Here is a 121,896-nt window from a genome sequence, read left to right as displayed (position 1 = left end):
TAATGCTCCATAGTACCCTCCACAGTAAAAAAAAATGTCCCCCTGATCTCCCCACAGTTTCCCCACATGGTATATAATGCTCAACACAGTACAATATTCTCCCCAGAGCTCCCACACAGTATAAAATGCTCCACTGAGCCCCCATAGTGGCCCCACATGGTATATAACACTCCATCCAGTATAATATGCTCCCCAGAGCCCCAACACAATATAATGCTCCACAGTGGCTTACACAGTATACTACTCCTTAGTGGCCCCAGACAGTTTAATATGCTCCCCAGCAGCCCCACACAATATAATATGCTCCACACAGTATAATGTGCACCCCACAGTGCCCTTCAATATAATGGTCCACAGTGGCCCCACACAGTGTAATACGCTCCTCACAGTGCCCCACTCAGTATAATGCTCCACAATGGCCCCACAGAGTATAATAGGCTACCAAGAAGTCCCACACAACATAATATATTCCACAGTGACCCCACACAGTATAATAGGCTCCCCAAACTGCCCCCCAGTATAAAGCTCCACAGTGGCCTCGCACAGTATAATATGCTCCCCAAAAGACCCCTATAGTATACTGCTCCACAGTGTCCCCCCGTATAATGCTCCACAGTGGCCTCACATAGTATAATATGCTCCCCAGAGGCCCCCATAGTATAATGTTTCACAGTGTCTCCCCAAGTATAATGCTCCACAGTGGCCTTATAGACTCTATTTTTATAAAAATCATAGGCCTAGTGGAGGTGAGGGAAAATAACAAACAGTTGTACTCACCCGCAGAGTACAATTGCTCCGCTGTCCCCGCTGGCTTCCTCTTCACGTCTGTGGCTGACATCACACGTTCCACACGTCACTATTGAGACCTGTGATTGGGCCTCAGTGGTGACATCCAGAATGCATGACATCACCTAAAGGCCAGAAGATGACGTGGGATGCCTAAGAAATGTGAAAATGTTTATTTTTTTTAATAACCTTCTCTGGACAAACTTCTATTGGAAAGGGGCCCTGTGGCACATTACACTGGGTCCCTTTCTATTATTGATATGGCCAGGCCTGACTCCAGAGTTATCAGGCTCCAGATCCTGGGGGGTTCCTTTGGGGACGGGGGCCCTGGACAATTAACTAGTCTGCCCCCCTAATGCTGGCCCTGCTCAGGAGGCTACATTCTTCCCATACCTTTGACTAATATCTAATTCCCAGTTACAGGGAAAATCAGAAAAAAAGTAATGTTATGGCGATACCTACATAAAAATTACTGTAACACTTTGTGCTAATTAAAAAAAAAAAAAGAAAAGTGTGAAAAACAAACACATTGTCCCTCCTTTTTTGTTTACATTTTACCATATATTAAAATTAAAAACTAAAAAAATAACTTAAAATAAAGTCCTATGTATCACCAAAAAAATCCAAAACGCTAAAATGAATTGAATAACCTATTATAATCCTCAAAAACCGCATGTACGAAAAACCCAAGAAGGTATCTGGTCTTGAACCAGGGAAAATGTCCCAGTCCTGAAGGGGTTAAACGACCAGTGGAGGAGTTTTCCTTTAAGAACTGAGTTTTAATATCAGGAAGCGAAGCAGCAGACTGAATGTTTACAGCTCTTGTTTGGTTCTCCTCTGTTTAATAGTCGTCGGTGAAATAATAGTCACACAATGCAGCAATGCTTCCATTGGCAAGCCTCTTGTAATGTGAGCAGCCTTGGATCCTATCCCACTGTGTACATCCACTCCTTCTAGTTTGGATCACACGGCTTGGTTGCACTGGAATGAGTGTGAAGCCTCTAGCCAGCCCATTCATTTATTTATTAGTCAGTACAAGCGGCAGGGAAGCTCAATGTCATAGCAGTCACAGTGCTGCTGCATATACCCACACACCGTCCAGAGCTCATCCACACCCACTGATGATGGGCTGCAACTAAATAACTGTGGCTGGAGGAGTTGCAACAACATTAAGTGGAGAGCCGCCTGCTGCTGCTGCTGCTGCTGTACTTCTTGAGTTATTTTCCCACCACTGAACAGGATATCCTTATCATATTTTAAGAGACACCAAGGAATACAGAATATCTAGTTGGAGCCGGCATAAACATCAAGGAACAAGGTACGGTACTCTTAGCAGAATGCAGCAATCATCTTGCAGCATCTGCAGCTTCTTGTACCAAAACTAGACTGCTGAGGTCAGGTTGGTTTGGGATGCAATGACACTAGAGGACAGGCAGGATTTCCTAATTTAACCATTGAGGAAATCACGTCTGTCATAAAATAAGATGCTGATGTTGTTTACATAAACGTCTGGATCTGGATGTTCGAGTCAATTATATGAAATGAATATTTAACCTATTAAGTTACAAAAAGGATGTAAAATCTACGGCAAACTTGCATTAAGTTTCTATTAGTGACGCAATGAGTTAGACATCTAATTTGTAGTATATGAAAATAGTGGACACATATACCGTAATATAAATATCTTTATTGTTACATTGTTTGTTCTTTACGGTAAGTTTGGCTGTACTGTCATAGCGTCATTGCCGGCTGCAGAGTCCAGCAGTGTCATGTCGGGGGTACTCAGTGGAGGATGCTATTATCTCCTCCTGTCTCAGAAGGAAATATATGTTCTCATAGCAAGTCTACAGAGGGTGATTGAAGGACGTATTTTTAGAAACTGCATAGATATTGCAGCTTCAGCTGTGGAAGCGTCAGTAATCCATTCTTATATCAGTGTCTCATACTTGACAACACATTGGGCTTCTTAATTTAATGACGTGTGTACAACCGGAATAAGAGGATGTTAACCCTTTGGCATCAAGAAGTGATTTCATGATAAATAATACTTGGATGGAGATCTTCTTTGACAATTCTGGAAGAATAAATGATTGAATCAAGACGCCTCAGGCTCTAGAATAACAGTTGTGTCTTTACAGAGTTCTTTGCACACAACACCTTTAGTTAGCATGTTTACCTAAGGCATTTACTGCTTAGATTGACTTTACATAGAACTTTAGCTTTTGAATTACATTACAAGATTTCAGTTTAGGACAAATGATTTGTCTTCAGAAGTATCTTATAATGATTTTATAACGTCTCAAATAGCTTAAGTAATCTTGTTCACTGTAAGAAATGGATTCTGCCATGAAGTAAGCTTAAAGTATTCTTATGGTCTGTGTAGAAGTTTAGTTCATGACTTAAGGATGATGGCATGTTCATACCAGTACTGCCCCAATATATACCACTGCTCTAATCCCAAACGATGACCCGTCCATTTGCCTATTTTCAGATATGTAAAAGATTATAGGAGTGCTCAGATTAGACACTGGGTCTTGCTACAAGAGGGCTAAAAAAGTGCTTCACCTGCTTCCTTATAAAGAAAGGTTCTTAGCGTGTACTTTTGGGTAGCGTACCTTTTGGTAAGGGATGCTAGAGATAACTATACGATGCACTGGAAGACATTTTAACAAACTGACAATTTCTGAGAGAGAGCATTGTTTGGAGGTGTAGGGAGCAGTGGTTATGCAAGGGAACATACAGCAAATAGGCTTTGGACAGCCCCAACAGGACAACAGATTGGGTCGTTTGATTCACTGACAAGCAAAAGCAAGTGGCATCTTCTCTACCTAACCCTATCTCTGCCTAGATCATTTCCAGTCATTTAGCAGAAAGAAGTTTGATGCCCTTTACGTGTCCTGTTCTTGCCAGCCACTGCAACCTTCATTTGCAGTGGTATTGTGAACAAGAAGCCTGTGACAAGTATATACTGTAACCGTCATCTTTAGCAACAAATCCAGGTTCTGCTTGGGAGCTGAAGACAATCAGGGTCGAGTATGTAGACCTTGTGGTGAGCTCTTGCATCATGACTGTGCTGTGTTGTGGCACAGCGCCCCAACTGCTGTTATAATCTGGGAAGCCATCACATACGGCAATCGGCCACCCTTAGTAGCGCTACGAGGGATGCTCAGCAATATGTGCAGGACTCCTTGTGGGGGAATGTGTTGTCTCTCATGGCAGAACTTCCAACTAGAATTTATCAGTACGATAATGCTTGCCCTCACACAGCATGGCTTTTGCCAGAAATGCCTACTTCACGTTGCAACACTTTCTTGGCCTGCCCAGTCGCCAGATCTATCTCCAAATAAGTATTTACGTGACCAGCTGGGATGCCTGCTTCAGCAACCAACAAGTGTGCGGGATCTAGAGGCCCAGCTGTAATATCTTTATCCTGTATACTCCCATGCCTTATGGTATCTCATCTTTCATCCAAAGCTACAGGAGGCCCAACAGGGTACTAGAGCCTCCTTTCAATTGTACAGTACTCCCCAATATTTTACTTTACTTATCCTTCCACTCTAATATTGTAATCACTTACATATATCATCATTGCACTCACAAATATAAAGTTTAATTGCAATAGCAACCTCTTAGTTCCCATTTCTTCATTACTGAAGCCGCACATCTTAGCTCTCCCTTTCACCTTGTGTCACCTCCAGATGCGGCTCCAATCCATAAGATGGCTTTGTATAGAATGGGCATGTGTTTAGTCATCATTATGACTCCTCCATTGAGACAATAAACTTCCCACGCTAGGGGAACACGGCTTAAAGGGGTTGTGCCATCAATACAAATGGCAATAAGTAAACTGAATATGTATTTAATTGATTGGTAAAGTATTGTTATTTAGAAAATGTTCCTTGCAGAAATATTACAATGTTCTGCTTACGTCTCTGGAGTTCAAGATGTATAGGTCTGTGCATGTCATTGTACTAGTCAAGCATGCCCAGTAGAATACACAGTGTATTCAGTATGTTTTGGAAAAGAAGAAGGGATAACATTTAGGCTCACAAAGCCCATTGAAACCTATGGAGGGCAGAAAAACGCTAGCAAAAAACACTGCAAAAAAACTGCTGCAACAAGACAGTAGCTTTTTTTTCTGTCTTCCATTCATTTCATTGGGTTTTGCAAAAATGTGTTAAAAATCACTTTCCCTAGGCATTGAGGGGGAAAGCTAAAAGATAAGCATCTCACCACTAAGTGTTACCCCTCCTTATCAGGGGCAGAGATAAATGTGATCAGTCAGGAGATCATGCAGACTGCTTTCTTCCAGAAATGACTCCCCAACCCCTCCCTTCCCCGCCCCTCATCCCTCTCATCCTTGCCCTGTTCATTTTTCTGGTATGAAGCGGCACTTCCTCCACTTCTGCTGGCGCCTGCGCAATAGAGTTTTATTGTACAGTCGCCAGCAGAAGTGAAGAGCACATACCATGCATGCGCAAGAAGTCCACAGAAGAAGATGCTGTAGGGACCGAAAAAAATTATCTCCAGAACACAGAAGACAGGTAAGTATGATTTTTTTTATTTTTTTATTTTATTTTATATTTTTTTTTGGGGGGGGGGGGGGAGAGGGAATTGGGGCCGAGGTAGGTAGGTAGGTAGATAGATAGGGCTAGTAGTCCACAAGCTAGATAGGGAAACAAGGAGGGTTGTGAGAGAGGGATCATTGGAGTTGTAGGCTAGGGTGGCATGTAAACAAATGCGGAAGATGTCGGAAGGCAGAAATCATTCAAAACACTGCTAAAGGTATATTGGTGCAATTATTAACCTATTAGTAGCACTAATACCCATTTGAAACTGTCTCTTTTGTTCATAACAGACAAAGTGAACCTTTCTTTTTCTGCCCTGGAAAAATAGCATGTGGCCTGTTAGGTTGGTTTGTTGTAGGAAACATTTTTAGCAGATGGGGCTTATTTTAATAAAGCAGGAAGTATTACAGATTTTACACTACAAATTCCTGGAATATCTGAAGATCTGTCCAGCAAACAGTCAAATATTTTTCTATCAATATCTTGTGTGTGTTCTGTTCTCTATAAAGCATGAATCTTTCATGGCAGTAGTGTAAACTAACAGTGGAGGAAATTTCTATTTTTTCTTAGAAAATGTTCCCACACTAATTTTTGTATAGTGGGAACCAGGAGACAATTAACATTATCCTCGATACTTCTGGCAATGGAATTCAGAAGTTTCCATGTGAAATACTGCTGAGTTGTAAGGCGTATCTGTTGGCCCATGAAACTCCTTTTTGTACACAATCATCACTCGTAGAGAATCGTAACTATTGCTTTATACTAAAGAAAACTTCTAGAGAATTAGAATGCAGATTATACAAAAAAATATATATATTGGTTTGTTTAACTAATAAAATTTAATAAAAAAAGAGTGTGAAAAATGATTCAGTGTACCCAAAGTGTCATAAATATCAACTGGGGATTACTAAACTCAAACCTTTTCAATATTTGATGAAGAGTTTGAATGAAAAGATAGATGGTGGTTTACATATGGGCATAAAATATCAGCGAGAGAGATAGATAGATAGAGCAGATAGATAGATAGAGCAGATAGATAGATAGATAGATAGATAGATAGATAGATAGATAGATAGATAGATAGATAGATATATAGGGATATACTGTAGATAGATAGAGATAGATACAGGGATATAGATAGAGCAGATAGATAGATAGATAGATAGATAGATAGATAGATAGATAGATAGATATAGGGATATAGATAGATAGAGATAGATATAGGGATATAGATAGAGTAGATAGATAGATAGATAGATAGATAGATAGATATAAATGGTTTTTCTTACATTTACAATACTGTTTTTGAGTCATTACAAAGGAATCACACTTGTCCATGTATTGAAAAACATCAACCCTATGTTCTACAAATTGCTGAAGGTGTCAGCTACTATCCTTTGTTCTTTGTATTATTGGAAATGCCATTTCAGTTGGGCTTTATACACAGATGTAAACAATTTATGGCATATCCTTTTCCTGAGAAGTTTAATGAGATTGTTCCTATTTAAAACATAATTCATTCCCGACAGATAAAATCATATCCTGTGGTGGACATACATGGAATAGAACTAGTTACAATATGTCCCTAAACTAACACATTCCAGGGAGTAGTTGCATAAAGTATTTGTCGGAGCACATGGTAGGCTATCTGTCAAGGTTCCAAATTTTGGAGGAAATTCCACCCTCCCACTTCCCAGCAAAACACAAGTACTCATCTGCAACATCACTTAGGAATTCTCATATAGCAGAAATCCGCCTCTATAGTATATCAGATGTGGGCAGAGTTCAGAGTCTGAATAAAGTACTTGACCTACACAGATTGTACCTGGAGGGCCTTATACATTATATATAGGAGAAATGCAGCTAAAAGCTCACGCCATGGATGCACTCTATCTAGAACATGGGAAGGAGCAGGATCCCAATATCCCAAATACCAGATTATCAAAAATAGCAGCAACATTTTTATTATCTTTACATGTAAGAGAAACTTAGTGTTTCCTCGAGAAATGATGGCAGACCCCTGTACTTTATCTACCCGCTTGGCTAAAGTAATATCAACAATTATTTATAATGACCAGTCCCGATTTATCTCTGGTAAATCTGACCAATCCCATAGTTTATTCTTTAATATCCAGCTGCGTGATACAGGGGTTGGGGCCACTAAATACTGTCTTTGGATGCCTCTCAAGACTTTTGACAGTGTGAAGTGGACGAATTGAAAGAGTTGGGTTAAAACTATGTGCCACATATGAACCTTTTCTAGATATGAATGTTAAAGATAACACATATTTTACCATATGTATTTTCCAATCTGAAGGATTATGGATCTTTCTGGCCTTGCTAATAAATGACAAAAAAAAGTGTTGCTCTTGCCTGTCATTTGTGAGGCTGCCCTCTGTTCCGATAACCGTGATCTGCAGGGGGCTTGTTTAAGTATTTGGGTCTCTATATTTCACACACTGTTGAAGATTATGTCTCTCTAAGGGCTAGTTCACACGGAGGCAATGAGGCAGATTTTAACAGCAGATTTCGCCTCAAAATGTGCCTCCATACAATGGTGGTCTATGGAGACTGCTAGCTTTTGTATTTCTGCTAGCAGTTTTTTGCTGCTAGCAGAAAAATGAAGCGACATGACCTTTCTTCAGGCGGATTCCACCTGAGGAAAGCAATAGAAGTGAACCGGAGGCGAAAAACGCGACACGTTTTTTTACGGTCCATTCACTTTAGGAGAGGGGAAAACCATCTGGCATTTTCTGAAACAGTTTTTACCAAAAACTGCTCCAGAAAACACTCAAAAAACGCTTCCTAATTAGGAATATATAAAATAAGCCAGGCGGTTTATACGTGTGAACTAGCCCTAAACCTTGCTTCCGTTATTGACAAAAGTTAGGAGAAAAATTTAAATATGAAATAAAACATGTTGGGGCATATCCAATACGATTGATTTATTTAAAATTGTTCTTAGGATGCAACTACTGTTACTACGTCAGTGTACTTTATTGCTGAGTCTCTACGTAGTGTAAGTGCCACAATTTTGCTGCGGTGTACTACAGAACCTACAAAGTGGATGGGATTCTGGCTAATCTCATCCATACACTGCAGAAAAATATCCATAGCGGTCATGCTGCGATTACAAAAATCATTGCGTTTTTGTAAATCGCAGAATGTCATTTATACCTACAGAAACGCGGGAAGTTTCCATATGGATTTAATTGAATAAGAAAGTCCACAGAGAAGTAATCTTATTATCAGAGGATTAATGGCCAGAAGTTTGGGACCCTTGCTCAGCCTTCTTGATCCCCTGAGTCGTTTGTCCATTTTGGTTTCATTGTGTTTTTTATTTTGTTTAATTACCTTGTCTTCTTTCTTCTAGTGGATGGTTTGGGGTTTATTTAATTGTAGTGTGCTGGTTGGTTTTGCAACGTTGAAATTTCAAAAGAGAAAATAAAGGGTTATACAGAACAAGTAAAACATGTCAATGTTCTTCAAAAATCAGCATCAGCATCAACAGCCAGGTATTTGTCATGCTCTAAGGTTACGTTCACACTGGCATTCCATCGCAGCTTTCTGCTGGTAAATAGGCCTAGATGAAGAGCCCTCATCAGCAGAGAGTCTCGAGCTGCAGAACCTGCGGCTGCATCAGCTTTGGAATCTGTGATGAGATTGAGCAGGGTGCTTATTTTTTCAGCCTCCTGCTGGGATCTGTGGGTGGATTCAGGGACAGTATCTACTCTCAAATCAGCTGCAAATTCCTCTGTGTGAACATACTCTAAAATTCATTTAACTGAGAAGCTCTCCCGTAATTCTCCACTTACCTGCATACACCAATATTATGGATATTTATTTTGCAGATCTGTAATACAGGGCCTATCGCTTGCTGTGTCTCCAATTTAAAGGGGCTCTATCAGCAAAATTATGCCGTATGAGCCCCACATATGCCTGAATAGCCTTTAAAAAGACACTGCTAATGTGATTTTAAAAGCTCCCCCCGTTTTTAAATAATACCCTAAAAACAATTATTAAAATCGTACTGACACTGGGTTCACACCACTAGGTTCACAATTTTTAAAAGCTATTCAGGCATATGTGGGGCTCATACGGCATAATATTGCTGATAGAGCCCCTTTAATGTATAAATCTTTCTGAATTTTTACTTCTGAGCATAGGATTGTGACATAAGCAATGGCCTATAGTTACTTGTAGTTGCAGTTTGATGTATGTTATGATTTGATGCACACTTCTGAAGGAATAACTTTAGTCAGCATTAATAAGCTTTTAGATAGTAGTGGCAGTGACCCTTGAGGCCACCAAAAAGGAAGCTACAATGGTAATGTATGGTGACGTGGTAGCTTCCTATCCAACTTTGCAAGGTTGTGCTAGAAAGCTGTTGCTTTCTTTCTTTATTCCAAGGAAAAATGTCGCAAAATAGCAACTGTCTTAGAGAATTCTCAAGAGAGCAAAGTGCAGAAATTACCCATCAGAAAAGTGAAAATACACATATACCCCAAGTGAAAGCAAATCAGTATACAACAGATGGGATCCACAGAACTGGGCAGAATTGTTATTTCTTGAAGAATGTATGTATTTTCTGAAGCAGCCATGAAAGGAAGACAGACAGGCCCTCAATAATGGTTCCACAGTGATTCTGCTAGTCCTTTTTTACCTGTGACCAAAAGTAAAATGGTTACCCCATCAATTAGCAGGTGGAAGGTGCAAGAACATAGGAGCGGCCCGAGAAAGCAGAGACTAGGTACTAACATTGATGTTAGAAGGCCATACTTGGATCCAATGTGACAGCTGAATTGTTTGGACATACATGGTCCTGAAATGAATTTAGATCACTATAAAGATGTAAGGGAAGAATATGCAAATCTGTCTGTCATGATATTAATATATGGAGACAGTGCCTCAGTCATGCAGCCCACTAGGGGGCGCTCCCTTTAACATCATGCCCAACCTTTCCAGAGGCCTTTGCTACAATGATATGGGATTTTACCAAGTCAGTCTCTCAACTGAGGACAGTTGTTTCGATCTGTTTGGATCTCTTCAGCCCAGCGCAGAGAAGACTAATTTGGCAGAGGTGAGAGTCTCCATACACCTATATGATGGTCTCTCCCTAAGAAGTGACAATACCCTCTTAACCTTGTCTAGAAGCCTCTCACCTCTGCCAAGTTAGTCTTCTCTGCGCTGGGCTGAAGAGATCCAAACAGATTGAAACAGCTGTCCTCGGCTGAGAGACTGACTTGGTAAAATCCCACATCATTGCAGAAAAAAGGCCTCTGGGAAGGTTGGGCATGATGTTAAAGGGAGCACCCCCTAGTGGGCTGCATGAATGATGCACTGTCTCCCTATTTTAACATTGTGGGAGACAGATTTGCATATTCTTCTCATGATCCCTCACAGTGGAGCGCAAATGGCTTAATAAGTCTCCACACACCTATATGGTGGTCTCTCCCTAAGGAGTGACAATATACCCTTAACATAAAGATCTAAGCGAATCTTAGTTTGATGTAAACCACTGAAGAGCCAGGGGTATTCCTATGTGGAATGGTAGTCTATAAATGTAATACTACAGTAGTAAAGTGTAAAGCACAGGTATAAACGTGCACATGAAGAGGTTAACCATAAAGAATATTTAATAGCTATCCACATTATAGATCAGGGGTAGGGAACATACGGCTCTCCAGCTGTTGCAAAACTACAACTCCCAGCATGAATACTTGCGCCGCTGTTCTTGGAACTCCCATGGAAGTGAGTGGAGCATGTTGGGAGTTGTAGTTTCACAGCAGCTGGAGAGCCGAAGGTTCCCTACTAGAGTTATAGATGAATATCACAAGGGTCTGGTTGCTGTGTAAATGGAGTAGTAGGGTACATTCGTGACCATCTTTCCATTAACTTCTAGGGTCACGCATGCACGATTCACAGCTCTGTTCATACTGGAAACTAATGAACCCCCATTCTTATGATTACTGGGGTTCCAGTGGTAGGTCCCTGTGATCATTTCGGTTTTTTTGCCATTCCTGTCTAGTGATACATTTATTTTAAATGAGCGCCCATTTATACATGTGGTTTAAAATCTACTCTCTAATAAGTAAACAAAGCCTACAAAATATGTCACCAAATATACATGTACAGGTATCAAAAGGTAAAGAGTAAGGGTGGTTTCACATCTCCGTCTGGTGTCCGGTTTGCGCAATCCGACGGGTTTCCTTCTTCCGCCCCAAGAAACTGGACAGGAGACAGAAACCCAGCAGTCAATTTGCAAACCCATTCACTTGACAGATTTTCCCAAGAGTTCACAGCTGGTCACGGGGGGTTCCAGCAATATTGTCATTGTTGGTGAATCCATCTGGCAAAAAAGGATTGTCAAATGTGAACAAACCCTTTCTGTTGCTTTGATGGAAGGTTGCACTAAAGACAATGGCATAAATACCGTCCTGAGAATTTGTAGGGGTGCCCTCTCCCAAGGATAAGTCAACAATAAGAGATCAGTGAAGGCTAACACCATGGACCCTCACTGATCAGCTGTTTGAGGAGGCTGCGTTATTCTTGCGAATACTGTGACCGCTTCACAGTTTACATCAGCTGCCATTTAATCTTTAGCAGCTGTGCAATGCAATTACAGGCTTGTTCCATTGAAGCTTGGTCACTGATGTTTTCTGTCCTTCACAAACTAGAAGTTCTGACATTATGTTTGTGATGGGGTGACTACTGCAGACAATTCATGGCCTCAGTAGTGATCTGTACTTAAATGGACTATGACTGCTGCAGCAATCACTAATGCAGGACTAAATATGGCGCTGACCAGACTGCCTGCATGGGAAAGAAGGATCTGCAAATGATGAATCATGTTTGTTTCCTTTTATTCAGATAATTTGAAGCCTTTAACTGTTTGGAGGTGTCAGATAACCCATTGAACCAGCACCAGAAGGAGCCCTATTGTTATTTTCGCAATATATACTATTCCTACAGAATGTAAGCTCCTGCCTATAATTAAAAGTATAGTATAGTAATAGATAACCAGAAATAGACTCTACTATAGCACATTATCTATTTATGCTCTCACCAAGCCATCTCTGTTTATATTTTATTTTGGTAGCAAGGATATTGGGGTGCTTTGAACCCTTAATTATTGAAATATTTCCTATATTGTTTAATATTTATTAGATTGGAAGAATGCCTGGAATATTTATAACCTGCCTACCATTGACATATTCATGATTATTAGTATTGGCACCACATGGTATTTACTTACCGTTTGTCTTTTTAAGTATATAAGGCTGATGAAAGATTCTTCTCAATATTGCAAAAATACAGACATTAAACAGAACGGACTTATTCCTAGCCAACATAAATGAATGCTACTACCACTTGTGAAAAAGTGCACTACTGGTTTTCCGTTGTATCCAAAGTGTAAACCATTGGCCAGAGTCAGGGGTAAGCAACTTACCAGATGTAGCCTGTCATTCAAGGCTAAGCTAAGGCAGGAAGACTTGGAAAATAAACCAGATGCAGGAAGTCTGTATAAAAGTTATGAGAATATCATACTAATATTACATTTAAAGGAGCAATAAACCTAAAATATACCATTTGTATAAAATACACTTATGAGATTTATAAATCTGAAAATGAAAACATTTTATTGAAAAATACCGGATTAGCAGGGACTTTTTGGGGGCCATCTGTAATACATTTTGTTGCATAATGGCAATCCATACCAGCTCTGAAAGAGCACAGCCTGGCCTTTGTACTTTTATAATATATGTTCTATTTATATCAGTTCTGAAAACGAAACTTAAATTCTCAAAACTAAATTTCAAAGAAATGCTGAACTTCCCTTTTTACTGCAAGTCTGACAGCTGCAGATGAATTCCCTACTGGAAATCCCCATATTCAGGCAAACTCTCCCTATTTATTTTTAATCAACTCAAAAATATAGAAAAAAAATATCAAACTTTAATAGTGGTCAAACAGGGATTATAGAGCACAAGCTCCTCAGATACATCCCCCCACGTTGAAGCTTATACCCCTGCAAGGTGTAAAAGTAACAAATAACAATAGCAAAGATATATTAGGGACTGACCCAATACATATGTTAAATATGTCATTGTTATAGCTTACAAAGAGTCATATAGAATAGAAATATCCTGACGAAATAAATAAATAAAAATTAATAACTAAAGGCACATCAAAACATAGTCAATAATGCATTATATCAATCTCATCCCTAGACATGGCAGAAATAACAATACTAATAATGCTAATACATTTTATTTATATAGCGCCAACATATTCCACAGCACTGTAGAATTTGTAGGGATCAAGTACAGACAAAAAAAAGATACATTACAAAGAAATAGTCAATTCACACAATGGGACTGAGGGCCCTACTCGCAAGAGCTTACAATCTATGAGGTAGAGGGGGTGACACAAGAGGTAGCAGGGGTGGCATCAGAGGTAGCATTGCTTATACAGTGGTCAGACAATTATAATAGGGGAGCGTGAACAGAGGAGGGTTTGTTTTAGGGATTATAACTACGGAAGGGTCTACATTAGGAATTTTGATAGGCCTGTCTGAAAAGATGTGTCTTTAGTTTGCACTTGAAAGTGTAGAAATTGAGAGTTAATCTGATTGTCTGGGGTAGAGCATTCCAGAGAAGTGGTACAACTCAGGAGAAGTCTTGTATACGAACGTGGGAGGTTCTGACAATAGAGGAAGTTAGTCTTAGGTCATTGAGTGAAAAGAGAGCACAGATTGGGTGATAGACAGAAATGAAGGAGGTGGAGCATTATGCAAAGCCTTGGTAGGGACCACTAAAGATTAATCAGGAGGCCTTCTGACAATGCTGTTGAACTAAACTAATGAACATCAAGGTAGTCTCTAATGATATCCACCTTTGATGCTGCACATGTAGCTATCTTCAACTTGAAACTGATAACTCACTGCACTATAATAACTCTCAGCAAAAGCCATTGATAGCTATGGAAAAAAGTTGAGCTAAAGCTATTAACTGTTTACTTAACACATTAGTCATGTTAATTGTGGCTACATCTGTATGTCTATAGGTGCCATTGATTTGATGCATTACTAACTATATTTTGATTATTTTCAATGTTTGTGACACTTTGCCTTAATATGGATTTATCATGTTATTTGTATTGAGCTTGGTGTTACATTTGTATTGCTGGTTTGTATCTTCTATTGTGGTGTTGTTTATGAATTGCTTTTTGTTCTTTAATATTGAATATTTATGAAGTGAATATGTTATGGTTGAGATGAAAGGATAAATCATAGCAAAAGCAGAAACTGGCTGATAACAGCGAGCAGAACAAGCTATTTAAAACCAGCACAGTGAGATAGAGACAGACCCCCAAACGCCTTTGCCAGAGCTAGCCACAAGGCAGATGGCCTTTGCTGAATTTGGGTGTCCGAATTATCACTACCAGGAACTGTACACAAATAAATAATAGCTCCACTGACTGAAACCAAACCAGAGCCCACAATTAATTTATAGGGCAGAACAGTAGAAGAATCATACAAGCAAAGGGTCAAAACCAAAAGAAGTCATCAGAGGCAGAATCAGAAGACAAAACAGATATCCAATAGAAAGCCAAGGGTCAAATCCAAAAGAGTAAGTCCATGGCAGAATCAGTAGGCAAACGAATAACCAGAAAACAAGCCGAGGGTCAGATAAGCAATCTCACACGATCAGCTTCACAAACTAGTTAACTAAACTAGCAGGCAATCTGGGTCGGGAGGGAGGGGTCTTATATATGCCTCCTCAGCTGCTAAATGGACAGGCCCAGGGCACTACTGAAGCTGCAGAAGCAGACACGGTAACCCTAAAGGGGCTCTATCATTAGATTTTCTGGTTTTTAGATAAACATATGCCTAAATAGCCTTTAAAAAGGCTATTCAGGTGCTGCTAATCATTTTTGAAACCTCCCCCCCCCCCCCCGTTTTTCTGAATTACCATTAAAGCGTATATGCAAATCAGTCCTACCGTGCACTGTGGGCGTTCCGTGCACTCCCCGCATCATAGCTTGTTCACACCCTTCTCTCTTCTTTGACTTCCTCCTCCTTGCGATTCACCACCTCCAGCCCAGTGGTTTCGATTGAAATCTCGTGCATGCGCACACTCTCACACCATTTTTGTGTAGAGAGCTGCTCAGTTCCCCTGAGAACTACGCGAGTGTGCTGTGCATGCGCAGTATGGTCGCAATGTTTTCTACAGGAAAATGGTGATGGAGCGTGTGCCGCAACGCTCCCTACGGAGCACTACTACGCACGCTCCATTTCTATCGAAACCGCCATGCTGGAGGCGGTGAATCACGAGGAGGAGGAAGTCAAACAAGAGAGGAGGGCGTGAACAAGCTATGACACGGGGGGTGCACGGAACACTGAAGGACTAATTTGCATATATGTTTTAATGGTAATTCAAAAAAACGGGGGGGGGGGGGGGTAAAAATGATTAGCAGCACCTGAATAGCCTTTTTAAAGGCTATTCAGGCATATGTTTATCGGAAAAAAAACTAAAATCTAATGATAGAGCCCCTTTACAACATTTATTTGCTGAAACTGGACGGAAACTGGAATTGTATTGTAGCTTTTAATTTTGCTTGATATAAAATTACAAGTCTATGAGGGTAAAAAAAAAACCAAGAGTCCTGAATCCTATAAGGGCTCGTTCATACCTGCGACCGGTCTCCATTTTGAAGGTTTCCGTTTCCTTCTCGAAACTGGATAGGAGACGGAAACCTGCAGTCAGTTTTCAAATCCAACGGCTGAAATGCCAAAACTTGTGTCACTCTCCAAATATAAATGTTTCAGGAACTAACTCTATACCGCAGTGCAGAAGAGAGGTTGTGGTCACACACAGACTATGTCCTCAGTGGAGCTCACAATCTAGAGTTCCTAGGATGATTAGACTAGATTAATATCATGGTAGGCCATTTAACCTGTTAGTACCATGAAGTATCAGAGAAGAATCAGACATAGCTAATATATAGTTGTTGCCCATGGTTGGATTAAAGCCCAGAACCCCAGTGTTGAAAGGCCTAATCACCGAACCACCATACAGAGTATTTTTGTCCTGTGAGTTATACATTTATTTTTAAGAACATTTTTTGCAAAACCAAATGTCAAATCTTTCAGTAAAAATCACAGTTGGTATGTCACTGAATACAGTTGCCAATAATTTGACACATGTCAATGTTTTCATTGTTAAAGGGGAAGTAAAGTACAGTATATCAGGTATGTTTCCATGTGTGCAAATGCCTACCCATGCATTATATTTCCCTGCCATTGGCTCGTAATATAAAAAAACAAATTGACCTATAGTAGTCTATATTTCTCAGGGTCCTAAATAAAAAGAGAATCCAGTTATATATCTTTAAAAGACATGCCAAAATGTCACACTTTTTACATAAGTCTGTACATTAGGGTATGTCACCATATATGTCTGGACACTTTTAAAAACAAATCTCAGCGGAGAATAGTTGGCATGATAGTCAGCTACGGGTGGGGTTGTCTTCTACTGGACTTTGTGGCCCTGTTCTAGTACAGATTCATTATTGTGTTCGAACTAGTCTAGTACACTGGTGAGCAGATCCCACTATGTAGTCTCTGGTCATTTTCCTTTCTTTCTTGAAGTGTGTTCCCACCTGGAAATTCCTGGTATTTCCTACCTCTTGGAGATTTTAAATGAGAGGAACTTCTTGTTGCACACAAATGGTTGTACCTTTTGTTTAATATGGCGTTACATCTAAACACTGCACATGAAACTTCCTTCCTGGATAAAGAAGATTGTTCCTAGAGGTGCAGTGGAGCCTTCAGCTGCTCTAAGTCACTTGTGTCCAGTTGGCAAGAGGAGGGGGGAGTAAGTGGCCTTGTTCATGTCTACTTGATTTTCGTAGTTTTTAGTTTGAAGCTTCACTGGGGAAAAATCCAGTCAGCTATCATTTAGGACATGTACTTAGAAAGTTTCCAAATGCTCCTCTTCCCCATTATAGAAACATATGCATGTATCTTATCGATCATCAGGAAAGTGACTTGAATACATTTTTCTCACTGTAGGAATGACTTTTAAGTTGAGGCCATACGTTGTTAGAAATGCAGGGTTTTTTTTTTTTTTTTTTTTGGGGGGGGGGGGGGGTTTGCTGATTTTTAGGTTTTTGAGCCAAAGCCAAGAATAACTACAAAAGGAATGGGAAATATTTAAGAAATACTCATACTTCTGCTTAATCCACTCCTGGATTTGGCTCAAAAGAATACAGCAAAATCTGCAACAAAGAAGCTGCATTTAGGCAACACAGGGCCTGAGCCTAAGGCATGTACAAAAACGATGTGGAAAAAAAATGCAGTGAAAGCACATCATGTTTTTCTGTGGCCTTTTTTGCTGAGTTATTGCTGCTTTTTTTTGTCTGCATTTTTTCTCCCCATAACAAACCTGTAGGGAAAATGCTAACGTTAACATGTTTCGTTTTTTAAAAACACGCTTTTGAAAATGCACATTTTCTGCAGGTCTAATTTTTTTGGCAATGGATGGATGAGATTAATGAAACCTCATTCAATTTGCTAGTACTGTATTACAACAGTCAAAAATGCCTTAAAGCCGGGACCCCACAGGCTGGAAATGCCACGATTTGCCTGTGGCGGAAACGCCACGGGAAAAATCGCAGCAGTTTACAGTAACTGCACAGTGGATGGGAAAACTCTGTGAAGTTTCTGTTTAAAGCGCTGCGGGAAAAACCGCGATCTGTTCCTGCCATGTATCCCATGTTTCCTATTCATGCCAGTGTCCCATTCAATAGGGCAGACTTCCATTGGTGAACACCATTCATATTTAAAACCATGAACTATCTTAAATCAGGCACATTCATTGACAGGGTCCATTGCCTTCACTGAAATATATGCAGGCTCATAGATTTCAGTCAACAGATGAAAATGATCATAAATCTAAGGGAGGGTTCACACAGTGTAACATGCCGCGTGATGTGGCACGTCTACGCCGCGGGAGCCTTTGCGGGCCGTACACGCTCCCATTGATTTCAATGGGAGCGGGGATTGTATGCGGCGCGCTATTTTGCGGCCGTGATGTTGCGTGGCACGCTACACTGTGTGAACCCTCCCTAACACGGCCAGTGGCCCTGTTCATGGCACGCCCTTGCCACTTTCCTGAAGCTGGCATATAAGGCATGATCACTTTCCCTAATTTTAATTCTTAAAGTTAATAGTTACTTAAAATTTCAAAGTAGATCTGATTGTTGCCCGATTCTTAATCAAAAATTCTTTCATGTGTCATAATTTCAGGATATGCCAATAAGGCTAAGGCCTCACTTTGCATAAATGCTGCTTTTTTGTTGCAGATTTTAGGGTGCATGCACACGATGTAACGCGGCACTGATTCTTGCACGATAACTTGTGTAAGGATCAGCGCTGCAAAACAGAATCCCATTGACGTCAGTGGGAGCCGTCTTTTTGGTCAGGATTTTGAGGCGAGTACAGCCTCAAAATCCTGACCAAAAATCTCTGTGTGAACTTACCCTTAAAAACATCTTTAATGGGAATGTCCAAGATGATAATGGCTGCAGCACTAACTTGCAGGTACTGCCCCCTGTGGACAGAGACAACAGACTCTGTACACTAAGTCCAAACAGAGTGCAGATTTCTCCTGCCAACAGCAGAAAAACAAGAAATAGAGGAACAGGAAGAAGGGGCTGAGCTGCAAGATCAGAAACAATATTAAGCAGGAAGAAGCCAAAATACTGTAAAAAAAATAAATAATTTTTACACCTTAACACCTTAATTGCTGCAGGAGTCTAAAAATTGTGTGAAATGTTTTTTAGTTTTTCTTTGAGGCAAAGCTGCACTGTGATCAGATGTTATTGACAGCAACGAGTTTTTCCTTTAGACACTTGTCATAAATTTGCCTCATGTGTTTGACATATACTATTGCATACATTGTAATGTTTTCATCCTATAATTTTACAGTTCACATTCAAATATTTTTGCCTTTCTTTCGCATGTCACTGTTAGCTAAATAAATATTGTTTCTATGGTATTTTAGGTGCGTCCAATATCTCTGTATCAGAATTTGTCCTTCAGTCCTAACCTTGATTCAGCCAACTTGAACTGCTTCCTTGTTACACATAATGGAGCCTACAGCTGTGTTTACAGCATATCATGGTATCCCACAGAACGCTTTGCTGTAACCGGTCCAAATTGTTGCTCTGTTAGGCATACCTCCCAACTTTTGAGGAACAGAAAGAGGGATAAAATGTGGCAAATTTAGCTCCGCCCGCTTATGTTGACTTCGCCCCATTCTCATTTATTTTTCAGGTGCCCCCACACAGTATAATCCTCCTACAGTTACCCGTACATTATACGCCCCCCATTTCTCCCCAGTTTCATATAACCCCTTCATCTGCCCCCAGTTTCATGTCCCCCTCCATCTCTGTCCACAGTTTCATATCCCTCCATCTCTGCCCCAGTTTCATGTCCCCCCCCTCCATCTCTGCCCACAGTTTCATGTCTCCCCATCTCTGCCCACAGTTTCATGTCCCCCCCATCTCTGCCCAGTTTCATGCCGTTCTCCCCCCCCCCCTTCATCTGCCCCCAGTTTCATGGGCTCCCTTCATTATGTTCCCCCCTTTAACACACAAACAAAACACTGATACTCACCCTTCCAATGCTCTCCCCCGCAGCTTCACTCATGGTAGAGTCTAAATCCTAGTGGGCTAAAGGACCTGGTCCCTCTGCCCACTTGGATTTAGCTTGTTCTATATAGAGCCGGCTACATCCTAGTGGGCTAAGGGACCAGGTCCTTCTATCCACTAGCTTTTAGCCTGCTCTATATAAGAAAGCTAAATCCTAGTGAGCAGAGGGACCAGGTCCTTTAGCCCACTAGGATTTAGCCTGTTTTATATAATTAAGCTAAATCCTATTTGGCTAAAGGACATTTAAATATAAAAATGTTTTATTTTCATTTATTTATACTTTTTGATAGCGCCAGGTTCTTGGTCCATTTTATTGATGTATTATCTGATCAATTTATATTCCATGGGACTTTCATCAGCAGTTTGAAGCTGCAGTGATGCTCGCGGAAACCGTTTTCATTTTATTAGCCCTATGACGTAAATTAAATGACTTGATCGCAGCTCAGTCCCATTCAAATAAATAAGCTGAGCTGTGAAATCAAGCACAGTTCACGTGAACGCTGATCCGCTGTGGACTCCTGGCAATCTGTAATTGCTCACTAGAGATAGTTTTCAGTAGAAGGACCAGGTCCCTTAGCCAATTAATACATGTTAGCTACATTGACCTCAACCAGGGTATGTTCCAAACAAAAGGGGATAAGATGAATATGACAAAGAATAGTGTCTCTGAAAAGTCTGCAACAAATCTGATGTTTGTGAATATACTTTTAAGGTGGCCATACACATAAAATTAACAATTTCAGCAGGAGCAGTGAACCATCCAATGTGTTTGGGTGTGTCCTGACTTTCCCACGACAGCAGATGTCAGAAGTAAAAGGGATTGGGTAAGTTGGGTTTTGCCATGTCCAATCATTTTAAATCATTAAAGGGTACCTGAGTTTACGTGAAAAGTTGAAATATCTACAGGGACAATACTGAGCAGTCCCGATCATCCATTATTGCTACTGCTGGTTTCTTTAGATGTAATTCTGTCAGAAGTTGCTGTAAAATAGCAAGCATATAGTTGAGTAAAGCCCAAGTGAGCCCACAGGCCACAAGAAAATGGCTTCTTACTGTGTAAGCGGCCATTTTAATTGTGGCCGTGGGCATGCACAATGGGCTCTGCCCAAGGCCTACAAGTTTAACTGCTTGTGCCGGAAGAAGATGTGTGAAGACTGTGTAAGCGGCCATTTTAATTGTGGCCGTGGGCATGCGCAGTGGGCTCTGCCCGAGGCCTACAAGTTTGACTGCTTGTGCCGGAAGAAGATGTGTGAAGAAGATGTTCCTGAAGAAGATGGAGGCGGTGCTGGAGAGTTCTCTTACAGCATTGGAGACCGCCCCCAGTGCTGTTTGAGTGCTGCGGACCGTCCCCAGTGCTGCGAGAGAACTCATTTGCATACCGTCGAAACCCGGGATTTCTACGGAATGGCGGTGCGGAGAAGACATCTAAAGGTAGGAGAAGAATAGCCTTTCTTAAGGCTATTCCTATGTGATAGGCACAAAAAATTGGATCCCTTTAAATTAGTTGCCTGAAAAAGTAGTAACCATTTAAAGTGAGGTATGTAGTAGTGTCTTTTACGCCTTCTATACTGAGGAGACACGCATGCTCAGCTGGGTATGGGGAGGGATGCAGAGTTGTTGGTTGAACAAGCACAGAAATGCATTTTTGCTGACCCTGAAAAACACCACAGTCTGTGTAGTGAACCAAATAAGGAATTAAACTAAAATAGCAGTGCAATATAGACCAGAAAGAGGAGGCAACACTTAATTTGATGTATTACGTGCCTGAAAACAAGTGTGCTCTGCAGGTATGACTGTGTGTCTGCAGACAGGAGAATTTGTTTGGTGTTGTGCCTTCCATACAGAAAGAATCTCTTCCTCTCTGGCTCACTTACAGTTTGCTAAATAAAACAATACATTCGCAGAGACCATTTCCTTTACTAGCAGAATGAATGTCAGCTGACCTCCTACCAAATCCAATACCGCACTTCATTTATCTGTGTTGTAGACTTCGGGTTTGTTTTTGGACTGAATGTACTTACGCTTATTCCTGATAATAAAAGCAAAATATTGTGGGGCCACACGGTGGCTCAGTGGTTAGCACTGCAGCCTGGCAGTGCTGGAGTCCTGGTGTTCAAATCCCATCAAGGGCAAAAAAAAAAACATCTGCAAGGAGTTTGTATGTTCTCCCCGTGTTTGCATGGATTTCCATCCCATATTCCAAAAAAAAAAAAGACATACTGATAGGGAAAAATGTACATTGTGAGCTTTAGGTGGGTCTCACAATCTACATTTAAAAAAAAAATAAAAGCAAAATATTAACATACCTGAATGTGCCACTCCTGAAATACACTTAATACAGATAGCACATTCTCTGCTTAAAGACTATGGAGGCTCAAAATTGTACAAAAAAGTGCCTTGCAAAAGATTTACAGCATTATTAGGATCTTTTTTGAAGATTCTTGAAAATCCTGGACCTTTCATTTTTATCTGCAATTACTTTATTTATCTTGTATAACGCCATCATATTCCGCAACGCTTTACAGACATTGTCAGTCTCTGTCCCATATAGGGATCACAATCTACATTCCCGATCAGGATGTCTTTGGAGTGTGGGGGGAACCTGGAGCACCTGTAGGAAACCTACGCACACACAGGAAGAACATACAAACTCCATGCAGTTGTTCTTGGTTGGATTAAAGGGATCCTATCTTTCAAACCCTTTTTTTTTTTCTAACACATCGGAATAGCCTTACAGGGGTTGTCCCATAACAAGGATCTATGTATACTGCTTGTTATTGTGGATTTAATATTTTTTCTAAATACACTGCTTCAGCAAAACTGCTTTGTTTGTCCACTATCTTAATTTATTCACTTCATTGTTGACACTGCGTTTCTATGGCCCTTGAGATTATCTGCTCAAATGTCAAGTGATGTAGCTGCCTGCTCTCAGGGGGGAGGGAGAAGGGGCTAAGTGCACGGGAGCGAGCCTGTGTCTGTAGCTGTTCCTGTGTCCTGTGACCTAGCTTCCTGCTCTCAGATAAAGGAGGGGGGAAATGAGTACTGCTTTCCTATATAGTTTAAAACAGTCGAAATCCTAGTGGGACCTGGTCCCTCTGCTCATTAGGATTTAGCCAACTCTATATAGAACAAGCTAAATCCAAGTGTTATAGGACCTTTGATGACATCACAGGCCCTTCAGTCGTCCCATAAGATCACGCTATGTGGTGGGTGGAGCTACACACTAATTTGGGGGTGGAGCTAAACTGGAGGTAGTCAGACAGTTGGCTTTGCATATGAAACTCCGCCCACCAATTGGGCAGAAAAACCAGGAAGAAAGAAGTCTTCGCAGTAGTGAAGACTGGTGAGCAAGGGACATGGGAATACCCCTTTAAGAAAGACTATTCGTCTCCTACCTTTCGTTGTCTTCTCTGTGACGCCGTTCGACTAAAATCCCGGTTTTTGTTGGTATGTAAATGAGTTCTTTTGTGGCACTGGGGGCGTCCCCAATGCTGCCAGAGAACTCGCCGCCTCCATCTTCATCTGGAACGAGGTCTTCACCGTGTCTTCTTCCAGCTGTGTCTTCTAACTTCTAGGCTACGGGCCTAGGCTAAAGCCGACTGTGCATGCCTGCCGGCCACGAGAAAATGGCTGCTTACAATACTATAGCAGCATTGGGGATGCCCCCAGTGCTGCAAAAGAACTCATTTACATACGAACAAAAACCGGGATTTTAGGCGAACGGCGGCGCAGAGAAGACAACGAAAGGTAGGAGACGAATAGCCTTTCTTAAGGCTATTCCGATGTGTTAGAAAAAAAAGCGTTTGAAATTTAAAATTGGGGGGCATAGGGGTCTTATGTTTAAAATATAAATTTATCCTGAACAACCCCTTTAATTACAAAACCTGTAATGTATATTATTTTTACTTTTCTTTAATGGTATTACAGGAAATCAAAAAAATATCTACTCCTAGGATCACTTCTTAATCTCATATCTCTGCACTTCTGAAAGATACAGAAACATTGTTAAGCTTATTCATACTTATGCCATACTTATAACTAGTACAGCTCATGTACACATGACCTTCTATGAGTCAGAGTAAAGATCTGTGGCCCAGTGATAACAGCTGAGTATAAGGGAGTCTTCACACGGAGTTACGCTGCGCTCATTCTGAACTTAAAAACGCGTTCAGAATGTGCGCGTAAAGAGCAGCTCCCATTGAATTGAATGGGTGCCGGCATAAGAGAGCTCCCTATTGAAATCAATGGGAGCCTTTTTTCCCTATTGCGCGTAATACATTGAAAGGCTCAAGGGGTTCAGAAGCTGGACCTGCTCTAGTCACTAGGCTAGCTGCACTACCAAAAAGGGCTAGAATGACAATTTACCCAGGTCTTTTACCCTCTGGTTGCTTCTCTTTGGAACCTGTAATGTAAACAAGTTGTACGATGATAGACATTTATGGCGTATCTCTAGAACTGAACTCCACAAACCGCATCTCAACTCCAAATCCAGGCTGTCAGCAGTAGTCAGGTTTATGGAAAAAGCCACTCTCACTGAACTACGGTGTTTCAGTAACTCCTATAGAAGTGAAGGGGAGTTACAAGAACAGCATAGAAAAGTGAGCTGTACTGTGTCTATAACTTGTGAGATGCAGAAACAGTGTATGGGAGTTATGGAAAAAGTGTAGTTCAAGCGGACCTTTCATGGTTTGGGGCTCCGGCAGTTCTATATACTGCTGGAAAGCCGACAGTACGCTGAATTCAGTGCACTGTCGGCTTTCCCAATCTGTGCCCCGGGTAAAGAGCTATCGGTCCCGGTACTGTAGCGCTTTACAGTCTGTCAGGTACGTCCTTCTCCACAGCAGCGTCTATCACACTGTACAGTGTGAGCGGGGAGAAACGCCCCCCTCCCCTCCTGATAATACTCGTCTATGGACGAGCACTGTGAGCAGAGAGGGGGGCGTTCCTCCCCGCTCATACTGTACAGCGCGATAGGCGCTGCTATGGAGAAGGACGTACCTGACAGACTGTAAAGCGCTACAGTACCGGGACCGATAGCTCTTTACACCGGGCACAGATTGGGAAAGCCGACAGTGCACTGAATTCAGCGTACTGTCGGCTTTCCAGCAGTATATAGAACTGACTGTGCCCCAAACCATGAAAGGTCCTCTTTCAGTGGTTTCCATAAATCCAACCACCACTGAAATCTATATCATCCGTTGTATTTTTTTTTTGTCTAGTAGACATTAAGTTGTGTCTATAATATATAATACTATAAATCAACACTTATGGAGTGCATTATAAACTATATCTATTAACATAAAATAACAGAAATTGAATAATTTTCTATCTCTTCCATCTACTTTATATTCTGAAATGAGTTGAAGCAGCTTCATTAATACATATAGCACTTCTTGTTTCAGAAGCTCGCTGAATGACATAAAAGTGTGTCAACATCTCTAGAGTGACTATATCCAGGACACTCCATCAAGGACATTTTTTATGCACACAGGAATGTTATCAAGTTCCTTTGGTTTCAAAGCTCCACTTATCATTCTGACTATTGAGGATATTGAAGATAGTGTTAACACGTTTATCTAATTATACTAGATGTTACCACATCACTATTCTATCATCATCACCAAGCAATTTCACAGACACTCTCCTGGAGTTGTTCCCAAGTGTACACCACAGTTACAATGGCGTATCCTTCAAGACAAAGCCAAGGTACATTGTCTGTCTGCATTAACACTTTGAACTTCTGTTCCTGGCTGCTACTGTTTTTCATTTGATAGAATCCCACTGATAATGAGTACTATATAGCCTACTTTAATGATCTTTAGAAAACAAACTACCTCCAATAAATTTACCATCATAGCATTAGGTACTCTAAGGTCATTATATTCATGAATTCAGTGGTGTATCTAATGTCTTGTGGGCTCTGGTGCAAACTATCACCACGTTCCCCTACAGTGTATTCTTGATAACGACGATTATGGGTACTGCAGCAGTATCTCAGATACTTGAAAGGGATATAGCTATAGTGCCCATGACTGCCGTTACCAAAAATATGGTGAGTGAGCACCACAGCACCCAGCATGTAAATAATACTGAGAGCTGCGTGCAACGGGAAACAGCTGATCTGCAGGGGTCCTAACAGTGCAAGAGATCAGTGGGGGTCCATCACACAGGGTCCCTGCTGCTCAGCTGTTTGAAGGGACAGTGGTGCCCCACATAATATAATATTTTCCACAATGTCCCCTGCACAGTACAATATGCTCTACAATGGCCCCCACACAGTATAATGCTCCACTGTAGCCCCACAAAGTATGATATGCTTCACAGTGGCCCAACACAGGATAATATGCTCCACAGTGGCCCTTATGGTATATTTTGCTAAAAAAAATGACCCCACACAGTATAATATACTACCCACAGTGGTCCCACACAGTAAATTGTTCCATAGTAGCCCTCAAAAGTCGTACCCCTTGTGACCGAGATCATTACGCCCCTGCATGAATATATCAAGTCTTATGATCAAATTAGCAGACTAATACCCATACACAACAGACATTAGACTGTTCTAGCTGCAGATTTTAAACATTCTTGAACAAATTTATGAAAGTTGTCGCGTACAAATGACCATCAACTAAAGTTGACCACAGTCAAAATCAGTTATGTTGGATGTTTTTCAGCTGTCTGTCGGCTGTGATGGGTTGTGTATGGTCTAGACTGAGGCCTGTGGGTATTTTGTGTTTCTTAGGCATGTATTTTTCAAAACATTTGGTGTTCAGAAACCGCGTGTGTTGAGGTGAATTGGGACGTTATTTGGAATGTTCTTTGTTATTTGTGTGTATGAAACAGTCATCTGTACAAACTATCAATGAACTTTTGTTTAAGATGATCAAAGGCAGTCTAAAATCTAATGAGGATGGCAAGTTTAAAGGAATGCGCTGCCAGGATATTACTTATTGTTTAAATTATGATTTATGTTTATACACATACACATATGTTTATGCACATATTTTTTAAGAATTTTTGGTGATATTGTTTTAAATTTATCAAATTAATATCTATATTTAGAAAAATCCTAAAATTCTTGCAATTCCAACTTTTGCCACTAAGCCTAAAACATTCTGTGACTTCTATTTCCTATAATAGAACCAAGGACCATAGGCACAATGGTCTGGAGAAGACCCTATTATATGGCCTAGTGGACAAAGTCAGAACTACAGGATATATATATATATATATATATATATATATATATATATATATATATATATATATATATATATTACATATTACATATTTATATATATATATATATATATATATTACATATTTTTATATATATATATATATATATATATATATATATATATATATTACATATGTATATATATATATATATATATATGTGTGTACTGTGTGCATATATATATAATATAGGTGTTTTTATGTTTTTTTTTTTTTTTTTTTAATACAGATAATAACATGGGAAAAAAAATTCAAAATCTCACCAAAAATTCTGTAAAAGTATGTTTAACATAAATCTTGCTTAAAAAGTAGGTCACTTTCTAGTGACACATTGCATCATAGTGCCTGGAAGCCATTTCAGGAGCAACACAAATATATATCCTACTGTGGCTATGAGGTAGTACCTCAAAATCAGCTGTGTGACTATAGGATTAGGTCAGGGTGGGTTTTCAGCGACTTGATGCAAACAAAAATGTTTCCATTCACTGACATCAAGCAAATCTTTCAAAATGTCACAGTGAATGACACGTCTTCCAACACTGCAAACGTAGATACTGGAAACAATGTATTGGTTTGGTACTATCTTTATTTGCCCTCAAATAAGAGGCGTTCACACTACCGCCGTTGTCCGCCCAGGGGTTTCCATCCTAAACCCCAGGCAAACTGGACAGGGGACAGCTTGCCAGCGGTCAACTTTAAAACCCATTCATTTGAATGTGTTTTTAAAGGTACCAGCTGGTGTCCATATGCAGCCTCTCCGCCTGGAAATCGTTTTTTTTTTTTGTTTGTTTTTTTTACATGGACACAAAGTCGTACATGCATGACTTTGTGTCTGTGCAAAAAACTGTTTCCAGGTTAAAAGGCAGCATACGAACACCGGCGGTCACCTTTAAAAACAAATTCAAATGAATGGGTTTTAAAGCTGACCGCCAGCAAGCCGTCCCCTGTCCAGTTTACCTGGGGTTTAGGACAGAAACCCCTGGGCGGACAGCGACCATAGTGTGAATGCCCCTTTAAGTGTTTTTTTCTCAACAAAATGTTTTTGCTGAACCTTATGTAAATTGAGCTTAGTGGTTCAACTAACCAGAACATTATGGGTTTAAACCAGTCTTTCTCAAAGTGGGCGATAACGCCCCCTTGTGGGCGCTGGAGGCCTATAGGGGGGCAGTAAAGGGCACAGAGAAGATTGGGGGGCGTTGAAGCCGTTTAGGGGGGCGATGGCTAATTTAAAGGGGTGGTATCATAACAATGATTCTATCTATACTGCTTGTTAATGTGGATGTAAGACTTTTCCTAAATACATTGCTTCAGCAAAACTGCTTCGTTTATCCCCCATCTTACTTTATTCACTTCATTATGGACACTAGCACCTGGCCCCTTGCTCATTGCTGAGGGAGCCACATGACGTAGCTCCCTGCTGTGTGTACGGAGCCAGCCTGTGTCTGCACCACACATACACATCACATACACATCACCTAGCTCCCTGCTGTGTGGGGGGAGAGAGGGGGGGGGGGGCTGAGTGTACGGAGCCAGCCTGTGTCTGCACTACACATACACATCACATACACATCACCTAGCTCCTTGCTGTGAGATGGGGTGGGGGGGGTGGGGGGTGGAATAAGTGCTGCTTTCTTATATAAAGCAGTCTAAATCCTACTGGGCTAAAGGACCTGGTCTCTCTGTTCACTAGGATAAAGCTTTATTATATAGGGCAGGCTGCTAGTGGGCAGAGGAGCCAGGTCCTTTAGGAAACTCCGTACAAGGTAAATCCAAGTCTACAGGACCTTTTGATGACATCACAGGCCCTTCAGTCATCCCATAGGATCACGCTATGTGGTGGGCGGAGCTACACACTAATTTGGGGGCGGGGCTAACTGACGCGAGCAAACAGGAAGAAAGAAGATTTTTAGGCAGCTTAGAAGGCAGATCAAGCTTCATGAGGCTACCCCTTTAAAATAGTTTTTTTGCTTTTAACACAAACTTTAACGCTCCTTTACGCTTAACGCGCGTTTCCTCGTGTAACGCCATCTAGGGGACTAGACAGTAACTATTTCCTGTCCAAAAGTTGTCAAACTGTACCATAGATGGCGGTAAGCTCCAATGCGAAGCGAGAAGTTTCTAGTCCATTCTCGAAAGTACTAGGCCCGCCCGCTGCCTCATATAAAAGCGCACGCGCCATCATGTCACAGCCAGTCATGTCATTCGATTTCGCAGAACGATTCCAGGACATTTTAAAATTGGAAATACCGGACTGGGTGTTGGATCCTTTTTCAAATATGAACACAGCAGGATCACCCCAGCTGGAAGAAGAACTCATAGAACTGATAACGAACGAGGAAATAAAAATAAAATTCAAAAATGGATACCAAGAATTTTGGCTACAAAAGCCAATCCCGCAATTGTACCCTGGATTGTGGTCCATCGTTCAACGATTTTTGATAGCATTCCCATCATCGTATTTGTGTGAACGTGGATTTAGTGCTGTGGCAACATTGCTAACTAAAAAGAGAAAATCGGTTGCAGATTACCGAATGCGGTGACTTTGAGTAATACGGCTGTTTTTGAGTAAATTCGAGCCTGATATTAACAAACTTGTTAAAAATCATCAAATTCATCCTTCACATTAGATTAGTTTTAAAATTAAAATGTTTGTTTTAATAACATGAATAAAAGTTTTCCTAATATTACAAAATGGTGTTTTACATTACCCTCATCAGAAAGTCTTATTTTCACATGACACACATAATTTAATTATTAACATAATGACTGCGATTGTGATTCTTAAGATGTAGTAAAGTAAAAAAATTTGGGGGGGCGCTAGAAAATAATTGATTCTCGAAGTGGGCGGTAGACAAAATAAGTTTGGGAACCTCTGGTTTAAACCTTTTGCACTGGGAATGCTGACACATTGCATAGTAAAAAAGTTATCTGGGATGAAGCATAGGGGAAGTAGATAGCAAGCCAGGATGCTCTGCATGGTCATAGACCTTCTATGGGTTGTTACACCATTTCTTATGCATTACTTCTTAGTTTACAAACATGGGCACCTGAAAACACTGCTGTTTCAGGAACGTTCCATTGCTTCTATTTTCTAAGCACATATTAGAAAAAAAATATTGAGTTATTTGCTGTATCATCTCTTTTCTTTAATCTCTACTGGCATAGCTGGAGACAATGTTGGGAATGTTAAGGAACTAAATCCTAAGTAAATCTGTAAGTCACATGACACGTTAAGGGTTTTATCCTATGCCAAAATGGCAAAAAATATTTGTTTCATGAAAGCTAAGTATATAAGCTATAGCATTAAATAGTCCTTTGAACTAGGATTATAACATGCATGACTTGTGTATTTCTTTCACATTTTGTATAGTTTTAGTAAAAAAATTAACTTTTTGAGCAGAGGCAGCCATAGCATTCCTGGAACCCCTAGTAAAGTTATGTTTGGGGGACTCTTAAGGAAGTTATTAGGCCCTCTTAGTATAATGCTCCTTAGTTGCTTGCCTGTTGTGAGGGGATTGACAGGCAAGCACCAGATTCTCTCCCATCAACATTTGCATGATTAATTACATTAGATACTTTTCACCAAAACTCACCTATTTTGACATGACTGGGCAGCCATTTAATGAGTATGGGGGTTCAAGACTCTCCCATTAACAGCAGATGTTGGGGATATAAAGAAAAAACTAAGAAAACATGTAAAAATAGACAGGATTTATAAACCAGCCTTTCCTAGTATTAGCTGATCTAAACCTATATTTGAGCACTAGTCCATGTATCCAAGTGTTGGAACAGATGTTTGTCTTTCTTGATGACATAGACAAGGCTCAGATGAAATCTGACACTGTGATTTTGGGTTGGAATAAGACTTTGAAATCCCCCAATACTTTTATATGAGTGTAACACGTCCTCCCTTCTCTGAGGTCTCCCAGGTCACATCAAACTCCCCATCATTATTACATGAATGAAGAAGGTCAGTATTATCATGGAAAATGTTATTGATGTTTTCATTGGAGGAAATGAACAAGGAATCTCGACTCCTTTCAACATATGAACCTGCCCTTCATGACCCCAAGCATTCTTTCCAAGGAATGTTAGTTTTAAGGCTGCCACTTGTATACAGCTGCTAGTAAAATATATCCCTTAGTGACTTCCCACACTTGTTAGTGAGAAGGGTGCAAAGTCAAGAGCCATTCAGCACAATAGCCGGTGATTTTCCGTCATGTCAGAGGTTAGTGGTACACAAGCCTCCAAACAAAAACATGCATGGCATCTGCCCAGAGAGGGGAACAGCTATATAACATTAAACAGGTCAGAAGTCAGTTAAACAAAGGAGAGCACTGTGATAGTGAAGAGTTACATGAACCGAAATGAGATGGTCCTTTATTAGCTATTATTTTCAGATCTGTCACCAGTAGCTCCTCCTTATAGTAACATCTGACAGACTCTTTAACTCCATTACGGACTGTTTTAAGACCCATAAGGGCTCGTTCGCATGGGGACAGAGGGGGGCAGATTTTGTTGCGGAATTCACATCATAATCCACCCCCTCACAATAGTGGTCTATGGAGACCGCTAACAATCTTTTTTCCGTGAGCGGCATCATGCCCTTTCTTCAGCTTCCCGTGTCAAAATCAGGACAAAAATACGCTATTCCGTGCCCGTGTGAACTAGGCCTAACCATTCCCGTTCTGTGCCGCACTGAAGAGATATCAGTGCCGTTACCTTAACTCTTCAGTGTCAGTAATGTCTATTGCGCTGTACTGTGACAGGGGGCGTTCCTTACTGACCAGCCATGACGCTGAACAGTGAGGAACGCCTCTCCTAGTCCTGACAGTAGAGCCCATAGTCGAGTACTGGGAGGGCATTCCTCACCGCTCAGCATCATGGCTGGTCGGTAAGGAACGCCCCCTGTCACAGTACAGCGCAATAGACGCTACTGCGAGGAAGGGCGTTCCTGACTGACTATCAGAAATGCCATTCTGACTCTGAAGAGCTACGGTACTGGCACAGATAGCTCTTCAGCAGGGGCATAGAATGGGAAAGCCGATAGTGTGCTGAATTCAGGTCCTCTTTAAAACAGTTGCTCATCTCCATACAGTTTCCATACAGTTTACACAAGAAGATGTACTGAAGACAGCAGTTATTTTTAGGCGGCCATGGAAGATGTGATCAGTCACCTAACAAGTATTTATATGGTTAGCAGAAGATCGCTGACCTGTTTACCCGAGGCATTCTTTGGAATATGTCCTGTTTTGGCGAATGCTCATTCTCCCAATTTTCGGACCCTGTAAAAGGGCTGTATGTAGTTCTGAATCAACTTGTTCCGACACGCTTGATAACACTGAAATCAGCCCAAAGGACAAATATTAGACAAAGGTTGTATACTTTTTTACTCATGTGACTGAAATGTTTATGATTTTTGGTTTGTATTAAACATATATCCTACATACCTTTTCTTTTCATTGTCTTTGAGAAATTGGGCAAAGGTGAAATTGTGTGATTATAGTTATATCTGTTAAAGGGGTTGTGCCACAAAGCATATTTCTCCTCATTAAATAGCTGATTGGTGGGGGTCTGACGGCTGATCCTAAGAATGGGGGGGGGGGGATTATGCTCACTGTGAGGGCCTGTGCACACGGAGTTAACGCAAGCGCATTTTAGCATAATACAGGTGTATAGAATACACGTGTTAAAATAACACTCCCATTGACTTCAATGAAATTTTTTACATGTGTAAAAAAAAACGCGGCAAAAAACACGACACGGTTTTTGGCGCGTTTTTTTTACACATGTGAAAGATTTCATTGAAGTCAATGGGAGTGTTATTTTAACACGTGTATTCTCTACACCTGTATTATGCTTAAATGCGCTCGCGTAAACTCCGTGTGCACGGCCCTGAATGCTGCAGAGCTGAACGTAGATTTACCTCTGCTGTACACAAGCTCCCCTGTTTTCATTCACTTCAATGGAAGTGCTAGAGATAGCTGAAGTACAGCACTCAGACCACCACTGATAGGCCCTTACTCCATTCCTGGATAGAAAATAAATATGCTTTGTGGCATAACCATTCTCCCTTGAGTATTGCTTTTGTCAGTCTTAATAGACAGGCATACAGCATAGTACATAACAAGCGCCTCTCTTATAGTATAGGGTGCAAACCCTTGATATACTGAAGGGCAATGATACTGCTGTCACAGTTGGTCTGATAAGTGCAGGAGCCCGAAATAAGTGGAGCTGTGAAAGCTTAAAAAATAAAAGGCTTTTGGTGTGTACTTATGGTAGTTGTTGGTGCACTTAAGAAGAGGATGTTCCCTGCAGTTCAGGAAAGAAGACTCAGAAGGGGCCAAGAGAGTCCCAGACGCCAGAGAGTTTAGGATACCATATTGGATCCTGCACATGAACAGTGGAGTAGATAGTGGGGAAATACAATTCTGAAGTTTACAGTAAAGAAAAAGGAGACTCCAGTCAGGTTATCGTTTCTGGTCCCAGCACTTGCCCATTGTACTATTAAACTTTTATCTCAATTTCTGAACTAGGGTTTAATCTGGAATAAATATGCATCATTGTACATCAATAATATGCTTTCTGAATATCAGTAACATGGTGAATTACAGAAGCTTACATATCAGTGAAATTTCTCTGCTTAACATTGAGGACTCTCTTGGACTTTCTTAGCACTTGTTAGCACTTTCAATCGAAACTTGTAAACAATACTAACAATGGTGAAATTGGTGCCTGTTGTGTCTGAGTGAATAGGGGAATACAGGTTTTGCTAATGTACTCCGAAGCAAGTTTCAGAACATTGCACTGGTACTTTTAGAATCCTTGCTTTCCCCTTTCATAGTTCGTACTCAGTATTTTTCAGTTCAGTATATTTTTACTAGCTAGCACTAATACGTTTGTTATATTTAGATAATATTTCATTTAAAAAGCTTATTCCAATTTTGTTCTTATAACCATTCAGTTCATTTAGTTAATTCACAACAAATGGACATAGCGTATATATAAACAAAATAAGCGTCCTGCTCTGAAAACATTTTTGGGGTATTGTGGCATAATAACTACTGTATTGTTGTATTTATCAGTATTTTCTTGTGGAGCCAAATCATTGAGCTTTGCTATTGTACTTTAAAAAATGCGCTAAATTATTATCCAGACTGTCAGATGTACAGTAAAGTAGTCAATAGATTCTATCATCCCTGAGTAATTCTGCTCAACCTTACATTATATGTATGTGACTGATAAGTGCAGTGACCAATGTGCTAAAGTTCAAAAGGGTGAACTTTGAATGCTATGCGCATTTGTGTCGACTGAAGACAGGTATACATGAATTTCTAATGATCTTTAAACGAAGACTATGTTAGAAAGTTGACTATTGCAACACGTTTAAAGCAGGAAATGTCTCTATATACTGTATAATACAGTGGGTGACATAACTATTGAACACATCTCCAATTTTTTAAGTAAATATATTTTATGTTGACATGAAATATAGATGTAGGGAAGTATTAAAGAGCTCATATAATTTAAACAGATTTTTTTTTTCTGCTTATCATGTAGGAATAGCCTTAAGAAAGGCTATTCGTCTCCTACCTTTACATTGTCTTCTCTGTGCTGCAATTCCATAGAAATCCTGGTTTTCGCTGGTATGCAAATGAGTTCTCTCACAGCACTGGGGGCGGTCCGCAGCACTCAAACAGCACTGGGGCCGTCCCCTGTGCTGCGAGAGAACTCTGCAGTGCCGCCTCAATCTTCTTCAGGAACGTCCTCTTCACGTGTCTTCTTCCGGTGCAGGTAGTCAAACTTGTAGGCGTCGGGCAGAACTGACTGCGCATGCCCACAGGCCACAAGAAAATGGCCACTTAATTACTGTGCAAACGGCCATTTTCTTGTGGCCGGCGGGCATGCACAGTTGGCTTTACCCTAGGCCAGAGGCCTAGAAGTTTGAAGCCACCGCCGGAAGAAGACACAAGGAGAAGGCATTCCAGAAGAAGATGGAGGCGGCTCTGGAGAGTTCTCTCGCAGCATTGGGGACGTCCCCAGTGCTGCAAGAGATCTCATTTGCATAACGCCGGAAAACAGGATTTCTACGGAACGGCAGCACGGAGAAGACATCTAAAGGTACGAGACAAATAGCCTTTCTTAAGGCTATTCTTACTTGATAAGCAGAAAAAATTCGGTTTAAATGATAGGATCCCTTTAAATACATGAAGAAAGAGAGTTGCAAAAAGCCATGGAAAGTCCTGGCACTGGCTGAAATCCATCTGTAGTTAGAAAGCAATATAGCAACTTACTGACAAGTAATATGAGATGATTCAACTGGTGGCCTATAAAAAGATGTCTCATTACTAAGGTGCCACACAAGAAACATCTCATGATGGGTAAAGCCAATCAAGAGGTACAATTATTTCAAAGAAAACAATAAATAATGCACTCAACTTCCATGGACTGTATACAAATGATTTAAAGCACTGCATACATGCTTTCAAGATGTGGTCAAGCTATGAATTCACCTCAACATAACTATTTATGCCAGAACCCCAAAATAAACATTTGTATTTATGAAGAGCATTGGGATTAGAATGTTATATACATATAATATACATGTTTATTACATACCTTACTCTAACTGTGGTTTACTGTATTTGAGTGAGCTTTTCATGAGAAACATCTTATCATGCTCATAGTTTTTCCAGTTTATCCATCTATATAAAGAATCCATTTATATAGGTGTTTAACATCTATCCATCCATCTATCAATCCATCCATCCATCCATCCATCCATCCAACAATTCATTCATTTATAGTACCTATCTATGGTAACAAATTATTAATCATCTATCTCTCCATCCATTTACAGTATCTATCTATCTATCTATCTATCTATCTATCTATCTATCTATCTATCTATCTATATCTATCGTAAAGCCGTATATATGGCACTTATGGTGGTGAATTGGATAACTACTTGAACATCAGGAAACAAAGGCCTGTGCATTAGCATTACTTGTGAGAATTAGAGCTTGTAGGAGAGGCGGGCAGGTTCAAGGGGTTATGGTAATTGAGTTTGATCTAAGCTCCTCCTGAGAGAAAGCTTCTTATCCTGCATTACTTTCACAGTATCACCCTTGCTTCAATACATATCACAGTTTGCTTCCAGTAGGCTGTAAACTTCTTTTTAGCTTTATTGGACGGCATCACTCTTGCAACTGGCTGTGTCAAGATATCTTCATCTGAGGGGATGTGCTTCTGGAAGAAATAGTCCTGACCAGTGCTTGGTACTTGGATCTTCAAGTGTCTTCCACTATAACTGAACATTGCAAACAATGTTCAGGTACACAGCGCCTTGGCAAGTGCTCTGCCTTACTATGGATCAAGGTGTGCGGGTAAGATACCTTAAGTTCTGCTCTGTGTGGTGCTGTTTATTTAGCTAGATGATATTTAAGATAGATGCTGTGTAGTATCCTGTTGTAATGTTTGCCAGTCACACGACAAAGTGAAAGGTGCTAATCCCACTAATTGTCTATGTCATCAGACTGTCCAAAGCCAGCTCAGGGTGACCATTAAGCTCCACCAACCCAAATCTGTCTTCACTAATGTTCAGCCATTTAACTCATTTTCTGCTTGTGGATGAAACGTGTGTCTTCAGTTGCTGTAGGATTTTCTAGTAGTAGGATTTACCAAGTAATTTTAGAGATTTACCAGATAACTGTTATATCTTTGTACTGTATTAGACAGTGGATATGAAATATAAAGATTGAGATTCTTCAGTAGTTGATGCCTTTTTAATGGCTAACAAACATGATGACAAATTGCAAGATTTTGAGACTACTCAGGTCTCCATCAGGCATGGTATTTATACAAAAAAGGACACAGAAATAAAGTGTTCAGTGCAACAGGTGATGGAAACACACAAATAAATAGATAAGTTAAAAAAACAAATTATCTGTTCAAAGGATGGCCCTCTGATTTTTATCGTCTCTTTGCATAGTGATGTGATGCCTAACTCTTGTAGAAGGACATAAATCCATGCGACAGATTTAACCCCCTCTGGAATGTGTCAAAAATGGTCATGAATAAAAGTCCTATGTGCAGGACTTTTTCCTCCACCAATTTTTTGTGAACACTGCCATGGAGTCACTAACGGAGATTCCAACACAGAGTTGAACATAGCCTTATTTTATTGTTGCTTTACTTAGTTTTTGATCACCATTTTATGTCAGCCTTTATGACAACTGTGTCAAATGATTAAAGTCTGTAGTTTGTTGTATAACATAGTATTTTCTGAGAATAGATAATGTAATTTTTGAAATAAACATATTTTACCCAGAACACAATTTTAGTTATAGTTCACATGAAATAGTTGTACAATATGAGCCTTAGAATTTTCCATTTCATTGAATTACTTGGTCTTCATGCTTTAGAACACATTGTAAACTTTAGAGGTTGTCCAGGGAAAAAATATTTTTATAGGCAGGGGAAAAAAAAAAAAAACATACTTCCCTTTCCCTACTGCTCCAATGTCCTCCCTGCACAGTCCAGTCCATCTGCCGAGCTCTCTTTTCAGAATCAGCTGATTATTTTTGATTATTGTGGATGGAATTAGCCAGAATCCCACCCACTTTGCAGTTAATGTGAAACATTGTGGCATTAACACTACATGGGGCCTAAGAGTTTTTTTAAAAAATAGAGAGAAAGACTGAAGAATGTGCATTTATATGTGTAGTGTCTTTTCAAGGGCCTGTGGGAGCTAGAACTGCGTGAGTGGGTACAAACCTCTGTAGAGATACTGGGTAGTAGGCCCAGGGTCTCCTAGTGAGGGACACTGAATGTGTTAGTAGCCAAAATGTTGAGGGTTTATTTATGTACTGTGATGTACACAGTGCCGCACTTCCCATGAGGCGATCTGAAGCGAGCGCTTCAGGCGGCACTATGCCAGGGCCTCAGGGAGGGCGGCATTTTTGCTAACCTAAGCCAGTCCAGGACAAGCTGTCCTGGACTGGCTTAGCATGGAGCGGTGGTTTTGGGAGGCCACTGGAGCAGCGCTGCTCCAGCAGCCTCCCCTCACGCTCAGGCAGAGCGCAGGCAGTCTCCGGGCCTGCTCTCTGCCTGCGAACGGCGCTAAGCCCCGCCCCCTTTCGAGGTACCACACCCTCTCCGCTAAGACACGCCCCCGCTCCGCCCCCTCCTCCCGGCAGGGGGGGGCGGCTTTCTGTACTTCGCTCGGGCGGCGAAAGGAGCAGGTTCACCCCTGGATGTACATGCTGTGTAAACAGAAGAATAAAGCTGACTGAGGTTAGTTTTGAATTGAATCCAATTTTGAGAATTTATTGAAGGTTTCTGCTGTGATGAAGAGATGGCGATCCTGTGAGCTAAGATAACCCCAAAGTTTTAATTATACATATATTTTGTGGGGAAGGTAGCTCAGTAGCAACAATGGTGCGGACACAACCAGTCAGAAACGGGGATACAAAATGTGGTGCAAATAGGTTTATTTAGTAAAAAAAAACAAAAAACGGCAAAATAAATAAATCTGCACGCCAGGTACAAAAATGAACAAAATAAAATACAGCCTTAATTTTAGGTAAAAAGGCAAAACTAAACTCCTGCTCGTCCGAGCTCTAACTAATACTGTAACTAATAAATAGCATAACTGTATGTGTGGCTTAGTTCTGGCCACTAGATCAAATAAAGCACAATAAGTCCAAGTTTGTTCTAACCACAACTCAGCTGTCCATGACAGACCCAGGTGCCTCCACTCACTCCCAGAATCTGCTCTGAAGTGCAGGCTCTGCAGCCTTTTATGGGCCATTAACGAGCCCAGGACCCACACCTGGGTTGCAGCTTATACAAGACCTTCACTGGACCACACACATGTCAGAAACCTGGGGGATATATACCGTAACTCCAGCACTCTGCCTTCTCAATCTCTCTCTCCCTATATAATATATATATATATATATATATATATATATATATATATATATATATATATTGTAAGCCGATGGCTGGTCAGGTAATGGAGGGGGTGTACATCTCACCCAGACTACTAAGGTGGGTGAGATGAGAAAACTCCAGAAAGAACTTTTCTCAGCAGATAACTATTGTCTGCTGAGGGTTATTTCAGAGTTCCAGTTACTGGGCTGAATTTTTAGGAATGACAGGTAGGTTGTTAGTGGGACCTGTCATTCCACCTCCCTCCAGTCCACACTTTGGGGATGTTCCAGCAGCGACTTAGCTGCAGAGAGTCTGCTCATCCAGGGAGGCTTAAGAAGTCAGCTCCAGCAGCAGACTGGGGGCAGAGCTTGGCTGTAGAGCCAACAGAGAGGTCATATTTTTGGAGCTGTGTCCTGAATTATTCTACTGGATTTTGATTTCTGTGATTCTAGGTAACCTATTCTATGTTTAGTTAGAGCCTAGCCGGGCAGGTATTTATTTTTGAATTCTTTCCTTTTGTTGCTGTACTGCCTTTTTGAGTGAAAATAAACTCTCCCTTTGATTTGGACTAAAGAATCTGGACTTTTGGTGTCTATGCCACCCCACCTTGCAACCCCAGACCCTGGCTATATATATATATATATATATATATATATATATATATATATATATATATATATATATATATATATATATGTGTACAGTATATGTATTTACCATTATGTATGTGCCTGAATTCTGGTTGAAAATCCCTTTAACTAAGTTGAATTTAAAAAAATTATCCCTTTAACTTAAATATAACGCTGTCCTTTTCACTTGCAAATTGCTTGATTTTATTTCATTCTGTATGTGACTTTCATTTTATGTTATCCATTCTGCATTAGCACAAACTGTACAAGTTATTTTTACAGGAAACATTTTGAGTCTCTTCGACCAGATGTTTAGCCTGTAGGTCATGACACTAAACAGGGTGGCTGATTTTGACTTAGCAAGGCCTTTCTTTTTCAGATGTGCAAAATTTGTAAGCTCAGCTAACTGTATGTTGTATACCACTGTTTTAGGGTATAACCAGATGGTCTGGCTGCCACATGCAGTCAAACTCCTTGGCCAATGGCTTCATGATTCTGCAGTTAATTACCTTAAATATAATGTTGCCAATTGCCACGATGGCAATGAACCATGTGAGCTACCCATATCGTAGGTCACAAGTTCAATATGACTTTATGGTTTGCTAATTCTGAAGTAGTTGTGGAAAAGTTAATCACTGTATCTAACGACCTGTTGGTGGTTAGGGGCCTATAGAACCTTAATGGGGCACTATTATGGTATGACGTCCTCGGAATATGCTGTACGTGCTCTGTTATAAATCTGGTGATACTTTGAGATCTCCCCCTTCACTCAGAGATGTTACCCACTATTAGATAAGGTCTACTCAGTGGATCGGACTAAGAAAACAAGCTGTACTAGAGCAGCATTCCTTTTCCTACATGTCTTATGAATGTATGTGTTTATATTCGGCTCTGTGGCTACTAGCTCATTGATTGGCATGGATACAGAGACAGCTCTGTTTCCAGATATGAAGAGGAAGGAATGAAAATAAGCCATAAACCACTGTTATGAAGACAGATTGAATTCCTCTACAACAGGACATTAACTTAGTTCTCACCAGTCACAAATTGTGCATGGTCAGATGTCAGGAGGGTTCCTTTAACCCAACACCTATTTGTCTAGATTAACCTCTATTTGCAAAATCTAGCAGTCTGTATCAGCTAGAATTCCTACAGTGACCTGAATTTTCAATTTCAATGTGCATATTAAAGAGAATTAGTAATGATTTTGGAAATCTGACATATAGAAGACTGCCTAGGATGTTGCAGACCTAAACCTTTATATTGTTTGCATGTTAAAATCAGAGTTTGTAGTTGGGTTCAGTTTTAGGTGGAATTGGAGTTGAGAGAAAGGTGTCAAATATAGCCCTGACTTCAAAATAAAATGACTACATGTTATGTATTATTCATAGTGTATAATAATTTAGCAGACACATAACATGTTGCACATTTACTTTAGGTTACTAAAAAAATGGTCACTATCTTTTCAGACAACTTAATCTCATTGCATAGAACATGTGAATCTGGAACAAAATGTAATACACTTTAATTAGAAATATGGTGGCTTTATACCTGAAAAAACTCTCTAAGGCTCCATTCACACAGAGTAACGCCAGGCGTCATTTGTGTGTAATTTGTGTGTCTTTTACGGCCGTCATAAAACGTTTACATAGAGTTCTATAGGAAAAGACGAATGGACCGTAAAAAAAAACGCTAGGCGTTTTTTTGCCTCCCATTCACTTCTATTGCTTTCCTCAGGCGGAATCTACACGAAGAAAGGTCATGTCGCTTCTTTTTTCTCCTAGCAGAAAAACGAAATAGCGGTCTCTATAGACCCCCATTGTATGGAGGCAGATTATGAGGCGAAATCCGCTGTCAAAATCTGCCTCATTGCCCCTGTGTGAACTAGCCCTTAAGTTGCTGTAAGTAGGTGTCTTCCTTCTTGTTAGCAAGGAAGTCTGTCCCTAGATAGATTCCATTCTGTCTTGTTTATCTCAGTGCAGGGGGCCATCTTTTTCCCTCTTCACGCAATGAATGACGAAAGATGCTCTCAGCCTGAACAGACATACCTGCAAACTCTTGTGTGAAAGACTGAGGAATCTGCAAATCTTACAATGTATGAAGTCTTCTCTGTAATTGTATCTACTCCTGGCTGCTTGAGTGGTTACAAATGGGATATTAGATTTTTTGTTACATGTGTTTTATCTGCTTGGTTGCATGTATTTGCCATCTATAGGCATTTGTAGGCATTTCTTTGCAATTGTATATTTCAAAGAAAAATAAAAAAATGTACATTGTGAGCTCTATGTGGGCTCACAATCTACATTAAGAAAAAAGAAAAAGAAAAATAATTGCAGTAGCACCAGCAAATGTGGGGATTATCCCACAAATTGCACGGCAGAAACCCCTCTCCAGGCAAAAGGGTTTGTAATAGAAAAAAACAATCCGTTCTGTCAGCAACTTGTATGGTTGGAAAATTTCCTTTTATTGGAAAAAGCAGTACACCATGTATCGGTCCACACTGGGACCTTGAGAACTTGAGAAAGGTCCCAGTGTGGACCAATACGTGGTATACAGCTTTTTCCAATAAAATGACATTTTTCATCCATACAAGTTGCTGACAGACCGGATTGTTTTTTCTTTTGCAATTGTATAGTTACTCCTGGCAGTATGGTAGAATATTAATTTCAATGGATAAGGGAGGGGGAAGACTGATCCTTATTGTACATGTCTACAGCCTCAGACAGAAAAGTAAACTGTGTTTCAGCCATTATTTGATTATTAGCAGTAGAAAAACTGATATACCATGTATAAAGGCTCATACAGTCATAGAACAGACTGCTCAGCGAGACCCCGCACATATTTCAACTTTTCATGAAAACTCAGTTACTCTTTAAGGCCAGGGCATTGATTGTCCCATAACAAGGATCCAATCTATACTGCTAGCTTATGTGGAAGTAAGACCTTTTTCTAAATACATTGCTTTATCAAAACTGCTTTGTTTGGCCACTATCTTAATTTATTCACTTTATTTTTTACATGTGTTTCTATGACCACAGGCCCTGGACCACAGGCTTATCTGCTCAGTGCCCAAGTGACTAGCTGCCTGCTCTCAGGGGGGGAGGGAGGGGCTGAGTGCTGGGAGCAGCTCTGAGCTGTGTATGTCTCTGCCACAGACAGGCAACGGAGCTTCTTCAGATAGGGGAGTCAGAGGTGAGAGCTCTGGGATTTCTGAGCTCTTATTTCCTGCTCTTCCACTTATCAGTCGGTTTAATTGAATTTGGCTGATAAGGGCTGAGATAGGGAGTCTGGTACCTTTGTATGTATTACAAACTGACTCAAATCCAGCTCTGCTACATCAGCCTCTACATCAGCTTCATACTGTGGTAATTTATTTGCAACCAATCCTTCATTACTGACTGCAAACATAGCAGATAGCAGAGCAAGTGAAACTTTGCCCACCAATGTGCCGAGAAAACCAGGAAGTCAAGAGAGCACACAGCCTACAGGTTGGTGAACAAGCATGATGGGAATACCCCTTTAAGCTTGCTACCTTTACTTGGCCAATTGTTGAGGGTTCTTATAGCAAGCTTTTATATTTTTCTGGACAGCTCTTATTTTGACTAGTGACATCTGAGGATCATTTTTGAACTCTTCTGACTTGGGTGGCATCAATACCTTTTGTTTGTAGTCTCTTGCATTACCATTCAAGTTTCAGGCTTTTTTCTTGAATTAGAGGAGCTTGGCTGCTACCGTCTGAACCTGGTCTCCTCACCTCCATGCAATTGGCTGAAATCTCTATCAAGCCTGTGGTGTCTCTATTACTTCAGGACTGGATCCACTTTTGCCTTACTTCTCACTTGTAAGAAGTGGCAGATGTTCTTTTTTCGCCTATGTTAGTATCAGCTTCTTGTGTTGTGAGTGGTGTTACCTCTGGTTGAGATTTACTCCTTTGGACCTCTTCTTGAAGCTGTAGACACTGGAGACACTCCATAGCTCTGGTTAAAAAGTCCAGTACTCTCACAAATCTGCCAGTTCTGAGGTTTTCGGAATAATAATTTCCCTTGCCTAGGTTGACTCATCACGAAGAATCCCAAACTGATCTACAGGAAGGAACAGCTGTCAAATATTGCAGATTCCCTTTTGTCATGAAACCGAAGAACAGACAGCTGCTATGTTGATTTCTTCTGTCCTTGATCTTATTGTTGTAGGCATCCTGTGAATGCTGTATTTTTGGAATTTTACAGTGACACTACAATACAAATATTATTTAGACCAATGGAATCTTTTATTGAAATATTACCCAATATTTGGATTTCTTCCCGCACTAATAATACAGTACATACTTTTGGGAGAAATGTAATGCTAGTTATTACAGTAAAGAGATTAGTCAGTCATAAAGCCCATATAAGTAAAATAACATATGCTTTGTTTACAGGGTTGACGTTTTATTATGTGTAAATGCAGCCTATTTGAGAAGGAACAGTGTTCGTACAGCTCACCCTCTTGGTATTTCCAAAAAGACAACTGATTCTTTGTTTGGAAAGTTCAGTCTTTTCTTTTTTTTGTGCATGTCTAAGGGCTACTTAAACCATTATTAAGAATAAATATATAGGATGGCATTATAGATGAATAGTATACATAAATTACAGTAACAAACGTAGGTTAACTTTGAAGTAGGGCTTAAAGGGGCTCTATCACTAGGAAAAGTCATTTTTAACTAATCACACCTTTGCATAGCCCTTAGAAAGGCTATTCCACACCTACCTTTTGTATGTAGATTGCCTCACTGGTTTCTGAATAAGTCCGTTTATATTCATATGCTAATTAGACTAGTGCACGATAGATGGTGCACACCTCTCCTATTGTCTTCTATGGGAGACGGCTCTTGCTGCTGCTGATGACTCGCTTCCTGTTTGCTTCACACACATAGAAGATAATGGGAGAGAGGAGGCTGCTGGGAACTTCCTGAACTGGCTGGAGGCTCATTAGCATATGAATAAAAACGGACTTATTCAGAAACCACTGAGGCAATCTACATACAAAAGGTAAGTGTGAAGTAGCATTTCTAAAGCCTATGCAAGCATGTGATTAGTTAAAAATGACGTTTCCCAGTGATAGAGCCCCTTTTGTATTGAATCCATTTGAATGTTGCCCAACTAACATTATTGTGGCAGCTCCTAAATTATAAGTGACTGAAGTTGTAGTGTAGACCAACAATTTTGTTGAGTCTAGTCGATCATCTAATTTGTATTAAATGTTTAACTGGCCTTTATTCAGCAAATTTGGTATGCCCAATTGTGGTCTATATGTAAAATCTACAGCATTTCAATTTATAATGCAGACTTTCACTGCGCATGTGGATGTATTCTAACTGCCCAATAACAGAACAGGATGTAAGCGGGTATAAAATAAATTTAGGAGGAAAATGTGTATTTAGAAACTAAAAATGAAAAGAGAGTCTCATCTTGGCTAACTAAGCACTTAAAGAGGACCTTTCATGGATTTGAGCACAGTCTGATCTGTGGCCCGGGTAAAGAGCTATTGGTCCCGGTACCGTAGCTCTGTAAAGTCAGAAGGGCATTCCTGACAGTCTGTCAGGAACGTCCTTCTCCACAGCAGCGCCAATAGTGCTGTACAGTGTGAGCGGGAAGGAACGCCCCCTCCCTCTGCTCACAGTGCTCGCCCATAGACGAGTATTATCAGGAGGGGAGGGGGCGTTCCTCCCCACTCACACTGTTCAGCGCGATAGGCGCTGCTGTGGAGAAGGACGTTCCTGACAGACTGTCAGGAACGCTGTTCTGACTGTAAAGAGCTACGGTACCAGCACCGATAGCTCTTTACCCAGGGCACAGATGGGAAAAGCCGACAGTGCGCGTATATAGAACTGCCTGTGCCCAAACTCATGAAAGGTCCTCTTTAAAGGGATGAGCTTTAGTTTTGTGATTGGGGGAGCTATCCAATAAAAATTTAGCATTGGAGAGACAGAATATTAATAAGGGAATAAACTGTCAGCTCTCATGCAGATGAGAGCGCATTCAAACCTGCATCCTTGTCTCTGTTCTTCTGGTCCATTGCAGGACATCACAGCATGATGTGCGGTCAACAGGGCCCATTGAAGGCTGAAGAGGGAAGAGGAGGTCATGAGCAGGAGCAGGTATTGGTAAATGGATGCAGACCGTTTTTGTTCTGCTGGTCTGGTTGTTAAAAATACAAGACAGAACAAGGGAGAAGTTGCTTCCAACTTAGTTCTTCTACTGATAGAGCAGGAAGCCACAGGCTACATGGGGGAGCCAGTGGAGTGGCCACTGTATGGACCATACAGTGGCCCCTTCACTATTCCCCCTTTCTGTTTGGAGCATATTGTGTGGGGGCAGTGATGGCTAATATCCTGTGAGGGGGACATTAAAGTTTGTGGGGAATTAGGAGGACATATTAACCTTTTCCCTGCCGAGGATGTAGCTCTACGTCCTCCCAGCATGGCACTTCTGTAGCCGAGGATGTAGCACATCCTTAATACTAATGCTGATATCTCAGGACTGGATAAGGCTATCCTAATTGTTTAAGATTCATTTTAAAGATGAGAATCTCATCTTTAAAATGATACCAAGAACTTCATGATAGCACTTATAGTTACAGAGCAATTCCCTGTTGAAAATGCTATTCGGTGGTTTTATCAACAATTCGCTCCATAACTGTAAGTGATGTATAATGGACCCCAAGGTCTACTAACTACAGAAGACTGTAAAAAGTTTATTTTGCTGTATAAGTTTGTATGGTATCTTGTCTAGTTTCTTGGATTGTTTCATTAAAAAGTTTGAAATTTCCCATTACTGCTCTGTGAGTTTATTGGTAGCTGTATTCTGTCTATATCCTGTTTGTTTTGTGATACAGTCTGTATACTTATTTTCTGTTAAGAGCGTATTAATCAATCACTCAAAAAAAAAGTCCACTCCATTTGTATATGAATTGTGTAGAGTAATGTTATTGGTTAGCTTACTGACAGCTTTATTGTTAAGTTATGTGCTCCTATCCTGAGCACTGGGCTCCTTTCTGTGTCTCTGATGTATACAGTATTTTCTTGTATGACTAGGAGATAAAACTATCAGTGCAGATTTAAGTGTCATTTAAGTCAAATTAGGCTTTGATAAATTTGTTTTGTGAGTTCAACCTTGGAACAGCCTGCATCAGAGGAGTAAAGAGTAGATCAGTGCTGCAGAAAGAAGCACTTAGAGAGGACCTTTCATCAGATTGGGCACAGGCAGTTCTATATACTGCTGGAAAGCTGACAGTGCGCACTGCCGGCTTTCCCGATCTGTGCCCCGGGTAAAGCGCTATCGTTCCCGGTACCGTAGCGCTTTACAGTCAGAAGGGCGTTTCTGACAGTTAGCCAGGGACGCCCTTCTGCCCAGCAGCGCCTATCGCGCTGTACAATGTGAGCGGGGAGGAACTCCCCCTCCCCTCCTGATAATACTCGTCTATGGACGAGCTGTGTGAGCAGAGGGAGGGAGCGTTCCTCCCCCCTCTCACAGTACAGCGCGATAGGCGCTGCTGGGCAGAAGGGTGTCCCTGGCTAACTGTCAGAAACGCCCTTCTGACTGTAAAGCGTTACGGTACCGGGACCGATAGCGCTTTACCCGGGACACAAATCGGGAAAGCTGACAGTGCGCTGAATTCAGCGCACTATCAGCTTTCCAGCAGTATATAGAACTGCCTGTGCCCAATCTGATGAAAGGTCCTCTTTAACTTTACAGCAAAGCTGCCAGTTAGTTGTTTAGTTACATTAAACTACACACAAGCTTGTTTCAAACAAAGGGGGTGATCTAATGTAATACTTCTTTAAATTCAATGATCGGTGTATCACAAAGGAGTGAGATACAAAATACAAGGAATAAAACTCTACAACAGTGGTTCTTAACCAGGGTTGGATCGAACCCTAGGCCCTATGCACGGTTCATTTTGTGTACCAGTAAAAACCATATACCTATGTCTTGGAAATAAATCATATTTGATTTATCACTAAAGAAGGGTTCGGTGAATTGCACATGAAACTGGTGGGTTCAGTACCTCAAACAAGGTTAAGAACCACTGCTCTCCAATATTGATATGAAGCTCAGTTCTATATTTCATTTTGCCTTTTAATATCACTGTTTTTAAACCAGTTACTGAGCATATGCCATTCTGTTATAATGCTTCTGTGCTCAGGACTGTGGCAGACACATTAGCTCTCAGCCATTCAAGCCCACAGTAATTGCATTTGTGTGCACATTTCCTGATGGCCTGGATTTCTGTTTGAAGAACATCGATTGAAGGTATAAAGAGACAACTGTGAGGACGGCTATTAGTAGTCATATATACTTTTAGGTAGATTTTGATTCTGTTTGTTATTATTCATTTTTTTGCTTGGAATGAAATCTCTGGGTCAGGCTCTAGAAAGATTTATAGTTTGGGCCAGAAGCGGTTTAGATTAATTAGATTTAGATGGACATTTAGGAAAATTCAAGGCGCTATTAAAGTGTTTACAACATGTACTAGTTAAGACTTGACCAGGGTTGCAAATAACTGTTGCTGCTTAAAAACATCAATTTACCATTTATTATTCACATTTTTAGTTTTAGATCCAAAGCAGTGATTACAAAGTAGAGAAAAAATATAAGTCGCCCCTCTATACTTTTACAACCATGGAAAGTAAAAGTATAAATATCTAAAGAACAAATACACCAAACCATAAATGATTGAGAAAGAGTATTATGCATCTCGGCCAACTACAAGCATGGGAGTAAAGCCATGGCTAGATACTCCTGGCAGTGGCTTATTTCACTGAGCACTAGCCAGTTGAAATTTAAGCACCTTGTCCTTATCGCCCCAACATCTACCATCATGGGAGACTCAGGAGGTCCCTTATAAATCACATGGTAAATCAGGTTTGGCCAATAGAAATCTAATCTATCTAATCTACCTCTAACTGTAATAATTCCAACCACAAGTAGTTTCCTGCTCTTTTGCAGAATTGTGTAAGCAACACAGTCTCTGTTACAAATACTAGGTTAGCAACAACCACCATGAACATAATGTCATTAATGATGAAAGCACCATTTGTCTAAACTTTGACTGCAAGAGTAGCCAACATGTGCAATAGATATGAATTCTTGATCATCAGCATCATGCAAGGTCTCGCTCAGGCTCTGTTCACACAGTGCATTTTTGCATGAAAGCTGCATGTGTTTTTGAATCAATGTATTTCTGATAAAAATAAATGTCTGAGTCCCCCAGCGCTCAGGATCATTTACAGTAATATCATTATATTGGTCAATTGTAGTTCAGCTACTAGTGGAAAACCATTGTGAATTTACATAAACCATTCAATTGGCAAAATTTTTCATTACTTCGTAGGACTTAATATTTATACTGGGAGCTGTAAATCAAGGCTCTATATGGCATATGGACTCCACAAAGAAATTGTCTGTGGCTCTAATTCCTATACATTAAGAAGGAATGAAAGTTCTTCTGTGATATGTTATCAAATCCTGTGTAACCGTAAGAGTATGTTCAGACAGAATTTTTTGCAGGTGGATTTTGATGCAGAATCTGCCTCAAAATTTGTCTTCAAAAACACCTCCCATTCATTTCAATGGGAGTCACTCACGTGTTTTTGTAGCTAGTGGAAAAATATGCGACTTGCCCTATCTTCACGTGGATTCCGTGGCTGAGTCAGCCGCGCTGTCTGCTGCTCAAGTCACCCTCCTGCTAAGGCCCATTCATTCAGGCCTAATCAGGAGCGGGATGTTGTGACAGGATGCTGATGCACTGCATCCAGTTTCATGTAATTCATGCATTTATGATCACTTTTCTAATAGAAGGAAACGTTGCGTACACAGGCCTTATTCTTTTGTTACAAATGTAAACAAATATGATTGAAGAACAATGAACGTTTGTAACAGTAGTCTGATTGTCCCCTTACTAATTTCACCAATCTGGAGATTCATTGGGGTCTTCTGAAAAGTCAGTCCTGCAGTCTTTTGGCTTGTTGTCATGATTCCTTGGTGGATCATGCCAACTGCTTCCTTGGACATGACTGTGGATGAAGTATAACTTTGGGAGGTGGCATGGCTACTCACCAGCCTGAAATGTCAGTTCTAGACTGGAGGGCTGCTTTAACTACAGTACAGCTGAAAACCTAGTTAGTAGAGATGAGCGAGTAGTATTCTATCGAATACCATTATAGTCTACGGGAAAAAAACGGGAATGTTGTTCCAGTTTCCATGGAAAACAAAGTTCGACACATTGGATCCTCAAAGTTCAGGAAGTAGCAGGACGATGAGGTTTTTGAATTGAATTCAATGGAATTTTCCTGCGTGGTATTCGACCAATACAAGTATTCGATCGAATAGTAGTATTCGATTGAATACTATTCGCTCATCTCTACTAGTTAGTCGTAGCTGGTTGCATGTTGTTATGATGACTTATCTGGTTAAAACATAGGGACCAATTAACATTGAAAGCTTGCTTGTGACCTTGAGAATTCAGATGACACTTATCAATTTGCTTTGAGAATGTAGTAATACTCTGAGAAGTCACAATCCCACTAACACAGAGACTGGCAGGCCGCCAAGATTCATGCTTCTCATAAAATGTTGGTAAATGAATAGAACTTTTATTGCTCAAGAAAAGCTATTTTTATACGAAGTTTTAACTATAAAGAAACCAAAAGATGTTGAAATCACTGGGAATATTCCTTTAAATTAAAGGAATGCATGAAAATTACAGATTTTATATAATATTACTAATAGATAGATGTAAAATAATTTAATGCGTTGACACATATTAAATAGTGCTAAATCTGTATTTATACAGTCATGGCTGTGTGTGTTGGCACCTCTGAAATTTTTTCCAGAAAATGAAGTATTTCTCCCAGAAAATTATTGCAGTTACATATGTTTTGTTATTCACATGTTTATTTCCTTTGTGTGTATTGGAAGACAAAAAAACAAAGAAAAATTGGCCTGACAAAATTGTTGGCTGCTTTTCAAAATTGTAGGTAAATAACTTTGTTTCAAGCATGTGATGCTCACTCAAACTCATCAAGGCAAGTAATGGGTGTGAAATCCAAACGAGCATGGAGTCCAGCAATATCCTAATTTCATTAAAATTTTATTTTTATTAAATCATACTTAAAATTGTATACATGCAGATGAAATATGCAGGTAGTACATGGACAATTTGATATATGTGGTTAAATGACAGACCTGATTTAACAAGCTGACGCGTTTCGAAACTGTTGTTTCTTAGTCATACCAATAATTACAATAATTTTATGGGAGAAATACTTCATTTTATGGAAAAATTTCAAAGGTGCCAACACTTACAGCCATAACTGTATATATACAGATTTAGCACTATTTAATATGACTGGCAGATAGCGTTAGTGTGATCCACCTCTTAAATTGTGCTCCTATACATTTGCTTGTTAGTGCTTTCCTCCTCCCTTACCCTAACCCCTCCTGCCCCTTCCTACCCCCTTTCTGCATTCTACAATTGAAAAAAAAAAAACATTGGTGGCAGTCAGGGGTGAACCTACCTTTGTCGTCGCCCAAAGCGACAGCTTGTCTTGGACTGGCTTAGGTAAGCAAAAATGCCGCCCTCCCTGGAGCCCTAGCATAGCGCCACCTGAAGCGGTCGCTTCAGGAGGCCTCATGGGAGGTGCGGCGCTGGTGGCAGTGTGAGAAGCATAAAATTATATAGCAGCTTCTGCTGCTGCTCCTGCGGCCCCACTATGATCTATCCTGCTGTGATATTATGATGTCACAGTACAGGGATAGTAATAAAAACATTGGTGACACTGGTTGTAAAAATAAAATGATAGCAGAGCTGTCTCCAATACTGCCGGCTGTGGACCCTCTCTGATTTAGGCCTTTTGCCAGTTGAATTCAGTCCCAAAGCAGGAACTTTGGCACTAAATTCAGATGGACCAATCACAGAAAAGCCACTGCCGCTGTTGAAATCAATAGCAGCCTCTGGCTATTCTATAAATGGCCGATATAATTGAATTGGCCCATAGTGCTTTTTTGCCAAATTCAATTGGGTCAATAGTAGTAGCAGTTCCGATATGATTATTTTTGATTTTTTAACTATTGTCATCATTGTTATTTACCAATGCTGTGCTGTGACATAATGGATATATCATAGCGGGGCTGTTGGCGATATTCCTACATCCCACCGTTGTGGCTCTCCTGTTGTAGTTTAGTGTGTGTGTGTATGTATATATATATATATATATATATATATATATATATATATACATATCACACTGCTAAATATAGTGCTTGACATGCGTAAGGCTCATAACAAAGATTGTAACCATGCTTTGTCAACTCATCCACTGACTTCACAATAATCTTTTTCAGTATTAGAAAAAAGCTTCACATTTTTCAGGTCTCAGCCCTACATAAGGGAAGTAATAATGGTCGCTTGACTCTTGATCTTTCTGGGAACTGTAATTATCTAAGGAGCTACGTCACGGCGAAGGGAGTCACCACAGTATAAGTTGTGATAAAGTAATACAAGGGTTAAATGAGGAATAGATAGTGAAGGCAGTCACCTAGGGTACCATTGAAGGGAAATGGAATTTACAAATATCTCATATATGTTTTCACATAAGCAGTGTATAACTAGGAAGACTAGGAATTGACTGGGAAAAGTGAATGAACAGTTCTCTATCTGACAGCTATAAGAGTAAGTTTATATGGAGTTTTTTGGTCCGGCACCTGAGGTGGCTGCGACTGAAATCCGGTGCACTGTACTGGCATCCAGTCGCGCGCTCCGCTCTGGATTAGGCCCAATGAATGGTCCTAGTTGGGAGCAGGGAGCGTCTTCAGACCGAATCGCAAGGTGACTCTACCTGAAGAATGAGCATCTCACTTCTTTTTCCAGGAGCCGGAACAAACCGACTCCCGGAAAAAAGAGCTGACCGGCTCCCATTGATTTCATTGGGAGACATCTTTTTGGTCAGGATTTTGAGGCGGATATGGCCTCAAAATCCTGACCAAAAACTCTGTGTGAACTTACCCTTATATTGAACTTTAGGGTCTGAGGGTAGGGGACACATTCTGAAAAGACCACCCTAGGTTCCATGTAGGTTGACATTGTGTCTGTCCAAAAAAAAAAAAAATAGTAGAGAGGCTGAATATGGACATTGGTGGTTTGCTTTAAAACTGACCATTGGCAAGCCGTCCCCTATCAAGTTTCTCCAGGGATTAGGACAGAAACATGGCGGATGGACAGCGGAGCAAGTGTGAACGCCCCCTTACTGCCGGAAGCCATGAAAATCCACAGAAGAGGTGAGGCAAGGTGATTTTTCGTCGCCTCGCCCTTTTACAAAGACCCCAGAGTATAATAGTGCTTTGTGGGTGATGAACACCAAAAGTTTCAGGTTCAGCCCCAGCCTGAAACTTTTCGAAAGTTCTTGATGACATATCACTTTGTGGATGCAAAAATGCGGCAGTATCCTGTGGTAGGGCCAAAAAGAAAAGGACAATTTTATGTGTGCGGGGCCTCAAAAAGACAACATATTGTGTCAGGGCCAAAAATAAGAGGGCAATATTCTATAATATTCTGTGTAAGAGCCGGTAGAGGCGGCAATATACTGTGTGGGGAACAGTAAAGACAGTATTATACTGTGTGTGGGCCAATAAATTGGGTATTACATTGTGAGGGCAAGTAAAGGGAGTGTTGTAATAGGGTAAGTAAAGGGAATAATATACTATGGGAGACATTAAAAGGGTCATTATACTATGTGTGGGGGCCAAATGGTCAAATATGGGAAGTTCTGATAAATTGCAAATTGGGGTATGTGGCCTACAATTTTTATCATGGAACCATAGTTTGCCAGATTGGGTAGGTATTTAGGTGGAGGTGTAGGGTACATAGGTTGCCTCAGAGATTAGGTTTATCCCTGGCTACTACATTTGTTTTATTAATACTCTCTATGACTATATTTGTCCACCTGTCCACATTACCCTTATGTTCTATCCTCTCCCTCAGTCTTATGAAATAAAACAGAAGACAGGGTATCCTACCTTTCTGCTGCATGTGTATAGTTTATACAGCTCCAATAAGTATGTTAGGTATGCAAAGCAGTAAAATACTAGTTAGGATCACATGCATGTTCATACAGAGAAACATATGTTTCATATTTACGCATTAACCTATTTCAAAGTGACTTTCATGTATCTGAATAGCTGTAAAACTATCTAATGTCACTAAACACCAGCAGCTCCGTCTCCTTGCCTGACAAACATAGAAATCTTTGTTGCTGAATATTTCTTTGCATAACTGCTTTAATATCCAGAACTAATACATCCCCTTTTTTATCTTTAAACCGTTAATATCCATGTTTGTGGCGTCCTTAAAGGGATTATCCCAAGAAGACAATCTTTGTCAGCATGCCTTCTTAGGGAACATGAATATTGCAGGACCTCAATCTATTAACAATTAGCAAAGAGCATCTTCCAATGTAGTAGACTTTGCCAGGCTATGTAAATACGTGCCATATAGTGTTCCCCATGCAACTTCCCCTAGAGATGTCTGCTGGTTGCCATGGTGGCGTCCATTATAAAGAAGTTGTCTCTTTCATCTTGACGGCCATGACCACTTCTTCCAGTGTCTGTAAAGTTTGCAGCACAGACATCTTTGGCTCCTTGCTTTTCTAGGCACCTGACCAACATTTTCCTCACCTGCACACCCATCCTGTTGCTATCCTCTGTTATAAAAATATATAATATAACCACCATAATGACTTTAAATTAATAACTTCCCTGTGTACCTCCTCTAATTAAGAAGTAAAAATAAATCAATTGGGTTCCAATACCCGGGACCCCCAGGATCAGGTGTTTGAATTAACATGGTACTTGTGTAAGTGCTGTGACCCCTTCTCTGTTTACAGTGTGCGGTATAAACAGATGCCCTTTCAAACTGCTGATCAGTAGGGATTCACTTACCGTATTTTCCGGACTATAAGCCGCACATAAAAACCTACGATTTCCTCAGAAATCGTAAGTGCGGCTTATAGTCCGGTGCGGCTTATATATGGATGGAAGCGGCGGCAAAGACTGCGTGCCGCTTCCATACATACATAAAAGGCACCGTAAGGGTGCATTCACACTACCCAACGCCGGCGTGTATCACAGCCGTACACGCCGGCGTTACAGCAGGGCTGCCGGACACTTCCTATTCATTTCTATGGGAGCAGGCATGCGAGCGCTCCCCATAGAAATGAATGGACAGACACTTCCCATTCATTTCTATGGGAGCCGGCATGCGAGCGCTCCCTATAGAAATGAATGGAAAAAAGCAGTCCATTCATTTCTATGGGGAGCGCTCGCATGTCGGCTCCCATAGAAATGAATAGGAAGTGTCCGGCAGCCCTGCTGTCACGCCGGCCTGAAACAGAACGTGAAACTTACCCAGCGGTGCAGGGCAGGCGGGCATTCAGGCCTCCTCTGCCTCCGATGTTCCGTCCTTCTCCTCCGGCGCTCGCTGATAATGGCCGGGGCGCATGCGCAATATCATAATGCTTCTACTGCGCATGTGCCCTGGCCATTATCAGCTTGCGAGCGCCGGAGGAGGACGGAACATCGGAGGAAGATGATAGAGCCCCTCCTCGCCTGCCGAGCGCTTCCAATAGAAGCGGCTGGCACGCGGGGGGTTAAGCGGCCGCTGGCAAAGTCTGCCTGCCGCCGCTTTCAATAAGATATAATGCGCACCGGACTGCGGCTTATAGTCCGGTGCGCCTTATATATGAACCGAGACGGACTATAAGGCGCTCATGGGCAATGCGGCTTATAGTCCAGTGCGCCTTATAGTCCGTAAAATACGGTATCTCTTATTGATGATAGATCATCAATAACAATGAGCTGGAAAACCTCTTAAGGCCGGGGCCTGATATGGCAGAAACGCAGCAGAAAAAAAACACAGCTTTTTACAAGTTCCTGCCAAATGAATTCCATCCACACATTGTGGAAAAATAAACGCAGTGGCTCTCACAAAAGTCTCCAATGATCTCCTAATGGCTAAATCCAATGGTGACTTCTCTCTTCTTATTCTTCTGGACCTCTCTGCAACTTTTGACACTGTTGACCATCAACTTCACCTCACTATGCTCCGCTCAGTCGGCCTCAACAACACTGCGCTCTCCTGGTTCTCCTCTTATCTCTCAGACCGCACTTTCAGTGTATCATTTGCAGGCTCTGTTTCTTCCCCTCTTTCCCATGCTGTTGAGGTTCCTCAGGGCTCGGTCCTAGGCCCCCTGCTCTTTTCACTCTACACAACCTCCATTGGACAAACCATTGCCAGATTTGGCTTCAGGTACCATCTTTATGCTGATGACACCCAATTATACACATCTTCCCGTGACATCACCCCTGCACTCATACAGAACACCAGTGACTGTCTCTCTGCTGTCTCAAATATCATGTCCTCGCTCTATCTGAAACTAAATCTCTCCAAGACTGAACTACTACTGTTTCCACCATCTAACAGATCTTTCCCTGATATATCCATTGCAGTCTCAGGCCTTACTATAACTCCTAGGCAGCATGCCCGCTGCCTCGGGGTCATGTTTGACGCAGACCTTTCCTTCACCCCTCATGTTGAATCACTCGCACGTTCATGTCACCTCCACCTCAAAAACATCTCCAGAATACGCCCTTTCCTCACCAGAGATACACTAAAGACACTTATTGTCTCTCTGATTCATTCTCGCCTTGACTACTGTAACTCCTTACTAATCGGTCTTCCCCTTACTAAACTCTCCCCTCTACAATCTATTCTGAATGCAGTGGCCAGGCTCATCTATCAGGCTAGAGGCTACAGCGATGCCTCTGGTCTGTGCCAGTCGCTACATTGGCTGCCTATTCATTATAGAATAAAATATAAAGTTATCACCCTCATCCACAAGGCTCTCCATAATGCCGCACCTCCCTACATTTCCTCCCTCATCTCTGACTACCGCCCAACCCGTGCTCTCCGCTCACTCAATGACCTAACACTTACATCCTCTATTATCAGAACTTCCCACGCTCGTATACAAGACTTCTCTCGAGCTGCACCACTTCTCTGGAATGCTTTACCCTGGACAATCAGATTAAATCCCAATTTCTACAGTTTCAAACGCAAACTAAAGACAGGCCTATCACAATTTCTAATGTAAACCCTTCCGTACCATAATTAGAATCCCCAAAATTTAACCTTCCTCTGTCCCCACTCCCACATTTCCCCACATGATATGATGTAATCTCATGCTAACTTTATAGGTCCAAGCTCCATCCACATGTTAAAGGACACCACTAGTGACGGCTCATAAAGTTTTGTTTGTATAATGACAGTAACCTCTATTACAAAATTGTCTGAATACTGTATAAGCAATACCGCCCCTGCTACCTCTTGTGTCACCCCCTCTACCTCATAGATTGTAAGCTCTTGCGAGCAGGGCCCTCAATCCCATTGTGTGAAATTACGTTCTTTGTTATGTATCTGTATTTGAACCCTACAAATTGTACAGTGCTGCGGAATATGTTGGCGCTATATAAATAAAATTTATTACTATTATTATTACATGCTGTGCAACGGGTTTTGGAAATCGCAGCATGTCAATTATACCTTTGGAAACTGGTGGTTTCTCTATCCGTGTAATGGAAGCAGAAAGTCTTTTTTGCTGCTCCCTGCTTTGTGGTGCCTTTAGTAATAAAGCCCATGTGCAACTTTAATTAAATTAATTGTCCCCTTATATTATGCCCTTGATTCCCCCTGACATAAATACTACGCCCTTAATGACCCCTTATATAAATGCCCACTCCCTTAAGTTCATAATAACCCGTTATATAAGTGAAGCCCCCTAATAAAAATAACTTCCCCATGCATTCATAATGCCCCCTAATACCCTTATATAAATAACCCTCCTTATGTTCATAATGCCCCCTTATATAAATCACTCCAAACGACACCCTTATACTATTAAAATACCGACAACTGCGCTAAAAAAAAAAAGGTGTAGTCATCTACCGGTGATACTTTGATGAACGGAGCCGCCTCCTTGTCCAAGCATAACATCTGTGTCTCAGTATAGAAGGCACAATGCTGTGACGCCATCACGCCGCCTGTGCCGAGAAGCAGGCATCTTCTGTCTGCGGTCTTGGTGTCTTGTAAACTGAAGGTCTTAAGTGGCTTGCGGTTTACAAGACAGTTAGCTGCAAGATATGTGTTATCTAGATCGGTGACTCCGACCTCTTAATAATTATGGTAAATCTTTGATGGTTGCATACATCAGAATTGACAGGTACACCAACTACAAGCTGGCATAAGTTTCAACTACAACTAATACTAGTTACTAGAAACATCCCTGTCCTGACCCACTTTGATCCCCACCCTACTCCATCAACTGTCTTAGAAAGTGATGAAGGGGGGCAAAAAAGGGGGAAAGTGATGCCTGTTTGGTGCAAGTCAGGTCCCTGCAGCAAAGATGCACCATTTCTGTGCCAGTTTTCTAGCATACATATAATATAGTAAATTACCCCCACATATTACAGTGAGATTGTGCATCATATAGGTAACATGTGAGGGTCCTATATGTGGTATGTGTCTTATTTGTGAGTGTTGTGTCTATAGTATGCTTCTAATGTGTCATTGTTGTGTATGCACCATGTATGCTTGCACCTGCCAGACGCACTTTTTTCTAAGCATGTTTCATGCGGAAACCACACAGGCCCCATTATATTCTAAGGGGTCCGCGGGTTTCCTTAGGTAACCGCTTTTTTATTCATATAGATTTCCGTTCGGGGGTTCCCAAGCAAACTCCCCAAATGGAAACCCGAACGTAGATGTGGCCTAAGGGTACTTAACACTTGCCAAGTCCTGAGACAGGAAACATATGTTTATTACTTACAGCATGTTGGTTACATTCTTTACAAATGATGGACTTTATACAGTTATGAAGACTGGTGTCAGTGAAATTGGTAAGAGACTTTGGGTACATTCACACAATCAGAAGTATGTGTGAATTTTCCATGTGGATTTCAGTGCAGAGAATCCACAATGTAATCCATTAGCAAATTCTATTTCTCATGCATATCAGGTAGATATTTTTTACATCCAAATTGTGAGGAATAGTCACCAGGGCCAAGCTTTGTTTCAGTAGCCTATGCGCATAAAGGTATTGAATGATAACCTGGGAGTTAGTTAAGGGGCTAACCAGGCTTGCTGCCATGTTGCCTGTGTTACTCAGCATATGGTGTGAACAAGAGGTACAAGAAATTCAGGTATTTTAATCAAGTATCTATATAGTGTAGATCCACAGATGTTATTGTGATGGTAAGTTCCCAGTAAACTGAGGTGTGGTCTATTTGTTTCCTTAAAGCTTCTTTGTGTATGTCTGTAGGAGATGTTGGCACAGAGATTATCAAGGTATAGGAATTTTCATTCTGCTTGGCTTCCCAGGGATGAATTTAAAAAAAAAAAAAAAAAATTGAACACACTGGTGGGAATTGACTAACCCATATAGGCTAGCTTTTTTACATAGATGAGTGTAAATGTGATGGATATATGGTGCACACACGTTTTGTTGGGTCACATTGATGTGCCACTTTGTTGGTTCTGCAGCCCACTCACCACTTTTTATGACATGAGAGATTTTATCTATGATAGTCCCTTTAGCACCTTAATAATTCAGGCGCATCACACATAAGCGGACCAGTTGATTAAGACTGACGTAAGAAACTCCAGGCTTTATAACCCCGTCCCGTGTTTTTGTTTTATTATATCACAGAGTTCACATGGAATATTTTGGCGCTGATTCTGGCACGGAATCCACATCAGAATCAGTGCCAGATTCTGCTAGCAGAAAAAGAAACCCATTGAAGTCAATGGGAGGATTTTTTTTCCACACTGATTCTGATGCGGATTCAGAATCAGCACCAAAATACTCACTGTGAATGGACCCTTAGGCTACCAGATCAACTTATAAGTGCTATAAGATCTGCCTATTAATATTCATAATTTACTTGTACTATCACCTTCCATAGCACTAGATTGTGGCACTCTATTGCATTGTACAATAGAGGTACAGACTACAGTAATATTGTTTCCAAGATATTGTAGGGAAAAGCTTATCCTGACAAGTTTACAATCTGTATATAACAGGGAGTAGATAAAAAAAGAGATCTGTCTAGTGCAAAGCTGGCATATGAGAGCCAGATTGGATTTATTACTATGCAGATATACAGGATGCATCTGTATCTGCCCTAGAATAGAATGTGTGCTTCATGTTATTTGGTGAATAATAAGTAATGACCTAACAGTTACAATCACTGCAGAGGTGCAAACAATCATTACTTTATTAACCAACGGATAGATATATAGATCCATAAGATGGAGATATAGGCAGTCCAGTATGATCTGTCTACATGCTTCTGAACTTTCCGATCACAATAGAGAATTCTGCTGAACTTCCTCTCCTCCACCCTTCGGGCTCTGGGATATATGTTGTAGACTGCGCCTTAGTCATTTCACTGTTACTGTTCACATCTGTCAGTGAAATCTGCAGAGAAATCCCTGTTCCTCCCTTAGTGTAATGCAGAAGAAGGTATAACATAGAGAGGTGCTGTCATACAGCCTTAGACAACATGCTTGTGTATGGAAAGCAGAGGCCTGGATTTCCTTTGCCTTCCCCGCCCTCATACACACTGCTTTTTTTCAGTAGTTTTAGAAGGGTCTCATTGTATAAACTGACTTGAAGGCAGGGCTGCCCTCTTTTTGAATGTCCCAGCCCCCATTCCTGTGACATCATTCCTTGCAAGAAAGCAGGGATGGAATTTTGATTTGGAAGTCTAGAGAAGAGGCTTTTGTGGAGGACAAGGACTGGGGCTGCCTAGAAAGTGGATATATTTTAAGATCTGAGGTAAGTATCACTTTTCTGACAATATCTACTTGCTCTCTTTACTTAAGAGTAGAGGACTTTCACCATGTGTCTTAAGATGAGATGAAGAGTTCTTCAGTAACCGTTCAGTTGGTGAGGGTGTGTACTTTCATTCGCTTACTCGGTATGTTACAGGAGACTTAAGATTGTAGGCACAGTGCGGAGCTTGTCTTTAGTACTGTGTGTGCTTGTTTATGGTGGTATTGGTATACATTGTTGCTTTACATTGTTACTTTTCCATGTGTCTTATATAGGGAATAGTCTGTTTGTTTTTGCTTTACTCCAGTCTATAAAACATTATTTTCCGTGTTACGCATATAAAGACCACACAGGAACTGATTTACAGTAAGATTTTGTGTAATTTCCAGATACAGAAAGTGAAAATGAGCCTTCAGTGGCGGCTATATCCTCTGTGCTCTGGGCAGACATCAGTCTGAGGCTTAGTCACACTTAGATCATAGTGAACCAGAAGCTGACTGCTATCACCAGGGGATACTTACATACGTCAGAATGGGCCAAAGCTATAAAAAGAGATAAACTGCCATTACATGCTGTTACTTTAAATATGACGGCTCCTAATCCATTGTGTATAGGTTTAATACTTTATTACAGTCATTGATCTGCTTTGATAATCTATTTATTTATTTATTTGGAAATTCCTTTAGAAGCCTCCATCACATATCCCATCTAAAACATATACATTTGCACTGCCTACCGAACAGAATCCATTATAGTCAATGGGATCCACTGAAATTCATTTGTTTGCATTATATAACAGATTTAGGAATCCAAATGGAGATCTAACTACAGTCTTACTGATACTTCTAATCCTGGGCTTTTTAGTTATAGAGGATCCTGTATAGCAAATGCAATTCTTATTACTACATATTGTAAATTCAGATACATTAGGTGAATGTGTGACTTATTATACAGATGTAGAAGGGCTGCGTTTGGCATTTAGCACTTTGAGACAGCATAATATCTACGCTCTTCATTCATATAATAGGATAGACTTACTCGATTTTATAGTTTCTGTATCTTCCTTAGACTGTGATGTACAGTGTTATTAGATACACATTGGCACTTTTATGTCATCAAAGGGGACCCAGCATTTCTGTTCTCAGAAGCTATGTAATCCCATTGGATAACCCCCTCCCCCCATCAATCTGTATTTTGTGGCATATAATTTGAATTAGTTACAAAAGTCAGTCTGACAATAGGTCGTGTATCCAATAGTTGCAGTAGGTTTTTCTTAAAGATTTAGAATTGCGGAGACATAAAGGTGGCATAGCCCATAACAATAGAATATGACAATAGCAACAGCAGCTTATTAGAGGTTTCTATATGACAACAAAAGATATTTTGTTTTGTATACAGTATATTGTATGCAAGTAAATTCAGATGAAAGGCAATGACAACTCATGTCACACTTTGTGCTTGGTGGCTATGTAGCCAGCATTAGATAATACTTGGGAGGTGATGGAGATAACTAAGATGGACATGTGTGCCACCTACCATACAATAAACCAGTAATGGGCAACAGATACTATGCATGAGAGACAAGTGGGACAGTAGAGCAATACTGACATTTGGCACTAGCATTAGAATCATGTGACAGTGACGTGACTCCATGCTAAGAAATCTACCACTGTCTCTTGGCATCACAGTAGCACAATATCCTGGCACTTGGCCTTTATATGCTACTATTTTCTGCTTGTTTGCTTATGCTATTGTTCAGTTCGTATACGTTGTTCATCATTTGTCAGACTTTTTTCTTTAATACCTAGCACCTCCGTTGTGGCTCACTTCAAATGAGAGATCCACAGTTATTACTGATATATCATATTTTCTGCATCTGTTATTCAACTATAGCAACCTTGGAAAGTAGATGGAATGAATTTTGCTGCCACATGAATCTTGTGTTTCAGCTTGTTTGGGTGCGGGGTTCCTCTTCTACATGTGACCTGGCTTTTATAACTCATTAAAAAGCAATTAAGTAGAAACTAGGCTGATGTGAGGATCTGAGGAACAGAATGTTAATGGATCTTCAATGACTTGTGCATACTGGCATGTATAGTAGGGGCCATATACACTATATACTTCACAGATATGATGACTGCAAGTGATCTGCAAATCATGTTTCGCTCATTTTTCTCAATACTCCTATAAGTTATAAAATATTATTAGAAAGAATACGCAGACTTTTGTTCATTTATAGTGATATATTGTTGTGGCTGTCATCTATGTAAAGTAGATAACAGGAAGTGTCATGTTGGTTGTCACCATTGAATAGTTTAGCAGCAACGAACAGACATCATTTTCAGTGTAGTTTGTCTGTAAAGTGACAACCAACATGTAAAAAATACTCTTTTATATATTTATATCATCTCTTGTCCTCTCTTCACTAACTTGTACATGGCATATGGCTATTTTTATGTTTTTGGAAGAAATGTATTTTAAAATCAGTATACTAGAACCAGAGTAGCAAGGGTTGCCTTTCACTGCATCAAAGATGTTGCCCGAGCCCTGCATACCCTGGTGTATTGCTGCCCTCTAGTACCCAGTGCCTTGCCACCCTTCCACTAATATGCCAATGACCAAACCTGAAATGATTTATAGTGTCATAGGCTGAGCATGGGGAAATCATTAGATCTTCACCTAGAGAGTGCTCAATATGGTACTGATGTATTCGTACTGATGTATTCTGCAGGCGTCTCCTCCATCACTGTTACACTGCTTTACTCCTGAAGAGCTATGAATGCTATTCTTATTTTAGTCTTTTTTATTTAGTGTGGGAAATCCATGATGAAATAACCTGTAGTCTATTACCCTTACTTACCAACCAGACCTTACATTAAAGGCAGATGTGGACATTAAAGAGCTCTCTGCCCTTAAAATGTTCAATTATTTACTTTTAAATGAATTATCTTAATAATTTCTTTATGTATCTTACAGCATAGAAAAGTGAGGGACCTGCCCTTAAAATGCACATAGTATATTGTTACCTGAGCTAATCCCATAGATTGTAAGCCCTCGCGGGCAGGGCCCTCTACCCCACTGTGCCAGTCGGTCATTGTTAGTATTATATCTACCTGTATATTCTGTGTATTGTATGTAAACCCCCAAATGTAAAGCACCATGGAATTAATGGTGCTATATAAATAAACAATAATAATAATAATAATAATAATAATAATAATAATAATAATAAACTAACCATACAGTGCTCCAAACAGGTACCAGGTACATCTAAATAACTAATACCTAACAATTAACTTTTTCCCCTCAGACTTGTTTCTTTATTGACTCTTTATTGTCCAATTTAACTAATATATTCAATCTTTAGTAGATGATAACACTGACACCTACAGGCCATAATATATTACATGTTGGGTCTAACATAAACATGACTCTTATCATGATTACTTATAGTTGCTAGTAGCAACTTGCTACTGATACAATACACTAGTGGATTGGCACATTATTTCAATGTGTGCTAGAAATTGGTTTTTATGAAGAAGTTTAATGGCGACAAATGCAGGGCCCACATACTATTCTCATATCAGTTGCCCTCCGCTGTCTACATCAGCCCATGACTATACACTTTCGGCACTTGTTATTATTGGACACTATAATCTTGTGTTTGTACTTGATCACATTTATTATACAGTATATAGTGTTCATGTATGCATTTATTTTCTTTTACTTTCTGGGAAAAGTTCACAAGAAAAAACAATAAAGGAAAAAAACAGCAATGTTGCACTTTAATATAGGATAATAATAATACTATGTGTTTTTGTCAGCGGCTTCAGGTATTAGACTCTGTATCTGATCTAAAGGGTAGGGTTTGGTGTATAGTATTTGTGGGAAATTCCCTTAGGATATAAAGGGAAATTGAATGATGCCCTTTATTTCTCTGTATTCCCAGAGGTGCAGTGACATCTGGACATTGACTTATGCCTGCTTCGTGTCAGCTCTTAGAAAATAACCCCAGCTCAGCCATATGCTAGGGAGAGAAAAGGAGTCAGAATAGCTGCTACAGAAAATATGTAGATTTGTCCAGCGTGTGCATTATAATGAGATTTACACCCATTTTAGTAGCAAAAGGCTGTTGTTAACATGATGGGGGTCCTGTTGTTATTGAATATTTGCTATGTAGGTTATGCATGCAATATCTTCTGTGCTGCAGTAACTTGCTTACATGACTTGCCTAGCTGCACATTGCAGGCAGTAAACATTAGATTATACTACAGGTCATATGCAATGACCCCGGACAAAATAATTGACTTTATTTGTGTAAATCTTAATGCAAGTGATCAGTAGGGTAATAATCCGAAATAGCTATAATCGTAAACCTGAAAATAGATCAGCAGCCAGGATTTTGCGCTCGCGTCTGATTTTACTTATAGTGGTAATACCATTATACTGTTGTACATATTCAAGCAGCCACATTGGTTATCAGCTATGTATTAATTTCCCAGTAAGTATTGGGGAAAATATCATTTGGTTATTAATAGAACAGATTGATAAAATGACAGCTAAGAAACCTTCTTACAATACATGAGAGCGGGACAGATCAAGCACCAATAAACATGTTGCTCATTTATCTATACACAGGATCTTGCTGTGTAAAGGCCAATATGGCTTAACATCCTATTGGCGGTTTTGCAATAATAGCCTACAGAATAAATCAGACTCATTCATTTGGTTAACTTGTAATACCATGTTTCACCTACATTGGCTACCCCATTGTATACTGCCCCTCTCCCAAAATGCCAGGTCATTGTCAGGAACTTACTTAAAAGGTGTTTGACACATGGCACATTCCTTACAAGAGAATAAAACAATATGTTGGAAATCATGGTAGTGTTGTTAGCACAGGGATCTCTTCTTGGCGTCTTATTTGGACTACTGTGTACTTGTGTCTACTTTTAACTCCGTTTTGAAGGCTAAGGGCTAGTTCACACGTGAGTATAAGGGGAGGTTTTTGACAGCGGATTTCGCGTCCAAAACCTCCCCTTATAATGGTGGTCTATGGAGACCGCCGGGCTTCTGTTCTCCGCTAGCGGCGAGCTGCTGCTAGCGGAGAAAAGAAAGGACATGTCCTTTCTTCAGGCGGAAGCCACGCTGTCTCAGTCGTGCGGCTTCCGCCCCCCGCAGCTCCCTCCTATGTCGGCTCATTCATTTGAGCCGACAGCAGAGGGTTAAGCCGCGACAGCGATGGTCGCGGCGGGCGGGTTTTGACAAGAGAGAGACGCGGCTCGCCGCGTCTCTCTCTGTGTCAAAACCCGCGCGGGCAGTTCACGTGTGAACTAGCCCTAAATCCATTAGGCTTTCTTGTTGTTGTAAATAACATGTCTCGGGCTGTTTTCCTCTGCCGCATCCTATGATGCCGGGTCTATCTATAAAGCAATTAGCAGACACCAGATATTCTGTATGCATACAACACAACTCAACGATCACTCACCACTCAATGTGTCAGAAAAACCCATTTTCTATTCTGGGAAGAGACAATATTCATCTGTAGCTAAACAAAGCCTGTATGATACAAGACGGTAGACAGCAAGGGAATATAAATAATACATTGAAAGCTAAAGAGTCTGAATTGCAATATCTATGCAATGCCTTAGGATAGGTTTATCAAGGCATGGCTACATGAATATGGAGGGCAATATTTAGTGGTACAGTAACTGTAGGGATTACTGGGGTTTACTGCAGAAATAAGGTTCCAAATACAGTTTTACTTTAAGTGAATCACTGAGTTTTAATACCTGGTTGTTTTTAGTTCCAAATTTTTATGCTAAGTAGTTTCTAGCAGACTGACACAGGACTCCAAATCACAAAGAAATGATACCATCCAGTCTGCTTACAGTCACCACTAGAGGGAGCTAACTGCATACTATGTAATTCTGTATGTTATGAGCTGTCATCCAGAATGTTATCATCAAGTCATTCAATGCCTATGCAGAACAGGAAATGGAGCAACATGCATAGCCATGAAAAGCTATTTCACCTCCCCCCTTGCCCTGGACAATATGGGACATATTGTGAAGATTGCTAAATGCTATTTTGGTAAACCCATTTGAAGTGCCCTGTGGCACTAGAAAGGAACCTGGCTCATTCTACCTGTGGCTTTCTCCACCATTTCATATCTATATAGGTCCCTATGCATATAATATTAGACAGATATCCTGATGACTGAGAAGAAAAGAATATATGTTATACTGAGAATCTAATGTACAGAATAGTTTAGTGGTGGAAGCTAAAGTCTGAAATATGATGAAGTAGCAAGTGTTTTCTCTATTGTGTATTGTTATATTGAGATTAAAAAAAAAAATGGCTCTGTGAAGTGACTTCTAATATTGCTCTCATATGGTAGGTCATGTTGCTGCCTGGGGACAGCCAAGGCATGTGAAGAATTCACCAGCATCCTGCCCTACAATTGTTTATTTAACACCCATCCATCCAAAGCCACTGAAACAATAGACATTTTTCGATTATGCTAATCTGCATTGTGCAGTAATAAATTAAAACATTATAGCTTTATGGTCTAGAGATTTTCTGTATATTTCTAACATGTAACTAATGATGAAATATATTTCTGTAACTTATTGAACCTGACTTTCATTCCTAGATGATTTCATACATAAACTTTGCTAGAATCATGAAAACATTTGCGTAATAATAATAACAATCCTTATATAGCGCCAGCATATTCTGCAGCACATAACCATTTTAGGAGCAAAAACATGTAAAATGAATGATCATGAGAACAAGTGAACATCACTAAACAACAAGACAAGGCAACTATAGGAAAAGCCACTGCCCCCAAGAGCTTACAGTTGTATGGCTAGAAATAAAGCATTAGGACTCTTTTACCTATCCCGAATCTCAGTCGCTCTGTAGGTGTACAGTGATGTCATTAGGGCAGCACCTTAAGGACAAAAGAGTTGTGTGAAGAGGTATCAAGTGAGGTTATATATGGGATAATATAATATAATGTAATATAATATTGTGGATAAGTAATAATTCATTATGTGACAACAGTCACATTCACAGAATTAGTTTCCTTGTTAAAGGGGCTCTATCAGCAAAATCATGCTGATAGAGCCCCACATATAAGGCAACTCAGGCACTGTAAAAGTTATATTAAACACCCCCCCCCCCCCGTTTTAAAATAAAACCCTAAAAAAGAATGTGATCTACTTACGCATCGTGCACTGTGGGCGGGCATTCAGGGTGCACCGTCTTCTTCATCCCCGCCTCTTCTTCCTCCAACGTCCTCCGGTCTCGTCCTCCTCCGGCGCTCGCGAGCGGACACTGATATAAAAAAATTACCTGGGAGCCTGCGCAGTAGCCGTAGTAGAAGCCGCATGCTACTGCGCATGCACCCAGGCCATTTTTTTTAAATCAGTGTCCGCTCGTGAGCGCCGAAGGAGAACTGGACCGGAGGAAGAGGAGGCGTGGATGAAGAAGAAGACACACCCTGAATGCTCGCCCAGCATGCACGATCCGTAAGTAGATAACATTCTTTTTTAGGGTTTTATTTTAAAACGGGGGGTAGTTTAATATAACTTTAGCGGTGCCTGCAAAGCCTTTTTAAAGGCTATTCACGCATATATGGGGCTCTATCAGCATGATTTTGCTGATAGGGCCCCTTTAAACTAAGACTCCCAGCCCATCCGTAGCACAATGCTAAGGCTCTGTTCACATTTGCATTGAAAGCTCCATTAAGAGCATCTGTCATAACGTTTTGGAGTTCTTTTGTTTTTTTTTTACACTAAGCGTAATGCTATATGCAACGTTATTTTTCTAGTCAAAGCAATGGTCACCATGTCAGGATATGATGGAGCCACTATTAATCAACACGTAACCATTAGTTGCGTCAGATTTCATATCAGTGTCACTGTATCAATATTTCCAGAGCATCATTCTAACAAAAATGTCAACCTGAATGCTGGCAGCTCAACTTGTTTATTTCATGATGGGATGTATTCATGTCTGTTTTTGATATTTTACTGCAGATTTTCCCCTTATATCTTATATATCTTGTCTCTTATTTTTAGAGACCACAGATCTCAGAGGATGAAATTAAGCTGAAGAAGGACAAAAAGGATCAAAACAGTGCCAATAACTCCAAACCTATAGATATCATCCTAACCAACACAGAAACTATGGAGCTGGAGATCCAGGCCACAGAGCCTAAAGGAATTGTGTTGGCTACACCAGATGTAATAGACAATCAAAATCTACTGCTGTCTACACCAACAAACCAGAATGGACTTAAAGACAGACATGAGTCATTAGACAGTGATGTTGCAAAGGAGATAAGATATCTAGATGAAGTCCTGGAAGCTAACTGCTGTGAGACTGCAGCAGATAATTCTTTTAATGGCTCCCTTTGTCCAGCTGAATCTACAGCGTCCACCACTATAACAGTTGATGGCTCAGGTCCTTGTGTCAGTGTTACAAATGATAGTTCCACTCCTGAAATGGACATAATAGCAGTGGACCGTAAGCCCCTGCCAGTTGTGGAATTAAGCGAATCTGTGGAGACCATGGAACCAATTAAAGTTAATGGTTTTTCTAAAGGGGAGTTGAAAGATGATCACACTGATGTATTTACCTACCCAGCAAGCCCAAATTCTTCAAATAGTTCCCGGAGGTCATCTAAGGACGGTGATAATCTACCAAAGGTTATTAAAAAAGAAGCAAAGTTTGAACTTCGAGCATTCCATGAGGAAAAAAAGCCATCCAAATTATTCGAAGACCTAAATGAGAAGGAACATTACAGGGTTAAGAAAGTGAGGCCTTCTGAGGAAGTTATTGAACTAGAAAAGGAAAGGCTTGAACTGATCAAAAGTCAAGCTGTGAAAAAGAACCCCAGCATTACAACCAAGTGGTGGAATCCACCTCAAGAAAAAACTATCGAGGAACAACTAGACTCTGAGCATCTGGAATCCCATCTGAAGTATATGCAGAGGAAACAAAAACAGCAGCAAGGAACTTCCCCACCAGTTTTTAAAAGTAATCCTCCAGCATTTGTACCTACAGAGCTGCCTCCCGTCAATAAGGAGGACATTGTTACTGAGCAAATAGACTTCTCTGCTGCAAGGAAACAGTTTTTGAATATAGAAAATACAAGCCAGTCCAATATCAAAGGACCACCAAAGAGATCAGTTGCGCCCAATCTTTTTTCAGTGAAGCCATTCTACAAAGTCAGTGAAACCAATAAGCCTCAATCATCTATTGTAGTGACTAGTCCATCAAGTTCACATGTTGAAATGGTTAGACCAGATGAGATTTCATTGGTGAAAGTAGAAAAGTTGGAGTGTACTTCTGAGGACCAGCCATCGGCAGACCACTCTAGGAAAACGTCCTCAGAAGACCCTGATTTTGATAGTGCCACAGCAACATTTTCAGTAGTGAAAGATGATGACATTGATATTTGTCATTTGTCAGAACGCTTTTCAAAATCAGTGACTGTGTCTTTTTTGCCAGAGGAGCTGGATTCCGGCTTAGATGATTTGTCAGTAAAATCTCAGGACACTACAGTCATGGAAACTCTCTCAAATGATTTTAGTATGGACAATATCAGTGACAGTGGCGCTTCAAATGAAACTATTAACACTCTACATGACCATTCACTGGGAGAATTTTCACAACCTCAAACGCCCTTTAAGGACATTCCTTCCGATTACTCAGTGGAAGGGGTCTCCAAATCTTTTAGCGATCAAGGGTTTTATTCTCCATCCTCCATGCTGAATGACTCAGTTCTTTCAGATGATCAGTTAGAGTACCAAGCTAATATATTTGTACATAATGTCATCCAGCAAGCTCTTGCTGAAAAAGCTGGATTGGCAGAAAGTGGAAACCAAGAACTTTTAACAGAGAAAACGGATGAAACCAAAGAGAAAACAGAAGAACAAAAAGTTATAGTAAGTGATACTACAAGACCACTAAGCCCAGAGAGGAAGGATGACACATTATTTGAGCCACCTCAAGTTTCTTCACCAGTGCAAGAGACCAGAGGAGTTACTGTGACACCAAAGATTCCAGAGCAACTCGAAACCCATCAAGCTAAAGCTCTTGAACCCTTACCTATTTCATCTGTAATGGATGAAGATCATATTGAAGAAAATAGGCATGAAAGTTACTTCAGCAAGTATTCCCAAGCTGCTGAACTAAGAAGCACTGCTTCCATCTTGGCAACACAAGAACCTGAGATAACAGTAGGACCTTTTAAACTGAGATCGAAGAAGCAAAAAACACTATCAATGATTGAAGAGGAGATCAGAGCTGCACAAGAAAGAGAACAAGAACTGAAAAAGCAGAGACAGAGACAAAGCTTGCACGGTCCACCAAGTCCGTCAAGCAGAAATGCACCTGTGGTGTCAACAAGAACTGCGTCCTACAAAACCGCACCAGGTAAGCATGAGTGAAAACCTTCTGAAACCCATTGTACTTTAAATGATGTGGTCATATTGTAGGAATGCAGGAACGTTTGCACACATATTAACCATCAATTTCTGCAAGTGGGGTTATGCCACAGTGCAGAAGTCTCTTACTTCTTGTATGTTATGACCAAGTCCTGAGTGATGGCTAAAAACCTCATTTGAGTTGGAAACATCAAAGAAGTTTATTAAATGTAGGAAAACTTGAAAACAGACATTGCAAACATTTGCAGATAAATAATTTAGTATGAAATTTAGCATTTGGCACGTCTGCAAACCTGGGTAACTTCAGACTTTTAGGTGTTATCTCTTCAGTACCAGGATGGATGAAGTGTCACAGTGGCACAATACGTTTTTATTTTGTTAGTTTTGTTCTTTACTTTTTTTTCAGTGCCGTGTACAAAATAAAATAGGTATGAGACCATATAAAATTGCCTTTGTAAGGTGGATGTTATATCATAGTCAGCACATATGATCAGGATTCAGGACTAATATGGCATATTGTTCTGTTCGGATTGTGAGCCACTTGTGGTTGGGGACCACTGACACAGAGCATTATACTGTATTTGTCACTTTCTTGGCTAGTCATGGCTTAGGCCTGGTTCACATCTGCATTCGGTATTCCATTCGGGGAGTCCGCATGGGGACTCTCCCAAATGGAATACCGAACGCATTGACTAGCAGTGAGCTTATGAAAGCAGATCCCATAGTCTATAATGGGGTTGGTGTGTTTTCCGCACGGTGTTCGCACAGAACATGTGGAGAGAAAAGTACTTCATGAACTACTTTCGGACTCCCCGAATGGAATACCAAACGCAGAGGTGAACCAGGCCTTAGAATGATTATACATAGATAGAATTTCCTGAATATATTCTTATTCATATTAATTGCTTTATACGGATGCCATATTACAGTTCTATACAGCACTGATCCATAAACTATGGCTGTGCATATGAGGAATGGCAGTTTGTTTGTACTATACTCAGGGCCGGCGTCAGCGCACGGCATAGTCGGGCAAGTGCCGGGGCCCACAGAGCCTCTGGGGGCCCCCCGGCACTTACCCGCCCCAGCACTTGCCTGTCCCGATATCAGCTCCTGCTTTAAAGCTGCGGCCCCGCTTGCATGTGTAGGTGCGATGACGTCATCACATCGCGCTTACACACGCACGCCGGGCCACAGCTTAGCTCCTGCTTTAATCGCGTATGTGAATGGAGTGGGAGCGGAGAGAGGAGCGTCGGGGGAGCGATGGAAGGTGAGTGTAAGTGTTTGTCTTTGTGAAGGGGAGGGGGGGAACGGTATGACACTGGGGAAGATGAAGGGGGTGGGGAGAGAATGGCATGAAACTGGGGACAGAGATGGAGGGGGCCCAATGAAACTGGGGGGCAAATGAAGGGGAGGAACGGCATGACACTGGGGAAGATGAAGGGGGAGAACATGATGAAACTGGAGACAGAGATGGAGGGGGGACATGAAACTGGGGGCAGAGGAAGGATGTGTATGAAATGGGGCGAGATGGAGGGGGGACATATAATTTACGGGTGACTGTAGGAGGATTATAGTGTGTGGGAGCACATGATAAATTAATGAGAATGGGCGGAGTCAACATAAGTGGGTGGAGTCAAATTTGCCGCGGCGCGCAGAGCGCGCCACACATTTTGCCCCTCTTTCTACTCTTTAAAAATTGGGAGGTATGGCATTGGTGACGCCACACTCCTGCTTGACGTCACTTGCTTCATCTGCGACGCACAGTGTCTCCTTTACAAGGGGGGCCACTGAGGCTCTGTCGCCCAAGGGCCCATAAAAACCTGGAGCCGGCCCTGACTATACTATCCCAGTGTGTCTATATGCAGATATTTCCATGTATTTGGTGGCCTCCTCCGGCTGGGTTGGTGTCATCTACTGGAAATGACAAACCAATTAGCTCACTGGGAGAGAGTGCACAAAACAAATGCATGTTATGTACAGAAGTAATGTCAGCTAAATCTCCTCTCAATAGAGGGTTTTCTACAAAGCTCTAGCGGATAAGCTCACATTGAACTAATGTGAAGGGGGAACAACAGCCATCAACAAAATGTGAAGCCAGTCTTCTAGTGCCAAGTATATTCTCTATGAGTGTGGTTAATCTAGGATTATTGTTCATTAATACTGGCAGCTTCACAATGACCAGGAATATCTTGGCCACAGTAAATACTAACAGGCTTCTTTATGAATGGTTATTCCTTTACAAGCAGCGTTACAAGACCTTGCTATTTCTGAAGGGTAAGACCCCAAATCTCAGGGAATTTTTACAGGATGTGCTGTATACAGAGTACCTTTTACCGTGCTGGGTTACATCCCTGAATGTCATTCCCCTCAGTGACAATCTGCGACCTTTTTTTCTCCAAACACTGTAGCAAAAGGCCATAAAATTTGCAAGAATTTTTTTTTACAGTTTTCCATTAACAAAATGCATCACAATTTGATCCATATATGCCAATTCTATATGATAACTTGTGAATATCCAACATATTTTGATTGAAGCCTTCGAATGAACCGCTGTGAAATGGATCCTAACACTTTGCTAGACTTGACATGATAAATCTCAGCAGGGTGCCTTAGTAAACTACAGTGTGTCTTGTAATTGAGGACTACTGTAAGATACTGAGTACTCATCTATATAATCCTTGAAGATGAGTCAATGGTTTGTGTGTGAACAGCTTATACTAGGGCTATAAGTTGACTTTAACCACGACTGTCATCACGTGATCAAAGTTCACTATGGTGCCCCATGACTCTTAACTAACTTAAGTGAATTGAATAAAGTTTTAACCCCAAGGATGCTGCAACTGTGCAAAAAAAAAAAAAAAATCCAGCAGTGATCAAACTTGAGTTGCAGTCACAGTGCTCTCAGGGTTGCAGACTGACTTCATTCACTTACATCAGTGAAGGAGTTGCAGGGGAGTCGAGGCCTAAGACATGGCGTAGCCCTAAACTAATAAAGCATACTATTCCTGGGGGTTGAGGCATCTCCCGCTTCACCATTCAGAATGAATACTCAAGGCTACAATAAGACTTTGGCTTCACAAAAGATCACAAATATGTTGCTGAATGGCATCTACTGAAACATTTAGCTTTACTTATATAGCACCATCAGATTTTGCAACACTTTACAGATACAGTTAATACTGTCCCAAATAAGACTCACAATCTAAATTTCCATGCAAACATGGTAAACCCACACACACATGGGAAGAACATACAAGCGTATAGATGTTGTCCTTGGCTGTTCTACAGGACTAACCACTGAGCCACCATGCCGGCACATGTTGTGGCCCGCACATTTACTATCTTCAGTTACGATTTAGCAGTGAACACTGCAGTCTTAATATTACACAACCCTGTCAACATGTAGACCTAGGCATGGAGACTAGTCATAGGAAGTACAAAGGCAGTAGTCGCTACCAGGCCATGGAGACAGGAGGGGCCCTAATAACTTTTGACTAGTATTGTACATAGTTCATAGTAAGTGGGGTTTGGCACGGGGAATCACGTTGATGCTTGGAGAGTGGTAATAGGTATAGAGCCTCCAAATACCAAGCCTACTCTTTAAGAATTTTACAGTGTAACAAAGAAAATTCCAAGACTTTGTAGTCATAACTGGGGTTCGCCCCCACCTAGAGAATACCGCTGTTCCATGTAGACGCTGTTGGTACAAGCACGAATTGGTGGAAAATTCAAACCACGAAAAAAACAGCTGCTTGTTTCACCTTAATCAGCTTGAATCGTTGCTTTATGAGAGATTGAGCTCCCATCAGGAGGTTTTTTTCGTGGTTTGAATCTTCCCGATTCCACCAATTCGTGCTCAGCTTTTGAAGTCACTCTTGACTTCGGCTTAAGAAAATGCAGCAAAATCTCTAACAAAAATCACAGTTTTTCCGCAATATGGGGGTTCAGGTGATGCTTTTACAGCTAAGGCTAGGTTCACACCTGCGCCTGGTGTCCGTGTGTTTTTAAGAGAAAAACGGTTTGCTACAAAAGGGATTCCAAACGGTTACACAGTGGATACCCAAATCTGTCTTTTTAGATGGTTAGTCAATGGGTGTCCATTCAAAAAAACAGACTGTGTCCGGTTTGCAATCCGTTTTTTCATCTTTCCCCTGCTTCATTCTCGGCATGTGCAGAGGAAAAAACGGATTGCAAAATGGACACAAACTGATTGCTTTCTATTTGTAATTCGCTTTCCGTAGACCTCAATGTTTGAAAAAAAACAGATTGGTTGCTGTCTGTCTGGGATCCTTATTTTTTGAGTGTAGAAAAAGTCCTGCAAGCCCAACTCTTCTGTTTGTTTAAAAGAATGGACACCATATGAAAATGCTCAAAATGAACACCTGTGGGTGGTTTTTACAACCCATTGAGATGAATGGGTTTTAAAACGAACCGTTTGAAATCAGCTTTTGAGGATTTTGAGGAGAGAGGCAAACGCAGATGTGAACAAAGCCTAATAACTTGCATGATTTTTTTTTAGTTGCACTAGCGTTTATCTCTCCATCATTTGGATCTGCATGGGGACTCAAAAGACGAAGAGCTCGTCAGCTAAAAAAAGGGTTACCCAGGGAACCAATAAATTATAATGGCGTCCTCCATGCAGGACTTTACTCTGCAGATTTTAGATGTGAACCTAGCCTTACTATGCCAATATACAAGAAGTTTTCAGTTGAATAGTCATTAGAGTGCACGAGACACATAGTAACATGTACTATGCTTTGTTACAATTATGCTCCCATATTAAGTTGTACTGTATCCCTTATCAGGTGTACCATCAAATATGACCAAAACAACTAAAAACTTCAGGTTGAGTACTGTAGTGAGTAGTTGTTTCTGTGTTAGTAGGGTGACACCTAGTGGTCCTTTATAATCTAAGCCCAAAAGAAGCTCATTTTGGTATTAAATGTAAAGAAAAAGATGAAAACAGTCAAACAACATTTTCTACATATAAATGAGTGCATTTTTTTTTATTGCACTTGCACACTATAGTTTCAGGATAGTAGATTTTATTAGCTTCATTGAAGAGTGTTTCTGCTGTCCGTGACCTATTTAATGGACACCACCATGTGCGGATTACATTGCAGGGTTTACAGGTTTATGACTTTCCTGGTCTGAATTAAACATTTATGCTGGACATAGCTAAATATTTTATAAGTTTGATTGAGAATCTACAATCTTACAAACTAGAAGCAGATGACTAGGTGGATAGAACATATTTTAACACCACTATAAAAAAAAAACTTACACTCGTATAGGTTATTTCATAGTTAAAAAGGTTGTGTGATGGCCATTCTAAAAATTGTGTGTATGTGGCCTTACTGAGCCAGTATTATAGTTTCTGATAATACATGTGACATTCATGGTCATGTTGTTACTTTCCTCCTACCAGGCAAAATAGAGAAAGTAAAATCTCCATCTTCACCGCGAGCAGAAAGCATCCCTGTACAAAGTGATCCTCAGCTAGAAGATCCAACTGGATCCCAACGTCCTAAAAATCTCATGCAAACACTTATGGAAGATTATGAAAGTCATAAAAGTAAGAGACGTGACCGAATGGATGATTCTAGTGTAAGTTTTCCTCATCTTTATCTTTCGTGATCTTTTCTGCATATTTCCATAAGGGTTTTTCCACATCACGTTTAGCTTTGGTTCAATATATATGGCAGGACAGGACACTAAAAGGATATCTGTGACCGCTGTCATACAATGCCATAAAGAGTCATTTTGTAATAAAAATGTATATTTTTAAAATATGCAGTTTCTAGTAGATGATATTGTATGGAATGGTTAATCTAATATACTATTCCACACCTTATTTTTGATAGTATACTGCATATACTAGCCGGATGGCTATATATTACAGCGTGATGTGAACCCAACCTTACACATACTAATCTTTGCATAATTCTATGTCAACATGTGAATAACTACATTATCCAATAATACCAATAAGTATTCATGTACTATGTCATCCTTCATCTACTGTGGGGGTGGACTAACGCAATGTGACTTCTTAGTCCACCTCTCTGCTAATGTAACATCTTGATCCATGTCCTTAATATAATATGGGTGTGGAGTGGTTCATCCCAAAGGACTTGCTCCTACATAGATTCATCTAGCTTATGCTTTGCTCACCTCTAATTGACATGCTGCCAATGACTTGTCCATGTTAACATTGCATCCAAGCAGACTTCAGTGGACGCTCAACAACTGAAGTTACCATTGAAACATTTGTTTTGTGTTTTTCTGACCCTTTACCTTCCTACTGTATATCTCTCTTTCCAAGGATAGATATAGTACAGTTGTTTATCACTTTTATCTGCTTGTACCATGGGGTGATCAAAAAAAATCTTTCTATTAGGCAATTTGTCTTCCAAGACACTACATGGGCAAAAGTATTGGGACACAAGTTAAACCTGCAGGAGCTTTTATAACATCTTGCTATAAATTGATTATTCCCACTCGAACGACTTTCTACAAGATTTTGGAATTTGTCTGTAGGAATTTACCCTCTTTTATCCAGAAGTGCATTGACATTGGGCCTGGTTCACCATAATTTATTCCAAAGATGTTCAATGGGGATGAGATCAGGGTTCTGTTCGGGTGAGTCAGATTCTTCCACAACAAACTTGCCCAACCATGCTTTTATGGACCTTGCATTGTGCACTGGGGCAGGGCTGCATCATTAATGAGGCGATGTGAGGCAGCGGCCTCAGACAGCACTATCGGGGGGCGGCATGGAGGAGCGCTGGTCTGTATGCTTTCTGACAAGCTCCAGACCATTATTATATGCCGCCCCTCCTGATAGTAATGCCCCAGGCAGCGCTGTTAAATAGATCGGCGTCTGCAAGACACCGATCTATTTAAAACTAATTGTGTGGCTGTACACAGAGAAGACAGACAGACAACATGTCTGCTTCTCTGTGTGGGAAGCGCGATGTGATGACGTCATGCGCCTCCTACGCTGAGACACAGATGTCCTGCACCTTGTGATCCCGGGTGATGAAGAGGAGGCGCCGGCTACATCAAGCACTCCTAGGTAGGTGAGTATAACTTTTTTTTTTTGTGAGTATTTAAGGGGTCGTTAGGAGGGGGCACTTTATTTATTAACAGGAGTTATTTATATAAGGTCTATTGGGGCATTATTAAAACAAGGGGGGTATTTTAAATACCCCCTTGTAATAATAATGCTCCTAGTAGCCCTTTTATAAATCCCCCCTCTTGTATTAATAATGCCCCTAAAAGCCCTTATATAAATACTGCATATCATTAAAGGGTTTGGCCACTTTCAGGCCAATATTGACAAACAAATGTACAATAAAAAGATATACAATTTTCCAATATACTTTCTGTATCAATTCCTCACAGTTTTCTAGATCTCGGCTTACTGTCATTCATTCTGTTACTTCTAGTGGATAAAACTCTGACCATGGTCATGTGATTTCCGGTCCATAGTCATGTGATTTCCGGTCCATGGTCATGTGATGAGCACACAGGTGCCGCTCGTTATAGTCACAGCACAGTAATCAGACATCTGCCTGGTAACGAGCGGCACCTGTGTGCTCATCACATGACCATGGACCGGAAATCACATGACCATGGACAGACTTTTATCCTCTAGAAGTAACAGAATGAATGACAGCAAGCAGAGATCTAGAAAACTGTGAGGGATTGATACAGAAAGTATATTGGAAAATTGTATATCTTCTTATTGTACATTTGTTTGTCAATATTGGTCTGAAAGTGGCCAACCCTTTAACACAAGGGGGGTATTTATATAGGGACTATTAGGGGCATTATTAATATAAGGGGATAAGGGGGGGCATTATTACTAAGGGGCACTATTTAAAGAGGACCATTCATGAGTTGGGGCACATGCAGTTTTATATACTGCTGAAAAGCTGACAGTGAGCTGAATTCACAATCTGTTCCCCAGGTGCAGAGCTATCGGTCCCGATACCGTAGCTCTTCACTGTCAGAAGGGCGTTTCTGACAGTCAGTCAGGAACGTCCTTCTTTACAACAGCGCCTATAGCACTGTACTGTGAGAGCGGGGAGGAACGCCCCCTCCCCTCCTGATAGTACTCGTCCATATATGAGTACTGGGGGAGGCTTTCCTCCCCGCTCTCACAGTACAGAGCTATAGGTGCTGCTGTGAAGAAGGACGTTCCTGACTGACTGTCAGAAACGCCCTTCTGACAGTGAAGAGCTACGGTTCCGGCACCGATAGCTCTGCACCTGGGGAAAAGATCATGAAAGCCGACAATGTTCTGAATTCAATACACTGTCGGCTTTCCAGCGGTATATAAAACCGCATGTGCCCAAACTCATGAAAGGTCCTCAGACATGAAGAAACATGGTTCTCAAATTGGGAAGCATACAATTGCCCAAAATGTGTTGATGGTCAAGCTTTGATATTTCCCTGCACTGGAGCTGAGGGGCTTAGTCTAAACCCACAAAAAACAACCTGTCACGTATGGGACGTCCTAGCTCTTGACGCAGGTGCAGTTGTCATGGGTCGACTGACTCCATTCACTCAATCTTGGACACACCCTTCACTCAGGCTGCAAACTGAGTGTGAGTCGGACCTCATCACTGTCCACACACCACCACCACCATCATATCATGAGTTATGGTGAAAAACAGGGGCGTAACTTGAGGGGGTGCAGAGAGTGTAATTGCACCCAGGGTCAGGAGCCTTAGGGGGCCCATAAGCCCTGGCATAACTTAAATGGTTCACAGTGGTCTCATCTACCACTGGATCCATAAGCCTGGGGACAAGTAGATCACCCTCACCACAGAAAAAGTGATTAAACCGGTCAGATTATAGTCAAGGACAGATTCTGGTGGAAGGGGAGGTTGTACCACAGAAGGGGAGAAAATTGCTGTGGGGGCCCAAGCTGAACTTTTGCACCAGGGCCCTTTATCCTCTAGTTATATCACTGGTGGAAAAACTATGAGTAGTTTTACTCTTTGAAGTATCTTGACTCTTCAGTATTTGACAAGGATCCAGTGAAACTCCATGCTCTTGGAATACAATGGTAATATGTTACCAAATGTGAGGCATGTTACTATACAACTGTCTTTAAAAAAACTATTGTCTTAAATCTGAAAGCCCATCCACATTCTGCTTTTTCTGTATCTTTTGTCTGTCAGTGTCTTGTGTACTAATTCTCTTCTTTTCCTTCTCTCTCACCAGTATACCTGTAAATTACTGTCTTACAGAGTCACTACTGAGGTACCTGTGACCTGACTTTATTCCCATGGTTGCATGCATATTCCTCAGTGCATAGTTCCCTTATCATTATTTGTGTGCTCTGTCTGTAGTTTATATCATACTATGTGTAGGCCTAGGTCTGTAAAACATTTCATATTCATCAAACAATTATATACGTGTGTGTGCGTATGTGTATATGTGTATATATATTTAATTATATATATATAATATGTATTACTTGGATGCCAATTTTTTGTGCAAATCATTTTCTGTGCTGAAAATTATAACTTTTCTCACTTTTGCACCATAATCTCCCCATCAGATGTATGATCAATTACACCAGTTTTTAGGAGTAAATGATCCATGTACAAGTTAGCATAGATTACAGTGAAGCCAGACAGGCCAGTGGAGGGCGCACCCGATTTATGAAGCACACCTTCTGCTGTCAGTCTTCATCAATCTGCCACCCCCCCCCCCCCAAAAAAAAAAAATAAAAAAAAAATAAAATATATATATATAGTTCTAGTGCTTTGGGGGGTGTCACATTCAACAAATTCAATGATACCCACGATCAGAGTAGACTGATCGATCGCAGGCATTAACAGGTACAGGTATGCTGCTTTGGGGTTGGGGAGGTCGGTGATCATGGATCGGACCCGGACAGTTGAAATACTTTGGGGGGTTCACGCTCAACAATGCCCGCAATCATAGTAGACACTGATCGTGGACATTAATTCCAGGACTCCGGAGTATCAGGTAAAGTAGCTATGGCCACCTTTTAGGACCTGGCATCAGCTGTAATCGCATAGCAAATGTGAGGAAGGGTTTAAACTAGCTAGGGATTATTTTTGAGTAGGGTTTATATTTGAAGCCTACTCCAAAAACTTTGAAAATGTAGGTATATATATATATATATGTCAGGGGTCTGGGGTTGCTAGGTGGGGTGGCATAGACACACAAGTCCAGTTCTTTAGTCTGAAACAAAGGTAGAGTTTTATTTTCACACAAAAAGGTAGTGCAACAACAAAAGGAAATAATACAAAAATAAATACCTGCCTGGCTAGGCTCTAACTAAACATAGAATAGGTTACCTCACCTAGAATCACAGAAATCAAAAGCCAGTTGAGTCATTCAGGACACAGCTTCAAAAACATGAGCTCTCTTTGGCTCTCCATCCAAGCTCTGCCCAAAGTCTGCTGTTGGAGCTGGCTTCTTAAGCCTCCTTGATGAGCAGACTCTCTGCAGCTGGGTCGCTGCCAGAACATCCCCAGAGTGTGGACTGGAGGAGGGGGGTGGCATGACAGGTCCCACTACCAACCTACCTGCCATTCCTAAAAATCCTGTCCAATACTGAGCATTTACCACCTGACATTTTGGTGTGCCACATCTAATATTTGTGAGGTCTTGAGGTCAATATATATTGTCATAGGCAACATAACATGCACATATGAAATGTCTTCTTTCACATATCACTAAGCTGGCAATATACATTAAGCAGACGATATTTGAACATAAATTGCACAAATGGAGCAGCACAAACAAAACAGAACACCGGGTGGAAGGTCCCACAGTCCAGAGCGAATGACTGTATAGCAAAATCCAAAAAAGAAAAGCAGCACAACAATATAAAAAAAGAAATGGACTTATTAGCCCAATGCAATGTTTCAGTCTTTAATGTACCTTTACTGGACTAATAAAAAGTTAATTCTTTTTATAGATTGAAGTGCTGCCTTTATTTTTGGATTTCAGTATCTGAACAGCTATTTCTAGTAAATCTACCATAAACATGCGCATCTCATACTTTTTTCAAAGGAGGGTATAGGATAAGCACTGACAGTAACGTACTACTTGTAGGTACAAAGGATTGCAATCCTCTACACATTTAGAAATATGCCAATCCTTAGCGGTATCAACTTTTATGTAATATGTATGGCCCATATTCGATATGTTCATGTTTGACTATTATCAGTACACATATGGTGACCACATGAGGAGATACAAATTCAATGTTCTGCAATGGTGCGAATTATATTTTAGCAATTCTAATTTTCATGTCAATATCTGTTGAATAATAGAAACTATAGAATGTCTATAAATGTTTGCATCCTAGATAACTCCGTCTGTAGGCTGAATATTCATGCACCATAAGGGTAGTGATAACGCACCCTGCAGCTGTGTGGGATACACAAGGAGATTATGGGTAGCATTGATGAGTCACCCAAGTCCTGTAAGGGCTAAGGTCACAAGTGGAAAAATGCAGCAAAAAAATGAAGAAGCTTATGCGGTTCTCACTATCTTTCATTGTTGCCTTCCTCCATATAAGTCTATTGGGGATGCTGCTTTCTTTCAGAAAGACCTCCACTTCCTCTATTCAGGATCAGAGATCTTCATATACTCCATGTGAAAATATCATTGTAATGTGACCCCTGTCATGAGACATGGGTACGCAGAATATTTGGCACTTTTAAGCTGGGGCCTCATATGGTGTAAACGCTGTGGTTTACCTGTTGCAGAAATGCTGCGAAAAACACCAAAGCGTTTTACAGTCATTATATAGTGGATAGGATTCTAGTGAATCCCATCCCCACAGTATGGTAAAATACAGTCCTATGAAAAAGTTTGGGCACCCCTATTAATCTTAATCATTTTTAGTTCTAAATATTTTGGTGTTTGCAACAGCCATTACAGTTTGATATATCTAATAACTGATAGACACAGTAATATTTCAGGATTGAAATGAGGTTTATTGTACTAACATAAAATGTGCAATATGCATTAAACTAAAATATGACCGGTGCAAAAGTATGGGCACCTCAACAGAAAAGTGACATTAATATTTAGTAGATCCTCCTTTTGCAAAGATAACAGCCTCTAGTCGCTTCCTGTAGCTTTTAATCAGTTCCTGGATCCTGGATGAAGGGATTTTGGACCATTCCTCTTTACAAAACAATTCAAGTTCAGTTCGATGGTCGCCGAGTATGGACAGCCCGCTCTCAAATGATCTGAAAACAAAGATTGTTCAACATAGTTGTTCAGGGGAAGGATACAAAAAGTTGTCTCAGAGATTTAACCTGTCAGTTTCCATTGTGAGGAACATAGTAAGGAAATGGAAGACCACAGGGACAGTTCTTGTTAAGCCCAGAAGTGGCAAGCAAATAAAAATATCAGAAAGGCAGAGAAGAAGAATGGTGAGAACAGTCAAGGACAATCCACAGACCACCTACAAAGAGCTGCAGCATCATCTTGCTGCAGATGGTGTCAACAATACAGCGCACTTTGCACAAGGGGAAGCTGTATGGGAGACTGATAAGAAAGAAGCCGTTTCTGCAAGCACGCCACAAACAGAGTCGCCTGAGGTATGCAAAAGCACATTTGGACAAGCCAGCTTCATTTTGGAAGAAGGTCCTGTGGACTGATGAAACAAAGATTGAGTTGTTTGGTCATACAAAAAGGCGTTATGCATGGAGTCCAAAAAAAACAGCATTCCAAGAAAAACACATGCTACCCACTGTAAAATTTAGTGGAGGTTCCATCATGCTTTGGGGCTGTGTGGTCAATGCCGGCACCGGGAATCTTGTTAAAGTTGAGGGTCGCATGGATTCCACTCAGTATCAGCAGATTCTTGAGAATAACGTTCAAGAATCAGTGACGAAGTTGAAGTTACTTCGGGGATGGATATTTCAGCAACACAATGATCCAAAACACCGCTCCAAATCCTCAGGCATTCATGCAGAGGAACAATTACAATGTTCTGGAATGGCCATCCCAGTCCCCAGACCTGAATATCATTGAACATCTGTGGGATGATTTGAAGCGGGCTGTCCATGCTCGGCGACCATCAAACTTAACTGAACTTGAATTGTTTTGTAAAGAGGAATGGTCCAAAATACCTTCATCCAGGATCCAGGAACTGATTAAAAGCTACAGGAAGTGACTAGAGACTGTTATCTTTGCAAAAGGAGGATCTACTAAATATTAATGTCACTTTTCTGTTGAGGTGCCCATACTTTTGCACCGGTCAAATTTTGGTTTAATGCATATTGCACATTTTCTGTTAGTACAATAAACCTCATTTCAATCCTGAAATATTACTGTGTCCATCAGTTATTAGATATATCAAACTGAAATGGCTGTTGCAAACACCAAAATATTTAGAACTAAAAATGATTAAGATTAATAGGGGTGCCCAAACTTTTTCATAGGACTGTATATGCAGTGATTTTGGAAATCGCAGCATGTCAGTTATACTTATGGAAACGCCAGTGGTTTCCCCATAGGTATAATTAAAGCAGAATATGTGCAGAGGAAACTTCTGCGGACTTTCTGTGAAAAGCGCTGTGGGAAAAATTGCGATGTGTAGCTCCCGTGGTTTTTCCTGCAGCACTTTTTTGCTATGACGCTACGTGGGGCCTTAGCCTTAGACTCTGCCTAATTAAAGGGTACTCCACTGCTTACCTAAGTCTGCGCTCAAGTAAAAGTCTGAACTGGACAGCGACAGTAAGGATGTAATCTTGTTTTCATAGACTTTTAAACTATTTAACTTAAGATTTATTATTTATTGGTGGGAAATACAGACTAGACCCCTTATTATTTTAGAATACAGAGCAAACCATTACAAGTTATCTGACCCCTTACCAGCCAACAAAAATCTAACACCAAACCGGAACACCAACATTAATATGAGCCCAGACTAGGCCATATTCCAGACCTCTAAAATTAATCAGGTCCTAGATCTCTAAAATAAGTCTTGATTTTTCTTGCTGCATTTTTCGAGGGGAATGGTGGCCAGAATGCCAGAATGGGATGCAAGTGCAGATGTGAACCTAGCCTTAGTTTGCTTAGTTTTTACTGATGCATAAATGTTGATTTGGATAGTGAACAGTAAAAGGCTAAACACCATTGTGACTATTGTGAATGACCGTAGTGCGCTCTATATTAACTAGGATTAATTATCTGATTCCTCTCATTGCAGGTCCTTGAGGCAGTCAGAGTAAATCGGAGGAAGAGTGCACTGGCGCTACGCTGGGAAGCAGGGATTTATGCCAACCGTGAAGAGGATGAATAGAAACTTTTTCATGGAAAGATGTAGAAACCAAAAATGAATCTTATAACCATATATTTATTGAAAAATAAGCAGCCTCTGCAACCCATATACAAATAAAGACCATTTATGAGAAAGACTGAACAAATGCTTGAACTAATTCGCACTGGCAGCAATGTAAGGTTTGGACTCTCAGGAAAAGGATTTGGATCGCTGGCATTAGGAAAGTAAGCTGACCCCACACATTTGGGCTCCACAAAGATAACAAGCCAAGCCAAACAAACCATGCAATTGCTTTCTTCATGCACATAGCTTTGAATTGCTTTTTGGAGTCATATACCTTCCTCTAACCACAGCATGTTGGGAGCACCACTACCCCAATGAAGGGTTGTCTCTTTTGTGGGTCTGCTCTGCAAATGTATGTACCTACAGGGTACAAGTATACATTTCACAGTATGTTCTGCTCAGTCACAATGTATTATTTATATGTGGCTTTCTGCAGTTCATGCTTATGGGAAGTCACTTGGCTAAATGGGATGAACAACATTAAATGCTATCTATCTAGATCGCGTTCTCTAATTTATATATATATATATTTTTCTGCAGAAATTCTACATAACCAAATTATTCCATAAAAGCTTTTGTTTGGTCATTTAATGTCACCCTGAAAATGCAACATCGAAGCATTCTTATTTAAAGCACAACATTATCACAAACTGTGCACACGTTCACATTTGTGGCTCTCAGGGAGGAAAGGGTTAATCTTTCTTTTAGTTTTTTTTTCTTTACTTCTAACAAGTACAGCAGCTTTAAGTAAAAACCCACAGTGATTCTGCCCCTGACATATGACTATATATGATATTAGACTAGAGAGTGTTCCCTAACACTTGAGAGCACAGCTGTACATTGTCCTTGGATATGACGCATAAAATTGAATTGCTCAGCAAAGTATTGTTGTACTAGTCCTCGCTCTACACGCGGAGCCATCGAAGGCCTGCAACACAGCACAGCAAAATACTGTTCATTTAAGTAACACATTTTATTCACCATTTTTTCAAACACTTGGCCACTTGGGTCGAAGAGCTTGAGGGTTCATTTTGTGATAAATGTGTTTCACTGAAATACTACAATATGGTTACAAACACATATCATATATTTATTTCATGTATCTATGAATAAAACCAAACAAACTGCTGCTTGAGGGTGAGTTTTTCTGAAATCAGTGCAATCTGAAATAGCGATGATATATAGCCATGTTTGGGGTGGTTACCATCACTCTTCATGTTCCAGTAATACTTGTAATATTACCCACTACACTAGTATTCTTTATTAAAGGGGCTCTATCAGCAAAATTATGCTGTATGAGTCCCACATATGCCTGAATAGCCTTTAAAAAGGCTATTCAGGCACAGCTAATGTTGTTTTAACCCCCTCCCTTTAAAATAATACCCTAAAAACAAATATGCAAATGATACTTACCGTGCACGGTGGGCGGTCGTGCTCTGTCGGACGTCATCTTGCTGTCATGCCTTCCTCTTCTTTCTTCTTCCAGCGATGTACTCCTGTCCTGGCTCTTCCACGCCTTGATCTTCTGTTCTTCCAAAATGAAGCGGTTCGCGAGCATACTGTGCACGCGCGGGATTTGAACCAAACCCGCCGGAAGAACAGAAGATCAAGGCAGGGAAGAGCCAGGACAGGAGTGACAGAAGAAAGAAGAGGAAGGTGTGACAGCAGATGACGTCCTCAAATTTTATAAATTTGAGGGCCTGCCTTTAATATATGCCACCAATTCTAGAATATCACTGTTTACATGCTTGGAGCTGGGCCATTGGGAGTTATTAGAGCAGTGTCCCATAAACTTGAGCAGTTGTTTTTGCTGTGATCAGGGGTCCAGTCTTGGAGGGAGTCTTTCTATTAGAACTAAGTATGTTAGCCAAGCCCAGCAAATAGATAGGTTAAGGTCACCTGAATCAAATGTTATCCCCTTGTGTTTTACCCTTGGTTGCTGAGTTATCGCTGTTTTGTCAGTAAGCAATAAACGCTATAGTAACATAGGCGTGAAGTAGGGCCCCAGCCCAGCATATATTACATATAAGCGCTTCCCATATGGCAATTAGTCGCCTTTCTACCTGCAACTGACCTACTATCTGCCATTACTCTATTTATCATCCTCCAGGAGTGTATGAGAGTCTCATCAAAGGGATCCTATCATTAGAATCCCTTTTTTTTCTAAGTAACACATAGGAATAGCCTTAAGAAAGGCTATTCTTCTCCTACCTTTAGATGTCTTCTCCGCACCACCGTTCAGTAGATATTCCGTTTTCCTTCTTTATGCAAATGAGTTCTCTCGCAGGACTGGGAGCGGGCCCCAGCGCTCAAACAGCTCTTTGTCGTCTTCCGGCCTGGCTTTCAATCTTCTACGCATGCACAATCAGCTCTGCCCGTTCACGTAAGCGGTCACAAAAAAATGGCTTTGCGCAGGTGCAGTCGACTCTGCCCGCTGGCAGAGCCGATTGCGTATGCATAGAAGATTGAAAGCCAGGCCGTAGAGACGATGCGTAGAGACCGGTTCCTGAAGAAGATGGAGGCCTCGCTGGAGAGTTCTCTCGCAGCATTGCGGATGTCCCCAGTGCTGTCTGAGCGCTGGGGCCCGCCCACAGTGCTGCAAGAGAACTCATTTGCATAAAGACAGAAAACGGAATATCTACCGAACGGTGGTGCAGAGAAGACATCTAAAGGTAGGAGAAGAATAGCCTTTCTTAAGATTATTCCTATGTGTTAGTTAGAAAAAAAGGGATTCTAATGATAGGATCCCTTTAAGGTCTGTTGACTGAAAAACATTTCAAATCTCTACATATAATATATATACCTGTATTAATTTTTTCAGGGATTAACTTGATGCATTACTGCATATTCTAGATATCTGAAATTTCTGAAATTTCCCCAATGTGGGACTATTAAAGTATTATCTTATCTTATTATCAAGTATACACCAATTTGGTGATTAATAAACATTCTTAATTGCACTTTGGAGTGTGAAGTCTCTGATATGTCACATTGCTTCAGAGTTACACCCTCATTGCTCCATAGAGCTCACATTGACCTAAACAGCACTATCCTGGCAATGGAATCAACAAGACACAAGGAGGAAGGGGAGGGGGGCATTTTATTTGGATGACCCTAATTTACCTAGGTTGGTATGCTGGGCTCTGGTGACAAACTCCCTTTTAGTGTAGGCCATCAATTTTATAAAATTGGATTTCCTTATTAAGTGAACAATGAAGGTTCCTATTAAATGACCCATTGAACTCTTAGCAGTGGGAACTAATACCTGTGCATTGGAACATGGAAAATTCAAAATCCAAATCATACAAATCCCTCCTGAATTCTAAGAAATATTAACGAAATATTGCTCTCAAAGCAAAGATGACAATGATCCCCCATTCTGGTAGTAGGTATTGCCACGTGGGACAGATACATATGTTCTGACTTTGGTTTCCAACTCCACTGTCCATGACCCTTTCTTACTCCTTGTTTAGGAACAATGCAGTTTCTCTGGACAGAGGAATCCTGCACATGTTCTAGGCCCCTTTATAATGGGTAAGGGAACAATCAGGTTTAGGCCTCATCTCTCCAAGGTCCCCAAAGCATGGTCTGCACCTGTGGTATGTACACCCTTGGGGGAAAACCACTGTGGTCTGACTTCTGGTTAATGGATTTTTGTGCAGTTTCCAATGGAGTTGCTATAAATATTCCTGTGATTTAACAGGTAATTGTGTGAAGCAATTGTGATATTCACAATGCAAAGTGGGGTGGATATAATAAACTGTATTTTACAGAATACACAGTTAATATGCTATCTTAAAAACGTTTACTAGCCATAGGAAAGATCAAGGACATTGTGTGGATATGAAATTACCTGTATAGGCTATAGACTGCCTATAGTCTTTGTCCCAAGAGTAATTTATTATATGGAAGTATATTAGGGAATTACATATAATGGAAAGATCACTTTTGTAAAGATATCCTGCTCAGGGACGTAAGAGGGTTATCTAGAGTTGGGAAAAAACTAAAATTTCCTAGAAAAATGTCCACTTTTGTCCATGGTTTATGCCTGATATTACAGCATATTCCTATCAAGCCAGTGAGACTGAGCTGCAAAACCAACACTATACATAATACTAGTGGCGCTGTTTCTGGAAATAAAAAATACCTTTCTAGTCCCCGACAGGCCCTTTAAGGAACGCTTTATTTGATAGGATAACACAATCCTTATCGTGACATGGTGCAAGATATATGAATGTATTGTTAGGCACTATAGACTATTGAATATACCTGATAGGGTTGCACATATTTTAGCACTATCTAATAGTTAATGGATGGGAAGGAGACCAGTCACATATCTGCGGCTGGTGTAAATTAAGCCCTGACTTGCATTTTGTGTAAGTATCCTAAAATTATGCTCTTAGCATCTCTTATTCAACCAAATTCCTATAGGATTTTGTGTACGAGAAAGACATTAAATACAAGCATACAGGAAGAACTTGTTCCCTCACAGTATATCAAATGCTGAATATTCAGAGGACGCTTCTTTGTATATTGGGAGTCATTGGTCTGAATAAAAGTAAACCAGTATGATATAATGTTAGGTTCAGTGGTACAGTATAAGCGGCTGCGCAGGATCCTGCTTCACTACGGTTTTTGCTAGTTATCACTAGACTTTGGATGTGTTTTATTTACCTACAAACGGTCAATTGGAGAGAAATACGCAAGTGCCATGAATTCCTCAAGAGCATCTGTGGTGTGCACAGTGCGGAGGTGGCGTCAGCTCATTTGAAGAGATGGTTCTGTGTTCTTATATGCTGCCAATCTTTAGGAATCGGTGACATCATTGAAGCATTTAGTGATATGATAGGACTATTGTGTATATTTAAAATGTCTGCCTTTATCTTTTGAAATATTTTTATGTAATTCAGTATTTGGGGTTACCCAACAAATGTATTTGTATTTGCACAAGCCACACATTGAAAGATTTAGAAATGATCATATTTATCTTGTGTTATATAACCACATATTTAGGCCTTGTTTGTTATACTTGTCACTTAAAGCAATATGCTAGTTATTATATATTTTTGTCTAAAAGCTGTTTGCTATGCAGCTACAGTATGCATATATTTTTTCTTTATAAATAAAGTGCCCACAGTGAATATATTACTATATATAAAGATATTACGCAAATCGCCATGAAAGCTTGGCTTATTCAATACTCACTGTTTCTGATCTTTAGGTAGTTATAAACCTTACTACCAAATGTTCCTAATATGCTATACATGTTGGACTGTGTGCAGTGTAGTACGCGTGTACTCCTTGTCCATAAAGAGAATATAAAGGGCATGTCCAACCAGGTAAATTAAAATACAAAAACCCCTTGAATATTATAAAATAATCAAAGAAGCAACCGTCAATCCCAGTACCATATTGGTCTCTGTATCCTGACCTCCAGCATTTATGATATGTCCAATACAGACATTTGACCATGGCAGTCAATCCCTGGTCCACCGGAGTAACCTAAGTGGTGTCATGTTCTCCCCTATTATACCTATACGGACAACGCAAGCGTTTCCACAGGTATAATTGAAATGCTGTGATTTTATGTTGCAGATTTTTTTCTGCAGTGACTGGATGGGATTAGCCAGCATTCAATCCACTTTGCAGGTTCTGTAGAATGCAGCGTTTTTTGCCACTGCATTTTCGCAATGTGGGGCCCCAGCCTAATACAAATATCCACAGCAAGCTAGGGATTCTGGCAGATTTCAGGTCTGGAACCTACTGAATTGTAAATGGAGATCTACGATATAATATACCCAATATTATATAGATATATAGATAGATAAACAATACCATTTATTTTCATAGTTACTCAATGTTTTATGTAAAATATATCTATACATGGTGTTGAAAAGGTGCACATATTCTTTCTGCTTTGAAACTTATGCCACTATACTTTTACAATTACAAACGGCAAGATACGATGGTAATCTTCTATTGATGCCTCCTAATATCAGAAAAGAGTAAGGGTCCATTCACACAGAGTTTTTTGGCGAGGAAAAAATCCGCTTCAGGAATTAGGAAATGTTTTTTTTCCTCCAGCACAGTGTATCAACCTTGAAAAAACCACTAGCAGTTTTTCCATGTAGTTTTTGCCAGTTCCACGTGGATTTTCCACCTCTCAACATCTACATTAAATTAAAAAAACACAGCATGTCAAATTTACCTACAGAAATGCTCCCTATAGATTTAATAAGTGAAAAAAAGCTGCAGAGAAAAAACTCAGCAAAAACGCAATGTGTTTCCACTGCATTTTTTAGCTGCGTTTTGGGGTTTTAGCCATAAAGTAGTCTGATAAATCCAAAGGAAAAAAAACGAAGTTCAGCGAGGTCCTCTTTGTGTTTAAAATATCCTTTTTATTGATATCATTAAAATGTTGACAAGACACACTGCATAGGTCAACAGTACATAGACAGCTCAAACCACATGGTTAAATGACAGACCAAATTGACTGGCCGACGCATTTCGAAACTATTGTTTCTTAGTCATGCCTTAGCCATGACTAAGAAACAATAGTTTCGAAACGCGTCGGCCAGTCAACTTGGTCTGTCATTTAACCATGTGGTTTGAGCTGTCTATGTACTGTTGACCTATGCAGTGTGTCTTGTCAACATTTTAATGATATCAATAAAAAGGATATTTTAAAGATAAAGAGGATCTCGCTGAACTTCATTTTTTTCCTTTGGATTTATCTTGTATCGGGTCCCTGGCCGGAGGTACCATGAAGCTCTGTGATTACGTCCTTCATCTGGATAAGTAAGTCTTTGGACTATATATGCTTTGGATCACCAAGATCAATTTCCTGTGATTTGTTGGATGATATATACACATTTTTTTCTTCCATTGATGAATGTGGGGGTTACTTGTCCTTTTTCCCTTTCCCTTTGGAATTATTTATAAAGTAGTCTGGACTAATTACATCTTTTAGGTCAGGGCCACACGTGGCATAAACACTTCAGTTCACTCGCGGTGGAAATGCAGCGGAAATAACTGCGACGTTTCACAGTCACAGTAGTGTGGATGGGATTGTAACAAATCCCATGCCCAATTTGCGGTAAAATAGGTGGTGCGTCGTGGTTCTGGTTTTCGCAGCATCTCAATTATATCTACGGAAACGATGGCAGTTTCTCTATGGATGTGATTGAAACAGAAAGTCTGCAGAGGAAACCACTCCGAAATTTCTGTCAAAAGCACTGCGGGAACACCCACAATATATTTCACCGTGGATTTTACCACAGCGCTTTTTTGGTGTGCAAAAGTGGGGCCTTAGCCTTAAAGAGGGCCTTTCATGTCCTCATGAATTTGCAGTTTTATATACCGCTAGAAAGCCGACAGATTCGCTTTCCCGATATGTGCCCAGTGGTGGAGATATTAGTGCCGTTAGTTTTGGTGAAAGGTCCTCTTTAAAAAAAAAACAAAAAAACACCCCAATATGTTTCCTATTCTGCGATTTTTAATTTTCACTGTGCGTATATTATTATTTTTAAACTGAATTCATTTGAAATGTAGAAAAATAGAACATATAACAGGTATCAGTGTTACACAACGAATACTCTCTGGATTTGGCTTACACATTTTGGCTTACAGCATTATATTTTAGGGAAAAAAAAAAATGGGCACATATTTTCAAAGATTTGTTTTAGCTTGTAATAATTTTGTTGCGGATATATATATATATATATATATATATATATATATATGAAGAGCTCAACGGAAAAATGGCCTAAGTCCACATTTTGTCATATTTCAAATTATTACCTAGAAAGCTTCTTTGTACCTCGTTCTATGCATTGGGTTTACAAGGTACCTAGGCTTAATGACCTAAGTCCATATATTTCAATGCAGAAGAATTTACATTCAATGGAATAATGGCCTAAGTCCAATACAAATTTCGTTTTTCTCACAATATTGATTTTTGGACTTAGGCCATTTTTCCGTTGAGCTCTATATATATATATATATATATATATATATATATAATTTTTACAGTGTGATATAAAATGAAATGGTGGCTGTGTTTTAATGGCAGACAAATCATTCATACTGTGTTTGGCTTTATATATGTATGTAACCACCTACACGTTATCCCGCTTTTGTTTATTGTGTTTGTGAAGCCTATAAGTATATAATTATTTTCTCATTAAAACTCAGACTGGAGTTGTGTTATTTTACTGGATGTATCTTCTGAAATGTCAAAAAGACCAACTAATGGAATGAATGAGAATGATGCAGATCCACCTACTGTAAAGCGACGGTCTCAAACTCAGCTGGGCAAATGGGCCATACATGTAAAAAATTTGAACTTGATGGGCCGCATTCCTTTCAGATTCTACAGTATATAATACAAATTTATTGTTAAATACCTGTAACAGTGGCCACATACAGTTTAATGTTTCCAGCAGTCCGGTCTACGGAGTTATAAAAAAAAGTTTCCTGTGTGAATGCTATAACAGGAGGAAAAAAAATCTAATTTAAATAAAAAGTAATAAAGCAATAGACATTTACCAAAATGATATAACTAAAAAGTACCTCTTGCCCGACAAAAAAGACACCCTATGCATTCCCGTACATAGAAATTTTGGTATCCCCAGAAGCATACCAACTCATAGAATACAGGTGAAATTGCAGAGTACAACCCTGAAGAGGAGACTGGGAAGAGAGGATGAGGATAACACTGGCTGTGCCACCTGCTAGGCCGGGAGTGCTCCGCTCTCACCCCAATCCCTCTCCAGGGCTGCGCACAGCCAGGGGTCCTGTAGCACTACCGAATGGTGTAGATAGTGTCTTGTTTCCCCTGGGGCACTTCTTGTTGGGAGAGACAGCTTCTCCTAGCTGAGCCGTTAAGGTGGGGTTCAGAAGGGCCCTTGGTGTTTGTGCAGGTAACAACTCAGGAGTCCAGTGTTGCAGGGTAAACCAAAGAACTTGTTTATTGAATAGCTTTTAACAGATTCCCCAGCAGCTTCCAGATGGGTACAGATACAGTTTGCAATTCCCAAAGCCTTGATCTTAGGAGGTGTTCACCAGGATAGACACAGACTCTGCAGCAAATACAGTTCGCCTACTCCTCCACTCGTACCACTCCCTACATCGTCCTGAAAGAGACTCAAGTAGCTGAAAACTAGGCTCGACTGAAATACTTCTGTCGGAAACACCTCTGTTGCTCCTACTGGCACGGAAAAGCAGATGTCTCTTGGAGATGAATCAGACTTTCTCTCTATCTCAAGGGCTATCTCCAGATAAACTGGGATACTCAGAGATGCAACAAATAACTCTCTATCTCAAGGACTGTCTCTGGAACGAACCTGGAACACGAAGACTCCCTCCTAGTTGCTGGACTGGTGTCTGCTGGGTTTCTCTCTGAGTTCTCCCTCTGCCTCTGCACGGTAGGGCACTTGTATAGATGGGCTGCAACAGCTCTTCTGTACTAGCCTGAACCTGAACTGCACTGAACTGGACTAATCTGTGACTCCTAACAGGGAACTATATACCCTCTCTTCCAACCCCGCCCAGTGGTCTGTGATTAGCCATGAGGTAGTATGCATTATTCAAGCAGCAGAAAGTGCAAATATTCAAGAAATGGCATATTTTTCACATTTCGCATAGAACACAGAAGACAGGACAAACAAGACAACCTTGAGGTACAAGTGACACACAAAACATATAGCAGCTCACTCCGGGATGCTGCAACATGGCATGTTGGCTGCAAAGTGAATGCCATAAAAATGAAGTCCGTAACGAACTTGCACTAGTGCAGGGTTTTTTTTTTACAATTTCACCCTATTCTGATTTTTTTTCTATCTTGCCAGTACATCATAAGGAATATTAAATGGTGCCACTATGAAGTACAATTTGTTTCACAAACATTACACTTGCATATGGCTCTGTGAATGGAAAAATAAAAATAAAAATGTCGGGTTTGGAAGGCTATGAGTCAAAAAACGAAAATTAAATATTGAAAAATGTTCCCCTAATTTTTTTTCCCCAATTTAAGCACTGGTGATACGGGATGGTTAAGCTAAGTGGTATACTTAGATATCAGCAGCCCAATAATTAATGTGTCATCTTCTGTCATTACTTTCCCTGAAAGGCTTTTCCTATGAATACATAACTCTTGCATGGTGTCATAATATGTTTGATGCTAGCCATAGTATGTGTCTGGATTGTATGGCTACAGCTCCTATTGGAATCCCCTAAAATTTTTGGGTAAATTATGTTACTATGGAACCTGTGGAAAAAATATTACCATGCGTTATGTCGTACAGCATTATGGAGGTATTGTTATCTAGAAACATTTACGTCATAAACCATGTGGAAGTACTTTGAACACCTATAGTTTTCAAGTTTTTTGAGGTTTCTTAATTGTGTACTTGTTAACTTTCAACTCTAGCGATCATCTACTCGAAAGTCAGTTTGAGAAGGAAGGGAATATCAGAAACCCCCAGTGGGCAACATGGACTTTGCTGCAATGTCTATAAGCAATGGACATTATTCAACTCAAAGTGAATACATTGTAAAAAAAAAAAAAAAAATATGGAGCAATCCCGAGGTCTCTGAGGTTACTTGAAAAAAAAAAAAAGATAAAAAAATAGGAACAACTAGTAAAAATCCAAAATATAAATATCAGCTCATCATGGCTACCTTTACACATATGATGCAATGAAAAGAAGTTTGCCGCCTGTAGATGTTAATAAAACCTTTTGACCTGGGGAGTCACTGGCAACCTGCTCCTGCCTTCTGCAACTACAGTCTTTGTAAGCAGATTAAGGCAAAGGTCCACATACTGGCAACACATCGTGGTTTTTCCCGCAGTGCTTATCACAGAAAGTCCGCAGAGGTTACCTCTGCAGTCTCTTTGCTTCCATTATACCTATAGGTAAATCTCCAGAATTTCCATAAGTGGTAATTGACATGCTGTGATTTCTAAAACCACAGTGCTTTTGGCATACCTCCCAACTTTTGAAGAACCGAAAGAAGGACATAATGTGCGGCGCGCGTAGCAAATTTAGCCACACCCACTTTTGTGTTGACTCCGCCCACTCGTTAATTTTTCATGTGCCCACACACAGTATAATCCTCCTACAGTCACCCGTAAATTGTATGTCCCCCCTCTATCTCTCCCCCAGTTTCATATACACCCTTCATCTGCCCCCAGTTTCATGTCCCCCTTCCATCTCTGCCCCCAGATTCATGTCCCCTTCATCTCTGCCCCCAGATTCATGTCCCCTCCATCTCTGCCCCCAGATTCATGTCCCCCATCTCTGCCCCCAGATTCATGTCCCCCATCTCTGCCCCCAGATTCATGTCCTCTCCATCTCTGCCCCCAGATTCATGTCCTCTCCATCTCTGCCCCCAGATTCATGTCCTCTCCATCTCTGCCCCCAGATTCATGTCCCCACATCTCTGCCCCCAGTGTTATGCCGTCTTCTCCATCTCTGCCCCCAGTGTCATGCCGTCCTCTCGATCTCTGCCCCCAGTGTCATGCCGTCCCCTCCTTCATCTGCCCCCAGTGTCATGCCGTCCTCTCCATCTCTGCCCCCAGTGTCATGCCGTCCTCTCCTTCATCTGCCCCCAGTTTCACGTTCCACCTCCACATTACACTTACCTTCTCCTCCGCTCCCTCGCAGTTCTCTGCGTGCCTCTCTCGCTGACACATATGCGGCTGAAGCAAGGAGCTGACACAGGTCAGCTCCTCGCTTCGCCCTTGCGTGCCTCTCTCGCTGACACATATGCGGCTGAAGCGAGGAGCTGACCTGTGTCAGCTCCTCGCTTCGCCGCTGCCGCCGGCTACTGGCTTGTAGACGCAATGTGATGATCGCGTCTACAAGCCAGTAGCCGGCAGCAGCGGCGAAGCGAGGAGCTGACACAGGTCAGCTCCTCGCTTCAGCCGCATATGTGTCAGCGAGAGAGGCGCGCAGCGGCGAAGCGAGGAGCTGACCTGTGTCAGCTCCTTGCTTCAGCCGCATATGTGTTCAACTCAGATCTGCGTCCTCTGGACGCAGATCTGAGTTGAAATCGGGACATACCTCCCTCCAACAGGGACCGCGGGACATGTCACCCAAATCGTGAATGTCTCGCGGAAATCGGGAAGGTTGGTTGGAGGTATGTTTTTGGAAATCACAGCATGTCCGCAGTATGTATTTTCCTGCACTTTGGGGATGGGATTCACTAGGGATTTGTGACCTTTTATCCATCATGTTTGTTTCTGTGTGAATTGAGTGCCAAGCATAAAGATTCCAGCGACTGTAAAATGCTGCATTATTTTCCACAGCTTTTCTGGCCCAGGCAAACCGAAGCATTTACACCACGTGGGAGCCCATCCTAAAAGGAACCGGTCATGTGAGTTTTGTGTGTAAAGCCCTTACACCAAGCTCTAGTGCTGGACATTTGATTATGAACATGACTGTGTATAAAAATCTTCAAAACTCTTTTGCATGTGATCGGCTGTCCCGCTCTACCTGTTTCCAGCTATGCAAAGTAAAGCCAGAAACAGGAGAAACTGGTGTATATGTGTATGGAGGGCCCACACATAACCCTCCAAAATAATGGATATGAAACATTTGACTGGAGTTTGCCTAACCCCTCGTTCACATCTGCATTGGTTTTCTGTCCGGGGGAGTACGCATGGGGGACCCCCCTCCCGAACTGAATACCAAACACAATAGACTATAATGGGGTCTGTGTGCTTGCTGCCAGATCTCTGCAGGGAACATGCGGACAGGAAAGTAGTTCACAATCTACTTTCCTGTCCGCATGATTTGTGTGGGCATTACGAGCGCTCCCATTGAAGTGAATGGGAAGTGTTTGGGAGCCGTCCGCAGCGGTCGCGTATACGGCTGTGAATGAGTATTTTTACAAGCCCGGCGTAACTCCGTGTGCATGCAATCTTATACTGAATCCTTTCCCATGAGACTATACACTCACCGGCCACTTTATTAGGTACACCATGCTAGTAACGGGTTGGACCCCCTTTTGCCTTCAGAACTGCCTCAATTCTTCGTGGCATAGATTCAACAAGGTGCTGGAAGCATTCCTCAGAGATTTTGGTCCATATTGACATGATGGCATCACACAGTTGCCGCAGATTTGTCGGCTGCACATCCATGATGCGAATCTCCCGTTCCACCACATCCCAAAGATGCTCTATTGGATTGAGATCTGGTGACTGTGGAGGCCATTGGAGTACAGTGAACTCATTGTCATGTTCAAGAAACCAGTCTGAGATGATTCCAGCTTTATGATATGGCGCATTATCCTGCTGAAAGTAGCCATCAGATGTTGGGTACATTGTGGTCATAAAGGGATGGACATGGTCAGCAACAATACTCAGGTAGGCTTTGGCGTTGCAACGATGCTCAATTGGTACCAAGGGGCCCAAAGAGTGCCAAGAAAATATTCCCCACACCATGACACCACCACCACCAGCCTGAACCGTTGATACAAGGCAGGATGGATCCATGCTTTCATGTTGTTGACGCCAAATTCTAACCCTACCATCCGAATGTCGCAGCAGAAATCGAGACTCATCAGACCAGGCAACGTTTTTCCAATCTTCAATTGTCCAATTTCGATGAGCTTGTGCAAATTGTAGCCTCAGTTTCCTGTTCTTAGCTGAAAGGAGTGGCACCCGGTGTGGTCTTCTGCTGCTGTAGCCCATCTGCCTCAAAGTTCGACGTACTGTGCGTTCAGAGATGCTCTTCTGGCTACCTTGGTTGTAACGGGTGGCTATTTGAGTCACTGTTGCCTTTCTATCAGCTCGAACCAGTCTGGCCATTCTCCTCTGACCTCTGGCATCAACAACGCATTTCCGCCCACAGAACTGCCGCTCACTGGATGTTTTTTCTTTTTCGGACCATTCTCTGTAAACCCTAGAGACGGTTGTGCGTGAAAATCCCAGTAGATCAGCAGTTTCTGAAATACTCAGACCAGCCCTTCTGGCACCAACAACCATGCCACGTTCAAAGGCACTCAAATCACCTTTCTTCCCCATACAGATGCTCGGTTTGAACTGCAGGAGATTGTCTTGACCATGTCTACATGCCTAAATGCACTGAGTTGCCGCCATGTGATTGGCTGATTAGAAATTAAGTGTTAACGAGCAGTTGGACAGGTGTACCTAATAAAGTGGCCGGTGAGTGTACATCAGTCTGTTCAGCACCACAAGCTGAGTATTAGAATTTAGGACAAATTTCCAGAAAATGGGGGAGAGATTAACCGGTTTCTACTTGATGACATACTATTATATCATGGGAGGAATATGAAAATCTGTCTCCCAAGATGTAAATAGGGAGACAGTGCCATCTTGGGAGACAGATTTGCATATTCCTCCCATGATCCCTTACAGTGGAGCGACTATAGCTGTATAAGTCTCCACACACCTAATAGGTGGTCTCCCCCCCCCCCCCCCCCGGAGTGACATTATCCCCATAATCTACTATTATATCAGCAGCAAGAACGTGTTCCTGCAAACTGACGTAATTGTATATCATGAAGCTAGAACAGATACTACATAGTTGCTGTACAAGGTAAATGCAAACACAGCCCACTTACATGTCTATGTTTCCAGGAGATTATTGATATCGAAGGATTATGTAGATAATCTTGTTTCCCTTAGTCCTAACAGCGGCACAATGTGGGGTATTTCGTGACCCTGTGTGCTGGTAGGACAGGCGGAGTTTTAATTAGCCATGTATTAATTTCACATGGCTCGTTCCCTTTAAGAGGGCACAGATACCTCCCCCCTGTGTGTAAATAACAAGTAATAATACATGCATTTCAAATAAACAACAATAGGGGGGGGGGGGATCCTTGTGCCACTGTTAGGACAAAGGGAAACAAGATTATCTACATAATCCTTCGTTCCCTGTCGTCCAGCGGCACAATGTGGGGAAATAGCAAGTAATCCCCATAAGGGTGGGACATTAAACACAAGCAGAATGTAATACAGTGCGCCCGAAGGCAGTAGCTTCTGAGCTATACCAATCAAGTCGGTAATGCTTCAAAAAAGTCGATTCTGAAGACCAGGATGCTGCTGCACAAATCTGATCCAAGGCAAGAGCCTTGATTTCCGCCCAAGAGGTCGACACTGCCAGTGTCGAGTGGGCCCTTAGGACAGTGTGCAGAGGTAAGTTCTGTTTCACAAACGCCAACTTGATTGCTTCCTTCACCCAGCGGGAGATGGTTGCTTTAGAAGCCTTGCGGCCTTTATGGCCACCTACATAATTTATTAATAAGTTTTCAGATCTCCTGAAAGCGCGCATGCGCTGAAGATAAATCTGCAGGTTCCGGACTAAATCCAGGGTATGCCACCTCTCCTCCTCAGGGGAAGTGGGTACTGGAAAAAAGGTTGGCAGGCAAATGAGCTGACACACATTTGCCGTAGAAGAAACCTTAGGCCTGAACCCTGACAGAAATCTTAACTGAACACGGTCTTCAAAGAAGGCAATGTAAGGAGCTTCCGATGAGAGTGCTTGAAGCTCCCCTACTCTTTTTGCCGAGGTGACAGCGAGGAGAAAAGATACCTTATAGGTCAGCCACTTTAGATCCACCTCCTCCAGAGGTTCGAATGGAGCCACACAAAGTGCCTTTAGGACCATGTTGAGGTCCCATTGGTGGACAGGAGCAGATACTGCTGGTCTCAGCCTAGTTGCCTCTTTGATAAAGGTGCTCACTAAAGGATCTTGAGACAACCGCCTCCCCAGATAGGCGGACAGAGCGGCCACATGTACCTTCAGGGTAGAAGCTGCAAGTCCTCTGTCTAGGCCGTCCTGAAGGAAATCCAGGATCGCCCTCACAGGGGGATCGGAGGAGTCCACTTCGTGATCTGTGCACCAGGCCTGGAAAATATTACCGACCCTACGGTAATTCTTATTGGTAGAGTTGGCCCTGGCGCTGGCTAAAGTCCTTAGGACGCCTTGAGACAGTCCTCTATTCCTTAATAGGGACTGGTCAACCTCCAGGCTGTCAGGTTGAGTCTCCTCAGATCGTGGTGTCTCAGCTCTCCTTGTGTCACCAGATCTGGGAGGGGGGGAAGCCTCCAATACCTGCCTTGACTCATCCACATGAGCTGGGCAAACCAAGTCCTTTTCGGCCAGAACGGGATTATGGCAATTCCCGAGACTTGGTCCTGTCTTATTTTCATCAATAACTTGAGTATGATGGAAACTGGAGGGAAAATGTATATCAGCCTGAACCTCCATGGGATGGACAGGGCATCCACTGCCAAGGCATTGTCCTCCTGGTACAGAGAACAGAAGGTTTCCACCTTGGCGTTGAGTCGGGTTGCCATGAGGTCGACGTCTGGAAGGCCCCATGCTTGGACAATCTGTTGGAATCTGTCTTGATTGAGAGACCATTCTCCTGATACAGGGATACCCCGACTCAACTGATCCGCTACTATGTTCAGGGAGCCCTTGATGTGAACAGCGGATAGGTGGGACAGATTCTTCTCTGCCCACGTGAAAATCAAGTTCGCCTCTCTCAGTAGGGCTGGAACCCTGGTGCCACCTTGCTTGTTCAAGTATACTACCGTCGTCATGTTGTCTGACCGGACCTTGACTGCCTTTCCTTCGAGAAAAGTGGCGAAGTACTTCAGCGCCAGATAGACTGCTTTTAGCTCCTTCAGGTTGGAGGTTCCTACCTCTGGATTCCTCCACAGACCCTGGACGGTCCCGCCGTCTAGGTGGGCTCCCCATCCCATATGGGACGCATCTGTTGTCAACAGGGTCCAACGAGGTTGGACCGAGGACCTTCCGTCTTTCAGGTGTCTCCACCATCTGAGGGAAAGACGGGTACCGGGAGAAAGGCAGATCTTCCTGTGCAGTCCCCGTGGAGATCCATTCCAGGCTCTCAACACCTCCATCTGAAGGGGATGCAAATGCCATGAAGCCCAAGGGACCGCCTTGGCTGAAGACGACATTAGGCCTAGGACCCGCATGGTGGTGCGGATGGTGACCCGCCGGGTCCTGAAAAGGCCCTGCACTGAAGCTTCTATTTTCGCTCGCCTTGGACGGGATAGGAAAATCTGCATGCTCTGGGAATCCAGAATAAACCCTAGGAATTTCTTCCGGGTGGATGGCACTATTTCTGACTTCTCCCAATTGATCAGCCAACCCAACTCCTGGAGGAAGGAGATGGCTATCTGGAGGTGGTGATGGAGAATTGAAGTAGACTGAGCTTTTATAAGCCAGTCGTTGAGGTAGGGAACCACGAAGAGGCCTTGCAGTCTGAGGGTGGCGGTAACTGGTGCGACCATCTTGGTGAATACGAACGGGGCTGACGATATGCCGAATGGCAGAGCAGTGAACTGTAGGTGCTCTCTGTGACTAGCCATAAGAACGGCTATGCGTAGATACTTCTTATGTGGCGGGAAGGTGGGGATATGTAAGTAGGCATCCTTCAGGTCCAGGGTGACCATGACCTCGTCGCGCAATAGAAAGTTGGTTACTGAGTCTATGGACTCCATCCTGAATGGCTTTCCCTTTATGAAAAGGTTGAGGAACCGAAGATCTATAATCATCCGCCACCCTCCTGTGGACTTTGGAACCAGGAATATGGGTGAATAAACTCCTTATCCCACTTCTGAGGGAGGGACCCTTTCCAGGTCCCCCTTTGCGAAATATTCTGCCACGGAAGCCTCCAGGCAGACCTGTTGTAGAGCTGGTAAAACCCGCGTAGTGATGAACCGGTCCACAGGAGGGTGTGAGAACTCTATTGCATACCCCCGCTGAACGACTTGAAGGACCCATGGATCCAAAATGTGAAGATGCCACGCCGCGGAAAAATTTGGAAAGGCGCCCTCCTACGGGAGAGCTGGACACAGAGAGTGAAGCCTCCTCAAAACCCCTTCTTCTTAGGGTCTTCCTTGGGGACCCCTTGCCCCGCCCCTTTGGGAGGTATCTGGGGCATCTCTGGTTACCTTGCTGAGGCCTGTATTGGGATGTAGCGTCTCGACTCCTAGAAGGGGAAAGCCTTCTTCCTCTGGTCGCTTGTGGTAGCGACCTGCCTTTACCTTCAGCCAGCCCCTCCATCAGGTCGTCCAGCCCCTGGCCGAAAACCTTCCCTGGTTGAAAGGGGAGGGAGCATAAAGAAAATTTGGAGGTGACATCAGCCCGCCAAGGATTGAGCCACAAGGGCCTCCTGGCAGCGGTATTCAGAGCCATGGCCTTGCAAGCCAGTTTCACCTGCTGTCTTGCTGACTCTCTCAGGAAATCCGTAGCGAGACGGAATTCCCCCATGGACGCCAGGATGACATCCCTGTTGGCCCCGGAGTTGATGTCCCGCTCCAGACGGTCCAACCGGGCTTGAAGCTTATCAGCTACTTCTGTGGAGGCGATGCCCACTGCCATCTGGGCTGAAGCAGACGAATATGCCTTCTTGAGTGTTGAATCCACTCTCCTATCGAGCAAATCTTGGAGGTTTGACCCGTCATTGATAGGCACGACAGTGCGACGGGAGAGCTTTGAGATGGCCAAATCCACCTTGGGCGGAGGACCCCAGCGATCCAGCTGGGAGGAATCAATTGGATATACTGCTTTGAAAGCCCTGGTGGTGACATAAGCTTCCTCCGGCTGCTTCCACTCTTGTTCCATTAAACTGGCCATGGAGGCATCCACTTGAAAAACCCTCCGCTTTTCAGAGGTGGACGCAGAGGCTTCCCCCTCGTCAATGTGGTCCCACGACCAGATGGCCTTCAGCAGCTTGTTAGTCTTCTCACGATGAAAAAATGGGTCTGCTGGAACAGGAGGACTGGTCGTCCGATGATATGGACTCATCCTCCACCTGGAGGCGCTCCAGGGAGGGCAGTGAAGCAGAACGCCTCTCCATGCTCTGCTTCTTGGTGAGCTGAGCCAGTGATGTACAGATATCCTTTAAGGAATCATCCTGCAAAAACAAGGATACTTAGAAGCCAGAGGGGACCCTACCCCTTTTAGCGGCTAACGTACTCACCATCTACTCCTTGACCCATGCTACCATATCACTGGTAATGGGTTCCTCCTGCAGAGGTCCCCTGCATTGCTGGCAACGTGACCAGTCATAGCCTAGAGGCAAAAAATGACATTCAGGATACTCCCACCATTGGGAGAATTAGCAGACGAAAAAGACCACACCTACTATCAGGTAGTAGAACATTCAATACAAGCCAGATGTCTCCTTTTGAAGACTTCTTCCGTCTCACTTGATCCCCGGGAGGGGTGGAAGACGAAGACATGACAAAGAACTAGCTTTCAGCGATACCTAAGCATAGGATACGGAACATAAAGGAGTACATTCAAGGAACCATATAAGGAGACTCACCCAGCTTCAGTCAGACAACTTACCAAACTTCAGTCGAGTTTGTACTAGAACAAGTGTAGTTGAAGCAGTAACACGAGCCACAACACGGAACCAGCTAGTGGTTTAAACTAGCAGGCAATGAGGGAAGCAGCCATGCCCCTGTTTACAGCCCTGTATCCGGAAAGGGGCGTGGCTTAACAAAAAAATATGTGAGCTCCGTTCCTTGCCCTCCTGAGAGCACTCTCAGGCCTTATGAGTTGCTCCCTCCCTAGCCAACAGACCCTTGGCACATACCTTGCCTCTATAGCCGCACTGCACCGCTGTCTGCGTGGTCCCGGAGCGGCGGATGCCGAAACCGGAAGTGCCGGTGTCACCTCTTGAGCGTCCGGCCGGGAACCTCCTAGACAGAGAAGGTTCCGCGAAACCGGAAGTTCCCCTTCCTGGAGCTGTGCGTACATGCCAGCGGTGCACGGCTCCACAAAGCCCAAACAAGACGGGACTGCCGGGGATACATGAGGCAAACATTGTGGGAGGGAGGCAGGGATATATGAAGAGATAAAGGAGCCTTTAAACTTACCCCTCTTCTCCCTGCAGGACTGACACAGAAGTCCAGCAGGCCAGAGTGCTTCACTGAAGATGATTTGAACAGGTGAGAACCTGCAACTTACAACTTCTTCCTTCTTTCTCTTTAGGAGGACACAGAATCCTCTCCACCTTTCCGATCCTTTACACAGGACAGAAAAAAACACACAGGGGGAGGTATCTGTGCCCTCTTAAAGTGAACGAGCCATGTGAAATTAATACATGGCTAATTAAAACTCCGCCTGTCCTACCAGCACACAGGGGCACGAAATACCCCACATTGTGCCGCTGGTAAGGACGACAGGAAACCAATGTTCAAGTGCTCAGAAAAAGGCCCTTTGGTTGAGGTTGTAGTGTACACAAACTGAAAAAAAGAATTTTTCAAGCCCAAGAAAAAAAAATCAGAAATTATTTAAAAAAAAATAAAACTTAACTTTTAATTCCCATGAGCAGACATTAAAAAAAATATGGTTGGAGTACAATGCATATTAACCCTCTTACGCATTTCATGGTGTCTGTCCCACAGTCATAGCATGGAATTCACAGCATATTGTTCACAATATATAAAAAAAATACACTAAGGCTGGATGAGTCACTTCAAACAATTATAAAATGTAAAAGAGTGGTGTGATATGAAAGTGGCAATGGCTGACAAACAGACACTAGGTGTTCTTGCCTTACATCACAGTGATTCTATATGGGTAAGATGGCATATTTCTTCTTGATGTAGACCTATCCTTATTGTACAGTCCTATGAAAAAGTTTGGGCACCCCTATTAATCTTAATCATTTTTAGTTCTAAATATTTTGGTATTTGCAACAGCCATTTCAGTTTGATATATCTAATAACTGATGGACACAGTAATATTTCAGGATTGAAATGAGGTTTATTGTACTAACAGAAAATGCGCAATATGCATTAAAGCAAAATTTGACCGGTGCAAAAGTATGGGCACCTCAACAGAAAAGTGACATTAATATTTAGTACATCCTCCTTTTGCAAAGATAACAGCCTCTAGTCGCTTCCTGTAGCTTTTAATCAGTTCCTGGATCCTGGATAAAGGTATTTTGGACAAACAATTCAAGTTCAGTTAAGTTAGATGGTCGCCGAGCATGGACAGCCCGCTTCAAATCATCCCACAGATGTTCAATGATATTCAGGTCTGGGGACTGGGATGGCCATTCCAGAACATTGTAATTGTTCCTCTACATGAATGCCTGAGGATTTGGAGCGGTGTTTTGGATCATTGTCTTGCTGAAATATCCATCCCCGGCGTAACTTCAACTTCGTCACTGATTCTTGAACATTATTCTCAAGAATCTGCTGATACTGAGTGGAATCCATGCGACCCTCAACTTTAACAAGATTCCCGATGCCGGCATTGGCCACACAGCCCCAAAGCATGATGGAACCTCCACCAAATTTTACAGTGGGTAGCATGTGTTTTTCTTGGAATGCTGTTTCTTTTTGGACGCCATGCATAACGCCTTTTTTTTATAACCAAACAACTCAATTTTTGTTTCCAAAATGAAGCTGCCTTGTCCAAATGTGCTTTTTCATACCTCAGGCAACTCTATTTGTGGCGTACGTGCAGAAACGGCTTCTTTCTCATCACTCTCCCATACAGCTTCTATTTGTGCAAAGTGCGCTGTATAGTTGACCGATGCACAGTGACACCATCTGCAGCAAGATGATGCTGCAGCTCTTTGGAGGTGGTCTGTGGATTGTCCTTGACTGTTCTCACCATTCTTCTTCTCTGCCTTTCTGATATTTTTCTTGGCCTGCCACTTCTGGGCTTAACAAGAACTGTCCCTGTGGTCTTCCATTTCCTTACTATGTTCCTCACAGTGGAAACTGACAGGTTAAATCTCTGAGACAGCTTTTTGTATCCTTCCGCTGAACTATGTTGAACAATCTTTGTTTTCAGATCATTTGAGAGTTGTTTTGAGTAGCCCATGATGCCACTCTTCAGAGGAGATTCAAATAGTAGAACAACTTGCAATTGGCCACCTTAAATACCTTTTCTCATGATTGGATACACCTGGCTATGAAGTTCAAAGCTCACTGAGGTTACAAAACCAATTTTGTGCTTCAGTAAGTCAGTAAAAAGTAGTTAGGAGTATTCAAATCAATAAAATGATAAGGGTGCCCATACTTTTGCACCGGTCAAATTTTGGTTTAATGCATATTGCGCATTTTCTGTTAGTACAATAAACCTCATTTCAATCCTGAAATATTACTGTGTCCATCAGTTATTAGATATAACAAACTGAAATGGCTGTTGCAAACACCAAAATATTTAGAACTAAAAATGATTAAGATTAATAGGGGTGCCCAAACTTTTTCATAGGACTGTATTTTACATTATGTGTGCATTATACCTGCGGCTCTGCCTCCCTGATGACAATATGTTGTAAACATGGGTTTATCCCTGTTCCTGCTTCGGAAATACATATTATTGGTCATTTTCTGACTTTATGTGGAATTAAGGAGAGTGTTCTTTCTGCAATCAGGATATTATGACTATATACATGCTTAGTCAATACTAGGAGAGTAGTTTAGCTGCATTCGGGTAGTGTGATTATTTAATAAATTGTTTGTGGAGGTTGCATCAGGTGTAGTTCATCTTACTATATATATATATGTGCAATACTATTTCACTAAGATTCATCTATGTGTACTGTTTTATACGGTGTTTTGCATCTGTCCAGTATATGTGTATTTCTCTATATTGATGTATATAATTTTTAACATTGTGTTAATAAAGGTATATATTTTTTATACTTGAACCTGTAGTTGGATATGTTGAGTGTCGATAACCATCTGGCCTGTTCCAGTTTTGTGTTTGTATATCAGAGTTTTGGCCATGCAGGATTCCTGACTCTAACCATTCATCTGGGATATCTCAATTGTCGCCCACACAAAGCCACTTGCCCTTTCGATAGCTCTGTACATTTTAGTTGATTGGCTGCATCCTGTTTAATTGATCACCTGTATCAAGAGCTGTGAATTTTAATTAACATATAAATTAGACATACAACAAGACAATGCAATGAGCGAAACCCATAACCAGACACAAAAATGAACATAATTTATAACTATAAACACTACTATTAAATGCTCCCAGTCTCTTAGCAGATGGCTACTAGGAAAAACACTTTAGAGGAGTGCCACTTAAAGGAGTTTTCCCATCACAAGGATCCTATCTATACTGCTTGTTAATGTGGATTTAAGACTTTTCCTAAATACACTGCTTCAGCAAAACTGCTTTCCCCCTACGCCCAACAGCAGCACAACTGGGGTATTTCTGCCCCTATGAGCTGTTAGGACAGGTGGAATTTTTAATTACCTAACAACTTTGACCCTATAAGAGGCCGGAAGACCTGCTCCTCCCTTGTGTTTTTTTCTGTCCTGTGGGACAGGACAGGTGGTCAAGGGGGTAGCAGGGGTTCTGACCTCTCATAGGGGTCTGCTTCTCTCCCCCCTCCCTTTTGGGTTACCTAGCATTGGAAGACCTTTTTTCTTCTTCTTCTTTTTCTTTTTCCTCCTGTTTTGCCTGCTTCATTCTCCCCCCGCCGGGGGAGTCCTCTGTGCCGTGCACACGCTGTTCGCGGCTGCCGCGATGAGCCGGGGCTTCCCTGTGTAGGGGGGAACTTCCGGACCTAGAAACCTTTCTCTAGGTTCCCGGGTCCGTCAGGTTTGGGTGTCCGCCGCGCATGCGCAGAAGCGCAAATCCCGCGGCGGCCCCGTTCCCCTAGAAACGAGCAGGTTTTTTTACCTGAAGGGTTTCGGGGGCCTCCCTCCCCTCCCAAGAGGTCCTGTGTCCAGAAGATTGGGGGGTCCCCCTATTGGGCCCATTATCCCAATTGCTGGCCTAAACAATAGGAGGGGCGGTCCCTCCAGAAGGCTCCTCCCCCTGGCCTATAAATTCCCCCCCTACCCACTATTCAGTGCTTGTCGCTCTGGTTACAAGCAGCACAAAGAAGCTCTTGCAGTGATTCGTGTCCAGTTGAAAGAATTGTCCTTTCTACGTCTAGTGAGGTTTGGTGGAGGTGGCCGGGGGAAGGGGGGGGTAGGAGTGTCCCCCACCATGGGGGCAATTTTGTTTAGTGCCATGTATCTCCTTTCTTCCTCAGAATGTCGTCTTCTTCTTCCTCTGTTGTTCCCCCAAGGAGAAAAGCGGCGTAGAAAAGGAAGCACCTTGCATGTGCCACCTGCAGAATTCCGCTTCCTGATGACTCCCAACACCGCTTTTGTCGGGGATGTAGAGCCCCCTCCTCTGAGGTGACCCCCATGCGAGAGATGGTATCCTGGGTGAAGGGATTTGTCCAGGATTCCATGAATAGGATGGAAACGACCATCTCCCACCTGGCCAAAAGACCGCGCCTGGAACCATGCGAATTGTCCCTTCCACCCTTGGAAAATCTACGCCTCAGAGATGTGGAGTCTTCGGAGGACGACACTGAGGATGAGAAAGAGATCTTCCCCATGGAGAAGATGTCTAGGGTGTTTAAAACACTCAGGATCAGAGACCGGGATGGCAGAGAAGGCTCAAACCGCAGGTCCCACACCTTTAAACCCACGTCAGAGATGCTCCGCCTGATGGAAGGAGAGTGGAGGCGCCCAGAGAAACCTTTTGCCCCTTCCAGACGGTTTAAGGATTTGTTTCCTGTCTCTGAAGCCCAGTTGAAATCATGGGGTCCCCCACCCAAGGTAGATGTGGCAGTGGCGAAGCTGTCCAGACGCACGGTGCTCCCGACTGAAGACGGGTCGAGCCTGAGGGATCCTATGGATCAATGGGTGGAAGGATCCCTGAGACAAATCTACTCGGCCTCCTCTGCCCAAGCCTCTCTTGGTATTGCCGCCAATGAGGTGGTCACTGGCTTGCGGGCAGAGCTTTCGTCTCTCTCCAAGGATATCGACTCCGGAGTGGACCGGGACGACCTCCTGGCGGCGATGTCAGACATCACCTTGCTGGTGGATCATTTAACCGAGGCCACCCATTTTCTAACCAGATTGGCCGCCAAATCAATGGCATTGTCCACTGGCACTCACCGACCCCTGTGGCTGATGCCCTGGAGGGCCGACCTCACCTCCAAGAACAACCTATGCAGCCTCCCCTTTGAACCCGGCCGGCTGTTCGGGAAGGAGCTCGACCGCATCATGGAGGGATTGGCCAACTCCAAGAGCAAAAATCTACCGCAGCCCTTTGAAGGACAGAGCTCCTCCTTTCGGGGACAGGGAGCCTCTAGAAGAGGATCCAGAGGCCAGAGGCGGTCCGGTAGAGGAAGAGGTCGGAGCTCCTCTCGTGGCCGTAAGCGTGCCTCCATCTAATTTTCCCACCTCTTCCCCCCCTCCCCACCCCCCCCCTTCCCTGTGGTGGGTGGCCGTCTTTCTCACTATGTGGATGCCTGGAGCCAAAAGATTTGGGACCCCTGGGTCATCCAGACGATCCAGGAGGGTTATAAAATCAATTTTATTTCCCAGCCGCCAGAGAAGATGGTAAGAACCCGCCCTCTTCAGGGCTCCAAACAACTTCATCTGGAGAAGTCGATTCAAGAGTACGTGGACAAGGCCGCGCTGGAAGTGGTACCCCGCGCAGATCAAGGCACAGGTGTCTATTCTCCAGTCTTCTTGGTCCCCAAGTCATCAAGCGAGTGGCGCATGATCATCGATCTCAGATACCTGAAACGCTTCATCCGCAAGGTGCGCTTCTGCATGGAAACCATCAGGTCAGTGCTGCCATTTCTACAGCCTGGAGATCACTTTGTCACTCTGGACCTGAAGGATGCCTATCTCCACATACCCATCTTTCCGGTGATAGGGACATATGGATCCCTCCGTATGTTGTAGAGGTCCTAATTAGATAATTAATTAACAGGCCTAGATGGACTGCAGCCATCTTTCTTTTAGGCCTGGAGAACTGATTAAAGACACAAGATGGTAGTGTATCAAAAGTGTTCTGATTTTATTATAAGAAAAAGGTAGTTTAAATACATTACAGACAAAGAGCTGGCTTGGCTATTCTAATCAATACAACATGATTGGTCATAGAGATATAAGACAAGCCTGGCACATGGCTATTGGCTGAAGCTCATTATAATCTGCATCTCATTATAGCTTTCCACACTGGGATGGACTTTCCCATGAAACAAAGAAGGATTCAAAATACTTATGTGTGCGCTAACATCCCAGACTATGTCTATATGTATATATCATGGCAAAAGAGATAAGATGACACGTTCCATAGACCCTGTGTCTATACACACTCTAAGTGACCTTCATATACCATAAAATATGACAGAGTGCCCAGATACCATAAGATTAATACTTTTGTTGGTTATGTGTCCATACATCATGTAAAAGAGATAAGAGATATACAAAGTCAGCTGCATCTTCTCAAAATGAGGCCCTTGAGAGATAAGGATTAGCAACCTATGCATTAACGTTCATTATCACATTCCTTAAAGTCTAACAAGGGGCCTCCTTGACTTAAGCAGAAAAATACATACTTATACAGTTTATATGTGAAAGAGTACAAGATGGCTGCCAAAATACAAAGATGGAGGACTTAACTCTAACACCGGCACACCGAAAGTTCCTAAGGATTGCCGTATACATAGAAGGGAAAGAGGCGCACTTCCAGTTCGCAGCCCTCCCGTTCGGCATATCCTCCGCCCCCCCCACCTTCACGAAGGTCATAGCTCCGGTCGCTGCCGCCCTGCACCTTCAAGGCATATTCATAGTTCCGTATCTGGACAACTGGCTCCTCAAGGCTCATTCAAAGGAGGTTCTTACCACACAGGTGCAGACCGTTGTAGCTCTACTAAACAAGTTGGGGTGGCTGGTAAACTGGCAGAAGTCAGTGGTGGTGCCATCAATTCAAGTTCGGTTCCTGGGACTTATTCTAGACTCTCTCAACATGACGATCTCTCTACCCTCCTCTCGCAAAATGAAGATTGCTCAGGCGGTGCATCACTTATCTACTACACGGAGGGTCACCATCAGTGCGCCCACTACAGAACGAGATCTTAAGAGTCTGGAACCACAGTCCTACAGGATTACAGAAGCCTATCCAGTTAACCATCAGCACCCGGCAAACCCTGCCCTGGTGGACCCATCTGCGCGATGGGAAGTCCTCGGCCCAGCCCGCCTGGACCCTGTTGACTACAGATGCCTCCCTCACAGGCTGGGGAGCTCATCTGGGGGAGACCCCGGTACAAGGTACATGGAATCAGCGGGAGAGGACGCGCTCATCCAATTGGCACGAGCTTACCGCAGTTCATCGAGCCCTTCTGTCATTTGCACCGGTTCTGCAGGGAAAAGCGGTGAAGGTAAGGTCGGACAATCTGACGGCCGTCCATTATATCAACAAGCAAGGAGGAACCATACGCCATACGCGCAGACAGAGGATTGTTCCAGGGAGTGCTAAGTACCTCAGCCCATTTAAGAGCAGAAACAACCAACCAGAGCTACCAGAGGATCGCCCGGATATTCCGAGATTGGTGTACAGGCAACAAGCGCGATCCAGACAGAGATGCAGTCCTAGAGTTCTTACAGAACGACCTGGAGAGAGGACTAGCACCTGCCACCCTCAAAATCCAAGTGTCAGCTCTATCTGCTCTCCTGGAGACACGGTTATCACAGGATCCTCTTGTCAAACAGTTCCTTAGGGGGGCTGCCAGGCTCCGCCCCCAGGTACGGCCCCCTGTCCCAAGGTGGGACCTGGCCGCAGTTCTACAAGGGCTCTGTGTGCCCCCCTTCGAACCCATATCTGAAGTGGACTGGAAGTACCTGTCATTCAAAGTGACTTTCCTGTTGGCAATAACCTCTGCTAAGAGGGTTGGCGAACTACAAGCCCTAGCGGCCTCCGAACCCTTCATAATCTTCTTTCCAGAGAGGGTACAGCTTAGGTTCGTCCCAGGATTCTTGCCAAAGGTACCCACTCTTCAGAATACCAATCAGGTAATTGCCTTGCCGGCCTTCTTTCCCTCTGCCGCTTCAGAGCAGGAGAAGCTACACACACTGGATCTGGTAAGAGCACTACGTATTTACCTAGACCGTACAGCACTGTTCCGAAGATCAGAGAATCTTCTAGTCAATGTGTTTGGCCACAATAGAGGCTCTAAAGCATCAAAGGCAACCCTGTCAAGATGGATCAGAGAAGCCATCAGCTGTTCCCTACGGGCCCAAGATCTTCCTGTTCCAGAGTTTTTACGAGCCCATGCCACCCGAGCAGTGGCGACATCATGGGCAGAGACACGGTTCCTCTCTTTAGAGCAAATATGTGTAGCAGCCTCCTGGAGCTCACAGTTAACTTTTGCCAAACACTACAGACTGGACTGGCGTACGGCCGATGCTACAGCATTTGGGCACTCCGTCTTGGCATCTGCCTGCCAGGATGACCCGCCCTAGGGAAGCGATACTTGCTAAATCCCCAGTTGTGCTGCTGTTGGGCATAGGGGGAAAGAAAGATTATGAATGATAATCTGTTTTCCCTTAGCCCAAACAGCAGCACAAGACTCCCTTCCTAGGAGGTACTGTTGTACAGATTTTATATGTGTGTGTATCACTCTATGTAATTGCTCTCTGTATGCCATACATGATACTAACACAAGGGAGGAGCAGGTCTTCCGGCCTCTTATAGGAGTCAAAGCTGTTAGGTAATTAAAAATTCCACCTGTCCTAACAGCTCATAGGGGCATAAATACCCCAGTTGTGCTGCTGTTTGGGCTAAGGCAAAACAGATTATCATTCATAATCTTTCTTTGTTTGTCCACTATCTTACTTTATTCAATTCATTGTTGACACAGCCCTTGACTTATCTGCTCAAAAGTCAAGTGATGTATCTGCCTGCTCTCAGGGGGGAGGGAGGAGGGGCTAAGTGCACGAGAGCCAGCTTGTGTTTCTAGCTATTCCTGTGTCTACACCACATGACCTTCCTGCTCTCAGATAGAGGAGAGGAGCTGCTTTCATTTCTGAACTCGTCTTCTGTTCTCCTAGTTATCAGGCTAGCTAATTCAATTGTGTTCATTATAGCAGACACAGGCAGTCTCTGTATGTAACACAGAGTGGAGTTGCTCCTGCCTGTACTTCATAGTCCAATATTGTGCATATAGTGTTGTTTGAGGACCTTTGATGACATCACAGGCCCTTCAGCCGCCCCATAGGATCATGCTATGCGGTGGGTGGAGCTACATGCTAATTTGGGGGAGAGTTAAATTGCAGGTTGCATATGAAACCACACCCACCAAATAACGCAAGAAACCAGGAAGAAAGAAGATTTTACAGCAGTGAAGACTGGTGAGTATGCGACGTGGGAATACCTCTTTAAATTCTACCTTCTGCATTGGTTCAAAAGGATATGATTTCACAGCATAGAGAACAACAGAAAAACCCCAAACAGGAACTAGAGGTTTTACTTCATTTCTTCAATCCCCTGTCCCTCAATAATTTGTGATGTTTGTTCCTTAATCACAGCCAAACGGCTGAATGGATTTTGGGGAAATGTCTCACACACACACACACACACACACACACTGCCCAGGAAAAGGTAATAGGCTACTTTATAAATTTTTTATTTATAAACATACAAGAAGTAGGTCAAACAAAACAGATATACAGCAAGGCCGAGACACCTAACAGCAAGGTATACAAATGAACAGTTCCAGGCGAACAGAACAAACACCTAGCACACCAAAGAGAGCCCACAGAGGCAGACAACGCAGACAAAGACAGGAAGATCTACAGAGCCAATAGAAAGGGAGAAAGGAAAAAAAGGGGAGGAGGGAATGGGGTACAGCTCCGAGCACCGGCCAGGCAACCAGCAGACACAACAATCACCACAGCCAGCCAGGTCTATGTACCTATGGGCAGGGGTGAACCTGGGCTTTCTGCCGCCTGAAGCGGCGTCAGAAAGCCGCCCCCCTCCCGGAGGAGGGGCGGGGTTGCAAGAAAGGGGTGGAGCCTAGCGGAAGGGGGCGTGGCAGGCAGGGAGAGGACCTGCTCTCTGCCTGAGTCTGAGGGGCGGCCGCTGGAGCAGCGATGCGTCCAGCAGGGCCGCCCCAATACACCACTCGCTTCCCGTGTCGGGCTGCAGACACGGTGATGCTAAGCCAGTCCAGGACAGCTTGTCCTGGACTGGCTTAGGTCAGCAAAAATGCCACCCTCCCGAGGCCCTGGCATAGCGCCGCCTGAAGCGGTCGCTTCATGTCGCCTCATGGGAGGTGCGGTGCTGCCTATGGGTACCTTTAAAGAAAATCCATAGGGTCCAATCCTCCAAATAAGCCGCTCAGTTGTCTAACAAAACTAGGGGAGTTCAAGATGGAAATGAGGAAGTGCGACAAAGACAAAGATGAACCAACACTAGCCTCCATGAAAACCACAGTAAGCTACCAGATAACGGAGCAAGTAAGCAGTACATTTATCCCTCCGAACTGAGAGACACACACCCCAAGGTATTCAAAGCAAATAGGGAAGTCACCCCAGGGCGTTAAGACCGTAAGGATGGATGGGAGTACAGATTACGGATTCCATGGACGGCGGGGGGAGGCGTGAGAGAAGGTAGGAAAAGGGTCAGAAGAGGAGAAGAAACAGGGCGGAAGACGCAAGGAGGAAAGGAGGCAGGATGAACAGCAAACAAAAGGAACACACACAAGACACCAAAAGCTAAACAAATGAAACACCAACTAAAGCCGAGCTCAGCTAGTCCAAACTCGGAATACACCAAACAGTGGGAAAAACCCCACTAAAGCAGGTCTCAGAGGTACACCGCAGTATACGCTCAAAGAGCCGCCAAATCTAACTAACTGGGGGAGAGGTAGCTCGGAAACCAAAGCCACCCATTCCCACAACGGTGAAACCTAACAAACAAGAGGGGGAAAAATGAAGGGGTCACAACTAGTAGCCAGCAGCAGGGCCAGCCATGCTATCAAAAGCATAATCAACCCGGCCCAGGACAAGTTGGAGTGCACCGCGACCAGGACAAGCGGGAACAGCAAACTCGTCCACTTACCATGTAGCAGAGCCCCAGAAGAAAGAAGCACCACCGCAAGGACAAAAGGGAGGACGGACGCGGGGCACTCCAACCCGGCCAAAGGATCGGGAGGGGGGCGAGCAACACCACCAGTGCGAGGCGAAGACCGAAATCTGCACCACGCACCCGCAGGGCACCAAACTTAGCATTAAGGATAGACCAGAAGGGTACAAAAAGTGCACGGCAACAGAAAGATAAAATATGCAACAGTAAGGAAAGGCAGCAGGCCTCGGCGGGTCTAACAAAGTCTACTCAGCGGGCAAGGATACAGATCTCCCAGGAGGGGCCACAGAAGGAGAGAAGGAGACTCTCCACAGGAGAGACCACAGTACAACGCCCCTGGTGTGGCAGCGGGGAAGAAGAAGGCCCAGCAACAGAAGTAGGAGCCGTGAGTGGATACTCCAATGAATCTGGTAGGGACAAGTCCAGAACGTCCAGGAAATGGGCTAAGTCCTCCGCCTGGTCAGGGGAATGCAAGGTGAAGCTGGCTCCATTACGGCGAATTTGAAGGTGAAAGGGGTGACCCCAATGATAGGTGGCACCAGAGTCCAAGACCTTGCGGAGAGTGGGTTTCAGAAGATGCCTCATAGCTAGGGTGCGGCGGAAGACGTCCGGAAGAAGGGTAATCGAACCGTCCAGAAACGGGACCAGACCATGACGCCAGGCTGCTTGAAGAATATCCTCTTTGTCCTTGTAGAAGTGTACCCGGCAGAGGACATCTCTGGGGTCAGCGGAGGAGGCCCTCCTGGGCCCTAACACGCGGTGGATCCTGTCAATGTTGATCGCGGTATCCATCGGCCTGGACAGGACAGTATTGAAAACAGCAATGGAGCGGAGCTCTTTAGTAGCAACAGTGTCAGGAATGTCTCTCAACTTTATGTCGTTCCGGCGACCCCTATTTTCTTGATCATCCACCTGCAACAGGAGGTGGCAGTTAAACGTGCATTGAGTAGACGAAGTATGCTCCACTGACAAGAGTCGCTGATCAATAGAGTCCGTGTGGTGCCGTTGAGTCAAAACAGTAGTCGAAAGGGAATGTAGATCAGCCTTGAAACCATTCAGAATCCTGTCCTGTCTCTCCTCCACCCTGCGAACCATGGCCTCCATGTCGAGTTTATTAGGCATAGCATGGAGCAGATCCCATATATCCGACAACTTAGGGCATTTAGGCCGTCCCGGAGACGGGGAGGCATGGGAGGAAGAACCAGTAGAATCAGAGTCCACAGGGGCCCATAAAGCAGCAGGAGTGGAATAAAAGTCCAAATCATTCTCCGGTGGCTGGGGAGGTCGAGGGGGGTCGCCCCAGGAAGGCAGGGACTGTTGCGAAGTCAGAGAGTCCACCACGGAGGGGGCCCCAGGAGGGAGAGCCACAGGCAGTGCAGGAGGGACCATGGGAGCCAGGGTGGAGGACATGAGGCAGTGGGACAAGGAACCACCTGGGCCGCGATCCAGAGTCTGGGTCATCGGAGGGACCCCAGGAGGGGTTATTACTGCAGGGCCAGGGGAGGAGAGAGTCCACCCCGTTGAGACAGTTCACTGTGAGGGGTCACAGGATAGGCAGGATGGAGGTCAGAGCAAGATGCATTAGAGGAGGAGTGGGGGAGGGGGGCCGCCATGAGACCAACGGTACCAGCACTGGGGGGCAAAAATACCTTGTCAGCAGCAGTCCGGGGAGTCCCCACTCCATGGGGGGAGAAGTGCAGTAGCAGAGGAGGGAGTCGGCGAGTCCGCAGCGGGAGCCGACACAGCAGGAGACTGCAGGGGGAGAGCTGGAGCTTCCGACATCACTCAGAGAACGCCCACCGGCACCGTGCTACCGGAGGCTCGATCCGGGCCGAAGAGAAGGGTTTTTGGCCCACCCGTCAAACCATCGCAGGGCCGGGAGCAGGTAAGTGACGGGACCCGGGTTAGGCAGGGAAAACACCGTAGGGGTCCGGGTGCTCTGCAGGGTCACATCTTCATGGCGCCATGTCCTAGGCCATGCCCCGTAATAGGCTACTTTAAATGTGGGTCACTCACCCCAAATCGCCACCGTGACCCTCCAAATAACCCTCCGGCACGGCTGTAGCAGCTGGCATTCCGCCAGCGCTGGTCTGTGCACGCACCTCCTATTGGTGCATGGCAGGCTGTGGGCAGGCTCTGGAGCCAGGGCTGTGGTTGGGGGCTGAAGGTGGGTGGGCTGATTTAGCAGGGACACAGTGAGCAAGATGGCGGCAGCCCACATGGTCCCGGCGCCGCAGCTATCCCAGGCCATCTACACACTTCGCGGACGGCTAAAGAGGAGGCTGCTGAACCGACACACCACATAACAGGTCAGTGCAGCGGGTACAGGAGGTTGGGGAGGGGGTGTCCCGGGGGGGTGTCCCTAGGTCGGTGTCCCCAGGGATCAACCACATTCCCCACAACTATGTGCCGTGAGCGAGCAGAGAGCGGGGGAGCATGGCAAGGTGAGTCCAACTACACTGAGGCCGATGTAGGGGGGCAGAAATGAAGCTGGGAGCAGAGATGGGGGGACAAGAAACTGGGGGCAGAGATGGGGGACAAGAAACTGGGGGCAGAGATGGGGGGATAAGAAACTGGGGGCAAATGAAGGGGGGGACATGAAACTGGGGGCAGAGATGGGGGACAAGAAACTGGAGGCAGAGATGGGGGGACAAGAAACTGGGGGCAGAGATGGGGGGACAAGAAACTGGGGGAAGAGATGGGGGGACAAGAAATATAAGCAGTTCAGCGCCACCGCCAACCCGCAGACGAAGTCGCGGGTAACTGCTAGTTGCTCTATAAATCTTGACACTAGGGGTTGACCAGAGAATTTACCAGTCATACTTTAAGAGTGTTAATTTTCAGACCTTTCTGAAAACCATCTTGTAGGAAGTGTAAGACACTAGGAATTTCTACTGAATGGAATTCTGATTTGTTGAGCCAGAAAGAGAATTTGGACCAAATTTTATGATAGGTCTTGTTTGTAGAATCTTTACAAGCCGTAAGCATAGTATTAATTACTGCTGTAGACAAACCTGTTGTTATGGAATTGCCTGTTGAGCAATTCCCCAGTGGTTGCTGCTGAAACCAGGAAGGAAGAGAATGACAGAGTTCTAAACTTGACTCAGCCCCTGACCCTGCCAGCTGGATCCTTGAATTTACCATTTTTTCATTTATACCATCCTGTGTCTGTGATTGATGCTACAAGTTTTTAATTTATGGAATTAATAAAAAGAAGAATTTTTTTTTAAATTAAGGACACACTGGACTCAAAGTTTGTGTTGTGCTTACTGTGGATTGACACGTTCCAAGCTGGAGGAATGCTATGTCCGTGCGATTTGTCCGTTACCTTGGGAAATTAGAGTTTGGGTGAGTAATATGCGTACCCACTCACTTTCATTAGCATTTTTTCATTGTTTTTTCTGTGGATTGTATTAAGTGGCTGTATGTTCCATCCGCCCCGTCCCCCGCTATCCCCTTTATCATCTCATATGGCTATGTCAACATTCGAATGAAAAACTTATTACTTTTAGAACGTGGCAATGGAAAAAAACGATAAAGGGACCCGTGTCCTTAAAGGGGTATTCCCACGTCGCATATTCACCAGTCTTCACTGCTGTAAAATCTTCTTTCTTCCTGGTTTCTTGCATCATTTGGTGGGCGGGGTTTCACATGCAACCTGCCATTTAGCTCCACCCCAAAATTAGCATGTCGCTCCGCCTACCCATATTGGACTATGAACTACAGGCAGCAGCAACTCCATTCTGTGTTACATACAGAGACTGCCTGTCTCTGCCATAATGAACACAATTGAATTAGCTAGCCTGATAACTGGGAGAACAGAAGATGAGTTCAGAAATGAAAGCAGCTCCTCTCCCCTATCTGAGTGCAGGAAGCTAGGTCAGATGGTGTAGACACAGGAATAGCTAGATACACAGGCTCGCTCCCGTGCACTTAGCCCCTCCTCCCTCCACCCCCTGAGAGCAGCAGATACATCACTTGACTTTTGAGCAGATAAGTCAAGGGCTGTGTCAACAATGAATTGAATAAAGTAAGATAGTGGGCAAACAAAGCAGTTTTGCTGAAGCAATGTATTTAGGAAAAGTCTTAAATCCACATTAACAAGCAGTATAGATAGGATCCTTGTGACGGGACAACCCCTTTAAGTATCAAATTAGGCAACATCCTTAACAGGTTAAAGCAGTGATGGCGAACCTTTCTGAGACCGAGCACCCAAACTGCAACTCAAAACCCAATAAATTATCGCGGAGTGCCAACACGGCAATTTAACCTTAATATTCTGCGGATCCACAATTGCGGACCCACAAATTACAGTGGTGTGAATGGGGCTTTACAGAGCTTGTACTGAAAGGTAGAGGTCTCTGCATTTGGTACTTTTGAACAATAAATGTTCACTATTTACATCACACAGGATCTGTTTTACAGTGACCGGCAATGTGATACTGTGTGATATAAATAGTGAAGGGACCCCACACACAATACAATGTGCGCTACAGTAGCCCCCACACAGTACAATCTGCCCCACAGTGGCCCCCAAACACAGTACAATCTTCCCCACAGTGGCGCCGAGACAGTACAATCTGCCCCACAATGGCCCCCACACACAGTACAGTCTTCCCCGCAGTGGCCCCCACAAAGGATCATGCCTGTATACTCCATCTGTATCCTTTCCCCCTTACGTCATCACGCCCGCGCCGGTGCAGAGGTCACAATCTGCCGTCAGTGCAGTCAGCTGGATGTGCATTTGCACAACCAGCTAAAGGTAGTGATCGCTCCCTAATGGGGAATCCTGTACTGGATTCCCCATTAACCCCTTAACGACCGGCCCATAGTAAAATTACGTCAGCACTGACAGGTCCTTCCTGACTGCCCTATAGTAAAATTACGTCGGGCAGTCAGGGAAGGATTTCCTGTCAGTGCCGACGTAAATGGAGCGGATCTTAGCTGTACCTGACAGCTAAGACCCTGCTCCATTACCCCCCATCGGAGGGGTCTCCGATCGGGGGTTTTTAACCCCTTCAGTTCCGTGATCAAACATGATCACGGAACTGAAGCGGTTCCGTGATGCTGCCGGTATGATCGGCACCCCCCGCGGCGAGATCGGGTGTGCCGATATGAAAAACATGCAGTCTGGGGTCTGGCCAGTGACCCCAGACTGCTAAAGACCCCCAATACCTGGTTGATCCTGCCCGGGGTAAGAGGAAGTCAGATGCAGGCAGCCCCAGCGACTGACTTCCTCTAGACGCTGCAAGACACTGACAGCTGTGTCCTGCAGCGTCTAATAGAGAATTAGTGATGCTTTTATCAAAGCATCACTAATTCAAGTGTCCTAAAGGGAC

At 42.4% G+C, this 121,896-nt stretch overlaps 1 protein-coding gene across 4 annotated transcripts; it reads left to right on the top strand.

The window, feature by feature from the left end:
* Nucleotides 1-1,752: 1,752 nt before the first annotated feature.
* LOC142211984 (PALM2-AKAP2 fusion protein-like) lies at nt 1,753-86,751 on the top strand. 4 transcript variants are annotated; one of them, XM_075280422.1, is made up of 5 exons: nt 1,753-2,104; nt 68,888-71,249; nt 76,689-76,867; nt 80,498-80,536; nt 85,488-86,751. In XM_075280422.1, exons 2-5 carry the CDS (start codon nt 68,996-68,998, stop codon nt 85,578-85,580), a joined length of 2,565 nt encoding a protein of 854 aa, XP_075136523.1. In that variant the 5' UTR covers nt 1,753-2,104; nt 68,888-68,995; the 3' UTR covers nt 85,581-86,751. The 4 variants fall into 4 exon arrangements, with proteins under 4 accessions (XP_075136523.1, XP_075136522.1, XP_075136525.1 ...); XM_075280421.1 differs by lacking the exon at nt 1,753-2,104 and adding an exon at nt 36,444-36,697; XM_075280423.1 differs by lacking the exon at nt 1,753-2,104 and adding an exon at nt 60,720-60,803.
* The last annotated feature ends 35,145 nt before the right edge of the window (nt 86,752-121,896 follow it).

Source organism: Leptodactylus fuscus, chromosome 1 (assembly GCF_031893055.1).
Source record: "Leptodactylus fuscus isolate aLepFus1 chromosome 1, aLepFus1.hap2, whole genome shotgun sequence".
In the NCBI taxonomy this organism is placed as follows: Eukaryota; Metazoa; Chordata; class Amphibia; order Anura; family Leptodactylidae; genus Leptodactylus; species Leptodactylus fuscus.
This window is presented reverse-complemented; position numbering and strand designations above follow the sequence as displayed.

Bases quoted from the DNA above. Each gene is read 5' to 3' on its own strand.
- LOC142211984 (XM_075280421.1), top strand. From the start codon at position 36,638: ATGTTCAGGTACACAGCGCCTTGGCAAGTGCTCTGCCTTACTATGGAT. The intron at 36,698-68,887 runs GTAAGATACCTT...TCTTATTTTTAG, and splicing joins CTATGGATCAAGGTGTGCGG to AGACCACAGATCTCAGAGGA. The intron at 71,250-76,688 runs GTAAGCATGAGT...TCCTCCTACCAG, and splicing joins GTCCTACAAAACCGCACCAG to GCAAAATAGAGAAAGTAAAA.